Source organism: Mya arenaria, chromosome 9, assembly GCF_026914265.1.
Source record: "Mya arenaria isolate MELC-2E11 chromosome 9, ASM2691426v1".
Lineage (NCBI taxonomy): Eukaryota > Metazoa > Mollusca > Bivalvia > Myida > Myidae > Mya > Mya arenaria.
The window spans coordinates 3,624,683-3,768,861 of NC_069130.1; the positions used below are offsets into that span (position 1 = coordinate 3,624,683).

At 36.6% G+C, this 144,179-nt stretch overlaps 4 protein-coding genes and 1 long non-coding RNA gene across 6 annotated transcripts; all 5 read left to right on the forward strand.

Moving 5' to 3' along the window:
• The first annotated feature begins 46,597 nt into the window (after positions 1–46,597).
• Positions 46,598–79,864, forward strand: LOC128246844 (agrin-like). 2 transcript variants are annotated; one of them, XM_052965330.1, is made up of 33 exons: positions 46,598–47,607; positions 50,784–50,996; positions 57,181–57,293; positions 57,537–57,639; positions 58,625–58,728; positions 59,030–59,144; positions 59,525–59,746; positions 60,993–61,107; positions 61,656–61,768; positions 62,062–62,199; positions 63,196–63,303; positions 64,584–64,748; positions 65,547–65,693; positions 66,365–66,598; positions 66,894–67,049; positions 67,571–67,693; positions 68,012–68,167; positions 68,389–68,590; positions 68,852–68,921; positions 69,814–69,956; positions 70,633–70,772; positions 71,861–71,968; positions 72,550–72,684; positions 73,033–73,155; positions 73,638–73,755; positions 74,437–74,548; positions 74,966–75,082; positions 75,363–75,549; positions 76,185–76,266; positions 76,469–76,545; positions 76,913–77,075; positions 77,306–77,409; positions 77,918–79,864. In XM_052965330.1, the coding sequence occupies exons 1-33, from the start codon at positions 47,121–47,123 to the stop codon at positions 78,064–78,066; spliced, it is 4,842 nt and encodes a 1,613-aa protein (XP_052821290.1). In that variant the 5' UTR covers positions 46,598–47,120; the 3' UTR covers positions 78,067–79,864. The 2 variants fall into 2 exon arrangements, with proteins under 2 accessions (XP_052821290.1, XP_052821291.1); XM_052965331.1 differs by lacking the exon at positions 66,365–66,598 and having other exon boundaries at positions 46,599–47,607.
• Positions 79,865–87,335: 7,471 nt separating this feature from the next.
• On the forward strand, positions 87,336–95,324 carry LOC128202820 (uncharacterized). The gene is made up of 5 exons (XM_052903974.1): positions 87,336–87,342; positions 87,936–88,108; positions 93,743–93,814; positions 94,510–94,845; positions 94,982–95,324. The coding sequence occupies exons 1-5, from the start codon at positions 87,336–87,338 to the stop codon at positions 95,120–95,122; spliced, it is 729 nt and encodes a 242-aa protein (XP_052759934.1). The 3' UTR covers positions 95,123–95,324.
• Positions 95,325–115,507: 20,183 nt separating this feature from the next.
• On the forward strand, positions 115,508–122,184 carry LOC128203709 (uncharacterized). The gene is made up of 3 exons (XR_008256019.1): positions 115,508–115,616; positions 115,747–115,928; positions 122,121–122,184. It is a non-coding gene; the product is annotated as an uncharacterized LOC128203709 (long non-coding RNA).
• A 1,139-nt stretch (positions 122,185–123,323) lies between these two features.
• On the forward strand, positions 123,324–124,521 carry LOC128203710 (uncharacterized). The gene is made up of 2 exons (XM_052905230.1): positions 123,324–123,640; positions 123,744–124,521. Exons 1-2 carry the CDS (start codon positions 123,350–123,352, stop codon positions 124,002–124,004), a joined length of 552 nt encoding a protein of 183 aa, XP_052761190.1. The 5' UTR covers positions 123,324–123,349; the 3' UTR covers positions 124,005–124,521.
• A 5,920-nt stretch (positions 124,522–130,441) lies between these two features.
• LOC128245311 (uncharacterized) lies at positions 130,442–139,628 on the forward strand. The gene is made up of 4 exons (XM_052963437.1): positions 130,442–130,517; positions 130,655–130,836; positions 134,566–134,637; positions 138,040–139,628. Exons 1-4 carry the CDS (start codon positions 130,502–130,504, stop codon positions 138,358–138,360), a joined length of 591 nt encoding a protein of 196 aa, XP_052819397.1. The 5' UTR covers positions 130,442–130,501; the 3' UTR covers positions 138,361–139,628.
• The last annotated feature ends 4,551 nt before the right edge of the window (positions 139,629–144,179 follow it).

The window sequence follows — 144,179 nt, forward strand, 5'->3', positions numbered from 1 at the left end:
TCGGAATCCTAGCATGCATCGTATTATTTGATATTCAAAACATTTATTGCTGACAAATATATGTTTCACTTGCGTGTAACGATAAACATAGCCCATATCGCATCGGTTTGATTGCGCATTACTGAAGGATGACATATTTTTATGAAAAAGTACGATCAACATGCATAGTTATACAAACTTTTGTCAATAAATAATGAGACACTGATACATTCATGATTTTGTTATAACAAAACTTGGTAAAGCACCTAGAATATCGACATCTCGCCTGTTACACACCAGACAGCGAAACAGTTTATTTTCTGTACTATCAACATGTTGAAGATATGTCATGAGACATGATTCGCAACAAAAATAGTGTCCACATTTGTGCCCTTTCACCATTAAATGATCGTTTGTTTTACACAGAACACAGGTATGATCCTTGTGTTTATTTTCAAGAAGATCTGCATACTTTTGTCGAAATCTTTGAATCCAGGATCTTGATGCAGAAAACGTTTTAATGTTTAGCTTATTAGCAGTAAGCAGTGCGATCTCTTTTATTTTTGATTTTGTCATTTGTTGACTATTGCTCATTTCACATTGAATTCTTTCAAATATATACTTTTCCAGACCCGAAACAAGTTCATGCTTCGGTAGTGCATTTGCTTTACTCGCCCAAGATGAGAGAGTTGTTCGTGGAATGCCCAGTTCCCTCGCAACTGATCCAACAGTACGTTTACTTTCGGCCAAGATATTTACGGCATTTTGTTTAAACTCCAGTGATCTGTTCATACCTGTTAACTGATGAAAAATATGAAATTAATTACTTCTTATTTCAGATTCGTTATTGAATTATGTTAATCTAAAGAACCGATTAGTGTGGTAGAATTTTGAATACGAAGTCAATACGCCAACATATGGATATTCATCAAATATGATTTTAGACTGCAGATCTATTGCAGCAGATCGAACAAGGTTTAAGTCATAAGAAGGTAAATAAAAGTGTTTTCCCAGTACCCCTAGTCTTTGCATCTTCTTAAAGTGAACCGATACAACACTAACATTAAATTTATCTCGGAACTCCCCAGCAGCTATTTGGAATAAGTGTAATACAGTTTCATTGCGAAATTCAGTAACTGGTGAAGATCTATAGTCAGCTAGGTCTATTTTATGACGCATGTAGTAGCAACGTCCATTGTATTCAAAACCGACTGTATTTTCTTCACTACAATATAACGAACAGATGCAATTCCCACCAAATGAAAGTTGAATGAAAACCGAAATCACAAACAGTGCTATAATCATTTTTATTGTTCATAAATACAATCACGTTGTCAACAAATATTAGAATTTACAAGCTAGAGAACTGCAGCACGGTCTGTTTTAACTTTTTTTGTTTCGACTGGCCTTTCAAAGAGTCTCCTTTTCTTTTCCTAGCCTTCAACTTAGCAGCAACGTCAAAGTGATTGAGGAGTGTATCATTCATTGTAACCTTTCTATTTTGTATAATTGGTAAATGCTTCTTTTTGTCTTCCTCTGGTCGTTTGAAATTAGAAAACATTTCTGAACTCGGTAGCTGAGCTGAAATTTTTAAATGCCTCAAATTTTGAAATTCGGCAAATGTTTGCGTCGGATGAAGGACTTTCATGATTTTGATGACTTCGTTTAGGATCTGTTTTGAAATTTCTTTTTGTTCAGTTGAAGGTCTTCCCCGAGACGTTGCTTTTTCTGAAGAAACTCTATTGTTTCGTACTTGACCCTCGATTTATCCTCATGGTTTTCTACTTTTACGACTCGTAAACTGATCTTTTCCCAAACTCCTACACTAATAGATTCCCTTTCAAAGTAGACTGTCAAGAATAGTCAGAAACCATTAAAAAAAATCCAAACATAGTGTTGCCATGTAATGAAGAACATGATTGACTCAATTTAACCAATTTTATAATAATTTGACTGAAAATAATATAAAAATGATGAAAACCTTCACTATACTGTATGCAAGTTCCACATCGGTTGTTGAACAGATCACATTACATAGAACTGCAGGGCCAGTAGTCAATATTGATCTTATCATTATCCTTAGACATGCCTCAGGGATTCTATTCAGCCTATTGGTCAGCTAAATATACAGGCCAATTATAACACTTCATTTCTTATCTTAAATTCAAGTTCCTTCTAAGTTGTTTTTTGAATGCGGCCCCAGAACTTTTATTTAGATACAAGCATATACACCTTATGATCATCAAAGCAATCATCACAGCATGCACAACAGCATAGATAAATTAACATTAAGTAGAGGCATTTAAACTGACACGAACAAATCAATAACATAACTTGCAGATTTCTTGCAAGGCATTGTCACTGTCTTGGAGTTTTGTAGACACGGGTTCTTGACATCGTGTCTCGTACATTGTCGGCAGATGTTTTAATGAAGTGGTGATCACGGAACGACATTGTTTGATTCGCTCACGAGTCAAAAGTCCCTTATTCAATTTTACACTGTCAACAAGTCTTTGATAATTAAGGGTTTTACGTGTCTATTAATCAAAGTTTTGTTTACCGACAATGAATGTCACAGCTATTATATCAACTTGTGAAGCGTAGTTTCATTTGAACTGTCATAGCACACTCAATTTATTTAGCAAGAACTCGAGTGATCTAATGCACAGCTATTATATCAACTTGTGAAGCGTAGTTTCATTTGGACTGTCATAGCACACTCAATTTTTTTAGCAAGAACTCGAGTGATCTAATGCAACTACCATGGAATGATTATGCTTTGTTAGCAATGGCAAAAACTAACGAATAATTTGGTTTTATACTAATACATGCATTTTAACAAACGGTATCTTGTAATTTCCAATCGAAATTTATCGATTAATCTTTATTACACATGAATTACATTTTTGCATCTCCCTTCCTTAAACGAACTAATCAGGTTAATGGTATTTACTGTTCGCGTGTAATTGACGGAATTTAAAAATGTATTTCTTCAGGCAAATCTTCCATCTCTGATCTTTCTGCACAATTAGAAAGAAGCTCTTTAAATCGACTTAAACCTTAGATCCCAATCTTTAATTGGAAAACATTAATTGATTCATGTTCTGCGGAAGAATCTAAAAATCAACTATATTAAAATTTAAAAACAATCCTTTCATGCTCTTTGTAAATCCTGTTCTCCTGCTTCTTTTACTGTTACTGTTTACATTTGATTAAACAAGTAATAAATAAATTAGTTAAAAAAAGGTCACTGCGTAATTGTTATTGTTATTATTTTGGTTTTCTAAACGAAATAGTTTGTAGGCGGGAAGCAGCCCGGCGCCGACTTTTCGTTTAGACGACCAAAATTAAATGCTAACTTTCTTAGTGTTCAATGCGAAATGCAGCGCGAATGCCTTAATATTAACCAGCGCGAATGCGTGTACATCTAAATAGCCAACTTTATAAACATTTTAATGACTAAATAACAGTTATGCGGTAAGTTTTGGTACACAAAAATATTTGATAGTTAAATAAATATTAAATAGTCTTTTAAATCTGCTAAATGGATGGTTGGATGTTCGGGCATTTCCTATGATTAATTGTAAATAAGCAATGAGAATACAATAACTATTGTATTTCCTTTCCTTAAAATGGTTCAAATTGAAAAAGGAAAAACTCAAAGATGTATCTATCAGCAGACGGAGATAAAGTTCATGAACCTTAGAACGATACGAAAAACTTGGTTAATGATATGTAACGTCGAAACTATTGGATAATGCGATTTATCTTTAATTGTTAGAGTTATTGAGATTTGTTTTAAAGAATGTGGAAATATATTTAATGGAGGTGGATTTAAACAGTGAAATACAAACTAGCGGAAGAATCACATCCTCGGAGGTTGAATCCTTAGGAACAAAACTACATCTTCTGAAACGTTCAGTTAATTAAGAATTTCTGTATAACACTTATTTCATTGGGCGTATTAAATCGCACTGAAATGCAATAAAGTCGCAACAAACTAAATTAATTCAATCAAAAATTCATTTTATTGAATTGGCAAAAAAACTGTCATTTCTCACAATCATTATAATTAAAGTGTACGATACAACGACATTTTCACACAAGGTAAATCACAAATATATTGCAAGGCTCTGTTAAACAAATCATGTCATTTCAAATAGACCAGAAACGCAAAACAATTCCAGTTCACGAAATATTTAGTTAAATACAAAATGAAAAGATAACCAGATATACCGGGTCTCTCGTAAAGGCAATGACTTCTTTGGGTAGATGTTAACATGTTTGGCCTTTATGTGTGAGCCTTTAATCAGGACGGTTTAGGTATTGGCTAATTTGTCTTGTCCGTGTAGATTTTTATATTCATGTTCATATGTAGAAATGCATATATATATATATGTATCAGCGTTCCATCGTTCTACAAAATTCCATCAAATTGAAATTTTGGCCAAGGATTGCATCATTAAAAATGTACCAGCTGATCTTATTTTTTCACACAAGTAGAGGCAGAAAATAGCATACTCAAATGTTTTTAATATTTCACGAAATAAAATGTAAATTTCTAAGATAAAGAGGGTAGGGAGTAGGTGATTTTGAACACATTTACTCTTCGAATAATTCCATCGAATGTATTGATCTGTAAATCGCAATTGTGCATATATATGTGACGTGAGTACACATCAAGGGATCGCAACACTATAATACATGTCCTCTTGCTTTGTGCATTTCGATATTCCATTTCTGTCATATTGAATTGGTGCATACTTTTGAACTTTTATCAAGTTAAGCTTAATTCTATGTCGGAAGGTATCATTTTGCTTCGAATAAATACTTAAAAACAAAGATCACTTTTCTTTTCCTAACCATTTTAAAAGAACAAAGGGCAGTCTATGCCGCTAAGAGCCCTGTCTTCGTTTTATTATCTGAGATTTATTAAGTAATTAGTTTCCTCAAACATAATGTTTTAACAGTGCTCCATCAGGCGACGATTTTGTGTATTAAAAGGTTTGTCGAAGTGTTTTAAAAAACTAAACTCTCAATCAAACTCTGTTTAAAGACTTAAAGCGGGGCTTGATTTCACAGACATGGTGAAGAAATGGTGAAAAGTCTTCATAAAATAGCCCTCCGGCGAAGTATTTATGACGCAATTTGTCATTTGTTATACACACTCTGACACCTGCCAAACTGTTCTTCGGAACGTCGGAAAGTCTGTATAACGTTCAGCCTACCACTATTGTGCATCGCCTCTAAATATAGGCACTTATGCAAGATCGCATTTGATATGTGTCTGCTAGGTGTTACAGTTGCTGGATACAAGATGAACATATCTTATGTTATCTTATCACTTTTAAGGAATCGGTAATCCATCATTTCTCACCCTAAGAGCAATTTGCTTAACGCGATTAAATGACAGCTTCAGGAATATAATTTTCGGTGTTTCTTTATACATTATTAAATCGTTGTTACCGATTTCCTTTAAAATAAGTACATGTGTCCCACTGTTTGGTATGTGACGAGCTTTACTGACATATGTTAATGGCAGTGGTTGTCCTTTTTAAAGTTTACTTTATTTGACGTCCATAGGTAGATGAGTATTTCAATAGTTTCGGTGTCCAAAGTCTGCTAGGACACATACAGTTGCCAGACATTTGTTATAGGAAACGTGCAATGCACATTCAGTGTAGTTTCATTATTGAATTAAAACTTTATTTCTAAAATGGGCAATAGAGTAAAATGCATGTTTCAAGTTTCTTTTAAGAAAAACGGAAAAGTTTACGGATGTGTCACGTAGCATGCTCACGTTATTCAATACACTTTTTTCTCTTTCAACATCACAAAACACTAGAAGAACAAATACCATGTAATTATTTTCATGTTGAGAATTGTTTCACGAGTTCCATTTAAATATGAATAATATTTGGTGCACAATATTCATTATTAAATTCATATTTCATTTGATGAGCGGATTAGGTTTTACGCGGTGTCTTAAAGTTATACGAATGTAAATAAAATAAAGCGAAGACGGAGAGGACCGTGTAAGAGGTCTAGCTCAAAGAACATTTGTTAAACCTTTAAAAAGTTGACGTTTTATTATGGCCATGATTGAAAACATAATTTACAATACCATGTTCAATAACTAGTTAAACTAGATATCAATATTTCAGCTTGTTGTATATATGTTTAATGAATCTGGCAACAAACGTACCAAGGTCATCTTGACTGTCTTAAAGATGGATTCTTACTCCAAATAGGCACAATTAATACATTTGTTTTAATTGACCGAAAAATTTAAATGAAAATCAAAAACAGTGGTTCTTATGAAGGATATCGGGTTTAAATTAAAAGAAACGTACAGAAAACATGGTAGTTCTACCTTTTGAGACTATCGTTGATCTCCGTAAATCTTTAAGGGCCCACCAATCAATTAGTATTTGTGGGTATTCAGCTAATAAATGGTTACTATATTGTTTTTTGTAATTGATATTTTCAATAAATGCATTATTTAGAAGGCTGTGACAATGTTTCGATTTTTTTTTCAAATTCAAATTCTGAGAAAATATGATAATTATTAAGGGGGGGGGGGGGTGGGGAGGAGTGTACTTTCAGTTGAACTGTCATAGAAGACTAAGCAATGTTAGCATGCTGACTCAAGTGATCTTAAGAAGCTACCATGGAATATATTTTGTTCTGTAATCAAGGACAAAACCTTACGAATTATTTTCTTTTGTATAAATAAATTCATTTTTTTTACAAACGTTATCTAGTAATTTGCAATCGAAATTCAACGATTAATCTTTACACATGAATGACATTTTTTAATCTCCTTCACTTAAAATGCTTTTACCGAACTAATCAGGTTAATGGTCTTCACCAGTAGCGTGTGTTAGACGCAATTTAAAGATGTCATTCTTCAGGCAAATCTTCCATCACTGATCTTTCTGCACAAGTAGTAAGAAGCTCTTTAAACCGACTTAAGCCTTAGATCCCAATCTTTAATTGGAAAACATTAATTGCTTCATGTTCTGCGGAAGGATTCAGAAATCAAGTATAGTTAAATTTGAAAACAATCCTTACATGTTCCTTGTAAATTCTGCCCTCTTCTTTTATTGTTTCTGCATTAAAGTAAACAGCTAATAAATAATTAACTTTCTTATTGTAAAATGCGAATTGCAGAGTGAACGCCTTTGTATTTACCAGTGCGCATGCGTGAATTTTTAAATAACCCGTTTAATAAATATCTTAATGACGTAATGGCAGTGATGTGGTTAGTTTTGGTACAAAATAATATTTGACGGCTTTTCAATCTGCTCAGTAGATGTTTGGTTGTGAGGGCATTTCCTAATGAGTAAATGTGAATAAACAATTTTATTTTCTCTACTATGTTTGCTGTTAACAAATTGAAAAAGGGAAAGATTCAAAGATATTTATATTAGTAGACGGAGATACATTTCATGAACCATTAGGCGAAACAAATAACTTCGTTTTGTGATTTGTAACGTCAAAACTATTAGATAATGCGATTTATCTTTAGCTTTTAGAGTTATTAAGATTTGAAAGTCCCCCGCCACGGAGTGGGGATGGGATTATAGAAATGCACTTTGTCCGTCTATCAGTTTGTCCGTCCGTCCGTCCGTCCGTCCGTCTGTCCGTAACATTTTGGGTCCGGGCTGTTACTTACTTATGCATTGATGGTCTACCATATTATTTCGTTACAGTTGCTGGATACAAGATGAACATATCTTATGTTATCTTATCACTTTTAAGGAATCGGTAATCCATCATTTCTCACCCCAAGAGCAATTTGCTTAACGCGATTAAATGACAGCTTCAGGAATATAATTTTCGGTGTTCCTTTATACATTATTAAATCGTTGTTACCGATTTTCTTTAAAATAAGTACATGTGTCCCACTGTTTGGTATGTGACGAGCTTTACTGACATATGTTAATGGCAGTGGTTGTCCTTTTTAAAGTTTACTTTATTTGACGTCCATAGGTAGATGAGTATTTCAATAGTTTCGGTGTCCAAAGTCTGCTAGGACACATACAGTTGCCAGACATTTGTTATAGGAAACGTGCAATGCACATTCAGTGTAGTTTCATTATTGAATTAAAACTTTATTTCTAAAATGGGCCATAGAGTAATATGCATGTTTCAAGTTTCCTTTAAGAAAAACGGAAAAGTTTACGGATGTGTCACGTAGCATGCTCACGTTATTCAATACACTTTTTTCTCTTTCAACATCACAAAACACTAGAAGAACAAATACCATGTAATTATTTTCATGTTGAGAATTGTTTCACGAGTTCCATTTAAATATGAATAATATTTGGTGCACAATATTCATTATTAAATTCATATTTCATTTGATGAGCGGATTAGGTTTTACGCGGTGTCTTAAAGTTATACGAATGTAAATAAAATAAAGCGAAGACGGAGAGGACCGTGTAAGAGGTCTAGCTCAAAGAACATTTGTTAAACCTTTAAAAAGTTGACGTTTTATTATGGCCATGATTGAAAACATAATTTACAATACCATGTTCAATAACTAGTTAAACTAGATATCAATATTTCCGCTTGTTGTATATATGTTTAATGAATCTGGCAACAAACGTACCAAGGTCATCTTGACTGTCTTAAAGATGGATTCTTACTCCAAATAGGCACAATTAATACATTTGTTTTAATTGACCGAAAAAGTTAAATGAAAATCAAAAACAGTGGTTCTTATGAAGGATATCGGGTTTAAATTAAAATAAACGTACAGAAAACATGGTAGTTCTACCTTTTGAGACTATCGTTGATCTCCGTAAATCTTTAAGGGCCAACCAGTCAATTAGTATTTGTGGGTATTCAGCTAATAAATGGTAACTATATTGTTTTTTGTAATTGATATTTTCAATAAATGCATTATTTAGAAGGCTGTGACAATGTTTCGATTTTTTTTTCAAATTCAAATTCTGAGAAAATATGATAATTATTAAGGGGGGGGGGGGAGGAGTGTACTTTCAGTTGAACTGTCATAGAAGACTAAGCAATGTTAGCATGCGGACTCAAGTGATCTTAAGAAGCTACCATGGAATATATTTTGTTCTGTAATCAAGGACAAAACCTTACGAATTATTTTCTTTTGTATAAATAAATTCATTTTTTTTACAAACGTTATCTAGTAATTTGCAATCGAAATTCAACGATTAATCTTTACACATGAATGACATTTTTTAATCTCCTTCACTTAAAATGTTTTTACCGAACTAATCAGGTTAATGGTCTTCACCAGTAGCGTGTGTTAGACGCAATTTAAAGATGTCATTCTTCAGGCAAATCTTCCATCACTGATCTTTCTGCACAAGTAGTAAGAAGCTCTTTAAACCGACTTAAGCCTTAGATCCCAATCTTTAATTGGAAAACATTAATTGCTTCATGTTCTGCGGAAGGATTCAGAAATCAAGTATAGTTAAATTTGAAAACAATCCTTACATGTTCCTTGTAAATTCTGCCCTCTTCTTTTATTGTTTCTGCATTAAAGTAAACAGCTAATAAATAATTAACTTTCTTATTGTTAAATGCGAATTGCAGAGTGAACGCCTTTGTATTTACCAGTGCGCATGCGTGAATTTTTAAATAACCCGTTTAATAAATATCTTAATGACGTAATGGCAGTGATGTGGTTAGTTTTGGTACAAAATAATATTTGACGGCTTTTCAATCTGTTCAGTAGATGTTTGGTTGTGAGGGCATTTCCTAATGAGTAAATGTGAATAAACAATTTATTTTCTCTACTATGTATGCTGTTAACAAATTGAAAAAGGGAAAGATTCAAAGATATTTATATAAGTAGACGGAGATACATTTCATGAACCATTAGGCGAAACAAATAACTTCGTTTTATGATTTGTAACGTCAAAACTATTAGATAATGAGATTTATCTTTAGCTTTTAGAGTTATTAAGATTTGTTAGTCCCCCGCCACGGAGTGGGGATGGGATTATAGAAATGCACTTTGTCCGTCTGTCAGTTTTTCCGTCCGTCCGTCCGTCCGTCCGTCCGTCCGTCTGTCCGTCCGTCTGTCTGTCCATAATATTTTGGGTCCGGGCTGTTACTACCTTATGCATTGATGGTCTACCATATTATTTGGTACAAATGTTGTCCTCATTGAGACGATGTGCAGTGACCTTGACCCGGGTCCATTACCTCAAAGGTCAAGGTCACACTAGACATTTTAAGGTCAGAGTACACATGCTCGTGTCCGCGCTATAACTTACTTTTGCATTGATAGATTACCATATTACTTGGTACAAATATTGTCCTCATATAGCCGTCCTTTTGACTGCCTTGTTTTATGAATGTGGAAATATACTTAAAGGAGTTGGATTCAAAGAGTGAAATACAAACTAGCGCAACAATCACATCCTTGTGCCCTTGGGAACAAAAACTGCATCTAATGAATACCTCAGTTAATTAAGAATAACTGTAGAACACTTATTTCCTTATGCGAATTAAATCAAACTGAAATGTAATAAAAGTCGCAACAAACTACATTAATTCAATCAATTATTCATGTAATTGAATCAGCTTTGATTCTTTGCAACCAATTTTATTAAAGGCTGGGGTGCAACGACCTTTTTATACGAAAAATAACCAAGAATATGGCGCAAGGCTCTGTTTAAACAAAACGTGTCACTTAGTATCGACAAGAAACTTAAAACGATTCTAGTTCACAAAATACTGCTACTAAAGCAGAATTTAAGCTTAAGAGACAGCCACATATAACTATTAGATCTCTCGCAAAAGTAACAATTATTCTGGGTAGTATTCAAGAGGTTCTGCCTTGATATAACGTAATGTTTGTTTTGACTGATCAACCTCATATCTTCACTACAAGTTTTGAGGCCGTAGCTCATCATAAAGTGTTAGCGTTTGCTAATTATTCATATAATTTGTCTGTGTTGTCTTACGACGTAGTGCACGTCTCTTGGGTATCAGTCCAATCGTCTTTGCCTCTAAGTTAAGCACGCTCAGAGTTATTAGCTTCTCGGCCCGTCCCTACGGTTTCCAGTTTATTATTCATACACGATGATTTTATGTTCTTATATTTGCAAGTAGTTCTTTTATGATTGTGTGTGTCTCGTGTTTTATGTGTGTTCGGTCTACAGCATTGTCCTAAATTCACGAATTTGGCAGCTGGTCTAGTCCATGTAGTACCGTTGTATTCCTAACGTACCAAAATGATGAACACAATCTGAATATAAAACAGATTGCTCATATTGATTTTAACAAAATTAAACTTAACAATTCATCATTTGAATCGTCAAAACTTGCAGGGTCCGAATGTCATGTTATTTTCAAAATATGCGAATGATGTTTGTAAGGACTTAGTGAAACATAAAGCACATCGTCGTTTCTTAATAGGTACACATTTTGTGTGGAAGTCCCTAAATCTAAACTTTGAGTGTATTGTTTATTTGAGTTAAGAAATTTAACAAAACAATATTTTATCAGTCATTTGTTCCATTTCTGTTTGCAGTCGGGGGAAATTATATGGACAATATAAATTAGTTTTTTTTACAGTATTTCAAACTATTCACGAATACACTATGAATTATGCCCTGTGGATTTGTTTAGATTTATCTATTAGGTTTTCAAAATCACCGGATAAAATGAAACCTAACCTTTCTTAAAAGTAAATACATCAGCGTAAACCTACGAGACATTGTTAGATTGAAAGTTTCAAGCTTTTTGGGATCTTGAAGCATTTTTGTATTTACATGTTTTGATAAAAACCCTTCGTAACATTATGCCTTAAAATCGTATAAAAATAGACGTTGGATTGAAAAAAGTTGTGTCTCGTTTTTAATTCACTTCTTAATTTGTTTAGCAGCGATCCCATAAGACAGGAAATGACACTTTCAAAGTGCTGCAATGACGCTCTCATACTAAAGTAAATGTTTAAAATATAAATTATCTGTGTGTAAATATCCTACCAGAACAGTTTTAATCTTAAAATATGTTAAAGGTGTTTTGAATTGAGTTTTGATTAAGCCATGAATGATCTGTTTTCAGTGTTAAAATAGCAAGGCATTCTTTATGGGGCATATGGAATACATCATGATGCGTTGACCAATATTGCCAAGTTTTGCATGGGAAACTAAAAACATACATTCTTAGCGACATGTCTATAAATTATATGATTAAATCTTGTCGCGTTATAGCCATATAGCGAATGATTCATCTTCAAGGTTGGATTGAAGCACTTGTCACATGACAGGAAATGCTTGTGTGGTACGCAAGAAGGCATAATAATGTGTGTTATAATCTGTATGTTTGTCCGTTTGTCTTGACGCTTTTGGTAGTTGTGCCTATAATGATGACCATAGTACAGGAATAATGTCTTGTACTCGTGATACAGAGATGGAATATTTACATTCATTTTTTAAATGGAACTATCAACGTAAGATTTCGCCTTATTTAGTAAGGTAAGACGTATGATATATGTTTTAGATTCAGTTTTTATTCACGTAATAATTCTATGTCTTAGTACAACATATTTAAAAGTAAAAAAGGAATTAAATGTTTGTGGATAAATACAACGGAGTAAGAATGTGCAATCCACATGCCTGTTTTGCAACAATTTGTTTATTTTCTCAAATAAACATAAAGTCCGCAAAGTCAACATACTCGTGTTAATTAAACTCTTAATTATTTACTTCTCACGTTGATTATTGCATGAAATGGAATCCCTAGATCTCAGACTTGCCGTGTCACTCTTGTATTCAATCATTAGCTTCGGGAAATTGAGTTGTAACCCGTCAATGACAGACATATTTAAATTTGCTTCTCCAAAAGTATTTATTCAGGATGCTAACTGACACTTAACAGGAACAAGCGGAACTGGTTAATATAAGAAAGACAGACATACAGCCAGACAGACATATGAATCGTAAAGTGAGAAAAATTATGAGTAATCAATACGCAAAGCAAAACATTTTTTGTTATATAGGTATACAACTTAACAATACAAGATTCGATATACACAATCGAAACTTTGTTAAAAGTAACAATGTGTTTACTACGTTGATATGTTTTCATAGGTGATATACTTGATTATCTGCTGATATATTAAGACGAAAGAAGCATAGCTGAATCATCAGTCCCAATAGTTGACAAAAGCAACTGAATTAACATGGAACTTCTAGAGTTATAAAGATCTGAAAGTTTACAACGATCTAGTTGACAACGTATAACGTATACATTGTGTGGGTAATGTTTTTATACCAAGTCTGATGTATACAGCAAACATTCTATTTTGAAACAGAATTAATGCATTCATCAAATTAGAAAGTTTGAATTAAGCCACACATATGAGTATTCAATTAATATCTTAAAATATGTTGTTGTTGTTGTTTTTTGTTTTTATTATAAGCCTATTAAAAACGAATATGATGATTTCCAAACATATAATTATACAGCGTGTTTAACGATTTCATCTGATCAGAATAAGTATCTCTAATGTATTATTATTAAATACTGTATTTATCTAACTGATTATATATCTTTATGTTGGCGGAAGTATATTTATAATTGAAGACATTTCTCTTCACCCTTATGTTGGCGGAAGTATATTCAGAAATGAAAACATTTCTCTCCACCTTATGTTGGCGGAGGTATATTCAGAATTGAAGATATTTCACTCCACCTTTATGTTGGCGGAGGTTCATTTATAATTAAAGATATTTCTCTCCACCCTTATGTTGGCGGAAGTATATTCAGAATTGAAGACATTACTCCACTCTTATGATGGCGGGGGTATATTCAGAATTGAATTGAAGACATTACTCTCAAATCTTATGTTGGCGGAAGTATTTTAAGAATTGAAGACATTAATCTTCACCCTTATGTAGGCGGAGAAAGTTGGAAGTATATTTAGATTTGAAGACATTTCACTGAACCCTTAGGTTGGCGGAAAACAGAAATAGAAACGGGAACGAAAGACTGAACAATGATAAGTTGTGTACATGTATTTGTATCAACACAGACTGTTGTTTGCTTTCAGATATTCCCTTTTAGTTCATGTATTTGTATATCAACACAGTCTATTGTATACTTTCAGATATTCCCTTTGACGTTCCAGAGCCCCAACAACGTAAGTGATTTTTTTCATTAAATTATCGTTACAATTTTGAATCATAAATAATAAATCCTTTTGCATTTACCTTGTCGTAAACATCAAACATTGAATGATAAAATCTTATCGTATCTCTTGGAATCCTCGTAAACCACATGCAATTTCTAAAAGGCTGGTGTTACAGTGCAGTCCCTCGTGTATCATTCTGATACGTAAACAGATTAAATATATTTAGTTCTGGCTGGTTTTCTACTTCAAACACAATCCACTCTGTTTGATTTTCTATAACATTGAATTCATCAAACGGAATCTCCGCGCTAACTATTAGCCTCGTATTGTGCAATGCAATGGGGTGTGTTTTTCTATTAATTTGATCAACGACATGTCAAATGGAAATATCGAAATGACAATTTCAAAAGACATATATAATGAAAATGGAAATTACAAAATATCTCGAAGGAAATGGAAAATGGATGAAATGAAAACTCCTTAAACGCGATATTGTCTAATTTTATCATTAGTATAACTTCATGAAATCAGTTTACAGTTTCAAATGTTTACTATATAACGACACCAAAACCTCATAAGCCTCATGACAGTTATTCATGTTATTATCGTTTTGCACTTAGTGTGTTTTGTATTCAAACCTTTTTTTAATTATTTCAATGCATATTCGGTGGCGTGCTCAAATCGTATACTTTATTTCTGAAATGAAACTTTTACATCAGACTACCCGTACATTACATGGGAGTTTAAAATAAAATATTTTCTTTGTAAAAAAGAGCAGGCAATACAGTTTGTTTACGAGTCTTACAATCTCATTAAAATCATATCGTGACGTTCACTTCATTTCATTACGTTATGTACGATCTGAGAACATGACGTTAGAGGTCACCTCAAGTTAACCTTTATAACTTGCATATTCATAAGCATGTGCACGAAATCATGTCCAATGATAACGTTCGTAACGTAGCAGGTTTGGTTGAAACTTTAAATGGCGTCGTTGGTGACGATGCTGACCCGGGATCTCCCTGCCCGCTTTAACAATTTCTTTCCGAAAATCAGTGACTGTTAGCCTTTGATAAATTAACGAAGCGTGAAATAAATAACAAGGTCAAGGATGACAGTTCAGTTGAATCGGAAAACGACAATATAAACTTAACTGGATTATAGAAAGTTATATAATGCTTTTAAACGAGAGCATATCGTGTAAATGGATAAATAACATTATTAATTAGACCCATAGATGATACACCACTACAAACTTGATGTGATGTTTTGAATTTGACAATGTAATACAAATTCGCGAGCACGAGCAACACCATTGTCTAGATTCCTGGACCTGAACTTCGTTCTCAGACGTTAATCACGGTTATTGACCAGTTAAATGCTGAAAGTTAGTCATTATTTGCACATATCTATGCTTACAAGTGTTCATATTGATACATTGTAAATGTTATATGTAAACACCTAAGTATAGCATGTGTAAACTATCATCTATACTAATCATGTTGCACAGTAAATGTTACTGTAAGCCAGGTAAGTTTTAACTTGACTTGTATTTAATTGTGTAAAGCTCAGTCGGGTTTTTTCGTTATTTTTACAAGGGAAGCCCCTGTGGTATAAACTGTTTTTATTGCATTGCAGCTGCAGTATTTTGGAACTTAGAAGAGGTTCTTAGCTAGGTTCATTTAATAAATAATAAGATTTTATTAGGAGAAGGATGTATCATCAAACAGGTTTTAAGATAATATGAAAAACCCAGAAGACTGGGAGCCTCTGCATTGGAGTAAAAAAAATCTATTTTTCAGAGAATGCCCAAAAAATATTTTGATTTAAGAGTAAAGACTGAATCAGGTGAATAATATGAATATTTTGTGGGGTATTTCATTTAAGTTATACTTAGAAATGTGAATTAGGGTGTTATTGTTTATGATTATCATTCTAAATATTAATAATTACATTGGACATAATTGGTTTCACCTTTGCCAACCCGTCATTTTGATATTTGGGAAGTGTTTCGGCTGATAAAATGGAAGATTTTAAAATCTACTTCATCATCATATTCACTAATCACATCATTTGAGCGGAGTATTCTCGCGATATTGATAAAATACTGAGCGCACATAGCAGTGGGAAAAGTTTTTTACAAAAAAAAACGACCTTCTTTTGTTACAAAAAACAACAATCTTCTTTTGTACACATCTGATAAACTGGTTAAAAGCAGTAAACAGTTGGGTGTTTAGATGCTTTCAACACCTAAACTTTTTTTTACTAAATTAATTGAGGCATTATATTTCACTTAAGAGAAACTTCTATCATATTTCGATTTCTTTTATAGTTTATACATGGAACAATCTGTAAAGAAAACATAGATTCTCTTTCAGCCAAAATAGAGGGAGGATGAAGTGACTTAATTATTCTCAAAAGTCTGTATCTAACTCGGTGATTTGATTAATTATACTTCAATTATACAGGAAAAATAAATGAGATCATCGTATTCTTCAAGCAGTTTATTAAATAAAATAGATACCCGATATATGTAGCCTTAGTGTTCAAAACTATATTTTGTCCATTGGGATGGCAGTACTTTTCAAATCTGGTATACATTTATTAAGGTAAATCAGCATTCAGTAGTTATTGATTTAATGAAGTGAATCAGTAGGTTTGACCGGAAGCTGGGTCAGTTGACAAAATATCATCTCAAACACTAAGCTGCTAAATGGTGTGTCTGTCACATTAAGACATATTATTTTGGTAAATTCAAACTAATAAACTTTAACCATAACATAAACATAACATAAAAAGACACATTTAATACAACAATTAACAAATAAAATAGTTAATGATTGGTGACAAACTGTATTCATGTGCAGTATATATAGCTAATGAAGTGAATGTCACTGATCTGTATAAATGATCAAATTCATCATAGCTGATCATGTTTAATGTGAACTATTTTGACTCCTGTTTTCTTTTTTCTTAACATATTGGTTTACATAATGGTTGCTGTTATGAGGCAGGCAGAGTCCCAGTTGTTCTGCACTTCCATAGTGTACCTTAAAAATGAATTGAAAGAATAGTTGAATAAATAAATTCTTGATAAATGCTTAGCTACAACAGTGTTGTGTTTTGGATTCTAAGTAATAAAAAATGTTAAGCCATCTAATATGATTTACTTTAAATTTCTTCACTGATTTCCCTCTTTGACAGAATGAAAGAATAATACTTAACAAGTATATTTCTAGACTTGAAATGTAATATCATTCAAATTTATACAAAAAAGCTTTTTTTTATCTTTACACAAATATCGGAAACACATCCAAATCCAAAGATGCTTTAATCATTAACTTCAAGTAGTATTATATCTACCTATTTTCTGTTCCTGAAATAAAATTTAAAAAAAAGTTTGATGAAAATTTTAATTGAATATGTATTCACCTGTTCTGTTTGTGTCTAAGGATTACCATATGGATATGGTAAATACAGGAACACCTTCTTCTCAGACTTTTAGACAGCTGGACTTCCTGAATTGTTCAACTAAAAGCAATAAGTTGTCCAAAAAAACACACATTCATTTCACTTCATGTCAATGTAACATTAGTTAGTAACTTATTCTGCACACAAGAACATGTACATAAAATTGTATTCTTTAAATAAGCAGTGAAATTATAATTACTTGTTTTAATATTAGTGTGGGTCTATTTTTTAAGAATGTATTATTGTGGACAAGTACATCAGTAACATTCATGAATGCCTTATGGGACAAGATTAAATACACTTGGAGAGTACTGTATTGCATTTATCAAAGTACAAATACAATGAACAGTTACACACAGGTTAAGCAGCACTTACCATCCATGATACCTGATATAGTAACTGCTAAGATATACGTCTGTTCTGTCTGGTTCTGTATGTTGTAACCCACAGTTTTTCTCTAGCAAGCCAATCAGGGCACTGCTTGCAGCGCCCTTTCATTCTGTGATCACGTGGTAGTCATGTGATCACAACAACTGTTAAAATAATCTAAACATTATAAAAATATTCAAATGTTAATTCAACCAGGGAAGATAGCTCAGATCATATTAGTTTCAAACTCTATGAAATGACAGTGTACAAGCTTCAATCTAAGGAATGTTTAAATTAATCTACAACTGCTAGTACATACCAATAAACTCTGCTTGTATCCTGGATGGGGGTCATCTGGTTTCAAATCCGTTATGATATCTGTATTGTAGGATATCCTGTAAAAAAAAATTATATGGTTATTCATAAAATTCAGCTCATTTATTCAATAGTATTCATCTATGACTGTCATAAATTATTATCATTTACATTATTATAAGAATATATTGGCGAAATAAACACTTGGTCTCCGCCAGAGCCTGGTTCACACATCAACTATGATGATCTACAATAATTTACAATATTAAAGTAACCTGCGAGGTTAAGTATGCCGGGGTGAGGCTCTAACCCACGACCACCGGAACGCTAGCACTACCGGGCGGCTGGTTCTTACCCACACACAATACGATTTTGTATTTACGTTTCATAGTCCGGTGTTTTTATCAAACTGTTCATTCCAATAATTCTTTCCAAGCAGGCCTTACAGAGTATCTAATGCTGCAGCAGAGTCATAACATTTGTACATACGAAATGAATAAATAATGTAATATTTTTGGTGAAAATAAAAGTGTCAGTCAACTGGACAAACAGCAAGTTCATAACTTTTCATGGACATCAGAATAACCCGTTAATATTATGGTATTAAACTATTCATATTTAAAATTTTACTCACGCTTATGTATCCGCATCGTTTACAATAGGTCAATAGTTCGTAATATTATGATCATATTGGAATTGTTTTACTAACAAACAAGTTCAATTTTCTAAGACGCCATTTTGTTTTTTGGTAGTGTTAATTACGGGAATACTTCAGTAATCAATGACACGTAAAAAAACAGTTAAAAGAGAATACATGATGGAAAGGAATATTTATTATAAACTTAATCTAGTAGCAATCTGTTTACATCTACAAGTGACGGATGCCGGTGTTTACCTCGTAAATAAACGGCTATTGCAGCATCTTAAAATGATGTCATTTTAATGGCATTTGGTATACTGAGAGAGAAGTAGTTTCCGAAGAAATCCTGAAAGTTTCATCAAAACGACACCATTCTGAGCATACGAATTTGCTATTTTTTGTAAAATTGCCATATACTCACAGCTTAATTCGGCCATGACGTTTGGAGAAAACGTCAGCTTCGTGTCTGCCTTCGACGTAACGAGCAATTTCATCGGCTAGTGGAGAGGTCAATCTGAGGTGACCCCTTACGCGAAGTCCTCGGATCCACATAGCGTAACGTCGTGAAGCGTGTATTGGGGATCTGATTTTAATGAGATTGCGAGTCTTACACCAGAAAAGAACACGATCCTGTGTGTGCCGAGTACCACAGTCAACTTCGACCCCCTGCAACGTTCTCCTTTTATAAACATCCAAGTGTTTTCAACGATGATGAAATAAATGAACCATTCAAGTTATTGTCACCTCGCTTAATCAATCATGTTTATTCATATTCAGTTCGTGTCAACCTTGTATTGTCTCTTCGTGACTTTTTTCTTTAAGTATAAACACTCTTGCGGGTTATTATTTTATATTGAATTTTCAATTGTTTTCAACAAGTATTTGTTTTACAGTTCAGCATCTATAAGATTTTGTTTTCCCCGTGATAGCGACCCTAACGTTGGTGGAATATTGTGTTGTAGCACAATCATAAACATATGAATGTCAATGTAACGACCGAACCAATTTCGCAAAAAGCAATATTACATTTCTGGGCGAATAACCGGAGTTAAGTGTCAGACTCGGAATATCAGAGCTGACGTGGATTTGGTATAATAGCATTCCAACTAATCACGTCAGGGATCGGAAAGCTCGTCTTGTTTTCCAGCTGTAATTACTTAAGCATCGGCTGTCCAATACATAAAGGAATTACAGGGCTTGATGAAAGTCCACAATTAATTGTAACAGTTCTAGAATATTTGAGGTTAATGTCTCACTTGTTTCCGTATTTGTTTAACTTCCTTTTGCGATAACTGTTTCATTTTCTACATGCCAGTTACACTTGATGGAAAATATATAACAATTCAACAACGTAACAAATGTTTTATTTTAAGGTATTGTGAACCAGCACCAACAACACAGCGCGAATAGTCTTGCGTATTGGGTTTAGAAAAACAACAACGTCATAGCTTCTGCACAATAGACTATATAGTATCAGTGTTTATTTCTAAAGTAAAACTTACTTACGTGGCTGTGATTATCATCGGATGATCTTTGAGTGTAGACGTTCAGCCTCCCTTGGGGATGGCACATTGCAGTCGCATCCAGGTGATGCATTCAGAATCCCCAATTTAATCTGGGATGAACTAGTATTCTATCGCATTAGATGTAATTCATCGTAGTTACCCGGCCCATTGTCGGAGGCTAAAATATCATATTTTGCCTTAAAGTTGCATTCGAACAGGTTGATCGGTTTTAATTTAGTTTTTTTTTTTCATTTAATGTTCAAATTTATGCGTAAATGTCAGGAAAGCGGTATTTTAAAACTGCTGACAAAAGATCAGATTGCAGTTTATCATATCTACGTTCAAATATTGTTGTTTTATGGCTAAAAACGTTACTACCGCTTTAAGAAAATGATATTTTCGGCAATTTACCAAACAAATGAGATTTGAAATTGTGAATTATCTTATATTATTGCATTGATGCCCAAATCAACCGATTCTGAGACAATTGATTTTAAAAGTGTTTAAAATGCCAGTGTGTGAGAGAGCAGCCTAAAACCTTATGATGATGAGGATACAGTCATATGCCACTTTAGCTTCTAAATTCCTCTTTAAACTTGACGGGCGGGAGGGGGTGCGGTGCGGTAAAGCCTAAATGCAACCAATATAGAGATTGATGCCGAATTACAGCAATGCTATGACATAAATAGCAAATATAACAAAACATTTTTTTTAAACCTGTACTCTCACAGATTGAACGTTTTGACAACTTTTTTTTATTTTTTGTCATGCAACCAGCCGATTTTTGCGACAATCCATGGAAACCAGTTATTAAACACTGCTGACAAAAAAAATTGCAGATTTTTATATTTAAGTTCAAAAAAATATGTTTTATGATTTTTTCTTAACCCGTTAGTAACGGTTTAAGCCATAAAACATTAATTTTTGAACGGAAATATGAAAATCTACGATCTGATTTTGTGTCAGCAATGTTATTTGTATCATTGGTTTGCAGTTATTAATGCAAATAATTGCTCTTTCCAAGACAAAAAAATAAAAAAGTTGTAAAAATGGTCAATATGTGAGAGTGCAGTTTAATATGAATGACCATTGTCTCGTAATAAATAAATAGCTTAAAGAGTACATTGCAATTAATTTAAGGAGCCTTGTTTACAGAACATATCAAATGCGATTGTTGAAATCAAAGTCATAGGAATGTTTCACCAAAATATGGACTACGTCTATGAAGTTTCTTTTAGATCAGGCATGTAATTGAATTTTGGTGACGTCTAAATAGCTTATCCCTGTGCTTAACGCCAATCAAGCCATACACAGAGTATTTACATGTCACCAGTAATTGAATTTCTGTCTCAATTAGGAGCTTTTTATTTGTGAATTATTTTGTTTGCACGAAACAATACATATGATAAAACAACGTCAAGCTAATGTACATTCTTCACCAAATAAATTATGGAAATAGAAAAAATACCGGTATTCATGAAAGTTCTTAAATCATTTTTTAACTGAATTCTTGAAATGTCTTAAAACTTTCTAAATCGAATTTAAAGAAAAATATAAGTGTTTTGTAACATAAGAGTATGTATTTTCAATAAAGGCAATGGCGATAAAGAAATTCAGAAATTATTAAGCCTTTATCTCAAATGATAGAGAGATACTTAACTTAAAAAATGACATATGTAAGGAAATGACTTAAGCAGTTTTATGAATACGACCCCAGAACAGAATCTAGTTCCCTCCACTACTGAGCATTCAAAATGATTTTTTTTTGGCATTTACCAAACAATTGACTTCTGATCTATTGTTGATTAATTGTATAACTGCATTGATGGTATTAACGCCCAAATCAGCTGATTCTGAGTCAATTTTTTAAATTGTTAAAACAGCATAAACCTTCTCATACAATACGCGCTCCACTACTGAGAAAACCACTTACGAAATAGCTATTGATCAACATTAACGATGTCTTAACAAACCGTACTGTTGTTTTACCAAATTATTATTAATATACCGCACCATGTATATTATTCTCCGATTATTTATGTGGCTAGACTCCTATATTGATTCGAATCTAACCATGATTTCTGCTTACAGCGCCGTGCCATGCGTTTTTCTGTGCCTTCCACGCAACCTGCCTCGTAAATGAGACCTCAAACACACCGTATTGCGCATGCGTGAACACATGTGATGATGATCTCGTGTTTCCGGTCTGCGGGACGGACGGCCACACATACGTCAGTGAATGTTTTCTAAAGTTCGGGAGCTGTACAAAACAACGTCGAGTGAACGTCGAGTATGAGGGTCCTTGCGAAAGTGAGTATTCTTATTTGTCTTTAATTATTCAGCATGCAATGAAAAATTCTGGGACAAGCCCACGGGCCTTATTCAATAAGCAACTTAGATTGAACTGAAATTCAAAACTAACAATGTGTGTGTTTGATAAGGCTGTATATTTAGCTGAATGTAATAACAGAGATATGTTTAAAGATAAGGAAATTACCAATATTGAATACTGGCCCAAATTCGTACTATTTAACAACATCTCTGTAATGCACCAGTCGATTGTAACCCCGCCCCCTCCTATGGACCGGGGAATAGCGGGGACTTTGACTTTTGGTCCAGTCAAGCCCGGGTAAGATCCCCACACTTCGGGGACGGACTGCTGGTAAATCCCCGCCAAATGCTCCCGCACCCCAGGGACCCTAGGTAAGGCCCATTCCCTGCTATTTTTGGCGCGAATACAAAAGCATCGCATTCACCCGGCACTGCGGGGCCACCTTGAAGGTAAAAACACGGCCCATTTCCCCGGCTATGACTGGTGCATAAAAGCACAGTGTTTATGCCTTACGACACTGAGCGAGAGTTACATATAACGTACATGAACACAGAGAGGCCACACATGTTTGAACATATCGCTATCAACAGTTGTTGGGATCACTACCTTGTCGAGAGTTTACTATATGTGTACATTTTAGCCTAACACTTAATCAAATATTTGCCTCAGCATCTGAGTTTCTGTCGCTCCTTGGTTTTGATTGAAGCAGCACCAGCGTGTGGTAGTAAACTTCGCCACAGTTATCTCCCTTACTGTTGCCCTGGTAATCACTGCCAGCACGTTTGCATTATAACTGAATACAATGATGCGTGTATGAAACGGTTCTGATTACTTTTGAATTTAAATGTCAGCTTGATTTTGTTGAAATACAACGCAGTTAATGTTCTAAAATAAACAAGCAATTTATTTATGATTTAATGACATACCGTTAGACACGACCATGAGAATGGTTAACACGCGCTCTTCTGTATTATAAACGGCTGCATATATGTCATGTTTTATTAAGTTATCTTTTGATATTACCAGTTATATCATTTTAAGCCAAAAATTGTTGTACTTTACATTGTTTCGCTTAATTCGTTTGATAACTATTCTACGTCTAATTTCATACCGGCTTCTTTAAATAGCGATGTACTTTCCCATATAAAATTATGGTTTTCACGGGACAATGTTTCAGGTCATTATCAATGCTATTTAAACCATATGATTGTTTGTTTGTTTGTTTTTTTAAATAAGATGCTTCATATAATCCATTTTATATCTGTGTTATTTTGAAAATCAGAACGGTATTTAGCAGCGTCCACCTATACTTCATAACAGGTTAAAGAACACACGCACGTATGCCTGCAAGATTTTACAGAACCTTTTCACGCTAGAAAACCCTCGGTAGATTTGACCCAATTATCGTTCAATCATAATGAAACCCATCAAAGAATTTCTTGAAAAAAATGAGTTTGTGCGAAGACACGCCATTATCATGTACAAGATTACTATGTACCAAATATGTCCTTACACAACACAACTGTGGCCTTAAATGCCTAGTTTAAGCCTTCTATAAGTGACCTCCTCCCCACCCCCAAATATGTGTACAATACACAACCTCTGTGTATTGATCTTAATCTACTTGCCTTGATCCCTCTTATCAGATCTCTGATCTGAGTATCCTGCTGTTCAGTTTGTGAGGTTTTATAATTGAAGTGGACCCTAAATGGGTCTGTGCCAATAAACGAATACACAGGAAATTGGCCCCTACTGTGACACCAGTGCCATAAAGACAAAATGCACAGCAGGGTATTATCATGCCAATTAAACTAGGCCTTTAACAGTTTTCAGTAGTTTCAGTCCAGACTAAGTGAAAGAAAGAGCGCTTAGCGGTATATTCCGATTAAAATAACTTTGCTGGGGGTTATGGCACTCGTGATTATCTATCTGATGTACACAATATGAGTATTAAAAAATTATGCAAAAATGACGTCAGGTGTAAAGTCACGTGTTGTTGTAATATGTCGTGTCCGTTGTTTTTGTCGTATGGTATTGGTGTAAATACAAAAAGAACTGGTTAGACATTTTGCAAAATTAACTTAGTTCTGTGGTATCCATGCGTTCTAACTTATATTAAGAATCACTTTATTTTTTATTCTGCATAATTTGGTAGATTAGTGCATGGACAAATTAAGAAATAATATAAACTGTATGTATGTTGTCCCAGTTGTGTTATCAATTAAGGTCGCTTAATATAACTAAAGTAAGATTTACCAATGTCTCTGCCTTGTAAAATTGATAACCTTGGATAATATCTAAGTCGTTTAATTTCACATAAAAATTAGACAATTTTAATATTAGTTCTAACCGTTATATATTCTTGAAAAATGCACTCTTATTCCCAAATAAAATTTACCACATTTAATAATATTGTAATAATATTCCAGAAAGGATAAATAAATGTCAAAAACAATGGCTCTTATGAAGGAGACCGAGTTTTATTAGAAAAAGGGTGAATAAAACACGATATTTCTACCTTATGAGAGGATATAAGGCCATAGTAAATATTTTAGCATTCATCAATCATTTAATAGTTTTTGCTCTTTCTGCTATTAGATACACGGTAGCAATCTTGTAACTAGTAATTCAAATTGTCCATTAATGCATAATTTAGTAAGAAGTTAAAGATTTAACAGCCAGAATTGATGTTTGTTAAACTTGTGTATTAATTGATTTTGAATAAGTGTGTCACTTTAAGATTGTGAAGGCTTTTGAATGTCTAGCTAATGTGAATTATATAGCTGTGTGAAGTTAGCTAAACATACGACATTGGACATTGGACATTCAAAATCGAATGTTGTGCTGGCACGACATTGGACATTGGACATTCAAAATCGAATGTTGTGCTGGCACGACATTGGACATTCAAAAGTGAAAGTCGTGCTAGCACGACATTGGACATTGGACATTCAAAATCGAATGTTGTGCTGGCACGACATTGGACATTGGACATTCAAAAGTGAAAGTCGTGCTAGCACGACATTGGACATTGGACATTCAAAATCGAATGTTGTGCTGGCACGACATTGGACATTGGACATTCAAAAGTGAAAGTCGTGCTAGCACGACATTGGACATTGGACATTCATAATCGAACGTTGTGCTGGCACGACATTGGACATTGGACATTCAAAAGTGAAAGTCGTGCTAGCACGACATTGGACATTGGACATTCAAAATCGAATGTTGTGCTGGCACGACATTGGACATTGGACATTCAAAAGTGAAAGTCGTGCTAGCACGACCTTGGACATTCAAAATCGAATGTTGTGCTGGCACGACATTGGACATTGGACATTCAAAATCGAATGTTGTGCTGGCACGACATTGGACATTGGACATTCAAAAGTGAAAGTCGTGCTAGCACGACATTGGACATTGGACATTCAAAACCGAATGTTGTGCTGGCACGACATTGGACATTGGACATTCAAAAGTGAAAGTCGTGCTAGCACGACATTGGACATTGAACATTCAAAATCGAATGTTGTGCTGGCACGACATTGGACATTCAAAAGTGAAAGTCGTGCTAGCACGACATTGGACATTGGACATTCAAAATCGAATGTTGTGCTGGCACGACATTGGACATTGGACATTCAAAAGTGAAAGTCGCGCTAGCACGACATTGGACATTGGACATTCAAAATCGAATGTTGTGCTGGCACGACATTGGACATTGGACATTCAAAAGTGAAAGTCGTGCTAGCACGACATTGGACATTGGACATTCAAAATCGAATGTTTTGCTGGCACGACATTGGACATTGGACATTCAAAAGTGAAAGTCGTGCTAGCACGACATTGGACATTGGACATTCAAAACCGAATGTTGTGCTGGCACGACATTGGACATTGGACATTCAAAAGTGAAAGTCGTGCTAGCACGACATTGGACATTGAACATTCAAAATCGAATGTTGTGCTGGCACGACATTGGATATTCAAAAGTGAAAGTCGTGCTAGCACGACATTGGACATTGGACATTCAAAATCGAATGTTGTGCTGGCACGACATTGGACATTGGACATTCAAAATTGAAAGTCGTGCTATCACGACATTGGACATTGGACATTCAAAATTGAATGTTGTGCTGGCACGACATTGGACATTGGACATTCAAAAGTGAAAGTCGTGCTAGCACGACATTGGACATTGAACATTCAAAATCGAATGTTTTGCTGGCACGACATTGGACATTGGACATTCAAAAAAGAAAGTCGTGCTAGCACGACATTGGACATTGGACATTCAAAATCGAATGTTGTGCTGGCACGACATTGGACATTGGACATTCAAAAGTGAAAGTCGTTCTAGCACGACATTGGACATTCAAAATCGAATGTTGTGCTGGCACGACATTGGACATTGGACATTCAAAATCGAATGTTGTGCTGGCACGACATTGGACATTGGACATTCAAAAGTGAAAGTCGTGCTAGCAGTTAGCACATTCAAATCGATGTATGACATGTTTTATGAATGAATGTTTTTTTTTACCGACTTTAAATTAATTTTGATGGCATGCAATATTCGGATTTTTTGTTTGTTTGAGATATTGTCTTGAAATTATTTGAAAAGGGTCAGAGATCACAAAGCAATGAACCATTATAAAATTTATTACCACCAAGAGAGCATTGTCATGACGATTCCATCGAAATATTTGAAACTTAAGCATGATTCAGATATATAAGATGTCACATATGCAGAGAAAGATTCAAATGAATATACTTATGAATGGTCGTGGATTATATGTAGACAAACAGTGATAATGCTTTCAAAATGGCATATTTTTAATAAGCTTAATTGTTTACACACCACTGCTACACATCTAGTACCATTTATAAAGGAAGTGAAGATAATTATATCCACAGTATATAATGACATATGGAAAATATAGACATGCATTGATGATTCCTACAAGTATAAATGTAATCGTCCGTACATCTTTTTTATCTGGTTTTACGTAAACACAAAAAAATATTGTCAATGAGTCGATAAAGTAACCTATTCCTGCCTGTCGACTTGTTTTTTTATCGACTCAGTTAGTCGAACATGCTACGTCGTCTTCATTTGGTAAAGTTTATATGAAATAATTGTGTTCGATAAACCTTTTTGATATTTATAAGTCGACAGAATTACACAAAGCGTTTTATAATCAATCGCATCGACATTAAAGAATTCAAAATGACGTCTTCATCACATACGACATAAGTTCTTATAGGTTTTACAGAATATACAATTTATACATGTAAAATGTGACACCAGAGCCATTGGAAATGGCATCTTGGGCAGAACTGACAATGGTTAAAGGGTTGAAAGGAAACAAAGCGCAAATAATTATATAAACCCAACAAATGTGCACTTCAGTATGTGTTTATCTACAGAGCTTTAGAATAATTATATTACATTAATGAATGTGTCTGCATTTACATGGGAATATGTATGTATATCAATCGAAAGGATTGTTTTAATACAACTCTCAATAACAATGGATGTGACTTAAGGCAACATACACACAGCTTAACTTGTCAATGCATAAACCATTGGCGATAATGCTACATTTTGATGCATGGGGATCCCATATAATTTTGGTATTATTTTAAAGGGTACTCCTGACAGATAATTAATGAGTAAAAATGACCTATGTCCAACAATTATTATTTGTATACTGGTTGTCGTTTCATTATATTTTTTCTCTTAATATTTACCACTTCCAATGGATGCCTAAATAATATTTGGTCACTATGAATAGACAGATATACGTTATTATAAACCATATTTTAAAAGATAAAAGCCAAGTTGAATGTCGTTATTTAACACAATAATTTGAATGGACAAATTAGAATTGCAGCCTTATCACCAGTCCAAGATTTCGGATATATATATTTCTGCCACCTCAGAACAGTAGATTCAAACATTTGTCCATGCGTGAAATTCTTATCTTCCCAACGGGCAAAGATAAACAAGTACCCGTATGGAACTCTTTTTTATTGCCTTCACTTTGCTGCATCCAGAACTATTTAAAGAACGATTTGACTATTAACATAATCTGAATCACTGCGCGAATATCTATGACAACCAGGAATTGTCATATATCTATGCGCACATTATTTTCACTACGCACAAAAAAGTTCCAGCGATAAAATACATTTTTACATTATTTTGTTTAACTGCGGTGAGAGAGAAAAACATCTACCATAGTCGCTCGTGTAAGATAGGTTCATACCAACCCTCGTACAGGGTGTTCTGCGGAAACAGGTAAACCTCGTTTCCGCAAAAGACCCTACGCTCGGGTTGGGCTGAACCCATCTTACACTATCGGCCATGGAAGATACTAATAGGCTACATAATGTGATTCTTGAGAAAAAATAAACTTGAATGCTTCTACACTTGACAAAAAATAGCGTGAGACGGTGTCCAAGTGTGCAGGTCGTGTGGTAATGGACCTAGCTGTCCGACCAGCCCGTCATACCACACGTTTCCAAAGGTTTCTGATTGAAGTACTGCACAATAGTGCGTCTCTCTGTGCATCGTGACTCCTGCAAGTTGATTCACGACTTTCACTTTTGAATGTCCAATGTCGTGACAGCACAACATTCGATTTTGAATGTCCAAGGTCGTGCTAGCACGACTTTCACTTTTGAATGACCAATGTCCAATGTCGTGCCAGTACAACATTCGATTTTGAATGTCCAATGTCCAATGTCGTGCTAGCACGACTTTCACTTTTGAATGTTCAATGTCCAATGTCGTGCCAGCACAACATTCTTTTTTGAATGTCCAATGTCCAATGTCGTGCTAGCACGACTTTCACTTTTGAATGTCCAATGTCCAATGTCGTGCCAGCACAACATTCGATTTTGAATGTCCAATGTCCAATGTCGTGCTAGCACGACTTTCACTTTTGAATGTCCAATGTCCAATGTCCTGCCAGCACAACATTCGATTTTGAATGTCCAATGTCCAATGTCGTGCTAGCACGACTTTCACTTTTGAATGTCCAATGTCCAATGTCGTGCCAGCACAACATTCGATTTTGAATGTCCAATGTCCAATGTCGTGCTAGCACGACTTTCATTTTTGAATGTCCAATATCGTGCCAGCACAACATTCGATTTTGAATGTCCAATGTCCAATGTCGTGCTAGCACGACTTTCACTTTTGAATGTCCAATGTCCAATGTCGTGCCAGCACAACATTCGGTTTTGAATGTCCAATGTCCAATGTCGTGCTAGCACGACTTTCACTTTTGAATGTCCAATGTCCAATGTCGTGCCAGCACAACATTCGATTTTGAATGTCTAATGTCGTGCTAGCACGGCTCTTACTTTTGAATGTCCAATGTCCAATGTCGTGCCAGCACAACATTCGATTTTGAATGTCCAATGTCCAATGTCGTGCTAGCACGACTTTCACTTTTGAATGTCCAATGTCCAATGTCGTGCCAGCACAACATTCAATTTTGAATGTCCAATGTCCAATGTCGTGCTAGCACGACTTTCACTTTTGAATGTCCAATGTCGTGCCAGCACAACATTCGATTTTGAATGTCCAATGTCCAATGTCGTGCCAGCACAACATTCGATTTTGAATGTCCAATGTCCAATGTCGTATGTTTAGCTAACTTCACACAGCTGAATTATATTGCAATCAAAGTTAGACAAGTATTGGAGTCTTAATGAAGCATATCTCAGCGAGTTCTCTCGGGTTCTCTGTCGGATAGACTGGTTCAGTTAATACGATCATCGATCTGATTTGAATGATCGAATTCCTGTGATAACAATAACATCGTAAAGACAATCTTCGTGACTTGTAACTCGCTAATTAGGAAAGGCGACTTGAAAACAACCTGGAAGCCTGAATTACCGCGCGTCACGCGATGTAACGGAGTTGATTGGTGATATATAGCATTCTCTAGAGGGAACTCCGACATGCTTGAATAATTTATTTTACGTAAAGTAATCAATCACGAACTACATCTATGAAGGTGTGCTTACACGCAGCTAGATGCTAGATGCTAACACCATGCGAGTAATATCGCAGTATTTAATGCAAATGAGTATTTAAGGTAGTTGATTGTTACAAACCTTGTAGCACCCGTGCCTTTGTGAGCACAAAATACATGTATCAAAAGTATAAACAGCAGTTTAGATTTGAAGATCATGTTAAGACTATATGCAACATTCTAAAGGCTTCACATCTTTACTGATGGGAAAAAGGCATTCGCAGAGCATTTATTGCGGGACATACAGTTTATTTTCAATTATTTGATATGTACGTAGTATTCACTCCTTTCAAGGTTAAATCGAAATATTTTCTAATTTGATCTGCGACTTTCATCACGGCTTTGTTAAAGCCGACTAGATTTCAGACGAACGCAAATGAAGAGTCGTCCTCATTAGTAAATGCAAAGTGCGTATATTATCTCTTATACTCCGTGGTCACGTAAAAGTAAAATACGGAATTTTAAGTGATGGACAAGCTGGCACTTTTGAAGGCTATTTAGACCTGGTAAGTCAAACTATAATACTGGAAGGCTAAAAAATAGCGGTGCACTGTTATATATACCTGTGCAGCTCTATTTGTTATCCAAGGGGTAGAGGTCAAGAGTCCCTACATTGATATAACAAGTATTAATTCAATGACCACATATATGAGTTGTGACGTAATACGTTAAAAAACGTTAAAGTTAAGATATAATTAAGATTTAATTAAATGGATATGTGTCTACATACTGTATGTTCAGTAATGTAGGGCATATTTGATTGTCATTTGAATATGGAAGTGGTTGACAGTCGACCTGGTACAAATGTACAAAATGGTCATGTTAATAACAAAAACGTGTATTCCTTGGGTTGTAAAGCTGTCATATTTATACAAAAAAGTAGTACTTAAGAGAGATGATTTTGGATGAAAAACAGAGGGGTGAGGGAAGGCAAGGAAAGCGGCCTTGGGTCCTTAATGGACGGCAGTTAGGATGCGGGATTACCTTAAATGTCATGCTGTACTTAGACTTGATTATTATACTTAGAAAGAACGTGGAACAATAAAGAACTGACATTCGAACGGTTGTTGTTTAATAGCTTAAATACTTCCAACAAGTTAAGTGAACAGTAAGCATTACGTGACAGAGTGTTAGATTAGTTTACAAGTGTATCTGGTGGGTTACTTAGCATACAAATACGCGAGTAGTTTGTATTCGGGTAACAGATTGCCTTTTGCTATGATCATTTTCATTCGGTCCAACTCGTGACTTACCTACACCTATATTAAGGCACACGAGTGGTTAATTCTGATTCTACACCGAACAAAACTGCATTTAACTTCCACGGCAAACATTAAAGGTGTTTAAGCATAAACAAATTTTGCCAATGGAAACCATGTTAAGAGCAAAAGCCATCGCAAAGTAATAGATGCAAAAACTCGATAATTATTCAGCTAAAATAGGTCCAAGATCGCTATATTTTTACTAAAACACAGTTTCAGGTCCTGCAGTTTTCTATTTTTACTTTTGAAACAACAATGCTTTGTCCCTGCAGTTTCATGATTGAATTGTTATACTAGAATGGTTTACTATTGGGCTTGTCCCTGCAGTTTCATGATTGAATTGTTATACTAGAATGGTTTACTATTGGGCTTGTCCCTCAAGTTTCATGATTGAATTGTTATACTAGAATGGTTTACTATTGGGCTTGTCTCTCGAGTTTCATGATTGAATTGTTATAATAGAATGGTTTACTATTGGGCTTGTCCCTGCAGTTTCATGATTGAATTGTTATACTAGAATGGTTTACTATTGGGCTTGTCTCTCGAGTTTCATGATTGAATTGTTATACTAGAATGGTTTACTATTGGGCTTGTTCCTGCAGTTTCATGATTGAATTGTTTTACTAGAATGGTTTACTATTGGGCTTGTTCCTGCAGTTTCATGATTGAATTGTTTTACTAGAATGGTTTACTATTGGGCTTGTCCCTCAAGTTTCATGATTGAATTGTTATACTAGAATGGTTTACTATTGGGCTTGTCTCTCGAGTTTCATGATTGAATTGTTATACTAGAATGGTTTACTATTGGGGTTGTCCCTCAAGTTTCATGATTGAATTGTTATACTAGAATGGTTTACTATTGGGCTTGTCTCTCGAGTTTCATGATTGAATTGTTATAATAGAATGGTTTACTATTGGGCTTGTCTCTCGAGTTTCATGATTGAATTGTTATACTAGAATGGTTTACTATTGGGCTTGTCTCTCGAGTTTCATGATTGAATTGTTATACTAGAATGGTTTACTATTGGGCTTGTCTCTCGAGTTTCATGATTGAATTGTTATACCAGAATGGTTTACTATTGGGCTTGTCTCTCGAGTTTCATGATTGAATTGTTATAATAGAATGGTTTACTATTGGGCTTGTCTCTCAAGTTTCATGATTGAATTGTTATACTAGAATGGTTTACTATTGGGCTTGTCTCTCGAGTTTCATGATTGAATTGTTATACTAGAATGGTTTACTATTGGGCTTGTCCCTGCAGTTTCATGATTGAATTGTTATACTAGAATGGTTTACTATTGGGCTTGTCCCTGCAGTTTCATGATTGAATTGTTATACTAGAATGGTTTACTATTGGGCTTGTCCCTCGAGTTTCATGATTGAATTGTTATACTAGAATGGTTTACTATTGGGCTTGTCTCTCGAGTTTCATGATTGAATTGTTATACTAGAATGGTTTACTATTGGGCTTGTCTCTCGAGTTTCCTGATTGAATTGTTATACTAGAATGGTTTACTATTGGGCTTGTCCCTGCAGTTTCATGATTGAATTGTTATACTAGAATGGTTTACTATTGGGCTTGTCCCTCGAGTTTCATGATTGAATTGTTATACTAGAATGGTTTACTATTGGGCTTGTCTCTCGAGTTTCATGATTGAATTGTTATACTAGAATGGTTTACTATTGGGGTTGTCCCTGCAGTTTCATGATTGAATTGTTATACTAGAATGGTTTACTATTGGGCTTGTCTCTCGAGTTTCATGATTGAATTGTTATACTAGAATGGTTTACTATTGGGCTTGTCTCTCGAGTTTCATGATTGAATTGTTATACTAGAATGGTTTACTATTGGGCTTGTCCCTGCAGTTTCATGATTGAATTGTTATACTAGAATGGTTTACTATTGGGCTTGTCCCTGCAGTTTCATGATTGAATTGTTATACTAGAATGGTTTACTATTGGGCTTGTCCCTCAAGTTTCATGATTGAATTGTTATACTAGAATGGTTTACTATTGGGCTTGTCTCTCGAGTTTCATGATTGAATTGTTATACTAGAATGGTTTACTATTGGGCTTGTCTCTCGAGTTTCATGATTGAATTGTTATACTAGAATGGTTTACTATTGGGCTTGTCTCTCGAGTTTCATGATTGAATTGTTATACCAGAATGGTTTACTATTGGGCTTGTCCCTCGAGTTTCATGATTGAATTGTTATACTAGAATGGTTTACTATTGGGCTTGTTCCTGCAGTTTCATGATTGAATTGTTATACTAGAATGGTTTACTATTGGGCTTGTCTCTCGAGTTTCATGATTGAATTGTTATACTAGAATGGTTTACTATTGGGCTTGTCCCTGCAGTTTCATGATTGAATTGTTATACTAGAATGGTTTACTATTGGGCTTGTCCCTCAAGTTTCATGATTGAATTGTTATACTAGAATGGTTTACTATTGGGCTTGTCTCTCGAGTTTCATGATTGAATTGTTATACTAGAATGGTTTACTATTGGGGTTGTCCCTCAAGTTTCATGATTGAATTGTTATACTAGAATGGTTTACTATTGGGCTTGTCTCTCGAGTTTCATGATTGAATTGTTATAATAGAATGGTTTACTATTGGGCTTGTCTCTCGAGTTTCATGATTGAATTGTTATACTAGAATGGTTTACTATTGGGCTTGTCTCTCGAGTTTCATGATTGAATTGTTATACTAGAATGGTTTACTATTGGGCTTGTCTCTCGAGTTTCATGATTGAATTGTTATACCAGAATGGTTTACTATTGGGCTTGTCTCTCGAGTTTCATGATTGAATTGTTATAATAGAATGGTTTACTATTGGGCTTGTCTCTCAAGTTTCATGATTGAATTGTTATACTAGAATGGTTTACTATTGGGCTTGTCTCTCGAGTTTCATGATTGAATTGTTATACTAGAATGGTTTACTATTGGGCTTGTCCCTGCAGTTTCATGATTGAATTGTTATACTAGAATGGTTTACTATTGGGCTTGTCCCTGCAGTTTCATGATTGAATTGTTATACTAGAATGGTTTACTATTGGGCTTGTCCCTCGAGTTTCATGATTGAATTGTTATACTAGAATGGTTTACTATTGGGCTTGTCTCTCGAGTTTCATGATTGAATTGTTATACTAGAATGGTTTACTATTGGGCTTGTCTCTCGAGTTTCCTGATTGAATTGTTATACTAGAATGGTTTACTATTGGGCTTGTCCCTGCAGTTTCATGATTGAATTGTTATACTAGAATGGTTTACTATTGGGCTTGTCCCTCGAGTTTCATGATTGAATTGTTATACTAGAATGGTTTACTATTGGGCTTGTCTCTCGAGTTTCATGATTGAATTGTTATACTAGAATGGTTTACTATTGGGGTTGTCCCTGCAGTTTCATGATTGAATTGTTATACTAGAATGGTTTACTATTGGGCTTGTCCCTCGAGTTTCATGATTGAATTGTTATACTAGAATGGTTTACTATTGGGCTTGTCTCTCGAGTTTCATGATTGAATTGTTATACTAGAATGGTTTACTATTGGGCTTGTCCCTGCAGTTTCATGATTGAATTGTTATACTAGAATGGTTTACTATTGGGCTTGTCCCTGCAGTTTCATGATTGAATTGTTATACTAGAATGGTTTACTATTGGGCTTGTCCCTCAAGTTTCATGATTGAATTGTTATACTAGAATGGTTTACTATTGGGCTTGTCTCTCGAGTTTCATGATTGAATTGTTATACTAGAATGGTTTACTATTGGGCTTGTCTCTCGAGTTTCATGATTGAATTGTTATACTAGAATGGTTTACTATTGGGCTTGTCTCTCGAGTTTCATGATTGAATTGTTATACCAGAATGGTTTACTATTGGGCTTGTCCCTCGAGTTTCATGATTGAATTGTTATACTAGAATGGTTTACTATTGGGCTTGTTCCTGCAGTTTCATGATTGAATTGTTATACTAGAATGGTTTACTATTGGGCTTGTCTCTCGAGTTTCATGATTGAATTGTTATACTAGAATGGTTTACTATTGGGCTTGTCCCTGCAGTTTCATGATTGAATTGTTATACTAGAATGGTTTACTATTGGGCTTGTCTCTCGAGTTTCATGATTGAATTGTTATACTAGAATGGTTTACTATTGGGCTTGTCCCTCGAGTTTCATGATTGAATTGTTATACTAGAATGGTTTACTATTGGGGTTGTCCCTGCAGTTTCATGATTGAATTGTTATACTAGAATGGTTTACTATTGGGCTTGTCCCTCAAGTTTCATGATTGAATTGTTATACTAGAATGGTTTACTATTGGGCTTGTCCCTCGAGTTTCATGATTGAATTGTTATACTAGAATGGTTTACTATTGGGCTTGTCCCTGCAGTTTCATGATTGAATTGTTATACTAGAATGGTTTACTATTGGGCTTGTCTCTCGAGTTTCATGATTGAATTGTTATACTAGAATGGTTTACTATTGGGGTTGTCTCTCGAGTTTCATGATTGAATTGTTATACTAGAATGGTTTACTATTGGGCTTGTCCCTGCAGTTTCATGATTGAATTGTTATACCAGAATGGTTTACTATTGGGCTTGTCCCTGCAGTTTCATGATTGAATTGTTATACTAGAATGGTTTACTATTGGGCTTGTCTCTCGAGTTTCATGATTGAATTGTTATACTAGAATGGTTTACTATTGGGCTTGTCTCTCGAGTTTCATGATTGAATTGTTATACTAGAATGGTTTACTATTGGGCTTGTCTCTCGAGTTTCATGATTGAATTGTTATACTAGAATGGTTTACTATTGGGCTTGTCTCTCGAGTTTCATGATTGAATTGTTATACTAGAATGGTTTACTATTGGGCTTGTCTCTCGAGTTTCATGATTGAATTGTTATACTAGAATGGTTTACTATTGGGCTTGTCTCTCGAGTTTCATGATTGAATTGTTATACTAGAATGGTTTACTATTGGGGTTGTCCCTGCAGTTTCATGATTGAATTGTTATACTAGAATGGTTTACTATTGGGCTTGTCCCTGCAGTTCATGATTGAATTGCTATACTAGAATGGTTTACTATTGGGCTTGTCCCTCCAGTTTCATGATTGAATTGTTATACTAGAATGGTTTACTATTGGGCTTGTCTCTCGAGTTTCATGATTGAATTGTTATACTAGAATGGTTTACTATTGGGCTTGTCTCTCGAGTTTCATGATTGAATTGTTATACTAGAATGGTTTACTATTGGGCTTGTCCCTCCAGTTTCATGATTGAATTGTTATACTAGAATGGTTTACTATTGGGCTTGTCTCTCGAGTTTCATGATTGAATTGTTATACTAGAATGGTTTACTATTGGGCTTGTCTCTCGAGTTTCATGATTGAATTGTTATACAAGAATGGTTTTCTATTGGGCTTGTCCCTGCAGTTTTATGATTGAATTGTTATACTAGAATGGTTTACTATTGGGCTTGTCCCTGCAGTTTCATGATTGAATTGTTATACTAGAATGGTTTACTATTGGGCTTGTCTCTCGAGTTTCATGATTGAATTGTTATACTAGAATGGTTTACTATTGGGCTTGTCTCTCGAGTTTCATGATTGAATTGTTATACTAGAATGGTTTACTATTGGGCTTGTCTCTCGAGTTTCATGATTTAATTGTTATACTAGAATGGTTTACTATTGGGGTTGTCCCTGCAGTTTCATGATTGAATTGTTATACTAGAATGGTTTACTATTGGGCTTGTCCCTGCAGTTCATGATTGAATTGCTATACTAGAATGGTTTACTATTGGGCTTGTCCCTCCAGTTTCATGATTGAATTGTTATACTAGAATGGTTTACTATTGGGCTTGTCTCTCGAGTTTCATGATTGAATTGTTATACTAGAATGGTTTACTATTGGGCTTGTCTCTCGAGTTTCATGATTGAATTGTTATACTAGAATGGTTTACTATTGGGCTTGTCTCTCGAGTTTCATGATTGAATTGTTATACTAGAATGGTTTACTATTGGGGTTGTCCCTGCAGTTTCATGATTGAATTGTTATACTAGAATGGTTTACTATTGGGCTTGTCCCTGCAGTTCATGATTGAATTGCTATACTAGAATGGTTTACTATTGGGCTTGTCCCTCCAGTTTCATGATTGAATTGTTATACTAGAATGGTTTACTATTGGGCTTGTCTTTCGAGTTTCATGATTGAATTGTTATACTAGAATGGTTTACTATTGGGCTTGTCCCTCGAGTTTCATGATTGAATTGTTATACTAGAATGGTTTAGTATTGGGCTTGTCCCTCCAGTTTCATGATTGAATTGTTATACTAGAATGGTTTACTATTGGGCTTGTCTCTCGAGTTTCATGATTGAATTGTTATACTAGAATGGTTTACTATTGGGCTTGTCTCTCGAGTTTCATGATTGAATTGTTATACAAGAATGGTTTTCTATTGGGCTTGTCCCTGCAGTTTTATGATTGAATTGTTATACTAGAATGGTTTACTATTGGGCTTGTCCCTGCAGTTTCATGATTGAATTGTTATACTAGAATGGTTTACTATTGGGCTTGTCTCTCGAGTTTCATGATTGAATTGTTATACTAGAATGGTTTACTATTGGGCTTGTCTCTCGAGTTTCATGATTGAATTGTTATACTAGAATGGTTTACTATTGGGCTTGTCTCTCGAGTTTCATGATTGAATTGTTATACTAGAATGGTTTACTATTGGGGTTGTCCCTGCAGTTTCATGATTGAATTGTTATACTAGAATGGTTTACTATTGGGCTTGTCCCTGCAGTTCATGATTGAATTGCTATACTAGAATGGTTTACTATTGGGCTTGTCCCTCCAGTTTCATGATTGAATTGTTATACTAGAATGGTTTACTATTGGGCTTGTCTCTCGAATTTCATGATTGAATTGTTATACTAGAATGGTTTACTATTGGGCTTGTCTCTCGAGTTTCATGATTGAATTGTTATACTAGAATGGTTTACTATTGGGCTTGTCTCTCGAGTTTCATGATTGAATTGTTATACTAGAATGGTTTACTATTGGGCTTGTCCCTGCAGTTTCATGATTGAATTGTTATACTAGAATGGTTTACTATTGGGCTTGTCTCTCGAGTTTCATGATTGAATTGTTATACTAGAATGGTTTACTATTGGGCTTGTCTCTCGAGTTTCATGATTGAATTGTTATACTAGAATGGTTTACTATTGGGCTTGTCTCTCGAGTTTCATGATTGAATTGTTATACTAGAATGGTTTACTATTGGGGTTGTCCCTGCAGTTTCATGATTGAATTGTTATACTAGAATGGTTTACTATTGGGCTTGTCCCTGCAGTTCATGATTGAATTGCTATACTAGAATGGTTTACTATTGGGCTTGTCCCTCCAGTTTCATGATTGAATTGTTATACTAGAATGGTTTACTATTGGGCTTGTCTCTCGAATTTCATGATTGAATTGTTATACTAGAATGGTTTACTATTGGGCTTGTCTCTCGAGTTTCATGATTGAATTGTTATACTAGAATGGTTTACTATTGGGCTTGTCTCTCGAGTTTCATGATTGAATTGTTATACTAGAATGGTTTACTATTGGGCTTGTCCCTCCAGTTTCATGATTGAATTGTTATACTAGAATGGTTTACTATTGGGCTTGTCTCTCGAGTTTCATGATTGAATTGTTATACAAGAATGGTTTACTATTGGGCTTGTCTCTCGAGTTTCATGATTGAATTGTTATACTAGAATGGTTTTCTATTGGGCTTGTCCCTGCAGTTTTATGATTGAATTGTTATACTAGAATGGTTTACTATTGGGCTTGTCCCTGCAGTTTCATGATTGAATTGTTATACTAGAATGGTTTACTATTGGGCTTGTCTCTCGAGTTTCATGATTGAATTGTTATACCAGAATGGTTTACTATTGGGCTTGTCTCTCGAGTTTCCTGATTGAATTGTTATACTAGAATGGTTTACTATTGGGCTTGTCTCTCGAGTTTCATGATTTAATTGTTATACTAGAATGGTTTACTATTGGGGTTGTCCCTGCAGTTTCATGATTGAATTGTTATACTAGAATGGTTTACTATTGGGCTTGTCCCTGCAGTTCATGATTGAATTGCTATACTAGAATGGTTTACTATTGGGCTTGTCCCTCCAGTTTCATGATTGAATTGTTATACTAGAATGGTTTACTATTGGGCTTGTCTCTCGAGTTTCATGATTGAATTGTTATACTAGAATGGTTTACTATTGGGCTTGTCTCTCGAGTTTCATGATTGAATTGTTATACTAGAATGGTTTACTATTGGGCTTGTCCCTCCAGTTTCATGATTGAATTGTTATACTAGAATGGTTTACTATTGGGCTTGTCTCTCGAGTTTCATGATTGAATTGTTATACTAGAATGGTTTACTATTGGGCTTGTCTCTCGAGTTTCATGATTGAATTGTTATACAAGAATGGTTTTCTATTGGGCTTGTCCCTGCAGTTTTATGATTGAATTGTTATACTAGAATGGTTTACTATTGGGCTTGTCTCTCGAGTTTCATGATTGAATTGTTATACTAGAATGGTTTACTATTGGGCTTGTCTCTCGAGTTTCATGATTGAATTGTTATACTAGAATGGTTTACTATTGGGCTTGTCTCTCGAGTTTCATGATTGAATTGTTATACTAGAATGGTTTACTATTGGGCTTGTCTCTCGAGTTTCATGATTGAATTGTTATACTAGAATGGTTTACTATTGGGCTTGTCTCTCGAGTTTCATGATTGAATTGTTATACTAGAATGGTTTACTATTGGGCTTGTCCCTCCAGTTGCATGATTGAATTGTTATACTAGAATGGTTTACTATTGGGCTTGTCTCTCGAGTTTCATGATTGAATTGTTATACTAGAATGGTTTACTATTGGGCTTGTCTCTCGAGTTTCATGATTGAATTGTTATACAAGAATGGTTTTCTATTGGGCTTGTCCCTGCAGTTTTATGATTGAATTGTTATACTAGAATGGTTTACTATTGGGCTTGTCCCTGCAGTTTCATGATTGAATTGTTATACTAGAATGGTTTACTATTGGGCTTGTCTCTCGAGTTTCATGATTGAATTGTTATACTAGAATGGTTTACTATTGGGCTTGTCTCTCGAGTTTCATGATTGAATTGTTATACTAGAATGGTTTACTATTGGGCTTGTCTCTCGAGTTTCATGATTTAATTGTTATACTAGAATGGTTTACTATTGGGCTTGTCCCTGCAGTTTCATGATTGAATTGTTATACTAGAATGGTTTACTATTGGGCTTGTCCCTGCAGTTCATGATTGAATTGCTATACTAGAATGGTTTACTATTGGGCTTGTCCCTCCAGTTTCATGATTGAATTGTTATACTAGAATGGTTTACTATTGGGCTTGTCTCTCGAGTTTCATGATTGAATTGTTATACTAGAATGGTTTACTATTGGGCTTGTCTCTCGAGTTTCATGATTGAATTGTTATACTAGAATGGTTTACTATTGGGCTTGTCCCTCCTGTTTCATGATTGAATTGTTATACTAGAATGGTTTACTATTGGGCTTGTCTCTCGAGTTTCATGATTGAATTGTTATACTAGAATGGTTTACTATTGGGCTTGTCTCTCGAGTTTCATGATTGAATTGTTATACTAGAATGGTTTTCTATTGGGCTTGTCCCTGCAGTTTTATGATTGAATTGTTATACTAGAATGGTTTACTATTGGGCTTGTCCCTGCAGTTTCATGATTGAATTGTTATACTAGAATGGTTTACTATTGGGCTTGTCTCTCGAGTTTCATGATTGAATTGTTATACTAAATGATCTATATAAGCTATGCTTTCGATCAAATTCTTTGTTTTTCATTGATGTATATATGTTGTCTTGTGTTATTTTCCTCAATAAATATGTTTAAACTAATTGTTATACTAGAATGGTTTACTATTGGGCTTGTCTCTCGAGTTTCATGCATGTGTGCATTGTGATTGTTGTATATCATGCAATATTCATTAACTCAACATAAAAGTTGGAATATGTAAGTGTTGTGAGCAGTGAGGCCTATAGCATTTAAATCTTTACGAGCAATAATGCATGTTTATTAGTTGGCACACAGCAAGGCGTCGACTTTATTTGATATTGTCCAAAATGTAGCTTTAACTTAAGGACCAGTTCATTGAAATTAGAATTTTGGAATACGCTGAATTATTATACTACTGCTTCGCATCAAGTTTTTGAAAAAGCCCTGCTATTTAAAATTTAAAATTTGAGCAAGCCCGGAATACATTTTACTAATGCAGAGTTGGCGGGCTTGAGTTAATTTCGACCACTGATTTTTTAGACCAGTTTAAAAATGCTTTGTGTGAAGTGTGTTTTCAAAGGTGTATACTTAATTTGATAACGGCGTCGTAAATTTTAGCAGCCCTGAATAGTAGTGTGCTTTGAAAATATTGATTTTAAATACAATATTATCCCCTTACGTACTGTAGATGAATGTTACACGGTGCTATAATAATTTCATATGTTCCACAACCTCCTACGCAGTAATCATCCCTGGCGAGCAGCGTCAAGGGAGTTTTGAAAAGCTAGTACACATCAAGCTAAATAGTTTGTTTTGCATATGTCATTCAAAAGTATAACTTCCAGATTATTCCCTCATAATAAGTAGTATATTAAATTCCCTTTCAATTTACTCATTACACTGAAATGTGTTCACAAAAACCAATATAATTAATACATTATTATCAATTATAATGTCTTTCGAACATATGTTTACTTAGAGTAAATAACTACTTCTTTTTGGGGATCTACATGAATGCTTTTGTCTTGTAATTTAATCGCACCGGCTTGATGCTATGCATCATTGTTAGACTATCTGCGCATGCGCGCAGGTAGTCTTAAGACCGCAAACTCCAAAGAACTACTTCTATTCGTGTCGTTTTAACCCATTTTTTTGTCTCAATGCGCTCTATGTTTAGTAGCAGAATGACGTCGAAACCATAAAAATAGATTATTCGAGTATAAGTTCTTGCTTGTTCGGCTATTTCCGCGCTGTATTTCTGTATTCCGGCGTTTTATTTTTAGCAGAATAGAACTATTTATAGATCGTTATATTTATCAGATTAGTGTGGGTCAAAATAATAGATGCTCTGGTAGGAAGGTAACATACTGATATTCACCCTGAGTTCAGCCCAAGATGTTTTAGAAATTATTACCGACCGCAAGTGTACCATCGCCTGCAGGGTTTGTTATTATAACCTTGTGTGACCTTGAAGCACGCTTATTTGTAAGGGTGTATTTCTAATATAACGTTTATGAGATAAGAAACAAAAATGATTGTCTGAAAGTCAAAATAGTTGCATCCCAGGTTTCGCGTTGCTAATGCTTCAAATACTATGATTTGCCTGCTATACAAAAACAAAATACTATTCATTCTATGATTTTTAGGCGTATACTTTTCTAATAAGATGTTCACATATTTTGCGTAAAAGCTTCGTTCCGGTGTATTCTTGGCATAGTTTTGGACATTAGCCTTTCAATTTATTCTAACTCACATTCCCTGATACGACAGTGAGTTATGCATACTTTTGATGAAGCAAAGTAATTCGGATTTAACCTGTAAAACACCCAAAGAGAGCGAAGCATTCATAACAGCACTAGTATTATTTCTACACAGATACTTACATAAAACATAAATAACATTTATATATCAATAATAATTGAAAAGGCACAATCGTATTCCCATTCTTAGAACAGACAATTTCCGATAATCTAGAAATAGTTTCAACTACATTTACTGACTGATTTTCTAAAAATAGTTTCTACATACATTAACTGACCACATGTTTGCCCTCACCGCGGGAAAACGACTATCTGATAAGCTCTACATTTTCAATCGGATAGGAATTATTGCTAAAGTTATTCGTAAAAATAAAATCATTTTCCTTTAACAGTTAAAACGTGTATGTTCATAAAACTAGCATAACGTATGATAAATAATCAAAGCACGGAAAATCTTTAGAAGCGATTGAAAGGGGCATGCATTATCAGGGGCGTAGCCAGCGTTACGCACTTACGTATGTGCGTAACATTAATTTGAAAAATGAAAGGTCGAGGGCTAATCTAAAAATTGATATCAGAATAAAAAGAAGAGCCAAAGAAAACGTTGCTTCCCTGAGATAGATAGCTTTCTGAGCCGAAATCAATCACTTGGTAACTACAAAGTCGGCGGCCTCAAACCTATTAATCCCTCAAAATACAGCTCAGAGCTCAAAATGTTCGTTCCATTTTCCATTGTTTACCACTGGGTAGACCCCCCCCCCCCCCGAACCCCCATCCGGCTACATATTCCCCATCCCACACCCTCCTCCTTTAGTGCGTAACATTCGGTAAAGTCTGGCTACGCCTCTGATTGTACCTTTAAATACATGGGGATACGTCGACTTAAGTGATAAGCTGTGCATCTTGAATGGAATTATTGCTGAAGTTGTTTGTAAACAAATGATTTTCCTTTAACAAAACATGTATGTTCATTAAAGGAAATGATATATGATGTATTGTATTTTCCTATCGTATGATATCTAATAAAAGCAACGAAAAATCTTTAGCATGCATTATCACATTAAATACATGACGACGATAGAAGTGACATTTACATAAACAAAATGACACAAGACGCCATAAAATAGGTAAAGATGTTGTTGTTTCCTCGCCCAGTGTGGGCAAAAGCGCTCTTGGCCCTCGGCACATTTTTCACTTTTATCAATGTGCCCTTCACCCATTCCCATAGTTCAAATAAAATTTGCAGCTCTCACATATTTACCCACTGATAGTCTTTCAGCGCCTCTCGCTTTGATTTTTATCTTGTTGGCAATTTTGAAAGTGTTAATCAACGTAGTGTGCACCCGATGCCCTCCAGCAAGACTGATAAATAGACGTATACGAAAAAGGTTTATCTGGTAAAAATGTCTCTCTGGTCCTTCTTTCAGAAAATATAAGATTACGCGCATCAACTTACATGTTCAATACAATTTAATATATTTCAGTAAGTATTAAAACCATTAATACCAAATTAGATAATATATTGAGGGGGATTTCCTCCAGATATGGATCAATATCCGCTATTCTCGGAAGTCTGAAATGATAAGAGGAACATTAAGCCTATCTGTAATTGTCTCGTCTTTAGCCAATACAGGCCAATCGTCCAGGGACGGACAATGTTTACAGTGATAACACGAATACAATTGTTTACAGTTTAACTCGACCAGAACTATGCAAACAACGGCTTGTATCATGTATATTGGATGTTGTGTTGTTGTTGCATGAAACAAAAATGCAAATGAAATACATGATGCATGACCAGTAGCTGTTTGAAAGCACAATCAATGGATGTTAGACAATACGAGTACAATGCGAACACGTACAAAACGAAGACAAAGGGCTTAACTAGAAAAAGGGCTATACTCGAGAAAGGGCTATACTCGAGAGAAAGGTCTATACTAAAGAAATGACTTTACTAGAGAATGTGATTTACTACAGGAATGGCTATACTCGAGAAAGGACTTTACTAGAGAAGGGGCTTTACTAGAGAAGGGGCTAAACTAGAGAAAGGGCTAAACTAGAGAAAGGGCTAAACTAGAGAAAGGGCTAAACTAGAGAAAGGGCTAAAGTAGAGAAAGGGCTAAACTAGAGAAATGGCTAAACTAGAGAAATGGCTAAATTAGAGAAATGGCTTTACTAGAGAAAGGGCTAAATAGAGAAAGGGCTAAAGAAGAGAAATGGCTTTACTAGAGAAAGGGCTAAATTAGAGAAAGAAAGGTTTATACTAGAAAAAGGGCTTCACTACAGAAAGGGCTAAACAAGAGAAATGGCTTTACTAGAGAAAAGGATTAACTACAGAAAGAAAGGGCTTAACTAGAGAAAGGGCTTGACTGAAAAAAGGATTAACTAAAGAAAGGTATTAACTGGAGAAAGAAAGGGTTATACTGGCGAAATGGCTATAACTACCTTGCACTGGATGTTAGAAGCGCAACCTTCGACAATGCATGTTAGAATTGTTCTTGAATACAAAGTCTAGTAACCTACGCTACTTGTCAATGTCAAAATTGTTGCAAGGTCTTCTTCGTATCAACGTCGTTATCGAAGCAAATAATCGCACCGGCATGATGCCTTTTGCAGACTGACAAGCGATTCACTAACGTTAACCGCCGTTCATTTACAGAACCAAGTTCATGAATTTTACACGAAGGCCATCTATGAGACTGGTTTAGTATCGATTAATTTCAACACCACTGATTTGGTAGGAAACAAACCACGCGGCAGCTCTAGCTTAGATGTTCCCGGGTTTGGTATCGACAATCTTCTATTATTCCTGCAAAGTGGCCGGAAGATTGCTCTGATGGGGAAGAAATGAGCGGAACATTATCCATGCGCGGAGTTCTATAGGTGTAATCACATCCATTCACGGTTGTTGAAGGAGGCATTGCGTGGAACGGCGTCTTCATATCGGGCAGATTTATGAAAGCTTAAACATACATCACTGGATGTAATGTGACTCTATCGATTTATATGGATTCAAAGGAAAAACAATCATCATTACAACTGGAAATATGTTTCATTGTTCATAAATTATTTGCGGAAGTAGTGAGGAACTGTGAAATCTATATTCGTTATTTATGACAGCAATATCTTACTTAGAAACGCGTCGTGAATTATGCGACCCGTAATGCATAACGGCGCGGCGTTCTGTCAAAATATGTCTCTTTAGAGACGTTCCGAATTAAATTATCACCAAGAGGGTAAATTAGTCGGAGAATTTTCAGAGAGAACATTGATTTTTCCTTAAATTTACGGCTGAACTTCTTGGCGAGGACAAGACTAGTTTGAATGTTATATGCAATTGGAGGATTTTGAAAGCAGACTTTTAGTACAAATTCGTTTTATATTTAACAGGAACGTACCAAAAGATACTGTACCGCATTTTATAAGTAGCACGAGGATAAGATACGAGAAAAAAGAAACTACAGATGGGAAATACCCGAGGTTTAAGTGATTCTTGCCAAATGTGTATAGCTGTGATACAGGGGAGGGTGCACGCCAAGAGGAAGCTCACGGGAACCTATACCAGAACTAAGAAAAAGGATAAGCCTACGGACTCGGATTCTTGCACATGTAAAATTGTCTTTCACAACGGTAATCTAGCAATAATACTATTTATAGCAACATTTATTCACGTGCTCGTGCCCGCGTGTTATGCGTGCTACGCGTTCCCGCCTGGAAAGGGCGACCCGTGTGAGGATATGAAGTGTCACTACGGCGCCATCTGTGTTCGGACCAAAGACGGGCTATCAGCCCGCTGTCAGTGTCAGGACGTCTGCTACAACTTTGGTGACAGCCTGGGGTCGGGGCCTGTTTGTGGCACAGATGGGAAGGAGTATGCGAACAACTGTGAGATGATGCGGGCTTCGTGTGTCGGCTTAACCGAAATATACGTACAGTACTATGGCAAATGTGGTAAGGGTTTTGAAGTAATGGTGTTCATATTTTCAGTTCAAATCTTTATTGTTAGGGCTAAGATAATTCAATTGCTAGCATGCATGACCATATCCATATTGTCTGTTGGCACTGTGCTTGTTTTAATGTTGCTCATATCCAAAATAGGTGATGGTTGTACGCGCAAAAACCCAAGGCTTGGAACTAAAACTTATGTTACTTACTTATATACCTATAGGTTATCGTTAAATATTGGTGGGAACAATGCAAACTTGGATGTAAAATGTTCCATTGCCATGCAAAACCACTGTTGATACACATATAAAAAGCCAACAGCATCTCCAGGAAGTTGCGACATGATCGATTTTCCGTCGCACCGGGAACAATCCACGAACTTGACTTAATTACATCCTAGTGCTTGGCTACATGCTAATGTCATTTGTACATGCATTTAAATTGACAAATTACATATTTCTGTAAACTATGAAAAAGAAATTCTAAATGCATTATCTCTTCAATAGTTTTGCATGTAGTGACATGTCTACGGTGTTATATATCTGACGTCCTGTGAATCATCATTGTTTAATAGATTAGTTCATTAGTTAAACGTGATATAGAACGGGGGGTGGGTGGGGGTTAGGATATTTAAACTGTATATTCATATCATGCTTTTACTTGCTAGTGCATTGAATTCATACACTTTGATTTGATGGTCAAACGTTTCAGAAGTAATACTTTACGTGTATCAACACAATGACAGAAAAATATATTGACCGTTTCCTGTGTTATTATTGCACTGTATGTATTGCCAAATAAGATATTTCTTACATAATTGGGGTTTATAAGATTTTTAAACTGTTTTTATTTGCTAGTGAATTGAATTCTCCAGTTTTGATTTGAGTAAGTAAAACTTTACGTAAAGCAACATAATGGCAAAAAATATTATATTGACCGTTTCCAGTGTTATTCTCGCACTGTATTTAATGCCAAATAAGAGAGCTATAATCTTATTATTTGTTACCGTCGAGATTTCCTCCTACATTATTGATAAAACATTTGTGTGGAAGAACAGCACTGTATGAACGATTGTAAGCGTTTCTCAATGTCTCTGTCTAAGGGCGCGAAAAAGCAACGCAATCGATTCATGTCTTTCTGATACATCGCATCTCTGTCTCTCTGAACTCATATGACATCCGCTCCACTGTCTCTCTGAACTCATATGACGTACGCTTCTCTGCCTCTCTTAAGTTAAATGACATCCGCTCCTTTGTCTCTCTGAAGTCACGTGTTTCCCTCTTCTCTGTCTCTCTGAACTCATATGACATACTTCTCTGCCTCTCTTAAGTTATGGGACATCCGCTCATCTGTCTCTCAGAAGTTACGTGACATCCGCTCCTCTGTCTCTCTGAAGGCATGTGACATCCGCTCCTCTGTATCTCTGAAGACACGTGGCATCCGTCATCTGTCCATCTAAAGTAACGTGACGGCCGCATCATTGTCTTTCTGAAGTCACGCGAAATTCGTATAGTTGTCTCTCTGAAATCATGTGACATCTTTGAAGTCACGTGACATCCGCTCCTCTGTCTCTCTGAAGTCACGAGACATTCGCTCCTCTGTCTCTCTGAAGTCACGTGACATCCGCTCCTCTGTATCTCTGATGTCATGTGAATTTTGTCTCATGGGGGCCAGAGCAGGCAAAGACTGTTATTCGCTTCTCTGTCTCTCTGAAGTCACGTGACATCCGCTCCTCTGCCTCTCTGAAGTCACGAGTCATTTGCTTCTCTGTACCTCTGAAGTCACATGACATCCGCTCCTCTGTCTCTCTGAAGTCACGAGACATTCGCTTCTCTGTCTCTCTGACGTCACATGACATTCGCTTCTCTGTCTCTCTGACGTCACATGACATTCGCTTCTCTGTCTTTCTGACGTCACATGCCATTCGCTTCTCTGTCTCTCTGAAGTCACATGACATTCGCTTCTCTGTCTCTCTGACGTCACATGCCATTCGCTTCTCTGTTTCTCTGAATGCATGTTCATTTTGTCTCGTGGGGACTTTAACGGCGCCAGAACAGGCAAAAGACTGTCAATTAATTTTATATATGGTATTTTAAGAAATACTGCCCTTTGACTATTTTACCTATGTTTTGCTGGTACAAGCATCTCCATAAATTTGAAGGTATTTATATCAAACTACATACACATATTGTCTATGTTGAGTGCTGTGCGAAATACCGTTATTTTGTGTATGGTATTTTCAGAGTTATTGACTTTGATGATTTTTATTCTTATTGTTTTACTTCCCTCCTTACATTAACTTAACATTCTGTTGAGATATTCCTTTAACTGTCCAAAATAAATATAAGGGCCTTTAACAATGATGCCTTCCCAACAGCATATTGTATTCAAGGAGCATACATCACTCCCAGTGAATAATTCTGATTACAAGAAGTCGGTGTTGTGGTTGCACTAACCACATCCGCTGATAGATCTAGTTCCTAGGTAGTAAAGCCGATAGTTATATAGAGACAATTTATTTCAATCTCTATACTTACGTTTGGTTGCATTCTTTTTTATTGTTGACAACTTGTATTTTAACTAAAAAAAGTTTTCCCAATACACAGTCCCATGTAGTTTATTTTGTCATTGCGCTTGTTCCTGTATTTTTCATTAGTCATGGAACAGTATGCAGTTTATAAACACTTGGACATTTCAATTTTGCACCGACAAGGATGTCTATCTTTTTCTTTTCTTTTTGGAATTGCCATTCTACGACCATCCGTTTATTGTGTCATAAAAACATCAATAACTACAAAAGGGTCTCATGAGCATTCGTCTTGATTACCAAAACAGTTACTAAGAATAACTTGTGTCTGTTTTCTAGCTTATTATAGCACTGGAACCTATTTTAAGAGGCCCCCTAAAAGATTATTTATCCTTAATACATGGGAGAGAGGCAGGTACCACTTTATAACATGAAAAGTGTTATTTGGGGAAAAAACACATCATGTGCAAACTAAATGGGCAACGTAGGTATCTGTTAAATAGAGTTTTTACAATATAATATAAAAAGTACTAATTTGTTTCCTTGAACAGGTGGTATAATAATGAAAGTTCGCCTGAATTTATTTGCATGAGCCTTTATGAGCAAAAAAAAAGTTATCCTTCACACTTCCATCACTCGAATCCATCTGTTGCAGATCCATGTGAGGGCTTCTACTGCCCGGGCCAGCAAGTGTGCAAGCAGGACTCGGACCGGAAACCAGTGTGTACGTGTGAGACTACGTGCCCGGAAGATGTGTCGCACGTGTGCGGGAGTGACGGACAGACGTACAGTAACGAGTGTATGGTCCGGAAACAGGCTTGCTCGCTGGGCCGGGACATCGTCGTCATCTATCAGGGGAAGTGCAAAGGTATGACCGGCGTTGTTACAGCAGACATGCTAAATATTAATGGAAACTAAGTGAATTCATATACATGTTTATTTATTTAAACCTTTCAAAAATATATGTAATTGTAGAAGGCACTTTCATCAAACACTTCAGCCTATAATAAGTTTCAATAAATGTAATAAATAACGTCAGTATTTTTAATGATACATATATCAGCAAGCTTTCTGTGACGAAATATACGATTAAAAGATTAGTATAAGTAAGTACCTAAATGTGATGAACACGAGGAATGTGACGTCATGCGCGTTCTCTTTGTAAAAGACGTCATATCTGTCCACCAGACCGTGACGAGCACGTGTTCCACACGGGAGGCCCTGGTAACTGTTGTCTGGCACCGAGCGTCTTCATATTGTTATAGGCCAGAATGAATAGCGAAATACCCAATAACTCGAGCATTATAAATAATCTTCCAAATATGAATTTAGACTGTCATATGCACACTATTTGGTAAGCGATGAAATTTTAACGTGTTCCTAAATGAATTCGGATTAACGACCAAAAGCTCTGACAAGCGGAAAGAAATATTTATTGTGTATTTCACTGTTAGTGATTTGCCTGAACTTTTAATAGAAGTGAGATATATCCATAATTGAATGTTTCTGTTGTAACAATATTTGCAAGTTTCAGAAATACAACGGAGGCTGGCCAATGTTTTGCTTTTTTATTTATTTGGAAAGATTTTGCTTTTTGCAGAAACGTAGGTTACAAAATTGAATGTTGGTGTTCCAAGTTGTCATTTAGGGTAGAACTTAGAATACGTATGTAGTTTAAATGTGTGAATGTCACATGGACTATGTTGTGAGACACATTGTAGGGTTTATGCCGAAACCTAAGCCTGAAGGTAACAAAACCCTATACATTGTGTATTTTAATATTCATTAGTGCATTATGGCATTTTCCCTTCTAAAACGGTCAGTACATGATAAAATATACCATTGGCCTGTATAACACAACTGTGCATAATAGGATCAACAAAGTTTCGCAAAACGTAAGTTAGAAGAGACAATACATTTTAAGATTTTTTTAAGAATAACCTGGGTTGGTATTCAATATTCAACTTAAGTTAATCTTATGGTCATTGACAACTGACTTTATTCACTGTATAGGCCAGTCAATAATAACAAGTAATCCGATTAGCTACATCGTCCAATTAAGACCAATATTGAATACTAGCCCTGATTGTTCTTAGGTTGCTATCAAATTGAAGAATTAATGGATATGACTCTGTTTAAATATGGATATGGAAACAACATATTTGTTCTGATTTCTCGGAATGGTATCAATTTTCGACACATTTAACATCGAAGAAAATGTACACATGTTGATTCCATACCTGCTTTATATGATTCCGTTAGATTTTACGTGCTCTATACATCGGTATGTAATTCATGCATTGCTTTCAAATCGTTATCAAAATCGTAGCACCCTCGGCTATTTTTAGAAAGTAATCCATTCACGGACAGATACGGAAATTGCCGAGTAGCTGCGATTGGATATTCACGTTTTAAGCATCATTCCTCCCGCGCAATCGCACTTGAGGCATGATTTCTTCCTTTCAAACTCTACATTGTCTGTCTTTCCCCTTCCTTTGTCTTTTCTTTCTCATTTATTACTTTAAATTCTTTTTTCTATCAACTTTTCAATAATACGCACTATCCTTTTGTCATTGTTTTTTTTAAAACATTGTTCTATTTTTTACTCAAAGATCAATATTTCGCAGTAACATTAACTTTATTTGTTTCTGCAACACAATTTAAGCAGAGGACAGGCATCATCGCATTTATACAACTAAAGTTGTCGCCTGACTGGTTGTCGTAAAAATATGATAAGCATGTTCATAATTCTAATACGTTTGCATGTCGAATGCCCTTCAACGTCAAATTTCTTTATGTTGATAATTCTAACTTTTAATAACCATCATGAATTATGTAATGATTTAAATGGTTAAAAGTTCGCATTGAACCTTTATAAATCAAGAGACAAATAAAAACAGTATCTCTAAAGATATCAAATTGCCTCTCTATGAAATATTCCCAACAAAGTTAGCCAACACTGCTCAAACAGTTTGTTTGACCCGTATTTTTTTCAGATAGTCATGAACATTGAATCTGACCAGTAACGAAAGAAGAGTATACACTAAACAGTCAAAGTCAAATATCAGTTTGTTTTTTCCTATTTTGATATTAATCTTCTCTAGACTTGTTCTGGCTTATGCAAGATTTCCTATATCGTGTGTTAATATTGGAGGTAGGGGTTAAATAGCAGGGTCCTTTCCGATTAAAATAAAATGTTATGAAGTCTGACATTGAAGGCATATTTCTTATCAATTATCTTGCAAGAAATAAACTATAGTCGATTTATATCCGATGCAAATAATTCTATTCCAGCATTTTAGCTTAACATAATGTTAATAGTCACGACATAGCATGTGTCTTGGGGACTAACTTATATAAGTGTTTTCAAACTTTATGAACATTAATACGTCTATCATACTCTGTAAACGGTTTTTTTCCCTTATTGCGGTTCACTGAGTTTAGAAAAGAGACCGGTTTTCTTCTAAAGTCCGTCGAATGTTCCTAATTTCAATTCATCATATTGCTATTGTCACAATGACAAGTCCTTTAGCAATTAGTGACAAAACTATCTGTTTGAGCAGTGTATATCCCTTTTAAAACAGTGACCCATCCGTGTCTTAATAAACAATGCGGCCCAAACCATGATTGCCTGGTGGACAGGACAGGCCAGGCCCAATGCGTGTGTCCGTCTGTGTGCCAGCCCACCATCCAGAAACCAGTATGTGGCTCTGATGACGTCACGTACGAGAGCACGTGCCACCTGCGTCTCGAGGCCTGCCAGGCTGGCGTCAACACGAGCCTCAAGCACAGCGGGAGATGCTCCGGTACTGTCCCTGGTTTCTCTCTTCTTTTGTTTCTCTAACCAAACCTCATGTCTTAAACTATCGGCGTTTTCCGTTCGACTGAACTGAACCCCCAAGAGTGTCATAAAACTCTCAGCTTTTCTTTAACAACATCTTGGAAAGCCTGCGGCGTAGGTTTTAAACGCCAGGAGAAATTAAAGGCATTATTTTTAAGTACGCTAGTGCTTAAGTCGATCATATTTGTTATGGGGTTTTGTAAACCTAATACTTTTGGGAATGTTTATTAAATTTGTTCATGTTAAGAAAACTAGATGTATACAATTAAAGACGCTCGGTTAATTTTAGAATAGTTCTGTGGCTTGAAACTTATTTATACATTTATAATTATTAAAACATATTTAATACCATGTGTTCGCTGATATTTTATTTCAATAGAATCTCGTTTACTAAATTGCCTTTGCGTATATATTCCGCGCTATAAAAGTAATACCAAACAGGCGTAATATATAGGTTTCCTAAAAAGCGTCGTTACACCAGACCAGATTTGCTTAATGGGCAGGAGATCCATAACGAAGAAATAAACATGGCCGTAGTTTGACGGATGCATTAGTTCTCCGTGAAGAAAACCGTCCCAGGGACCGCCATATCTCCCTGCCAGGAAAATGGGAAATCACTGCCTGAATTAAACACCGCTTCAGTGTCGCCTGGTGCCAAATATCCCTCGTATAAGGAAAAGACAAAAAATCCCGGGTGATTCACTGTCGCCATATTAGTAAAATGTTATTTCAGGAAAACTGTTTTGAATGCGCGCTTACTGTTTACATTGTGAAATAAATGATTACTCACTAAATAAAAATGCTTCATATTATTAAACAACATATAGTGATGCCACATTTTCCACGGTATAATTAAATACTTATATTTACGGAATTCGCCGGTCTGACCTATGGGATGGTACAGCAAATACAGCAACAACGGGGACGCACAGTTCCACACAGATAAAAAACGTTATACACACGCAAAGAAACACAATATGAAACATGAAATTTACATTAAAAATGCTATTGTCTGTCAATTATTTTCGAAAAGCACACGGGTAATCGCCATTGGGCTTTGGAGGATATTACTCCTCACTATATTATCCCTTTGATTTTTAAGAACGTTAAGCATGATCATGACGGGGTTATTCGCCAATGCTGTAAAACTTTAGTTAAAACACAAGCACAATCGGAACAAACGCAGGTATGAACTTATATTTAATCGTTCTACATTACATTAGCCTCCATGTGTGGCCTCCTGCCAGTTTTAGATGTTCTGCACGATTATTGACAGAGAGGCAAAGTCAAGGGAACATTCTTATTAAGCTCCTATTTCTGACCTGTCATTCTTCATTTATTAGACACTTAAATTCTTACTGGAAATCAAGTCACCTGATAGGGTGAGAATCTTGGACAGCACCATATTTATATGTTGACCACGACTGTTGATTCCTAGGCATTGTAAATGGAAAATCGACTTCAATCAACACAGCCAAAGTATGTTTTTGTCTTGATTTGTGTTATAACTTCCTGAAATATGACCCCAGAAGCACGCAAAACAATCTAAAATTGCAATAATCAAACCTTTTTGCAGAAAGGGAGACGTGGAGACTATAGTGGTCAGTAAAGTGCTTGCGTGGGCACACGAAGTCACCGTAAAGAATCACGTGACAAAAAAGGGGTTCTCACATTGGTCATCACGGGTCACAACCGATTTAAACATAGTACTGTTTCTTAGTTTATAAAAACTATGTTATAATCTGCTTCTACACTTGTGAAATGTTTCAGATTTGCTTGTACCTTTATGGTGCAATCCTTGGCCAAAATTTCAGCGTTTCATCGTTTTGCAAAATTCCGACAAGCATAGGTTAAGAAATATTTCCACATCTATTCTGTCGAAAAGTTATTTAGAAATTAATGTCACTTATTTGTTTATTTTCATCGGTTGTGACCCGTGTTGACCCATATGACAACTCCTTTGAAGTCGCATGATCCCTCCCCCTCGAAGTGTCTATACGGAAGAGAACTGATATGATTATTCTCTACTCGTTTCTAGACATACACGTTTGAAGAACCTAGAATGCTTGGGATTTCTGGGTTGATTTAATGTTGAAGAGGTGAGAACCCTGGTATAAAAGTATTTCGCCACATTGACATTGATATCATCTGTATGACGTACACATCCGGTCAGATGTCTTCAAATGGCGATTTGTAATTGGTGATATAAATCACATAGAGTTGAACGTCTTAACGGCATTTGGTGTTATGTACCAGGCCTCAGTTTTTCGAAACTTCTTAAGCTATCAGGCTTAAGTAGCTCATTTCAATTACTAGTAGTCAAAATACATACCTTTATTGAACTTTGATAAAAGAAAAATAATTTATTGTGATAATCATGCAGTTAATTCTAATCTTAAGTATAAAAAGCTCTTAAAGAAGTAAAAATTATGCAATTAGTTGAAAAACATAAATAGTGAGCTTAGCTTAATCCTGTTATAAGGGACTTAAGAAGTTTCGAGAAAATGAGGCCCGGACGGTAAGTCATACACGCGAGAAGGCAATATAACTTGCAGAGGGCGTATCCCTAATTATGTTTAAGAACAATTTCTGTATTTATTTACAGATTCAAAACGACCGGATGCCTATGATATACCCTGAGTGCTGTATTTTTATTTCGACTCCTATTTGAAGAGGACAACGGCATAAGTCGAGGTACACTGTCCAGGGTTCGCAGACAGTCTCCAGGATATCTCTAAATTCAGTGTTTTATGGTTACACTCGTTGGTTTCCTATTCCAGATAGCCGGGACTCGTGTCGGGTGTAAGATGACCATTTGTAAATGCAGCACAAGCCTCAGCAAACAACAATTTGATTTTATGCTTAATAACGTTGATTTCCATACAAAACGTACATAGTAGGCAGGAACAATCAAACAAACTTCAACAAGAAAACCAAGCACTCTTTTTTTATTGATATTCTTTGAGAAAAACAAATTCTAAAGCAAACTTCGTTTTGGTTTGCAATATACGAATAATCGCAAGCGTCTTAGCTGAATTTTGATTTCCAGAAAATGTTTGTTGTTTTGTTTTATAGGCTGACACCCAACAAGCCAGATAACGTTGAACACATAATCAATTTGGTTTGTAGTGGATACACACAGAGGTCGGGATCAAGACGTTTTAACAGTATGAAACATGTACTAGTACAATGACGCTACGTATTATTACAGATAACCAGGGCCCGTGCCGCGGAGTTAGCTGCTCATTTGACGGGGAGTGTATTGTGCGGGAGGGCCAAACATCCTGTGAGTGCCCTGTCTGCACCATGAAGCCTTATGATCCGGTATGATACACGTACTTGTATAAAGGACAGTGTCCTGCCACTTTTAAATACTGTAGCTAATTGAATTACTAAAAGTTTAAGACATCAATTCCGTTTGTTGTCAATTTGAACCACTATTCTAGTGCAATTTGATATTTCTTCGCATCTTGTCTTGAGAGTTATCTTCGCATTTAGTCCGGAGAATTATCTTTGTTGTATTCCGTTTACTCAGCATTATCATTTTCATATAATGTACTCACGCAGGTATGCGGTACGGACGGGATCTCGTACGAGAACGAGTGTTACCTGCGCCTCGAGAACTGCAAGGAGCAGAAGGCCGCCACCACAGAACACATGGGCCTCTGTAGTACGTGCAAGCGTTCCTTGATATCTACTACTGTAGTATATGTATTTTAACATTATCCTTAAGATTCCCAAATTGTTACAAGTTGGAGTTCACCATGTTGTCCATTATGTAGCGAATTGTTAAGTATTTTAAGTAAGGGACATTCTATCCATTTTGTCAATGGTCTTCGTTAGTTAAAATGTTTTAAACTGTCTCCCCTCACGGTACAGGTATACACTTTTGAAGTCTTTCTAATCACGACCTCTGTTAAAGTATAGTCATTCCTTACTCTCGGTAAATGTTATCATTCCTAACTATGTAAAAATGTTTTCATTCTTAACTCTGTGAAAATGATGTCTTTCCTTACTCTCTGTAAATGATGTATTTCCTTACTCTGTGTAAATTTTGTCATTCCTTACCCTTGTAAATTTTGTCATTCCTTACTCTATGTAAATGATGTCTTTCCTTACTCTGTGTAAATGTTGTCATTCCTTACTCTGTGTAAATTTTGTCATTCCTTACTCTGTGTAAATTTTGTCATTTGTTACTCTGTGTAAATGATGTCTTTCCTTACTCTGTGTAAATGTTGTCATTCCTTACATTGATATGTTATCATGTGTATTGCCTGTCTGTCCTTACCTAGTGTATTTATTTTTCATTTCTTACCCATATATTTCATCAAGTGTTTATGCTGTCATTCGTAATTCTGTGTAAATGCAGTAATTCGTAACCGTGTATAGATCTTGTCATTCCTTACCCCAATATTTCATCAGGTGAATATGCTGACATTCGTTACCCCAATTTTTCATCCAGTGTATATGCTGTCATTACTTACCCTGTGTATATTTTGTTATCATTATTTACCCTGTGTATATTTTGTTATCATTATTTACCCTGTGTATATTTTGTTATCATTATTTACCCTGTGTATATTTTGTTATCATTATTTACCCTGTGTATATTGTGTTATTTCTTACCTCTATATATCATCACGTGTTATTCCCAGTGTCCTCTGGTTGTGACAAAGATCGGTCCGCGTGTAAGCACTATTCGATCTGTGACAGAAGTGAACCCATCCCGAGATGTGTCTGCCCCACAGGCTGTGCTTCAGTAAGTGCATATAACTACAGTGTATACCTGGCATATAAAGACCTGATGGTTAATACATTTAAACACCGTTTATCCGAAATTATCGCTATTTCGAATTTCTCTTAAGTCCAGATTTTAATTCTTCTTTGTAAAATTAAAAAAGAAATCACCAATAATCTGAAATCACTATTTCGAAATTATCGCTATTTCGAAGTGTACTTGCTGTGTACAATATTCATAGCTTGGTTTTTAAACAATTTGCATAACTGATGTCATAAATGATTACAATAAATATATTTTGATATATTGAATACTTATGTAGACAACTGCCCGGGTGTGTGGGACGGACGGTGTGACATACAACTCCGAGTGTGAGATGAGGGTCGCCTCCTGTAAGAGCCAGAAAAGCATCATTATAGCCTCCTTCGGCGACTGTGGTGAGTACATATATCAACATGGTAAGTCTCCTTCGGCGACTGAGGTGAGCTCCCACTTTGAAATGTTAAGTCTCCTTTGGCGACTGTTGTGACATCCCATGATATTGAAATGTAAAGTCTCCTACGGCAACTGTGGTGAACATACATATATAAAATGATAAGTCTTCTTCGGCAACTATGGTGAGCTCCCATATTGAATTTTAAGGATTCCTTGACGACTGTTGTGAACACACATATTAAAATAATAAGTTTTCTTCGGCAGCCGAAGTTCTTTTTCCGATTCAAGAAATTATGACGTCATATTGACTATTTACGTCATATTTACTATAAGACCCATCTTTCTTGTCGCAGTTCGTATATTGAACCAATTAATGTTCCAGAGGACTGTAATGGCATTCAGTGTAAGTACGGGTCTGACTGCGTGTCGGGAAAGTGCGTGTGCCCTCAGATCTGCCCCACCCGCTATGAACCTGTATGCGGCACGGACGGACAGACATACAGGAGCGAATGTCACCTCCGCAAGGAGGCGTGTCGCCACGGAACCGACATAGACATCAGGCGGAGCGGCGAGTGTGTGGACGTACTGGAGTCAGGATCCGGGGGTAAACGCGCCTTGAGCCACAGGGGTTTCTGTCCATTTTTGTTACCCTACATGTATATAGGGTTAGGGTTAAGGTTAAAGGTCGATATTAACCACTGTGGTTTTAGCGTGATTAATATCTCCGTTAAGCGTGTTTGTTCATTTGTTTTAATTGCTTATTATATAAAGTATGCATAACTCTGGAGATTCCTTATTAAATATCAAAACTACCAAACGCATTTATCATTCGGAACTCCTTATCAAAAACAACCTCGGATGTATATGGACGGTTTACATACTCAGAAATCGGTATGTTTAAGTCCGCTGCAAGTAGATCGCGAAGTAATTTAATTTAGCTGTTAAAACGTAATGAATTAACTCTTGGAAATCTTAATTATGTTTGCAATAAGACAATTCACTGGCAATCAATATAAACTTAGATTAACTAATACATGGTAAAACACTACATTTCATTAATGATATAATTCAAAATTTTACGAACTACTTCTACTGATGTTCCTGCATACATCCGAGATTGATTTCGATAAAAATGGCCGAGGAGTTCCGAATGACGCATTTGTATCATGCCCCTTAACGGAGATTACTATGGTACTGATGTACGTTTAGGGCCTTCGTTAAAGCAGACGAGTATACGTGATGGTTTTACGTCTGACACAGAACATGCACATGTTGTATTGTGTGCTGATTTAAAAACGCTGTTATTATAAATGAAATATCAAATTGATATTATATATTTCATTGAGTAAAATAGAATAAACTTAGGAGGAAGTTATATGGCTATCAATGTCAGTCATCTCATTGTCTCATTATTCTGATATTTGGCTTTAAATGTTGATTTCCCTACGACACATTCACAAACTTTAGTTGCATTACATTATATAGCTTTAAACGTTGTGTTATAAGTGCAGTTATTATAGTTCTGCTAAATAAACCTTTTTTATTTCAAAGTTTTGCTCTTTATCAGTTTCGACTATCTTTGCGTTTCCTCTCTTAGTTGTGTGTATCATAATCTGTTAAAGCGACCAATATGACGTGATTGAGATCTGTATCCAACTTGCCATGTGTTAAAACAATAGATGTTTTGTCTTTTTTCAACTCTCAGGTATTTAGTGTCTTATTAAATATCAATCTAGTTTAACAGTAATTAATTTAAGTAAGAACCTTTTTTGTCTTCTAAACAAAATTCAAATCATGTAATATTGTGACTATTTTCCCATTATAACTGTGCACATGTTTTGATGACGTAGAAGGTTCAGGCGAGCCCGAGTGTGACGTCACCACGTGCTTCTATGGCGGTACTTGTCAGCTCAACATGGACGGCGTGTACGAGTGTATGTGCTCCTTCAGCTGTGAGGCCATCAGGTACATGCAATCGTAGAACACATAAATCTACCTTAGAAATAAATACACAGCAAATAAAACTTTTGATTGCTTTGTTTTTTAATGTATAATGCACCAAACATTTGAAACTTGAATACTTGACTTTGAATCAAGTCTTCACTGACGAAATGTTGTAGAATCAATGATGCAATCTTTGGCCAAAGTTTCAGCATTGCATCGTTCTACAAACTTCCGTCAAGTTGAAATTTTGGCCAAGCATTTCACCATTTAAATACAAGCAAATATTTCACACGTGTAGAAGCGAAAAATAGAAAAAAAGTATTTTATAGGCTAAGAAGTGTTTTCATATCTTTCTGTCAAAAAAGTAATAAAGAAATTTACGTCAATAAATTGTTTGTTTACATTTGTTATAACCTGTGCTGACCCATGTGAGAACCCCTTTAAGTCACGTGATTCCTCCTCCTGATTTATAGAGTTAGAGTTATATATGGTCATATGATGGCACATTTCCTATTTAGGTTACAATTGACAATCGTTGTTGTGCTGGAACGCTATTGTTTTTGTTTCAGGTCGCCTGTGTGCGGGACGGACGGACAGACGTATGGAAACCAGTGTGAGCTGCAGGCCGCTGCGTGTCGCCTCCAGATCGAGATTCAGGTCAGCTCTACGGACAGCTGCGACGGTATGTTAATGTCCACTTAAGAACTCTTGTCATGAATTTTTTTGTGAAATGGGACAATGACCATTAAATGTCTATAAGGAAGTGCTGCATAGAGTCAGGGATCGTTTACATGAAGAGCGTAAATTAAATGAACATGTCAGCCAATCCGAAGTAAAACTTTGATCATGTTTTAAATAGATTTGTAACAGCTAATGTAATACATCCCGTAGAAATCCCATATAATTAATGCAGGAATTCTGTTTTTGACTGTCAAATGTTACCAGTCATAAATGAGCGTTACATCCTGTTTGCAGACATGGCGGAGGTATTGTGTGACGGCCTGCCACCTCTCATCGACACCATGACCGGGGACCCCTTCACGTGCGCGGCGGCCCCTGATTGCCCACCTGGAAGTTACTGCCACAAGCAGTTTGGCCGCTGCTGCAGCGAGGGTGAGTTCACGTTATTTGGTGTGGTTTCTTACAGAAATGTCAGCCTAGAAATACACTGACAGGAGAATGGACGTCAACGGAAACGAATTCACACATGAAAACTGTCAGTATATTTCGAAGGACAGAAACTTCTAAACGCCTTGCTGCATTAGATATTGCATAAAGACATGTGTATAACGGTACGTGTTTATGTTTAATAACCAATGAATGCCCTGTTTTGTTGTCAACTGTGTGTGTGTGTTTCGTTGTGTTAGCGTCCCGAATGTCTTGTAGCTGTTTGTCTGAGTTCCGACGTGTTTTGTTCTACGTTTTGTTGATACAGACATCGTTATTTTTGCTTGACAGTAAATGGGATGACATTATATTGTTGCACAGACTATTATGTGTTACAGTTTTGCCTGGGAACGCGTTTACTGAATGCGCTTGCCTCTGTATTATAGCATGTACGAATATGTTATTAATGTTTTTTGAAGAAGATAAACTGTATTTCCAAATATTTTAGCCTCGGTCACCTGTATCGGTATGAATGCAAACTATATGTGTTTGTAAACAAGGCCTCTATCCACTTATTTTTTTTTCAAATACAATATTTACCAATGTATACATGTAGACTCAAAAGAATGGCCCAATAGAGAAATTGTACTTTTACAAGTATTGTATTGAATAGCAATGCACTGGAGTAACACTAATCAGGATATAGGGTTAACTAAATAATATAGTTAAAACGCTATTTAGATAATCTTTTAATATATTTTCAAGACGCTTTTATACCTTGATATTAAACATAAACACAGTGTGATGGTGTGCCAACCAAGTCTTGACCTTTTGAAAAATGGAAACTGTTACTGGTTTCTTCTACTCTACCATGCGTGATTCAAAACGCCCTGTTTTGTTCACAGTCTAACTAATAAAACAGTACGAATTGCAAAAATATATATAGATACTTGAGCTTGTGACGATGTGTGTCTATCTCCTGTAAGCGCTTGCCTTCTGTAGCCGTCCTAGATTCTGACCTCTACATCCGGGACTGCACCGAGAGCGTGTTTGGTTGCTGTGACGACATGGTTACTATGGCACCAGGACCAAACAAGGCTGGATGTCCAGGTAACGCTTATTACAGGAAAATGCCCGTTGGCATTATGGATGATATTTTCATATAAAATATCGTTATATTTAAAAGGGGATATATATAGTAGGAAATTCATAGCGATGTAACGAGATTCATTGAAATATCTACAGTAATGTTAAACAATTAAAAATATTACATATCTATTTTCGTTTAAGAAAATTTTCTTTATTTTTAGTATTGATAACACGACTATTGAAGTGTTTTAAAAATATTTCTCCCAAACGACATAATTTTACTAACTTGAATTTTTGTTGTATTTGACTAGCTGGAATGAGCGAAGTGTGGTAACTTGCATGTAGTACGCGCGTGATCACGTGACGTCATCTAGAAGCACGTGATATATCCATGTAGTCGTGTCGTGAATTTTGACGTCACTGCTCTCGTGTAGTGCATTTTTATATAAAACATTTTATTGTGTTCATTGTTGTCTGTCAACTAGTAATGATTGCTTGGATTTTATGATTGTTTCTTGCACAGTTTGTATTAAATGTTGTATGCAATTTATTATTTTATGTTCTACCACTTTGAATATTACACCATATAACTTCCAGGAGTAACTTGTAGTAATTATTTCGCTTACAGAGCTGCCAAATTTGTTTATTCTAGCTGAAAACAAATTTAAGAAGATACTACCACTCTTTGAATATTGGCATACTTTTGCTAATATTAGAATGTATGGAGACTGAAGTTTGGATGTGTAATTTTGGAATTGTTTGATAGATAACAGAAAATTTGGGTATCTGAAATGAACGTTTCTTTCGTAGTCATTGACTCTACCGTCATCGTTCATTCAGCGAGAAGTGAGCATTCAAAAACTATCGTAGTCTGGAATACCTTCGAAAATCAGTCAAAACTGGCTATGTCTAACTCTGTTCTCTCAATGTTCTGGAAATGCTTGAAATGCGGTAAAGTTATACACATTTTGTATTCCTGTTATATCGAGTATTCGTTATCTCGAAGTACTTCCCGAGGTCCCAAAGACTTCGACATAGCGAGTTTTTACTGTATAGTTTTTTTAAAAAGACTTTTGGTGAGACCGTTTATTTCATAAAAAACAAGTACATATTTGAAGGAATCCATGATTATCAATGCTTCTCTACATTTTCCTGCAGATCGGGCCAACCACACAACGTCTAAGCTTATCATGTATATTGTTTTATGCAGGAAACAAACTCATTATTTGTCGCAACATAGCGCAAGAAAGTAACCCCACAATCCACTCATAATGTCATGTTTGTACCTCCCAATTTTTCAGACCAGTGTCAATGCAAACCGATTGGCTCGCTGAGCAGCACGTGCGACCCGAGCACGCGGCAGTGTACGTGCAAGCCCGGGGTGGTGGGGCTGCGATGTGACCGCTGTGATAACGGCTACTGGGGGTTGCAGCTAATACGGGAGGAGAACAACTCGGGATGCATGCGTGAGTGAGGCATCGATCGTACTCATTCGGAGCACCTCGGCCATTTTCCATCGTTATCAACCTCGTATGTGTATGGACGGTTCACAATGTCAAAAATCTTCAAGTTTGACTACGCCGCAAGTAGATCGCGTTGGAGTTTCAATTTAGCATTTTAATTTAGCGGTAACAATGACGTTTCTCTTAGGAATCTTAATCTTATGCAATAATACACTTCACTGGCAGTTATTTAAAACTGAAACATTTGAGAAACCCTATTACTGTTATTTAAAATTTTACTACTTCTACTGGTGAACCGGCTTATATCCGAGGTTGTTTTTGATGGAAATTGGCCGAGGAGGTCCGAAAGCGATCGAACTATGTGCCATTGGGAAATAAATACTGTTCATTTTATCGAATAACTGCTTCGAGGGATATTTGTAAAAATGCAGAACATATTCATCTAGCCTTTTTTGCGTTGTCACGATCGTTCATTATTGTATACCGTTTTTGGACACATTAAAACATTTTCTTTTGAATACGTAAAACATTTTCCAAAGGACTCCGCAAACAGTTAAGCAAAACAAAACGTTTTGCACGATGTTGCGCGAGACTGTGGTCTCTTGTTGCGGGGGAAAGCGGAGTGTCCCAAGAAAACCCACTTGTCCGGCTTTGTGACCACTAACCAATTTCACGTGCGCCAAGGCTAGGAATCGAACCCGGGTCGCCGTAGTGATAAGCGAGTGTGCTAACCATTGCGCTATCGTTGATTTTGTGGGTTGTTTTTCTTTAGTTGTATTGTTATTGTTTTCTCCTTTGAAGCTTGTAACTGCCACGAGCTTGGTTCCCGTCGAAAGGACTGTAACCAGAACACGGGGCGGTGCACGTGCAAGGACAGTTATGACGGACACAAGTGTGGCCGGTGTCGGGATACTAACCTACCCGCGGGAGACCTCGGCTGTGACGGCGGTAAGCAACAACAAAAGCAATGATAAAAGCAATACAGCAACAACAGCAACAACAATAACATGTGAAACTTGAGGGTGAAGTGTTTTATTTGGAATTTGTTACTAATGATAACGAGCTTAGAAGTTAAAATAAATCCAAGAATTTTCAGTTAGAAATACAGATGTTTTGTCAAATGCAGAAACTTTGCCTTTCAGACAGCTACTTTCGATATGCAAACATGCACATGCGGGGTTAGTAGAGTTGTTCTTTTGACACTGATCACTGTAATAAGGTTGTAACTGATCACAATAAAGACAAGAACAAAGCTATCACTTCACAACCCTCGTACGTGCGCTAAAGGTGTTCACGATGTTCACATATTACTGGTCGAATACCTTGTCGTGTATACTAGTATGGTACAGTTCCGTTTGTGGTCCCTGTCACACACTCGCTTGTATGGAAAGGGCAAATCAGCGCATGACCTTGAAGAATTCGCACATTTAAGTATAAGAAATTTTACCTTTCAAATTTATTCGCTTGTATTTCGCCCACGTCTTGCTATGACAGGAAGAATGTACACATTATGCCAGTGTTTATTTTTCATTTTTCAATAATATTCCAGCATGAAAATAAATGTCTTTGTTGTTAAGTCACTAAATTAATAAACACGGCGGTGTTTTGTGTACATTCAGGTGGCCCCGGGTCATGCGCGGAGTTGCCCTGTGGGTACGGCGCGGAGTGTATACATCACGACACCGCGGGCCCGCAGTGTGTGTGCCGTATATTCTGCTCCGCTCTAAACTTCCCCGCAGACAGATACGTCTGTGCCAGTAATGGCGTCACCTATCTGAGCGAATGTAGTATGCGGCAAGACGCATGCGCAAAACAGACGGAAATATACTTCCGGTACATGGGGCCGTGCAAAGGTGTGTTTTTCCGCCAAAACCAGAAACCGTTTGGGGTATTAAAATGCATATTTTAAGTCAGAGAGACAACTTTATTTCTTTGGACCTCCAAAAATGAACGCGAACATAACAACTATTAACGCGTTCAATATCTTTGAAAGAATATTGTATTTTTCTAAAACGCCATAACAATTCATCTAAAGGATGTTTTTAACATAAAAATTTATCTATGAGACTATACACCCATTTTGACGTTAACTTTTCTGTTATATCTAAAGATGCATTTTAATCAAAAATCGCTATTCGTGTTTTGCAGACTCATTGACGCTTGGCCCGACGGACGGTCCGTACACGACGTTAAGCCGTAAGACGCCACGTCACATCCTGCCCGGGCAGCAGCGGTCCAGCATGACGCCGAGACGTACCGTTATCACCGTCAAACCGCCAAAACCTGACTTCTCGAAGGGAGAGGGTAAACATTTGTACATTTAATAAACATACTTCTCCCAATGGCAAACACGCGGTATCATAATATGATATTGGTTAAGTAACGCGTTAAAATAATAAAGTCATGGGGCTACTGTAACATAGCAATAGGAGCACCGGAAATATTGCCCCGTAGTGTTATTAAAAGCTTCAGTTAATGATTGAATCCAACAGTTTTGGCCAATATTTGGCTTCCTTTGCTACAACACGAAGATGGCGTGTGCAGTAGTACGTTATAACGCGTACTTTATTACCTGGGTTCGGAGCTTCCTCACTGTATCATTTAATCACGAGTGATGTAGCGGTAAAGGCGTGCGACTCTTACACGTGATGTCCTGGGTTCGAATACCACCAAGGGAATGTTCTCCGGATCTTTCAAACATTGGCCTGAAATGAACACAAAAGTTCTTATAGACAAAAGTTCTTATGGAATAAAAGTTGTATCCACAAACGATGCAAAATAACATGAAATTAAGAATAAACCGAACGAATTATTCCTCTCTACAGGCCGCATAGACGACCGGTGTCTGACCGGAAACACATGCTATATCCCGAACTCCCACTGCCACCTGGACATCTGCAAGTGTAACCAGGGATTCATACCCACATACGAAAATACCGTCTGCTCCAGTAAGCTTACCGAAACCAAGATAAGCACATTAAAGTTAAAAAAAACACTGCTTCGATAATTAAAATACGGCAATTGTTCCAAAAGATACATCCAAGTTAGCTCCAACCACGTTCAATAAATATGTAGCACATTATTCATACACGCTCTATTTGTTGGTTTTTACTCTTATTGACAAGCAATTTAGGGGGAAGGGAATTTCATAAGTTGTTTACCATCTTCCAGTCCAATCCGATATTGAGATATTATATATATGAATTTGCATACTTTGTTTGTTTCTTTCAATACTAAAATATGATTAAATCAAGCAATCGTTGCAGAGGTAAAACAAAGCGCTAACCGCACACAGCCGTCGGAGGAGGCTGACACGTGCACGTTAAACCCGTGCCGGCACGGCGGACAATGTCGCCTGGATGATGAGCTTGGGTACAGGTGTCTGTGTGGCCTCGGGAGGACAGGCGTCATCTGTAGACATAGTAAGAACGGAAGGGGTGGGGAAAATGATTAACAAAATGGCAACTGTTTAGAAATGGGGTATATTTTCTTGTCTATTTAAGTTCTGTTAAAGCAATGCGATTTCAACAAGACTCTAATATAGATATGTATATAAAACTGTTTGCCAATATACTTCTAATGAATAGATAGTGCCAATAGACATAAACGTGCTATTCACGTGCCTGTCATCTGTGTGCTCTAGAAACGTCATTCACGATCCCGTCATTCTCCGGCGCCTCTTACCTCACTCTGGCTTCTCTCGGCAACATTTCCGGTAATTTCTACATTGACATTGCCTTCCGGTCATTCAACGCGGACGGCACACTCCTGTACGCCTCCCAGCACGAGGACGGCACGGGGCAGTTCGTCTCCTTAGCCATCAGCCACAGCATGCTCGAGTTCAGGTGGGTCTCCAATTATATGGACGCGTTATATCATTGACCAAATTGTTTTATTATGCGTTTAATCTCATTCAAAGCTAAACCAAATGAGGTTTTTTAATTGCGTCTGTTTTTGTCGTCTGCTGTATTCAGGTGAATCTCCAATTCTTTGGACGTGTTATATAATCGGCCAAATTGTTTTATTGTGCATAAAGTCTCATTTATAGCTAAATTAAATGAGGTATTGTATCTGCATCTGAATTTTGTCGTCTGCTTTTATTTCAGGTACGACACAGGAAACGGACCAAAAGAAATCATTCATCCACAGCGGATATCGAGAAACACTGTACATCAGGTAACACAATCGTCATGTACATAGACTTGCTTCATAGAAACATGCAGGATTTAAACGAAACAGTGGAATACAGATATATCTTTACCTTTAAATTTGTAAATTGAAAGCTAGTTAAAACGTAAACGTATGCCATATATAAACAAACAGTACTACTTTAAAACTTTTTGTAGTCAAAAAATAAAATAAGTGTTGCCAGAAGATCGAACATTTTTGGACAGGCACTCTTACCAGTTAGCTATGAAGTCTGTTGTTTTTATTTTGGATCGCAAGAACCACCATAGTGACGGCTGACTTGCGTTCATGACTAATCAAATATGGCCAAACACATGTATGCATTATGAAAGTGAAAATATAGAGGCCAATTGTTTGTTTCAGAGTAAGATCGTAATATATTTCACCGTGTGGCCACCAAAAACAATAGTTCACGAGTGACGTAGCCACTGAAATATTTACTTTTGTAGCAAAATTAAATTGTATTCTTGAACTGATAAAACACAACATATTTCATTTTATAATGTGCTTAAGACGACACTGACTTTCGATTTGGTAGTAAGTGTGGGCTTACATTTAAAAATAAGAAAACAATATAAATTTGTTAGGTCACAGTTTCAAACAGTGAGATATCATCTATATTTAAAAAAATATTATATACAAATTACCAGAAAGACAATAGTAGAAAATGGTATTTGTGACCAAAATGTAATAACAATATCCATGTTCGATGACATCTCTAAAAGTAAACTATTTCTGAAGCTCAAAATTGAATCGAACCTTCGACTTCATGTTTACTAGACATGCGTTCTAACTGCTAAATTATGGAGCCGTTAATTTGTAGCGTTTTGCCAAATATTCTTGATAACCATACACATTCATTTGAATAATTATAACGTAGGTGATAGCGAAGAAGATGGGCCAGAGCGCGATGTTGATCGTCGACAACAAGGAGCCAGTCGCCCAGGTTACCATCACACCAAGCAACCGCATCGACCTCTCCGGTAGACTCTTCCTCGGCAACCTGCCGCAAAACTTCAGCTTGTGAGTACGCCTTGTAAATATTTTGTGGGGGATGGAAGGGTGTAGGTGTGTATATGGGTTTAAGAAGGTATATCTTGTTTGTAAGACAGTGGCTAGTCGTTGGGCGGGCGGGCGTTTTGTCATTTAGGTGGTTCCGCTTTCGTTTATTAAAAAAATATGTTAGAATTGATTGATGACTCTTGGTGACTAGGTAGATTTATGTGAGGACGTAGCTCGGGGATGCTTTTGTGATTTCCAAAATGAAGGGCAATATCTCTGTTACCCACAGCAGTGAAGAAGCTAATTTTTGTACCAATGCCTTCAATTTAGTCATATAACATAACTCACAATAGAACAGATCTTAATTGTAAAGAAAACTGCCGAAAAATTTATTTGTCTTAAAGCGTTAGTAACGCTTATATTAATACATCATCAATGTTCGAACATAAATAGGAATAACTGCGATCTAACCTCTTGTCAGCAGCCTTGTATCACTGGGTTCCAGTAACAAATTGGCTCATTTCAATACAAAAACAAAACGAAAAGATATCAAAACGGTCAAAATCTGTGAGAGTGGAGCTTTAAATTGACCAACATTTTCTGATTGCAACTCGTTGGTCACATGTCGGAGGTTTTTGTTTGCACCAAGATGTTATACTATCCGAAGCCCCATAACAGTCAACTTGTATCATTTCAGCGTACAAGAGCGAGTGGGCGTTAACCTGGGTTTTGTTGGCTGTGTCCATTCCCTGACGGCCGGCCAGACTGACATGGCCCGCATGTATAACCTGCACTACCCACACCCCGCCTCCCATATACTTGGCGGGCTAGACGTTGGTAAGGGGTGACATAGTATTGATTTTATACACAGATGGCTATTCCGCTGTGAACTAAGGTCATAAACTGGATTAGGAACTCTGCAATCATCACACCTGTGTTAAATGGCACCGCTTGTATGGTCCTCAACGGCCCATAGTATTATGTTAAGAACTTTGTTAAGGTAAAAAAAAACATGATTAACGACTCCACTGTTCACTTTTAAAGCAGATTGTTTTATCATAAATTCAAATAAAACAAGTACAGCTTAAACAGTTGTCTCAAATCTTGGTAGGCATACTGCAGATTTCCAGCTTTTTCATGAAACTTTCAGAGCAATACAAATTTGAAAGTTAATAACAATAACGTAAACATCATTGTTAACTTAAAGCTGCACTCTCACAGATTGAACGTTTTTACATTTTTTTTATATTTTGTCATGGAACGAGCCAAATTTGCGGGAATCCATGGAAACCAGCTATATAAGACTGCTGACAAAAATTAGATCGCAGATTTTTATATTCAAGCTAAGAAAATGATGTTTTATGCAATTTTCTTAAACCGTTAGTAACGGTTAAACCATAAAACATTTATTTCGAATGGAAATATAAAAATCTACGATCTGATTTTTAGTCAGCATTCTTATATCATTGGTTTACAGATATTTACGCAAAAATTTGCGCTTTCCAAGACAAAAAATAAAAAAAAGTTGTAAAAATGGTATATCTGTGAGAGTGCAGCTTTAATTAAGTTAACAAAAGTTTTGAACAATCTGCTCGACGTGTCAACATGTGTTTGGCAACGCGTGTACGTTTCCTGTAATACGGTGGCTAAAAGTATGGACTAGACAACGCCTGATTTTCTAAATAAAAACATCATAGGGAGCACGTATCAAAACAACTGTATCAAAATACATTTCGATACAAAACACTATTACCATTCCGTAAAGCGTTCCGTGAGGAAAGCGGTTCCGGAGAAAAGGGATTCCATATGAACAATTGGCTTTCTGCTTAATCCTCTGATTGTATGTGTAATATTGTATTTTATGTCATATAAAGATTTTCAACAAAATAGTTTCACAATGATCGGAAATAACGACGTCATTGCAGTTCCGTGCGACCAGAACTCGTGCCAGGAGCTTCCGTGCGAGAATGGTGGCACGTGCATCATGGTGGCTACAGACCTGTACAAGTGTATCTGCCAAAAGGAGTTCACGGGTACGAAAATACACTGTCGGGTTTATTACTTACTTAAGTTTAATTGTCAAATCAAATGTGGCCATGCTGTTTTTTTCTTTCAAATTAGTCATTATTAAATGTGTGTTGACTTAAGTCAAGTAAACACATATATATTAGATGTCGACAGTCTAACCCTGTTGGCTCGAACTCCCAGGGACCGTCGAAAATTTCTCGAGCCTCAGAAAATTCGAGCCAAGCGGAAATATTTACCTTTAGTTTAAAGAAATCGTTATTTTATATCTAGCTCGAGCCAACGAGGAATTCAAGACAAGCAAATTCGAGCCAATGGAGTTCATCTATATTACACTTATTTATTAGAAATACGGTTAAACCGTTGCCTCGATTTCCTAGGGACCGGCGAAATTTTTTCGAACCTTGGAAAAGTCGATCTATGTTGGACTTTATACCGTCAGTTTAAAGAAATCGGTCCTTAACATCTAGTACGAGCCAACGAGGAATTCGAGGCAACGGGGTTCGACTGTATGTGGAACTGCATGAGAAAGATTTTATGTTTTGCTCCAGCACAGTTGTGTATACTCTATATATACGTATAACGGCAGGTTCTAACTGCGAGGCGTCTCTGACGGCGTGTGCCAATAGTCAGTGCCACTCGAGTGCAACGTGCATTGTGGGTGGGACAGGAGAGGCCACCTGCCACTGTCCAGAGACACGGGAGGGGCAGTTCTGTGAATACGGTAAGTGTTAGGGGTAGAGTGGGTAACGGGGGGGGGGGGGGTAGAAAGAGAGTCACATGCATGATGAATAAGACCGAGAAGGCGCTCTGTCATGTGAAGTAACAAGGGTGCGACACGTCTGTGAATGTGGTGAATCAGAAAAGGGCTGACAGATCTGTCGATTAGACAATGAAACCGGACGTCCATTGTCAAGCGGTTTGTATGGATATGTAATTTATGTACGTATACGTAAATTTAAATAGTATACGTCATCAAAGTTGATAACTTCAAAAACTGCGTCAATGAACGTATTGCAAGTTTTGGAACGAAGACAAATGATTATTGTTTTTTGTCGATTTTTCTTTTTAGAGAAGGTTCCGGAGATTGAGGTGCCGGAGTTTCACGGTGACTCATACCTCGTTCTTCCGGTATCAGACAACATCTCGGAGCAGACCAATATTGAGATATGGCTCCTCACCAGAGACGATAATGGTATGCACGAGTCTCAATAAAACTCTCATTATGAGAACTTTGAAGAATGCCCCTAAAACAGATGCATAGGGATACTACTACCAGCGTTAGGATGATAATACAGCCGTACTTATGATTTAATAACGATAAAGTGGAGGGGACAAAGCCCGTCAATTGAGCTCAGTTTGTAAAACGCATGGGAATATTCTGAACGTTGAGATGGTAAAATCTGGAAAATCTTGAAACTTATAAACGCGTTGTTTTAAATTGATGTCAAAAATACAGTATGACGATGTATCGGAGTAATTCGATTCACATTTATAATAGACTAGTACTAGTATACGCGTTGGTAATGCTTATATAAGTAATTAAATCTTGATGTTAAGGTCATGACAGCAGTAGTTACTGTCTTAGCCTGAGATTCTATTATAGTAACGACATTCACTTAAACACATACGTCTTTATATCAGTGCACATATATCAGTTTATGTACTCATTTTCAGGTATGCTTGTGTATGCGAGCCAGTACCTCGGAGGGGGTGGGGACTTTATCGCTCTCAATATCGTGGATCTCACCGTGGAACTCAGATATGACCTTGGAGACGGACCCGTCACTCTAAAGTACGCACTTGTGTGGTTTATTAGGCCGTGTCAACCTTTAACATGACTGTTCTAGTTTGTCTGATTTTCGGGGTATTGTTTAAGTCTGTGGGGTACACTGGCACCGGATTTTCAAACTCAAAACATTTTTTTTAAAAATAAAAAAAAAAATCTTATAATTCTTGTGAAAAAATATTGAAAAATATTTTTTTTTTAAATATGCACTTTGTTCTAACCTATAATATACAGTACACAGTGCATATTTAAAAAAAAAATATTTTTCAATATTTTTTCAAATATTCGGTATTATAATTTTTAGTGAGGAATTATAAGATTTTTTTTGATTTTTAAAAAAAATGTTTTGAGTTTGAAAATCCGGTGCCAGTGATGGGGTAGGATTATTCCTAAAGTAGTCCCTCCTTTAACAAGTCGTGCAAACATAGCTTGCTTAAACTTAAACCAAATAAACATTAATCTAGAACACGAGTTTAACATTCAAATGTATTATTACACGTATAGGGGTTGAACACGTGTGAGAAATAACGAGCGAGTGTTTGATCTTCCTTTCAGAACTCTTGTTTTCTAAAAATCGTACCGATGACTTCCAACGGAAAATGTATGCTTTCGTTCAGTGGTATGATTTAAGGATAATTGTAATGCATTAACTGACCACTATTTTTCGGTGAACGTTTGCTTCTACAGAAGCGCAGGCAAGCTGGTGGCGGGCCGGTGGCATCGGGTCACAGTAAAGAGGTTCCGGAAATCGGCGGAACTCGCCATAGATGACGGACCGTCCGTCCGCGGGGAGTCACAGGTAATTAGGGTGTTGCTTGTTAAATTCCAGTATAATTGTTCGGATAGTATTTATATATGGTGCGGTTAAGGTCATATTGTTTACATCGATCAAACGCCAAGGTTATTTGGGAAATGATTATAATATTTCGGTAATGAGACAACTTTTTGGTAAAATGTAAATACTATAGACCCAATATGGAACGATATGGGATCACTGCTTGACTAGGCCGAGACCAATGATGTTGCATCATTCATGTTGGAGACGTGATGTACATCCGTTCAGTTTTAGTTGATATTCAAACATATGGCCATCAAATTATATTGTATATCATTTTTATTCACAACTTCGCGTTGATTATAAGGGTCTTGTGAAGTATATCAACTCGAACCGAAATCGGTTTAATTATTATATTTCTCGATATGATCCTGTGTTTAGGGAACATTAACGGGTCTCCAGCTACCAGGCAGCATTCTCGTCGGCGGCTTCAAGGACACGTTCGACGTGAACCCCGCCACCGGGATCTCTAAGAAATTCCAGGGAGTCATACAGAGGGTATGGACCTTTATATTGTTTTCACCCATCCTTTCTCTCCCTTTTGAACAACTGAATTCGTCTGATCCATTTAAAAAAGTCACGTCCTTATAGCATGGAATATAGTTTTCTTTACTGTTAAATTAACTGAATTTGTTCATAAAATTTGTTTACCGACCGATAGTTTCCAACAAATATATTGGATTATTTTACTTTATACAGCTATAGCTGCAAGCTTTAATCAGAGACCACCTGCAGGCTTAGATAAGCGCTTTCTCAAATTGTGTCCAAATCATTCCAGATATACTTGAACAATCGGCTACTGGACGACGTGGTGTCCTCCTCACTGGAACAGTACCACGTGACCCAATACACTGGCGCCCCCTGTAACCTCAACCCCTGTATGAACGGTGGGGTGTGCATTCCCAAACTAGACACCGCGGAATGTAGGTGTCCGCAGCGCTACATCGGCCAGTTATGTGAAAAAGGTGTGTATTGTTGTTTTACGGTACTGCAGCACAAATGAGATAATGGTAAGAGTGTGCCCCTCCCCCCGCTAAAGCCTCAACATCAACGGCGGGGTGTGCAATAACAACCAGTTATGTGAGAAGAGTGAGTCCTTACGTGTATATGTGTTATGATAAGGCCGACTTTAGTCCTCGCGACACGGCGGAGTATTGGCTAGTTTTGTGAGAAAGGTTAATGTTTCTATGTATTGAAGTATAAATGTAATAGTAATGTTGTGAGTATTCGGAGTTTGCGTAGCCAAAATTACCCAGCCGAGCGCATTTGTCCGCAGTTATATACAAGACACCTGTGAGAGATGGTTCACCATGCTCGCCGGAGGGGTCTTACTCGAATGCAAAGGAACAAAACCTCGACATTCCCGGTAGTCAAAGCCTATATTATTATGAAAATAGACACAGCCTTTGTTGAATATTGATCCACGTGCTAGTCTCCACACAGCGGTTCCTTCCCTTGCCATATCACGTGATGGTCATAACAATCACGTGACGTCATTCAAAAAGTGAAAATAGTATATATATATATATATATATATATATATATATATATATATATATATATATATATATATATATATATATATTGGTTTTGTTTTCAGTTGCTGAGAACCTGGAGACGAATCTCCCGGTGCGCTTCGATGGGTCTACCGATCTGCAATATCTCAATGAAATAACATCCGGGTAAGGATTATGTTTAGTGTTTAATGCTTCAAATACCATTCCCAAGACAAAGAAACGGCATAAGTTAGTACCAGATCTCATGTTGTTATTTATGATGAACCAAAGCGTTTTTTGCTCTTTTTTAATATCTTCACACAAACCAATAAAATAAATAAGCCGCTTAAATCTTCTTAATTCCACGCATCTTCTATCATCCTTTCAGCCAAGAAGCTCAAAAGACGAACAAGTTCCAGTTTAAGTTCCGCACTCACCAGACAAGCGGAATGCTGCTGTTTCAAGGTACGTTATAACTAAATGCCAAGTGCCCGGATGTGATTCAGGATGCATACGTTATATTTAAAGGGACTCGCTCATGATTTGCCACCGAAATTATTTTTTACTCTTTGTACCGGAATGGCAAACATACCATTAAAGTATAAATCAATTTTGTAGCAGTGGTTTTGCTAACTTCCGGCCTAATGCAAACATATAAGATGGAAATTTAAACTTCAAAGTGAGTGAACTTTATAGGAGAAACGTGGCAATCTTTTGGTTGGATGGTTGTGATATAAGTGAAACGCTAGAAGTGACATTATTCTCAGTCTGAAGTTTGTCTTTTTTATATTGAATGTGTAAAGAAATTATTAAGTAGTCTGTTACCTTCAAGGCCAGGGAACGACATTGACCTCGGACTATCTGGTAGTGGCGGTGAGCGCCGGTTACGTGGAACTGAGCTACAATCTCGGAAAGCAGGGGCCGGACAACCCGGCACGGGTGCGCTCCGGGGTTTATGTCAGCGACGGGGAATGGCACACTGTTTATGTCAACAGGTCGGTCATATCATTTTCCATGTTTTAAATGTCATTTTAACTGTTTCATCTTGTGGTCATATCATATAATTGTAAATTTTCATTCAATTTAGTTGTGTTCTCGACGTTAAAAACAAAGAACTGTCAAACGGAATTGTACTTTAATAAAACATCAAATGAAAGGGATATTCTAATGCGTGCTTCAAAAGAACATTATACAAATCTGAACTGTTCTGGTTTGTCTTATCAAGGGACCACAGGGAGGGAGAGCTGCAGGTTGACAAGGAAACCATAGTAACGGTGACGTCGCACGCTGGAGCCACGCAGCTCGACACGGATGGCATGTTATGGCTAGGTACAATAACAATTGGATATTAATATGTATCGTTATCTCTATACATAACTGTCCTACAAATCTACATATAACAGTCCTACATATCTACATATAACAGTCCTACATATCTACATATAACAGTCCTACATATCTACATATAACAGTCCTACCTATCTACATATAACAGTCCTACATATCTACATATAACAGTCCTACATATCTACATATAACTGTCCTACAAATCTACATATAACAGTCCTACATATCTACATATAACAGTCCTACATATCTACATATAACAGTCATACATATCTACATATAACAGTCATACATATCTACATATAACAGTCATACATATCTACATATAACAGTCCTATTTATCGACGTATAACATATACATATCTACATACAACAGGCGTATACATCTGCATATAGCAATAATACATATCTACATATAACAGGCCCTTACATCTACATAGAGAAGTCATTTACATCTACACATAACAGTCCTATATATATTCGTTTGCAGGTGGGCGAGGTGACCTACCGGTTGGGATGCCCGTTGACTATACGCGTGGTTTCCAAGGATGCCTGGGTTACCTGTTCATCCAAGACAAGGAGCTTCACCTGTACCGCCACCGGAACTCCGTCACTAGCACCATGGACTTCTGCCACTGACGTCATACTTCTGCCACTGTCGTCACCGGGTAGCAACAGCTTGACGACACGTGATTATGGACCAGTGTGCTTTAAAACTTTAAAAGAGCCATCAATCCTTGTATACAAAACTAGTTATGCGTATAATTATGAGGTTGTGACTCCGCTTATAAAATCACGTGATACAGACTAGAAACATGTATCAACGATTGTATGAATGCCAGTAATAAGGCGACTAGGATGTTTGACCAGGCGCCTAGTGAAGTTGACACGTGTGTAGCAGAGCGCGTGACATAACTAATCTGTATATTAACAATTATATCAACGTTATGGCGTGAATGTGTTTTATTATATGTTAATTTAGCATCTATTTTAAAGAAACGAGTGTGTCAGAGTGGCGCTTGTAAACGTGCCTGTGATTCATAAGCTATACTCACAGCGCGGGGACTGGCGTCCTATGAGTTAAAGCGTGTCATTTTCCCAGTGATTATTGTTATATTGAACTTTAAAACTTACCAAAACTAACCTGTTATATTAATCTATGTTGCCTGTTAAGGAATCCATGAAGCCCTGATTATGAAGCAACTGTGAAAATGACCAACAATAACTTGCTATTCAGCAGACGTTGAGTTAACGTAAACATTTGATAACGATGTAATGTTGTGGAATTCTTTGTACATATCTTTATATATACATGTCTTGAGACATTCTTTCGCAATGTTCATTCTGTGTAAGGTTGTGAGTACAAATCATTGTACATTTTCATAAACGCTACTTTCAATGTTTATATATTTTTCAATAGTTATCTTTAAGTTATTACAGTAGATTTGCACAAGCACTCGATATGAAAACTTACATCTGCTTGCATCGGGAATAACGGCAAAAGATTACATAAAAAAATTGTTGCAGATTGCCAAGATGATTGTGTATAGTAATAATTGTACAAATCACCTCATTATTAAACCAAGACGTCATCAAGAACCTGCAAGCTTACCTGGCGTTAAACGCTTAAATCTTGACGTAAACGGAAACCAATCAGCAGCCAATTGTAATCTCAAAGATAAAACTGAATAACAGGATGAAAAAACAACGACAGAATCTTCTGAGCCTGTTGTCAAAGAAAAGAATCCGTATTTACATTTGTCTGTATTTACCATGACTTTTGTCTGGTTTATCAAAACTGAATTGACAACGCATTTTGTTTAAATTAATTGTAAAAATTGCATTATTTCTAAGTTGAATTTGAAAAAAAAACATGTTTGTTCGCCAAAATTAAGAAATTATGCAAGATAAGTCTGAATAATAAATGCATATGCACACATTTGATGAAAAGCAGACGATATTTTGAATTATCGTCTCAAAATGCTTCATTTGGTTGATAGTTTTCACTATGAATATAGCCCGAGAACTTGTTATGTCTATGTATGTTTATTTCCTTTGACATTTAAGGGGTGCTCGTGATTCATCTATGGTGGCACAACAATATCTACATATAAACTTTATGTGTTACATTTCATTAATTGTATATTTTATTTGTTATTAATCCTTTATAAAATGTTTTGAAATAAAATACATATAAAAAAGCTATTTTTATACGATTAATAATGAGAAAAACAGCGGAAAAGTCATGAAAACTTGATATCTTTGTCAATGATATTGTCAATGATAATGTTTAATACAAAAACTAAACACAAGTACATCATGAATAATCGACCTGCTCCAGAAATATTAACAAATGTGTACACTCCTTGGACCCGTAACAATAGATATATTAATCTTCGTCCTCAAATGGAATTATCTAGTGTCTGATGTTTGTTAGTTTGCTACCTGTAAACTAATCATTAGCCAATTGTGAGCTGATCTTTACACAGTTGTGAACTTATCTTTAGCCAATTGTGAGCTGATCTTTAGCCAGTTGTGAGCTGATCTTTAGCCAGTTGTGAGCTGATCTTTAGCCAGTTGTGAGCTGATCTTTAGCCAGTTGTGAGCTGATCTTTAGCCAGTTGTGAGCTGATCTTTAGCCAGTTGTGAACTTATCTTTAGTCAGTTGTGAGCTGATCTTTAGACAGTTGTGAACTTATCTTTAGCCAATTGTGAGCTGATCTTTAGACAGTTGTGAACTTATCTTTAGCCAGTTGTGAGCTAATCTTTAGCCAATTTTTAGCTGATCTTTAGACAGTTGTGAACTTATCTTTAGACAGTTGTGAACTTATTTTAGCCAATTGTGAGATGATCTTTAGACAGTTGTGAACTTATCTTTAGCCAATTGTGAGCTGATCTTTAGACAGTTGTGAATTTATCTTTAGCCAGTTGTGAGTTGATCTTAGCCAGTTGTGAACTTATCTTTAGCCAATTGTGAACTGATATTAGCCAGTTGTGAACTTATCTTTAGCCAATTGTGAGCTGATCTTTAGACAGTTGTGAACTTATCTTTAGCCAGTTGTGAGTTGATCTTAGCCAGTTGTGAACTGATCTTAGCCAATTGTGAACTGATCTTAGCAAGTTGTGAACTTATCTTTAGCCAATTGTGAACTGATCTTAGCCAGTTGTGAACTTATTTTTAGCTAATTGTGAGCTGATATTTAGACAGTTGTGAACTTATCTTTAGCCAATTGTGAGCTGATCTTTAGCCAGCTGTGAACTTATCTTTAGCCAGTTATGAGCTGATCTTTAGACAGTTGTGAACTTATCTTTAGCCAGTTGTGAGCTGATCTTTAGACAGTTGTGAACTTATCTTTAGCCAGTTGTGAGCTGATCTTTAGACAGTTGTGAACTTATCTTTAGCCAGTTGTGAACTGATTTTTAGACAGTTGTGAACTTATCTTTAGACAGTTGTGAACTTATCTTTAGCCAGTTGTGAGCTGATCTTTAGACAGTTGTGAACTTATCTTTAGCCAGCTGTGAATTTATCTTTAGACAGTTGTGAGCTGATCTTTAGACAGTTGTGAACTTATCTTTAGACAATTGTGAGCTGATCTTTAGACAGTTGTGAACTGATCTTTAGACAGTTGTGAGCTGATCTTTAGACAGTTGTGAGCTGATCTTTAGACAGTTGTGAACTGATCTTTAGCCAGCTGTGAACTTATCTTTAGACAGTTGTGAACTTATCTTTAGACAATTGTGAGCTGATCTTTAGACAGTTGTGAACTGATCTTTAGACAGTTGTGAACTTATCTTTAGCCAATTATGAGCTGATCTTTAGACAGTTGTGAACTTATCTTTAGACAATTGTGAGCTGATCTTTAGACAGTTGTGAACTTATCTTTAGACAGTTGTGAACTTATCTTTGGTCAGTTGTGAACTGATCTTAGCCAATTGTGAGCTGATCTTTAGCCAATTGTGAGCTGATTTTTAGCCAGTTGTGAGATGATCTTTAGGCAGTTATGAACTGATCTTTAGCCAGTTGTTAACTTATTTTTAACCAGCTGTAAACTTGTATTAAGCTAGTTGTGAACTGATATTTAGCTTGTTGTGAACTGATATTTAGCCAGTTGTTAACTGATATTTAGCTTGTTGTGAACTGATATTTAGCTAGTTGTGAACTGATATTTAGCTTGTTGTGAACTGATATTTAGCCAGTTGTGAACTGATATTTAGCTTGGTGTGAACTGATATTTAGCCAGTTGTGAACTGATATTTAGCCAGCTGTGAACTGATAGTTAGCTTGTTGTGAACTTATATTTAGCTTGTTGTGAATGAACTGATATTTAGCTTGTTGTGAACTTATATTTAGCTTGTTGTGAATGAACTGATATTTAGCTTGTTGTGAACTGATATTTAGCTTGTTGTGAACTGATATTTAGCTTGTTGTGAACTGATATTTAGCTAAATGTGAACTGATATTTAGGTTGTTGTGAACTGATATTTAGCCAGCTGTGAACTGATATTTAGCTAGTTGTAAACAAATATTTAGCTTGTTGTAAACAAATATTTAGCTTGTTGTGAACTGATATAATAATTTCAAAATAGCTGAAATAATCTATAATCACATTTCATACGATATAATATTTTCATAATATCTGAAATACTCTATAATCATTGATTGAATTCAAAGTTAAAACTTTCATGTTAAAAATACTTATATTTTTCTTTTAATTTGAGTATGAAGAGTATAGGAAATTGCTACGGTCGTTGTGAACTGATTTTAGCTAGTTTTACAAACGAACAAAATTGAATCAAATAAAAAGTAAGATAATTGAAGTTACGATTAATAGGTCCCCTAGAGCACGTCCATAGGGTGAGGGTTAGTTAGTACTTCAATAGAAAATAATTCGATTATTATATGTAGAATCTAGGTGTTTTAATAACGTTCATAAGAAATCAAAGGAAGTCATTTTCTCCCGTTGACTTTAACACAGATTGAGCACTGTTGATGTACGGTATGAATTTGATTTAGCCTTCACATTCAATTTTAGTTGATAACTAGTCATATGAATTTGTATATATGCTGTATCTGAGAATAAGTGACGTGATATCCTCAATAAGTAACGACTAAGATTCATTAGAATACAACCTAAATTTAGAGCCTATTAAATTGCAGATAGGCAATCATGAAGTACTAGTCAAAATCGTTAAGAATTTCAACTTTCTTTCGCATGCGTTTAAAGATCCGGCCACTGCCACTCATCCGATACACAATCCCTGCGTCAGATTTTACGTTGACAATGTACTAGCCAATGTTGTATTCTAAGTCAGTCGGATGGCCTGAATTAGAATCATAATGATTAAGAAGGGCTCGTTTGCCACACTCACTCCGCACATTCTTAATCATTAGAATTCAATTCATGTCATCTAGTTATAACATAGTGGAAAATGGGTGCTAGGGCACTTTCTTAGATTAACGCACGTGCTATGATTTACATTTATATTCCAATTAACGCATTTTTTCGCAAATGCACACTGCAACAACGAGAACTGGTAGTATCTCAGCGAAAAGCTATAACTATGTTACCCGCTATGAACTTTAACCATCCGTGATCAACATTGGATAGAATGTCTAAGAAGAGGCTCTTAGCCTTCCTCGGGAGATATATATTTCGCTGACCCCTCTTTCCTATAAACCTCACCTTCTGGCTTCTAATTACCCGTTTTATCTTCACGAAGGGGGTTCGATGGGGTTAAGCCATAATGCAGCCAATATGCACGGACGGACCATAACAACACAATCGCCTAAAAAACCTTCATTATTCCATATTAAACATCTTAGTCCAATTCAAATGGAGCTATATAGACAATGCAAAATGCTGATTTTGTTATAATCTAAACACGCCCGTTACCTGCAATCTTCTAAATATGTGCGATTACTTACTCTAAATTATTAATCAAAACATTTGGGTTGTACTTTTATCCTCATCTAAATAACAACAAGCAGTAAAGTCCACTTCCGTATCTGGTTAATGACGTTCAGTCGAAGCTGTGGCTTATGTAAATACATCATAATCCGTGATATTCGATGTTAATATGGTAAAATGAAAGCATCACGAAACTGATGAAAGGTGTTAGCATCTGATTCACCACACCTATGTCTTCATCGGTGGTTACACATCAAAACTTGTAAGGAAGACGCAGTTGTCCAGGCGTGTTTCATCATCTGAAGTAAGATGGGAAAGAATGGTTCAGTATTTTAACGGATATTCAAAAGGTATGATTTGCTTCCCAAATAAATTCAGACTGCAAAAGCTATAGAACAGAAGTGAAAAGACCTTAAACAAGGTTAACCGTACAGGAAAGAAATATCAGGTGTCAACGGTAGACTATGATGGCAAAGTTACATAGTGTAGCTGAAAAAGCATTCACAATTAGGTTACACTGCAATCACTTTTTTTTCAAATAAAAAGAATGAGAGGCGGAACACAATCAATATAGTGCAATCAGTAAGACGTATGTTCACGATACATACAAGAAGATATTAACCGCACATAGATATACTGCGATAAAGGACGAATTCTGTGTATTTTACTTTAAGGACTAATATAATGCCAAAATGTAGGCATCGTTGAAAACGTTAACGACTGAAAAATGAATTAAAGTGTTTATTTATGCATCGATAATTTCGTTAATGTCAGGTTTCTAGGACAAGATTTTTTTTCATATATATACACTGTTATTAAGTAAAAGTGGACATAATTACTGCGTATTTTTAACGTTGTTTTAAATTTAACATGCCACATGGTAATGGAAATGTGTAAGTAAAAAATAGTGATCAGGAGCAGGTCAAGGTTGTGACGTTAGAGGGGGCGTAACTTAGGGGCGAAACCTTTTGACATGCGCCCCTCCCTCAGAACCTAAAATATTTGGATAATTGTTTGCAATTGGATTTGGGTGTGCTCCGCAGAAAATTTAACAATTTCTAGTCCGAAAGGGTTTATTTTGGGCGTATTTTATTCCTTTTTTTCTCCTATATTGAAAGAAAAAGTAAACGCCGAATGCGCACATCCCTACCCACCCCCGTCTCGATCCGTTTGTGGGGATTGCAGCGTTACAATCATACATCTTGCCACATATAGTTTCATGAAGTGTACTTGTGTATATTAGCATTTTTTATCGGTTCTTATTTTGACTTCATAGAATTACACTGACATATTTACACATCAACTTCCATTCCTTAAATGAGCTTTTCAGTAATTCCTCCGATAAACGCGGCATCTTCGGATATACTCGGATATCCTTTGGACTCAACACACTTTAAACCGCCCAACTGCCTTCATATCCCCAATAATGACATCAATCAAGCAATGTATTACTTAAACTATTGCACGTGCACTCATGAAGCGTGGACATACACCGTCACTGTTGGATCGTTGTCTTAACACAGCGTTTGCTTTGATAGAGTATCAGTTTCCTAGGCGTGTTTGTATGTCAGCTACAAGTGAACAAGGACATTGAGATAATGTATTCAACGACAATTTGAGAGAGAGAAAATGCTTCAAATGATAAGCGTGCATCGACTACAAATTAAGACGGAGTAAATCAAATTGCCAAAATAGAGATAAACTAAAACAGGCTACTTAAGTAGAACTGAACATGCAAACACAGCCAGGTGAGTCTCGTATTATATTTTTAAATTTTGAGTCCATTGTTCAGAACTTTGAAGTTTTATGGATACACTTGTGATCTGCAGTACAAAGGTTAGAAAACTGTTGTAGCTGTGCTTGTTTTATTTAAAAACATGGGCACATAGTGATATAGTTCAAGCTTAAACGTTTACAAGGATGCGTTTCACAACGTTATTATATTTAACAAAGTTCTGAACACTCGGCCTAATATCTCACCTTCGTTGAAGCGATACAACTCTCTTTGTTATCCGTCTTTAAACCAAACTCTTTCCGGGGCACATGTACACATATTATTAGAGGGAATTACCTGAAACTTGTAATATCGATAGAATGCAATGTGAAATGTGGCATTGTATTGCAAAAAATAGTTCCCCTCTTGTTCATTTAAAAGAAACATTTGTCCGAGACATTAATCCAAAGGGAAACATAGACAACTTTAGTAGGAAAAAATGGGTGAAAAATAAAATGGTTCAAAACGTGTTAACGCATTATAACTGTACTTAAGTACGCTCGTATGCACATGTCTTAAAAAAACTCACCTAATTATAACTCAAATTATATGTTCTTATCAAGATTGATAGGGAGGTCCAGAAATATCAACGTTTTCATTGGACAGGTATAACTATAAGGAACAAATTGATCTGCTTTCTGATTTGAAATGTAAAAGGAAAAATATATGGAAAAAAATCTGCAAAGTTGATTGTTATGATATTATACCTAAGCAAGTCTGATAATGGTTCTGTTTCTTATGGGATTAAAGGATGTTCTTTGTAAGAGGGAAAAATAGATTTAGTAATTTGCTTTATGCAGAAACTGTAAATATAAGAATTACCTCATTTTGAAATTGTGTACGGTAGAGTGATTATAAATATTGTCGTAGAAATATCTCACTTTAACTGTGAAAGTCTCAACAATCTCACAATTAAAAATTCAAAGTTACATAGATAGATAGATGGATGGATGGATGGATGGATGGATGGATGGATGGATGGATGGATGGATGTGGATGGATGGATGGATGGATGGATGGATGGATGGATGGATGGATGGATGGATGGATGTGGATGGATGGATGGATGGATGGATGGATGGATGGATGGATGGATGGATGGATGTGGATGGATGGATGGGTGGGTGGGTGGGTGGGTGGATGGATGGATGGATGGATGGATGGATGGATGGATGGATGGATGGATGGATGTGGATGGATGGATGGATGGATGGATGGATGGATGGATGGATGGATACATACATACATACATACATACATACATACATACAGATGTAACAAAGAATATATACACAACGATGATATTATATACACGAACATCAAAAGAACCTTATGGTATAAAACATGTATAGATGGACATTACGAACATTAAACATTTCGAGTAATCATTTACAAAACCAACATCTTCCATGCACATATAATTATGTATAGATAGTCAGATGTAGTCTAAATTAGCAAAATATATGAACGATGATTATTCAGAGTTATCTACTCAAGATGTATTACAGACAATCTCTACATGGCGCTTTCTGTGTAAAATACAAGTGAAGCACATTTGTCCAGATTAGTAATAGCCTAGCAAAGTAAACACAAAGGTTGCCTTAAACAAAACGAAAATAAAGACAGTTTATAGTGAAAACCGTTTTTAAGCTATTTAGTAATCTAAAGTTACACCCTCCGCAAGAGTCTGACTATTGCAACTGTGACAGGATAGTTGACAAAGCTTTCATCATAAATATCGGTACTAAGTGAAAATAAATACACACATTGATCAGTACATGTCATTGTCATTATCGACTTAAAAATGTCGATCCCACACTGTTCGTAAATTGTATCCCAAAGGGAATTACGGTACTCTTCCTTCGCATGACAATAAAGTAAGAGATGAACAATAATATTGTCTGTCCTTAAGTTACAGCATTTACAAATTTGTAAATATGAGCGTGACACAAATAGTCCAAAATCACTTAGAATCTGCTTACAGATTGATCGCAGTTTGGGTTTTTTTCTTGCAATAATCCATAGTGGCGAACAATTATTAAAAAATATTATATTTTTCATTGCTCGATTTTCGTTCACGGTTCGTTCTAAAGTAGTTTGTCTAGCTGGGAGTAACACGCTTTTATTAATAGTTTTTTTTCCATTCATATTTGGATGGAAATTGCCCAGTATATATATATTGCGTTATATAATCGACTAAAAGGTATTTTTGGCACAAGCGATAAATGTCAGGTACAAAACCTACAGTTTGTCTGTCAAAGTTGATGTTTATATCCATTTATTTGGTCATTTTAAGTTGTCCCGGGAGATTGATTTGTTGTAAGAAATAGCTTAATCCCTCCATGGTGTGTTCAGACCTGAAAGTGTTTATATTAAATGACGAAGTTAAACCTGTAACTTACTTTAACATTATCTTACATTTTTGTTACAGACACGCAATACGGTTTCGCACACGTCTAAATCAATTAATTACTTACTTCTGGGTATTGGTAAAGGTAAATTATAATAAGAATGATTTGGAAGAGAGTTAAACTTTAACCATGAGGTGCCTAAAACTTAACATTAGCATAAGTTTGGCCAGGTATTAAGGTAATACTTTATACAACCAGTATTTCTCTAACCCTTACCCCAACTATTTGGCTAAAATATAATAACCAGGTTTTAGGGTTATGTTTTATAACAGCCCGGTTATAACGTATTTAAGCAATTCAAATGACAATATTTTATTTCTTCTTTTAATAAATAAAGAAACAAAGCAGTGGTGATATGCACAGAAAATGATATTTGAGAAAGTGCTAAGAGTTGTTTTCCTTGTATGTGTTTAGCGGTTGGCGTCACAAAGAGCTACCGATCAGCCGCTAGTGCCAAGCAGCTCGTTCAATCCACGGCCTGGGCGATAAGAATTCTCACAATCTTCAGCATTGTGTTTGCCATTGTAGATCTAACTACATTGGAAGATGTCTTCTTCGGAGTTTGCATGTGTATTACAGCATCTTTGGTAAGCAATCGCAGCATTGATGTGTATACATGTAATGATTGAAACTATTGTGTCAGAGTGCTCTGGTGTATTGACACAGGAAACAAAAGCTAATACTGCCCAACAGCAGCAGACATACAGAACGTACAGAAGGTACAGAAGTGTCACTCCGTTTCCTTTAAGAAATATTATCACGTCCGTTAAGTCGAACGAAGTAAGAAGATCGCGTCGGCTATTCGATTGGATTGGAAGAATAATTTTTTTAATGACCAATCAAATTCAACGATTTGAGCGTAGTCGTCTCTTATAGTTCTAAAGATCTGTTTACAATGTTTTCATTAGACTTGTCCATTTAACACAGATTATCAAAATATCGATAAACGTATGCATTTTCCCCGTCATACTTTAAGTATAGAACTTCTGAAAATTAAATGCTTTTAATCTGCTCCCTAGTGATGGAAACGTATGTTTAATGAGAGTTACAGGCTATATGACCGAAACATGCTTTATGCTATATGACTGAAACAGACTACATGCTATATGACCGAAACAGGTTATATGCTATTCGACCGTAACCGGTTACATTCTATGTGACCGTAACAGACCATATGCTATTCGACCGTAACAGGCCACATGCTATGTGACCGTAACAGGCTATATGCTATTCGACCGTAACCGGTTACATTCTATGTGACCGTAACAGACCATATGCTATATTACCGTAACCGGCTACATGCTATATGATCGTAACCGGCTACATGCTATGTGACCGTAACAGGCTACAATCTATATGACCATAACCAGCTACATGCTTTGTAACCGTAACAGGCTACATTCTATATGACCGTTACAGGCCATATGCTATGTGACCGTAACAGGCTACATGCTATGTGACCGTAACAGGCCATCTGATATATGACCGTTACCGGCTACATGCTATGTGACCTTAACCGGCTACATTCTATGTGACGGTTACAGGCCATATGTTATATGACCGTAACCGGCTACCTGCTATGTGACCGTAACAGACCATATGCTATATGACCGTAACAGGCCACATGCTATGTGACAGTTACTGGCTACATGCTTTGTGACCGTAACTGGCCATATGATATATGACCGTAACCGGCTACATGCTATGTGCCAGTAACAGGCTACATTCTATGTGACCATTACAGGCCATATGTTATATGACCGTAACCGGCTACAATCTATGTGACCGTAACAGGCCATATGCTATATGACCGTAACCGGATACATTCTATGTGACCGTAACAGGCCATATGCTATATGACCGTAACCAGCTACATGCTATGTGACCGTAACAGGCCATGTGCTATATGACCGTAACCAGCTACATTCTATGTGACCGTAACAGGCCATATGCTATATGACCGTAACCGGCTACATTCTATCTGACCATAACAGGCCATATGCTATATGACCACAACCAGCTACATGCTATGTGACCGTAACAGGCTATGTGACCGTAACCCGCTACATACTATGTGACCGTAACAGGCCATATGCTATATGACCGTAACTAGCTACATGCTACGTGACCGTAACAGGCCATATGCTCTATGACCGTAACCAGCTACATGCTACGTGACCGTAACAGGCCATATGCTATATGACCGTAACCGGCTACATGCTATGTGTCCGTAACAGACCATATGCTATATGACCGTAACCGGCTACATTCTATGTGACCGTAACAAGCCATATGCTATATGACCGTAACAGACCACATGCTATGTGACCGTAACAGGCCATATGATATATGACCGTAACAGGCCACATGCTATGTGACCGTAACAGGCCATATGATATATGACCGTAACCGGCTACATACTATGTGACCGTAACAGGCTACATTCTATGTGACCGTTACAGGCCATATGTTATATGACCGTAACCGGCTACATGCTATGTGACCGTAACAGACCATATGCTATATGACCGTAACAGGCCACATGCTATGTGACAGTTACTGGCTACATGCTATGTGACCGTAACTGGCCATATGATATATGACCGTAACCGGCTACATGCTATGTGACCGTAACAGGCTACATTCTATGTGACCGTTACAGGCCATATGTTATATGACCGTAACCGGCTACAATCTATGTGACCGTTAGAGGCCATATGCTATATGACCGTAACCGGCTACATTCTATGTGACCGTTACAGGCCATATGCTATATGACCGTAACAGGCCACATGCTATGTGACCGTAACAGGCCACATGCTATGTGACCGTAACAGACCATATGCTATATGACCGTAACAGGCCACATGCTATATGACAGTTACTGGCTACATGCTATGTGACCGTAACTGGCCATATGATATATGACCGTAACCGGCTACATGCTATGTGACCGTAACAGGCTACATTCTATGTGACCGTTACAGGCCATATGTTATATGACCGTAACCGGCTACAATCTACGTGACCGTAACAGGCCATATGCTATATGACCGTAACCGGCTACATTCTATGTGACCGTAACAGGCCATATGCTATATGACCGTAACCAGCTACATGCTATGTGACCGTAACAGGCTATATGACCGTAACCGGCTACATTCTATGTGACCGTAACAGGCCATATGCTATATTGTTGCTTGCCCGAGCGACAGTGTATTTGTTAGTCGCTTTCTAAATGTAGGACCGTTTGCTCTGTATTAACTGGTTTTAAAAGAAAACCCGAAACCAAAAACACTTTACAGTTTATTGCTGCAATCGGTTAAATATAATACCAGTTGAAAGTGTTAAATAATGTAGCAAATTTGGGCCGAGCGATACATTGTTAAACTGTTTTCTGCTGCTTCTGCAGTAAGGTATATATTTTTGCAATTGTAAACTTTCACTTTTGTTTGAATAGTTAGAAAACCGCTGTTTTTCAATTGTTATAAAAGTAATATATTTCTGTAGCAAGTATTCTTTAAAAGAACAAGAGGGAATAGTAAATAGTAAATATTCATTATCAACTATTATTTGGATTACTATTTGGATATCTTTAATATGCGCTTAATGCTTAACTTTTGATATGGGGTATGAAATAGTTTAGAGAGTGAAATACAACATGATCGTAAATTGAAATGAGATGGTTGAACATTAACAATCATGATGCGAACAGCGATTTATACTTATACTGTTGTTTTCTGAAAATATGAAAATATAAGGCAATACCCCTACGGAAAAAGACTTAACGTTGAAAATGGACTATTCCAACCGGTTAGGACCGTCCAATGTGGTCACGTGATATCGTGAGTATAAATACAACAAACCAGCGAATTTTATTCATTCTTGTGCTGGCTTCTGCGAGAGCAACAACTTGATAAGACAAGGTGTACTATATTTATTATCTCTAATAGGGGTTTAACACTATTTGTCCTAGCGGCAACTATACATGTTAATTCCCTAGGGGTTTATACCGAACTATCTATATTTAACATAGATATAAGTATGGTAAAAACTGTGAACCAGAGAGTATTATATAGAAAAGCGCCTCCTTAACAATAGAAGTAATGAAAGTAAACTCAAAAGTCCTTACCGTACATTGACATAATACTAGTAGAACAGTTTTTAAGTGGAAAGCTAGGGGTATCGAAAAAGTAAGATAATTTTATATGTGCGAGTCTATGAAAACTGTAAATATTCAAATCTTTGTTGATTTATCATTGATTGAACGATAATTGTTTTCACTATCCAATCATTTTAAATAATCATTAGTGCAAATTATTTGGCAAAGTAGCCAAAGAGGAAAATCTTATATATAACCATTTGAAAGTAAGCCCCGGCACGTTACAATAACAACAAAATCATATGACACTCTAGAAGCTTAGCAGTTCCAAAAGAAATCGTACTTATTCGCTTGTCTCCCGCAAAAATGAAGCACAATGGTTCGAGATTAACCGAATGATGAGTCACCACCGACAAATTCTGTTTACTCAACGAAGATGAAAGTTTAAGTTTCTTTTCTAATAAAGTTGCTAAGATTAGTGCTGTATAAGGTCAAGATACTCTGGAAATGATTCTCAGCATTACAGTGTTTAGTGGACCATTTATAAAAGTTTATATTAAAGTGTAAATTTAGATGTTTTCACTGGAAAAATGTCCGAAAAATTACCATGGACTTTACTATAAGGATGATGGAGCTGGAATGAATCTAAAAAGAATCTTCGATCCGCCAACAGACGCTGAGTTCGATCAAACCAAATTCGATCTCCCAAAGGTCGACCAAAATTCTGGACGAATGATCTTAGAACTCTGTGACCTCTGTCGACCAAAATAACCTTTCTAAGAAAACCAAGATGGCGGCCATAGGAAATGTAAACAATCAAAACGTTGGAATTTAGCAAAATGGGTTTTGCGGCTAAAAGACTAGGGAAATGGTGAGGGTTATAAGTTAAATTTTACAGTCTGCTTGTCATTATTAATAACCCAGATTTGTATCAATTGCTATATTGCCCTCACCAGTTTGAAACACACAAGTTTATGAAAAAATCACAACAAATACGTAAAGTACATATTTTGATAGGTAAAAGTCACAATAATACACAAGGGAAAGCTGGGGCGCATCACTATGACCGTAACCGGCTACATTCTATTTGACCGTAACAGGCCATATGCTATATGACCGTAACAGGCTACATGCTTTATGACAGTAACAGGCTAAATTCTACATTACTAAATCAGGTTACATGCTATATGACCATAACAGGTTACTTGTTAATGATCGAAACATTCTACATGTTCCAGGCTGTATGCTTTATGACAGTTACAGGTTGTATGCTATATGACAGTTACAGGCTGTATGCTATATGGCAGTTACAGACCATATGCTATATGACAGTTACAGGCTGTATGCTATATGACAGTTACAGGCCATATGCGTTATGACAGTTACAGGCTGTATGCTATATGACAGTTACAGGTTGTATGCTATATGACAGTTAAAGGCTGTATGCTATATGACAGTTACAGACCATATGCTATATGACAGTTACAGGCTGTATGCTATATGACAGTTACAGGCTGTATGCTATATGACAGTTACAGGCCATATGCTTTATGACAGTTACAGGCTGTATGCTATATGACAAATACAGGCCATATGCTATATGGCAGTTACATGCCATATGCCATATGACAGTTACAGGCCATATGCTATATGACAGTTACCGGCCATATGCTATATGACAGTTACCGGCCATATGTTATATGGCAGTTACAGGCCATATGCTATATGACAGTTACAGGCCATATGATATATGACAGTTACAGGCTGTATGCTATATGACAGTTACAGGCTGTATGCTATATGACAGTTACAGGCCATATGCTATATGACAGTTACAGGCTGGATGCTATAAGACAGTTACAGGCCATATGCTATATGACCGTTACAGGATACAAACTATATGTTCGTTAGAGGTATTATAATTGAACAGGTTACATGTTATTTAATCGTAACAGATAGCTCGTGTTTTACCACATCAGTAAAACATGATTTTTTACTTAACGTGCACTGTATGAAAACAAAACGTGATGTTGTTTACACCCTCAATAGTTGTTCCCCGACTGTGTCAGTGACGCTGTCTTTCGTCACTAATTGCAATGCATCCATTTTATCCTTCCAGAGCCTGTTTAGCACACTTAACTTCAACTGTTGTTGCTATTCCGATTGTTCCCGAAGCTCGATTTGTGAAAAGGTATGTATATTTATATATACCGATTACAAACGAGAACGGACTTATTTCTTTAAACAATTGTCCGATAAAAAGACAAGTCACCCAAACAAGCGGCCAGTTCCATTAAGATTTATTACAGTTCAAGTATCATTGTGGTCTTCGGCGCACACATGTGTGCAAATGGACTTCTTGGTTGGACCTTATAATGCAACGTAACGAAGCTATTGACAGGTATTAATTTTTAAACCATTTATATACAACAATTTGGTACACATTGCAAAAACATAACTTATCATAATTTAGCCAATGGATGACTTTTGTATTTATGAAGTACATCAGTATATCCTTATTCCGTCTTATAGTCACTAACACTCAAAAGTCCTCGTCTGACAGAAAGTTATCTTGTCAACTTATCAAGTCTGATCTACGTCTACTTCAGTTGGAAGTTTGGTATGCGATTGTTAAGTGTTTTTATGGTCATATAGAAATGTTTTTATGTTTAGCCCTGCTCTCAGTATTATAATGTTATTAATGAGGTGATTTCATATTGGCCAAATTATTTGTCCGAGGTTAGCTGTATTTGCCTGAGCCCGGAGTTGTTTTTTTTATCCTAAACAATGAACCAGGAAACTTGGACGCACGTGACATAACTGCCCTTGAAAATAAAGAGAGTATAACCATGTATGTATAGGTTTTGTAAATGTTTGTCCTTTCAGCGATGCGGACTTGGATGTGTGTATGTATGGACAGTTTTTACCAACATGGGATATATCAGCATGTTTGCCTACAGCATATATGTCTGGGGAACATATGGCCAAGACAGAAGAATCCATAAGGACTATGAACCAAAGATGCTGACCACACTCTTTGCGTTCACTCTGATGATAAACTTTACCCTGTCAATTATGAATCTTTATTCGATGTGCATTGTCTACAGGTACGGTTGTTGCTATATGAATGGAATTGATAAAGAACTCCAACATCAATCGCTTGAAACGGCAGTTGTGATAAACCAACAACTAACCACGATCGGAGGACCATTGCCAGAAAATGTAAGTTTGCTCAAACAAACTTAGAGCCAGAGTAAGAATATCTTTAATGTTTATTGACAAGACAAAATACCAATAGCATATTGGCATTTTAGCGGACCGATGCATGTCTGCAAGTAATGACCTTATTAAATTGCAGGTTTCGCGACCCACAGCCCCACCCACGGGTCATCAATTCGGCCCTGGACCATCATTCCCGCAGAACCACCCTTACCTTGCATATCCTTATACAATGCCTGTCCAACAACACCAGAACGCAGGTGTGACCACATGGCAATAATCGTTACACAACATATGATGTGAACAGTCTACAATGACAGATTGATGGACTTTTTAACTATTATAATAAAGACTAACAAAACACTATTCCGATAAAACATACATATTTGTGTTTTTTTTTATGAGAAAGTTGACGACCTGTGTTTCCTAATAGGTCTCCATTTATCATAGACAACAGACATTTCATTCTGATATAACTGTGACCTTAGGGGGCTTATCTCTATTTGAGGCTATGTATATGCATTGGTTCTAGCTCATTTTCGTTTCGTTAATATTGTGCTCGATAATTATTTTGCCAGTTTAAAGTAGAGAAAGGGCCATAAAATATAACAAGTAGCGACAAGTTTTCCATTCGACAGGCTAGAAATATGACCTTTTACACTACAAGAATGTTTTGGCTGGTATTTTGTCGTTAATAGTGAACTGCACATTTTGAACAGTAATAAAATAACATTTTGAAAAAAGGTAGAACTATCAAGAAATGCATGTCAATGTAAATGTCGGTATCAAAAGCGACTAAAAAGCAAAATCACGGTACCAGAATTGATTTCAACCAATCGCAGATTACGCAAGATATTCCGCAGAATTGTTTCTGTTTAACCCAAATTGTACTTTTGTATTTTGTAGTTCTGCATTGTTATACAAATCCGAATTAACCCATGTCCGTGCGTGAAGTATTGTTCCGTTCATGAAGTATGGTTCCGTTCATGAAGACGGTTTTGGTTTATGAAAACGTTCATCACATATTACTATATGTCACTGGCTGTTAGCTGAACGAGTCATACGCTGTTTGTTGAACGAATCACTGGCTGTTAGCTGAACGGGTCATAGGTTGTTTGCTGAACGAGTCACTGGCTGTTTGGTGAACGAGTAACTGGCTGTTTGCTGAACGAATCACTGGCTGTTTGCTGAACGAATCACTTGCTGTTTGCTGAACGAGTCACTGGCTGTTTGCTGAACGAATCACTTGCTGTTTGCTGAACGAGTAACTGGCTGTTTGCTGAACGAATCACTTGCTGTTTGCTGAAAGAGTCACTGGCTGTTTGCTGAACGCGTCACTGACTGTTTGCTCAACGAGTCACTGGCTGTTTGCTGAATGAGTCACTGACTTTTTGTTGTACGAGTCACCTGCTGTTTGCTGAACGAGTCACTGGTTGTTTGCTTTACGAGTCACTTGCTGTTTGCTGAACGATTTGCTATCATTCTACTGAACAAATCGTTCTACGTCTTTGAGTTGAGCTGGTGTGAAAATGAACTAGTAGCCAGCAACCGCCTGCTTGTTACCGTTTCGATATGTTGTTTTGTATTCCATGGTAATAATTAAAATACGGAAATGGAAAAAAAAACTATCAATTTTGTTTTTCTCTTCAATCATTAGAAAAACGAAAAAGAATATGTATGTTCCTTTTTCGTTTTTTACTTTCAATTAAAAAAAACGAAAAACGAAAAGGCGGTATATACACGGACCATTTCACCTGAAGCTGTTGTTGTTTACGGACGTCAACTTCATGACGTACAGTAATATGAAAACAACGTCAAATACGAGAAGTTCAAGCGTAACGTCGTAATTTTAAGGTTTTAAAATAATATTTTATAACATGCTTTAGAACAATATCTTATCTTGACTGATACGTTTAATAGCGCATTTATTTTAACGGTCACCTTCAGATTTTGAAAAAAAATGACGTTTCAAACATATGTTGTTGTTTTTTAGTCTCACAAAGACAAGACTCATAAGACAGCATGCATATGACATTACTCATATGACAGGATGCATATGACAAAACTCATATGACAGTATGCAAATGACATAACTAATATGGCAGGATGCATATTGCATGACTCATAGAACAGAACCGATATTACATGACTTTTAGGTCAGGATACATATGACATGACTTATAGGACAGGACCGATATGATATGACTGATAGAGCAGGATACATATCCCATGGGTTCTAGGGAAGGATACATATGACATAGCTTATAGGACAGGACATATATGACATGACTGATAGGGCAGGATACATATAGCATGAGTTATAGGGCAGGATACATAAGCCATGACTTATAGGACAGGACCGATTTGATATGACTGATAGAGCAGGATACATATCGCATGAGTTATAGGGCAGGATACATATGACATAGCTTATAGGACAGGACCGATATGTCATGACTGATAGGGCAGGATACATATGACATAGCTTATAGGACAGGACAGATATGTCATGACTGATAGGGCAGGATACATATGGCAAGACTTATAGGACAGGATCGATATGATATGACTGATAGGGCAGGATGTATATGACATGACTTATAGGGCCGGACAGATATGACATGACTTATAGGGCAGGATACATATGGCAAGACTTATAGGGAAGGATATATATGACATGACTTATAGGGCATAATACATATGACATGATTTATAGGACAGGACCGATAAGAAATAACTTATAAGGCAGGATACATATGACAAAACTTAGAGTACAATTATATATGCCATGACTTATATGGCAGGACCGATAAGATATGACTTATAAGGCAATATACATATGACAAAACTTAGAGTTCAAGAAATATATGACATGACTTATAGGGCAGGATACAAATGACCTTACTCATTGGATAGAACCTATATGACTTGACTTATAGGGCAGAATACATATAACATGACATATAGGGCAGAATACATATGAAATGACACACAGGACAGGAAACATTTGATATGACTTGTGTGACAGGAATACATATGACATGACACATAGGACAGGATACATATGACATGACTTATAGGGCTGGATACATATGAAATGACTCATTGGACAGGGTACCTATGACATGACTCATGGGACAGGGTACATATGACATGACTCATGGGACAGGGTACATATGACATGACTCATGGGACAGGGTACATATGACATGACTTTAAGGACAGGGTACATATGACATGACTCATGGGACAGGGTACATATGACATGACTTATAGGGCGGGATACATATGACATGACTTATAGGACAGGGTACATATGACATGACTCATGGGACAGGGTACATATGACATGACTTATAGGGCGGGATACATATGACATGACTTTTAGGACAGGGTACATATGACAAGACTCATGGGACATGGTACATATGATATGACTCATGGGACAGGGTACATATGACATGACTCATGGGACAGGGTACATATGACATGACATATAGGGCAGAATACATATGGCATGACTCGAAGGACATTACTCTTAGAATACATATGAAATGACACACAGGACAGGAAACATTTGATATGACTTGTGTGACAGGAATACATATGATATGACACATAGGACAGGATACATATGACATGACTTATAGGGCTGGATACATATGGCACGACTTATAGGACAGGGTACATATGACATGGCTCATGGGACAGGGTACATATGACATGACTTATAGGACAGGGTACATATGACATGACTCATGGGACAGGGTACATATGGCACGACTTATAGGACAGGGTACATATGACATGACTCATGGGACAGGGTACATATGACATGACATATAGGGCAGAATACATATGGCATGACTCGAAGGACATTACTCTTAGAATACATATGAAATGACACACAGGACAGGAAACATTTGATATGACTTGTGTGACAGGAATACACATGATATGACACATAGGACAGGATACATATGACATGACTTATAGGGCGGGATACATATGAAATGACTCATTGGACAGGGTACCTATGACATGACTCATGGGACAGGGTACATATGACATGACTCATGGGACAGGGTACATATGACATGACTTTAAGGACAGGGTACATATGACATGACTCATGGGACAGGGTACATATGACATGACTTATAGGGCGGGATACATATGACATGACTTATAGGACAGGGTACATATGACATGACTCATGGGACAGGGTACATATGACATGACTTATAGGGCGGGATACATATGACATGACTTTTAGGACAGGGTACATATGACAAGACTCATGGGACAGGGTACATATGATATGACTCATGGGACAGGGTACATATGACATGACTCATGGGACAGGATACATATGACATAACTCATGGGACAGAGTACATATGACATGACTCATGGGACAGGGTACATATGACATGACTCAAGGGACATGGTACATATGATATGACTCATGGGACAGGGTACATATGACATGACTCATGGGACAGGGTACATATCACATGACTCATGGGACAGGGTACATATGACATGACTCATGGGACAGGGTATATATGACATGACTCATGGGACAGGGTACATATGACATGACTCATGGGACAGGGTATATATGACATGACTCATGGGACAGAGTACATATGACATGACTCATGGGACAGGGTACATATGACATGACTCATGGGACAGGGTACATATGACATGACTCATGGGACAGGGTACATATCACATGACTCATGGGACAGGGTACATATGACATGACTCATGGGACAGGGTATATATGACAGGACTCATGGGACAGGGTACATATCACATGACTCATGGGACAGGGTATATATGACAGGACTCATGGAACAGGGTATATATGACATGACTCATGGGACAGGGTATATATGATTTGACTCATTGGACAGGGTACATATGACATGACTCATGGGACAGGGTACATATGACATGACTCATGGGACAGGGTTTATATGACATGACTCATGGGACAGGGTATATATGACATGATTCATGGGACAGGGTACATATGACATGACTCATGGGACAGGGTACATATGACATGACTCATAGGACAGAGTACATATGACATGACTCATGGGACAGGGTATATATGACATGATTCATGGGACAGGGTACATATGACATGACTCATGGGACAGGGTACATATGACATGACTCATGGGACAGGGTACATATGACATGACTCATGGGACAGGGTATATATGACATGACTCATGGGACAGGGTACATATGTCATGACTCATGGGACAGGGTACATATGACATGACTCATGGGACAGGGTACATATGTCATGACTCATGGGACAGGGTATATATGACATGACTCATGGGACAGGGTATATATGACATGACTCATGGGACAGGGTATATATGACATGACTCATGGGACAGGGTATATATGACATGACTCATGGGACAGGGTATATATGACATGACTCATGGGACAGGGTACATATGTAATGACTCATGGGACAGGGTACATATGACATGACTCATGGGACAGGGTATATATGACATGACTCATGGGACAGGGTACATATGACATTATTCATGGGACAGGGTACACATGACATGACTCATGGGACAGGGTACACATGACATGACTCATGGGACAGGGTACATATGACATGACTCATGGGACAGGGTATATATGACATGACTCATGGGACAGGGTATATATGACATCAATCATGGGACAGGGTACATATGATATGACTCATGGGACAGGGTATATATGACATGACTCATGGGACAGGGTACATATGACATGACTCATGGGACAGGGTATATATGACATGACTCATGGGACAGGGTATATATGACAGGACTCATGGGACAGGGTATATATGACATGACTCATGGGACAGGGTATATATGATATGACTCATTGGACAGGGTATATATGACATGACTCATGGGACAGGGTACATATGACATGACTCATGGGACAGGGTACATATGACATGACTCATGGGACAGGGTATATATGACATGACTCATGGGACAGGGTACATATGACATGACTCATTGGACAGGGTACATATGACATGACTTATAGGACAGAGTACATATGACATGACTCATGGGACAGGGTATATATGACATGACTCATGGGACAGGGTACATATGTCATGACTCATGGGACAGGGTATATATGACATGAATCATAGGACAGGGTACATATGACATGACTCATGGGACAGGGTATATATGACATGACTCATGGGACAGGGTATATATGACATGACTCATGGGACAGAGTACATATGACATGACTTTAAGGACAGGGTATATATGACATGACTCATGGGACAGGGTACATATGACATGACTCATGGGACAGGGTACATATGACATGACTCATGGGACAGGGTATATATGATATGACTCATGGGACAGGGTATATATGACATGACTCATGGGACAGGGTATATATGACATGACTCATGGGACAGGATACATATGACATGACTCATGGGACAGGGTACATATGACATGACTCATGGGACAGGGTACATATGATATGACTAATAGGACAGAGTACATATGACATGACTTTAAGGACAGGGTATAAATGACATGACTCATGGGACAGGGTACATATGACATGACTCATGGGACAGGGTACATATGACATGACTCATTGGACAGGGTACATATGACGTGAATCATGGGATAGGGTACATATGACATGACTCATGGGACAGGGTATATATGATATGACTCATAGGACAGAGTACATATAACTGACTCATAGGACAGAGTACCTATGACATGACTCATGGGATAGGGTACATATGACATGACTCGTGGGATAGGGTACATATGACATGACTCATGGGACAGGGTACATATGACATGACTCATAGGACAGGACCGATAAGAAATTTCTTATAAGGCAGGATACATATGACAAAACTTAGAGTACAATTATATATGACATGACTTATAGGGCAGGATACGTATGACATGACTCATAGGACAGGATATATATGACCTTACTCATAGGAAAGAACCTATACGACATGACTCATAGGGCAGAATACATATAACATGACATATAGGGCAGAATACATATGGCATGACTCAAAGGACATTACTCTTAGAATACATATGAAATGACACACAGGACAGGAAACATTTGATGTGAATTGTGTGACAGGAATACATATGACATGACACATAGGACAGGATACATATGACATGACTTATAGGGCGGGATACATATGACATGACTTTTAAGACAGGGCACATATGACATGACTCATGGGACAGGGTATACATGACATGGCTCAAGGGACAGGGTATATATGATATGACTCATTGGACAGAGTATATATGACATGACTCATGGGACAGGGTACATATGACATGACTCATGGGAGAGGGTACATATGACATGACTCATGGGACAGGGTACATATGACATGACTCATGGGACAGGGTACATATGACATGACTCATGGGACAGGTTACATATGACACGACTCATGGGACAGGGTACATATGACATGACTCATGGGACAGGATATATATGACATGACTCATGGGACAGGGTACATATGACATGACTTTAAGGACAGGGTACATATGACATGACTCATGGGACAGGGTATATATGACATGACTCATGGGACAGGGTATATATGACATGACTCATGGGACAGGGTACATATGACATGACTCATGGGATAGGGTACATATGACATGACTCATGGAACAGGGTATATATGACATGACTCATGGGACAGGGTATATATGACATGACTCATGGGACAGGGTATATATGACATGACTCATGGGACAGGGTATATATGACATGACTCATGGGACAGGGTATATATGACATGACTCATGGTACAGGGTATATATGACATGACTCATGGGACAGGGTATATATGACATGACTCATGGGACAGGGTATATATGACATGACTCATGGAACAGGGTATATATGACATGACTCATGGGACAGGGTATATATGACATGACTCATGGGACAGGGTATATATGACATGACTCATGGGACAGGGTATATATGACATGACTCATGGGACAGGGTACATATGACATGGCTCATGGGACAGGGTATATATGACATGACTCATGGGAAAGGATACATATGACATGACTCATGGGACAGGGTACATATGACATGACTCATGGGACAGGGAACATATGATATGACTAATAGGACAGAGTACATATGACATGACTTTAAGGACAGGGTATATATGACATGACTCATGGGACAGGGTACATATGACATGACTCATGGGACAGGGTACATATGACATGACTCATGGGACAGGGTACATATGACATGACTCATGGGATAGGGTACATATGACATGACTCATGGGATAGGGTACATATGACATGACTCATGGGACAGGGTATATATGATATGACTCATTGGACAGGTTACATATGATATGACTCATAGGACAGAGTACATATAACTGACTCATAGGACATAGTACCTATGACATGACTCATGGGACAGGGTACGTATGACATGACCCATGGGAAAGGGTACATATGACATGTCTCATTGGACAGGGTATATTTGACTGACTCATGGGTCAGGGTACATATAACATGACTCATGGGACAGGGTACATATGACGTGACTCATGGGACAGGGTACATATGACATGACTCATGGGACAGGGTACATATGACATGACTCATGGGACAGGATATATATGACATGACTCATGGGACTGGGTACATATGACATGACTTTAAGGACAGGGTACATATGACATGACTCATGGGACAGGGTATATATGACATGACTCATGGGACAGGGTATATATGACATGACTCATGGGACAGGGTACATATGACATGACTCATGGGATAGGGTACATATGACATGACTCATGGGACAGGGTATATATGACATGACTCATGGGACAGGGTACATATGACATGACTCATGGGACAGGGTACATATAGGGTATACATGACATGACTCATGGAACAGGGTATATATGACATGACTCATGGGACAGGGTATATATGACAAGACTCATGGGACAGGGTACATATGACATGACTCATGGGACAGGGTACATATGACATGACTCATGGGACAGGGTACATATGTCATGACTCATGGGACAGGGTATATATGACATGACTCATGGGACAGGGTATATATGACATGACTCATGGGACAGGGTATATATGACATGACTCATGGGACAGGGTATATATGACATGACTCATGGGACAGGGTACATATGTCATGACTCATGGGACAGGGTACATATGACATGACTCATGGGACAGGGTACATATGACATGACTCATGGGACAGGGTATATATGACATGACTCATGGGACAGGGTACATATGACATGACTCATGGGACAGGGTACACATGAGATGACTCATGGGACAGGGTACATATGACATGACTCATGGGACAGGGTACACATGACATGACTCATGGGACAGGGTACATATGACATGACTCATGGGACAGGGTATATATGACATGACTCATGGGACAGGGTATATATGACAGGACTCATGGAACAGGGTATATATGACATGACTCATGGGACAGGGTATATATGATTTGACTCATTGGACAGGGTATATATGACATGACTCATGGGACAGGGTACATATGACATGACTCATGGGACAGGGTTTATATGACATGACTCATGGGACAGGGTATATATGACATGATTCATGGGACAGGGTACATATGACATGACTCATGGGACAGGGTACATATGACATGACTCATAGGACAGAGTACATATGACATGACTCATGGGACAGGGTATATATGACATGACTCATGGGACAGGGTACATATGTCATGACTCATGGGACAGGGTATATATGACATGACTCATGGGATAGGATACATATGACATGACTCATGGGACAGGGTACATATGACATGACTCATAGGACAGAGTACATATGACATGACTCATGGGACAGGATACATATGACATGATTTATATGACAGGACCGATAAGAAATTACTTATAAGGCAGGATACATATGACAAAACTTAGAGTACAAGAAATATATGACATGACTTATAGGGCAGGACCGATAAGATATGACTTATAAGGCAAGATACATATGACAAATCTTAGAGTACAATTATATATGACATGACTTATAGGGGAGGATACGTATGACATGACTCATAGGACAGGATATATATGACCTTACTCATAGGAAAGAACCTATACGACATGAATCATAGGGCAGAATACATATAACATGACATATAGGGCAGAATACATATGGCATGACTCAAAGGACATTACTCTTAGAATACATATGAAATGACACACAGGACAGGAAACATTTGATGTGAATTGTGTGACAGGAATACACATGATATGACACATTGGACAGGATACATATGACATGACTTATAGGGCGGGATACATATGACATGACTTTTAGGACAGGGTACATATGACATGACTCATGGGACAGGGTACATATGACAAGACTCATGGGACAGGGTACATATGACAAGACTCATAGGACATGATACATATGACATGATTCATGGGACAGGGTGCATATGACATGACTCATTGGACAGGATACATATGATATGACTCATTGGACAGGGTACCTATGACATGACTCATAGGACAGAGTACATATGACTGACTCATAGGACAGAGTACCTATGACATGACTCATGGGAAAGGGTACGTATGACATGACCCATGGGACAGGATACATATGACAAGACTCATGGGACAGGGTACATATAACATGACTCATGGGACAGGGTACATATGATATGACTCATTGGACAGGGTACCTATGACATGACTTATAGGGCGGGATACATATGACATGACTTTTAGGACAGGGTACATATGACATGACTCATGGGACAGGGTACATATGACACGACTCATGGGACAGGGTACATATGACAATACTCATAGGACAGGATACATATGACATGACTCATGGGACAGGGTACATATGACATGGCTCATGGGACAGGATACATATGACATGACTCATGGGACAGGGTACATATGACATGACTCATTGGACAGGATACATATGATATGACTCATTGGACAGGGTACCTATGACATGACTCATAGGACAGGATACATATGATATGACTCATTGGACAGGGTACATATGACATGACTCATAGGACAGGATACATATGAAATGACTCATGGGACAGGGTAGATATGACATGACTCATTGGACAGGATACATATGATATGACTCATTGGACAGGGTACCTATGTCATGACTCATAGGACAGAGTACATATGACTGACTCATAGGACAGAGTACCTATGACATGACTCATGGGAAAGGGTACGTATGACATGACCCATGGGACAGGGTACATATGAGATGACTCATGGGACAGGGTATATATGACTGACTTATGGGACAGCGTACATATGACATGACCCATGGGACAGGGCACATATGACATGACTCATTAGACAAGGTACATATTAATGACTCATTGGACAGGGTCCATATGACATGACCTATAGGACAGGGTACATATGACTGACTCATGGGACAGGGTACATATGACATGACTCATGGGATAGGGTACATATGATATGACTCATTGGACAGGGTACATATGACATGACTCATGGGACAGGTTACATATGACATGACTCATAGGACAGAGTACATATGATTGACTCATAGGACAGGGGACCTATGACATGTCTCATGGTACAGGGTACGTATGACATGATCCATGGGAATGGGTATATATGACATGACTCATGGGACAGGTTACATATGACATGACTCATAGGACAGAGTACATATGATTGACTCATAGGACAGGGGACCTATGACATGTCTCATGGTACAGGGTACGTATGACATGATCCATGGGAAAGGGTACATATGACATGATCCATGGGAAAGGGTATATATGACATGACTCATGGGACAGGGTATATATGACATGACTCATGGGACAGGGTACATATGACATGACTCATGGGACAGGGAATATATGACTGACTCATCGGACAGGGTACATATGACATGACCCATTCGACAGGGTACATATGACATGACTCATAGGGCAGGATACATATGGCATGACTTAAAGGGCAGGATACATATGGCATGACTTATAGGGCAGGATACATATGACATGACTTATAGGGCAGAATACGTATGACATGATTTATAGGACAGGATACATATGACATGATTTATAGGACAGGACCGATAAGAATTTACTTATAAGGCAGGATACATATGACAAAACGTAGAGTACAAGAAATATATGACATGACTTATAGGGCAGGACCGATAAGATATGACTTATAAGGCAAGATACATATGACAAAACTTAGAGTACAATTATATATGACATGACTTATAGGGCAGGACCGATAAGATATGACTTATAAGGCAAGATACATATGACAAAACTTAGAGTACAATTATATATGACATAACTTATAGGGCAGGACCGATAAGATATGACTTATAAGGCAAGATACATATGACAAAACTTAGAGTACAAGAAATATATGACATGACTTATAGGGCAGGATACGTATGACCTGACTCATAGGACAGGATACATATGACCTTACTCATAGGAAAGAACCTATACGACATGACTCATAGGGCAGAATACATATAACATGACATATAGTGCAGAATACATATGGCATAACTCAAAGGACATTACTCTTAGAATACATATGAAATGACACACAGGACAGGAAACATTTGATATGACTTGTGTGACAGGAATACATATGACATGACACATAGGACAGGATACATATGACATGACTTATAGGGCTGGATACATATGGCACGACTTATAGGACAGGGTACATATGACATGACTCATGGGACAGGGTACATACTTATGACATGACTCATGGGACAGGGTACATATGACATGACTCATGGGACAGGGTATATATGACATGACTCATGGGACAGGATACATATGACATGACTCATGGAACAGGGTACATATGACATGACTCATAGGATAGGGTACATATGACATGACTCATAGGACAGGATACATATGACATGACCCATGGGACAGGGTACATATGACATGACTCATGGGACAGGGTACATATCACATGACTCATGGGACAGGATACATATGACATGACTCATGGGACAGGGTACATATGACATGACTCATATTACAGGATACATATGACATGACCCATTGGACAGGGTACATATGACATGACTCATGGGACAGGGTACATATTACATGACTCATGGGACAGGATACATATGACATGACTCATGGGACAGGATACATATGACATGACTCATAGGACAGGGTACATATGACATGACTCATGGGACAGGGTACATATGACATGACTCATGGGACAGGATACATATGACATGACTCATGGGACAGGATACATATGACATGACTCATAGGACAGGGTATATATGACATGACTCATGGAACAGGGTATATATGACATGACTCATGGGACAGGGTATATATGACATGACTCATGGGACAGGGTATATATGACATGACTCATGGGACAGGGTATATATAACATGACTCATGTGACAGGGTACATATGACATGACTCATGGGACAGGGTATATATGACATGACTCATGGGACAGGATACATATGACATGACTCATGGGACAGGGTACATATGACATGACTCATGGGACAGGGTACATATGATATGACTCATAGGACAGAGTACATATGACATTACTTTAAGGACAGGGTATATATGACATGACTCATGGGACAGGGTACGTATGACATGACTCATGGGACAGGGTACATATGACATGACTCATGGGATGGGGTACATATGACATGACTCATGGGACAGGGTACATATGACATGACTCATGGGACAAGGTATATATGATATGACTCATTGGACAGGTTACATATGATATGACTCATAGGACAGAGTACATATGACTGACTCATAGGACAGAGTACCTATGACATGACTCATGGGACAGGGTACGTATGACATGACCCATGGGAAAGGGTACATATGACATGTCTCATTGGACAGGGTATATTTGACTGACTCATGGGTCAGGGTACATATGACATGACCCATGGGACAGGGTACATATGACATGACTCATAGGACAGAGTACCTTTGACATGACTTATAGGACAGGACCGATATGATATGACTTATAGGACAGGATACATATGACATGAATGATAGGGTAGGACCGATATGACATGACTTATAGGGCAGGACCAATATGACATGACTTATAGGGCAGGATACATATGACATGACTTATAGGGCAGGACCGATATGACATGACTTAAAATGTAGAATACATATGGCATGACTTATAGGGCAGGATACATATGACATGACTTATAGGGCAGAATACATATGGCATGACCTATATGGTAGGATACATATGACTTGACTTATGGGACAGGATACATATGACATGATTTTTAGGACAGGACTGATAAGAAATTACTTATAAGGCAGGATACATATGACAAAACATAGAGTACAATTATATATGACATGACTTATAGGGCAGGATGTAAATGACATGACTTATAGGGCAGGATACATATGACTTGACTTATAGGGCAGAATACATATGGCATGACCTATATGGCAGGATACATATGACTTGACTAATGGGACAGGATACATATGACATGATTTATAGGACAGGACCGATAAGAAATTACTTATAAGGCAGGATACATATGACAAAACTTAGAGTACAATTATATATGACATGACTTATAGGGCAGGATACGTATGACATGACTCATAGGACAGGATATATATGACCTTACTCATAGGAAAGAACCTATACGACATGACTCATAGGGCAGAATACATATAACATGACATATAGGGCAGAATACATATGAAATGACACACAGGACAGGAAACATTTGATGTGAATTGTGTGACAGGAATACACATGATATGACACATTGGACAGGATACATATGACATGACTTATTGGGCGGGATACATATGACATGACTTTTAGGACAGGCTACATATGACATGACTCATGGGACAGGGTACATATGACAAGACTCATGGGACAGGGTACATATGACAAGACTCATAGGACAGGATACATATGACATGACTCATGGGACAGGGTACATATGACATGACTCATTGGACAGGATACATATGATATGACTCATTGGACAAGGTACCTATGACATGACTCATAGGACAGAGTACATATGACTGACTCATAGGACAGAGTACCTATGACATGACTCATGGGAAAGGGTACGTATGACATGACCCATGGGACAGGATACATATGACAAGACTCATGGGACAGGGTACATATAACATGACTCATGGGACAGGGTACATATGATATGACTCATTGGACAGGGTACCTATGACATGACTTATAGGGCGGGATACATATGACATGACTTTTAGGACAGGGTACATATGACATGACTCATGGGACAGGGTACATATGACAAGACTCATGGGACAGGGTACATATGACAAGACTCATAGGACAGGATACATATGACATGACTCATGGGACAGGGTGCATATGACATGACTCATGGGACAGGATACATATGACATGACTCATGGGACAGGGTACATATGACATGACTCATTGGACAGGATACATATGATATGACTCATTGGACAGGGTACCTATGACATGACTCATAGGACAGGATACATATGATATGACTCATTGGACAGGGTACATATGACATGACTCATGGGACAGGATACATATGACATAACTCATGGGACAGGGTACATATGACATGACTCATTGGGCAGGATACATATGATATGACTCATTGGACAGGATACCTATGACATGACTCATAGGACAGAGTACATATGACTGACTCATAGGACAGAGTACCTATGACATGACTCATGGGATAGGGTACGTATGACATGACCCATGGGACAGGGTACATATGACATGACTCATGGGACAGGGTATATATGACATGACTCATGGGACAGGGTACATATGACATGACCCATGGGACAGGGTACATATGACATGACTCATTAGACAGGGTACATATTAATGACTCATTGGACAGGGTCCATATGACATGACCTATAGGACAGGGTACATATGACTGACTCATGGGAAAGGGTACATATGACATGACTCATGGGATATGATACATATGACATGACACATTTGACAGTGTACATATGACATGACTCATGGGACAGGTTACATATGACATGACTCATAGGACAGAGTACATATGATTGACTCATAGGACAGGGGACCTATGACATGTCTCATGGTACAGGGTACGTATGACATGATTCATGGGAAAGGGTACATATGACATGACTCATGGGACAGGGAATATATGACTGACTCATGGGACAGGGTACATATGACATGACCCATTGGACAGGGTACATATGACATGACTCATAGGGCAGGATACATATGGCATGACTTAAAGGGCAGGATACATATGGCATGACTTATAGGGCAGGATACATATGACATGACTTAAAGGGCAGAATACGTATGACATGATTTATAGGACAGGATACATATGACATGATTTTTAGGACAGGACCGATAAGAATTTACTTATAAGGCAGGATACATATGACAAAACTTAGAGTACAAGAAATATATGACATGACTTATAGGGCAGGACCGATAAGATATGACTTATAAGGCAAGATACATATGACAAAACTTAGAGTACAATTATATATGATATGACTTATAGGGCAGGCCCGATAAGATATGACTAATAAGGCAGGATACATACGACAAAACTTAGAGTACAATTATATATGACATGACTTATAGTGCAGGACCGATAAGATATGACTTATAAGGCAAGATACATATGACAAAACTTAGAGTACAAGAAATATATGACATGACTTATAGGGCAGGATACGTATGACCTGACTCATAGGACAGGATACATATGACCTTACTCATAGGAAAGAACCTATACGACATGACTCATAGGGCAGAATACATATAACATGACATATAGTGCAGAATACGTATGGCATGACTCAAAGGACATTACTCTTAGAATACATATGAAATGACACACAGGACAGGAAACATTTGATGTGAATTGTGTGACAGGAATACACATGATATGACACATTGGACAGGATACATATGACATGACTTATAGGGCTGGATACATATGGCACGACTTATAGGACAGGGTACATATGACATGACTCATGGGACAGGGTACATACTTATGACATGACTCATGGGACAGGGTACATATGACATGACTCATGGGACAGGGTACATAATTATGACATGACTCATGGGACAGGGTACATATGACATGACTCATGGGACAGGGTACATAACTATGACATGACTCATGGGACAGGGTACATATGACATGACTCATGGGACAGGATACATATGACGTGACTCATGGAATAGGGTACATATGACATGACTCATAGGACAGGGTACATATGACATGACTCATAGGACAGGATACATATGACATGACCCATGGGACAGGGTACATATGACATGACTCATGGGACAGGGTACATATCACATGACTCATGGGACAGGATACATATGACATGACTCATGGGACAGGGTACATATGACATGACTCATTGGACAGGGTATATATGATATGACTCATGGGACAGGGTACATATGGGATGACTCATTGGACAGGGTACATATGACATGACTCATGGGACAGGGTACATATGACATGACTCATGGGATAGGGTATATATGACATGACTCATGGGACAGGGTACATATGACATGACTCATTGGACAGGGTATATATGATATGACTCATAGGACAGAGTACATATGACATGACTCATAGGACAGGGTACATATGACATGACTCATGGGACAGGGTACATATGACATGACTCATGGGATAGGGTATATATGACATGACTCATGGGACAGGGTACATATGACATGACTCATTGGACAGGGTATATATGATTTGACTCATGGGACAGGGTACATATGGCATGACTCATTGGACAGGGTACATATGACATGACTCATGGGACAGGGTACATATGACATGACTCATGGGACAGGGTATATATGATTTGACTCATGGGACAGGGTACATACGACATGACTCATTGGACAGGGTACATACGACATGACTCATAGGACAGGGTACATATGACATGACTCATAGGACAGGGTACATATGACATGACTCATGGGACAGGGTACATATGGCATGACTCATTGGACAGGGTACATATGGCATGACTCATTGGACAGGGTACATACGACATGACTCATAGGACAGGGTACAAACGACATGACTCATTGGACAGGATACATTTTATTTGACTCATAGAACAGAGAACATATGACCTTACTCATAGGATAGAACCTATACAACATGACTTATAGGGCAGAATACATATAACATGACATATAGGGCAGAATACATATGGCATGACTCGAAGGACATTACTCTTAGAATACATATGAAATGACACACAGGACAGGAAACATTTGATGTGAATTGTGTGACAGGAATACACATGATATGACACATTGGACAGGATACATATGACATGACTTATAGGGCGGGATACATATGACATGACTTTTAGGACAGGGTATATATGACATGACACATTGGACAGGATACATATGACATGACTTATAGGGCGGGATACATATGAAATGACTCATTGGACAGGGTACATATGACATGACTATAGGGCGGGATACATATGACATGACTTTTATGACAGGGTACATATGACATGACTCATGGGACAGGGTACATATGACATAACTCATTGGACAGGATACATATGACATGACTCATGGGACAGGATATATATAACATGACTCATAGGGCAGGATACATATGACATGACTCATAGGACAGGATATATATGACATGACTCATGGGACAGGATATATATAACATGACTCATAGGGCAGGGTACATATGACATGACTCATGGGACAGGGTACATATGGCATGACTCATTGGACAGGGTACATATGGCATGACTCATTGGACAGGGTACATACGACATGACTCATAGGACAGGGTACAAACGACATGACTCATTGGACAGGATACATTTTATTTGACTCATAGAACAGAGAACATATGACCTTACTCATAGGATAGAACCTATACAACATGACTTATAGGGCAGAATACATATAACATGACATATAGGGCAGAATACATATGGCATGACTCGAAGGACATTACTCTTAGAATACATATGAAATGACACACAGGACAGGAAACATTTGATGTGAATTGTGTGACAGGAATACACATGATATGACACATTGGACAGGATACATATGACATGACTTATAGGGCGGGATACATATGAAATGACTCATTGGACAGGGTACATATGACATGACTATAGGGCGGGATACATATGACATGACTTTTATGACAGGGTACATATGACATGACTCATGGGACAGGGTACATATGACATAACTCATTGGACAGGATACATATGACATGACTCATGGGACAGGATATATATAACATGACTCATAGGACAGGATACATATGACATGACTCATAGGACAGGATATATATGACATGACTCATAGGACAGGGTATATATGTAATGACTCATGGGACAGGATACATATGACATGACTCATGGGACAGGATATATATAACATGACTCATAGGACAGGATACATATGACATGACTCATAGGACAGGATATATATGACATGACTCATGGGACAGGATACATATGTCATGACTCATGGGACAGGATACATATGACATGACTCATGGGACTGGGTACATATGACATATCTCATAGGACATGATACATATGACATGACTCATAAGACAGGATACATATGACATGACTCATAGGACAGGATATATATGACATGACTCATAGGACATAAAACATTGTTCCTCGTTACAACCGTCTCTACGTAGAAATGCTTTGTCCTTGTTCTATGGTGTCATGTAACCAGGTACACAGTTAACCATGAATTATATAAGAATAATTAATTGCCTAAATGTTTATAATAAATATATCAATTACAATCGCATTTATTAGTCATTTTTTGTAATTTTGCTGTATGATTATCACAATTTTCAAAAATCCATAACAATGGCTGATACACAAACGGCTTTTATTTATCGCATGTAAACATTGCAGATATAAGATAGTACACTATGTCCGATAATAGCTCCTATCTAGGTTATCACATACCCACCTCTATCAGGCAAGACCTATTTAATGTTTGTTTTGCCTTTGCCGAACAAAATTAGAATTTTCCTCTACGATGAATATTTAAATTACTTATTTATCCGGAAGATTAATTCCATCATTTATGCGTATTATGACATGCTTTCGTGATGCTATATACAGCATTTGTCTCTAAACAATTTTGGCAGTTTTCGCGTTTTCGCGTAAATAATAGGGACGGCCGTTTATGTACTTACATAATAATTATACGTGTACATTTTCAGAAAGTAAGGTGCGGTAAATCCGGAGAACAAAATATCAATTTGGTGTGACCTGATCAAGATTTCTTCAACTTTAACATCATAGTTCGTTTGGGTGAAATCAAAGCAACTTGTATGTAACAGTGCTCAGATTGTTGTAAACGACAGTTTTATGAGGTCGTAAGAACGACAACATTACAAAACTCGGACTAAAATGTACTCTCAATTTGGTATGTTATCATTATATAGTACGTGGTGTTCAAATAGTGTTATTTTCAAGATAAAAGTCTAAATAGTTAGTAATATATATATTCCTTAACTTATCTGTTTAATATGACTCGTATATGTTTGATTTATCAGCAAATGAAGACGCGCCCGCGAGCGCAAGGTCATCATCAGCCAATCGCACCAAGCTGCTTGTCAATATATCGGCATGGGCCACAAGGACACTTGCTTTCTTAAGCATCATCTTCGCTGTCGTTGCCTTTACGATGTTACATAATATCTGGTTTGGAGCTGTTATGTGTGCCACAGCAGTATTCGTAAGAAATTGAATTCCAATGCTATTACGAGCTTAAAGTCAGCAAAGCTGACTCTAGTCCGTTTACGGTTCACATAAATGGACTACTTCTTTTTCTTGTCGGAGTGATAGATCATTTTTATCTTTTCTTTTCTTTTTGGGCGGGGTGTTGGAGTGGGTGGAGTAGGGGCACTACTTAAGCATAGAATGGAAACCAGAAAAGCTTTTCATTTGTAACTCATATAATGCGCATGCAGGCCGGAAAGCAAGTTGTACATGTTTAAGATGGGGTCTGACCTCCGTTAACCAACACAAATCAATACGGAAATACCTGAGCTACGTGTACGTGTACATAATTAGATCGTCAGTTTCCATATATGGATATTGTAAGTATTGCGTTCAAGTTATGCATTTGCTTGGAAATATGTATTATTCCTGTGTACTTCAGTATGAAGCAAACTTTTTTATCATCTATCGCTTAAAATAAGAATTTATGGAAGTAGATTTTAGTATATTAATCCGCATTTCACGATACAACGAATTTTATGAATGCTTTTTCATTATCTTTGGACGTCATTTTATGTGTTTGTAAGAGGAGCAGACAAGTATGTTTATTTCTGGAAAGGGCAATTAAATTGAAATACATGAAGTTTATTCTTAATTAATTATTCATGTTTGAACACTTTACTATCACCTTCTTGTTTTATTCTGGCGCGTTGCTAGTTAATGTGACACTCTTATTCAAAATCAATACAGAACAGAACAGAACTTTTATTAGGCATAAACATTAACATGTTCGTAGCCAAATGCATATATATACATTCACGGCGGTAATATAAAATAGTATTGACATTAATGTTGTATGAGAAGAGCATAAATTCAAGAACAAATATAAATATAGCTATTCATATACTAATAAGCAATTATTAAATTGAAGTAAAGCACTTTTGCGCTTTTCAGTGGCAATATAAACAAATTTAGCAAGTTTCCTTAATAATGCTGCGTTTTCAGAACTTAACAAATTACATAGTTTTTTTCTTGGTTGGCCAATGACAATAATATCGTGGTAAGCACATTTGTCTACTATCTGTATAAAATGGACTTACAAGAATTAAATGATATTCATCTTCAATCATATTCATATTGCAATATATGCATTTTCTATCATGTCTTGGTATATTTCTATATCTGCCTTCTTCTATAGCTAACTTGTGTGCTGAACATCGCACTCTACTTAGAAATACTCTATGGTTAACATTAGTGACACTATCGAGATATTTTTCATAACAAAATCTTGTTTTTATATCTTTATAAGTACAAAGTTTGGACGAATCATTTAAAGTCGCATACCATTTCTGCATGTGCTGATCATATAATCTTTCAATAACTTTTGACAACTGTAATTTAGTGACTGAAATATAATCCCATAGGTAGTTAAATCCTAAATCATTTAACAATGTTTTAACATCAGAATACCATGAGCTGCTTATATTTAGTGAACTACAATATCTAAAACATCTAGACAACAGTTTATCATTTGAATTTACAAGCTTATACCAATATTGCAATATCCTCTCTTGGCGTATAACATATAATGGCACTTTGCCAAGTTCACCATAAACAGTAGCATTATTTGTTTGACATCTGACATTTAGTAATTGTTTTAAAAATTTCAAATAACATATTTAACATATTTACATATTTTGACGAAAATTTTTGTTGGAATAAAAGCTTGAACCAAATACCATTTCTATACACCATATCAAAAGCTTTTTTAAAGTCAACAAATGCACAATAAAGCTTACCCATGTCAGGTTCTATTATCTTGTTAATTATATTTTGTTATACAAATATGCAGTCTACGGTACTACGTTTATTCCTAAACCCGAATTGCAAATCGGACAAAGAATTATTATTTTCAACAAAAGACCGAGCCCTGCTGTCCAACAACAATGAAAATATTTTAGAAAACACACTTGTCAACATAATTCCTCTGTAGTTATCAACATTATTTAAGTCCCCCTTTTTTGGCACAGGAATAATAATTCCTTTAGTCCATGATATAGGGTAAACACCTTTAGTGTAAATATAATTAAACAGTGTACATAACAATGGAGCTAAAGAATCTTTACTATCTATAAATAATTCAGGAATGAGCATATCTTCTCCAGGACTCTTTTGACGTTTCAATCTATTTATAGCTTTTATAACTTCACTTTCACTAAAATCACAATCCAACGTATTAACAATGTTGTCATATACGATATTATCGTTTAAGACAGTTTCTATATACTCGTCCTTATACACTTCATCGCTCGAAAAAAGTTGATTAAAATGTAAATAAAAATCTTCAGCAGACACAGAATGCTTATTAACATTTTGTTTTGATTTTCTTAATTTCCTTCCAAAACTGCTTTGGATTTTGCTTAGACAAATCATGTAATTGTGATTTTTTTCTTAAATAAAATTTCTATTTCGATACTCGTTTAACTCGCCTATAACAACGTCTTTTGTTTATAACAACAGCTGACAAATGATGTGACCTATTAAACCTATACATTTTATTCGCTTTATTGAATTCACGCCGAGCTGTATCGCAATCATTGTTAAACCACGGGTTTTTACAATTTCTCCGATTATCATGACTATATGTTTGTTTTTGTAAACCAAACACTGCATGTGCACATTTATACAGGGTGTTTCCAAAAGTAATTATCCCATTATCAATAGTATCATTAGAGCATAATACATTGTTAACACTATTGTTAAGATTATTTAACTTACTTGCAACAGCGTGTTTGTACATATTGATACTACTATTATTCCAAGCTAATTTTTCAGTAGCAGGGGCGTCTTCATTCTTTGTATTTTCGTATACACAACGAATATTAATTTGTATAGGTACATGGCTAGAAAAAGTGTAAAGATCATGTACAATAAAATTACTTATAATGTTAAACAACACAGCAGATATAACCGCATAGTCAATTACACTTTAACCAATCGTTGACATAAATGTATATTGACCAATACTTTTATCATCACCAATTCTGCCATTGGCAATTCTTAGGTCTGTACTTTTACATATATCAAGCAATTGTATACCTGATGAATTTATAATACTATCTTCACTATGCCTATCAACAATGTTAATTTCTTCGTCATCACCATCTACAGTATTTAGATATTTATCAAATAATTGTACAGAATCAGCATAATCATTAAAATTTGCTGTTCGGGCATTTAGATAGCCCATAATACAAACTTTACCAAATTCACTATAAAGTCGTATATCTTTTTCTAGCTTTTCATAATATCCAGTGCTATGAGACTTAAATACACAGAATTAGCAGGTGGAATATAAGCAAAGCACATACAAATATCGTTTTCTAAGCGAAAATATTCTTTATCAATCTTTAACCAAATAAATCCATACAGATCCATGTATAACAAACATACATTTTGAGTGATAAAACTTCTTACTAAATGCTGCATTTAGGGAAAACATTAATTACCGATAACAAGATAGTAGCCGTGTATTTAATAGTTGAAAACGTAAAAATATTATATGATTGGTGAGTGCTAAACTATTAAGGGTGATTTACTATAGCCTCATCAGGATATATCGTGTTTTTGCAGCTTTCTTTCAATTTTATTATAGTATTCTTCATAAGAACCACTGTTTTTGATATTAATTCATCATTTTGGATAAATTTAAACAATTGTAACAATTATGGTACATCTTATTTGGGAGTAAGAGTGCATCTTTAAGATTTTCGCCTTTTCCCTCAATACATATAAATACACAAGTCTTAAACATTCTGTAAAAACACTATTGTATGATTTAGTTTTTCAATAGCTGCCTCGTTGGTGAAGCTATGGAGGAACTTTCAAGGAGAAGAATCTGTGTCGCTCAATGATTGGTTCAGTCCGGAATACCATACCGCCTCAGGAGAATGAAATATGGTCTATACTTAAGATGAGATGCTAAGCATGTGAAGTTTTATCTCCTCAAGCATGCGTCTTTGAAGTCAACTAAGGAGGTTTTACCTTTAAGCTGAAATTCATTGAAAAACACATAAGATAATACATTTTACCAACTTGATCTTTGAAATCATAAGTTCTGAACTAGTTATCAATTGTATGACTTCATATAGAGTTGCGTATTTTAGCTCGTTTTGCATAAAACTTAACTTGATTTAACTTAAACTGTACTGCAAATAATTATCTAGATTAGTGTCAATATGAATGATAATTTTGGAAAGATGACAGTAATACAAAAGCTACGTATCTGGAAGAAAATGTTATATTAAGATTTCACGAAAGGAGATACCACATTTGCATTATCTCTTATAATGTTATAGTTATAGATATTAAACTGAAACAAACAATACATATTGTCAACCTAATTTACAATTTATCAAATCACCGATACACTTTTTTGAGCTTATTTTGTCCTAGTTCAGGGATGAAGATAAAAATAAATCACACTACTTCAAATATTCTTTAGTGTATTAACTTGCCAGTGTCTGACAATTTGTCGGGTACATTAATTATCACTTCATGTGTTGTCTTTCCCTTTTTAACAGGGAAAAATGGTGTTATCTGTATTTTTATCATATGTACATAATTAGTTTCCGTTGTCTTCATTCAAATTGTTATCATATCATATATATATATATATATATATATATATATATATATATATATATATATATATATATATATATATATATATATACAAGGGAAGGGAGCTTGCTCTAAACGAATGTACAATGAACATTAAAGTGACACTCTTATTCAATATCAATACACGTGTATAACAAACATAAATTTTGAGTGATAAATTTTTAACTACTTACTAAATAATGGATTAATTTTATGGAAAAAAATAACTACTGATAACAAGATTTTAAAAGCTGAAAACCCCAAAAAATGATTGGTGAATGCTAAAAGATTTACAGTGGTCTATTATAGTCTCATTAGGTGGAAATACCTTGTTTTCTGCACATTTCTTTCAAATTTAACTCGGAATCCTTCATAAGAATAATTGTTTTCGACATTTATTCATTCTTTCTGGTATAAGTTTGATTGCGATAAATGCATTTTTTCTCAAATAATACTTGGGGTTAAAAAATGTCAAAAAGGTTAAAACATACAGGGCCTTTTTTTACTCCTTCAGTTTGGTTTTCCACCTTATTGTTGAAGTCAAGACAATTTTTGATCATGTATTTGATAGTTTTTCAATATATGTTTACTACCTAGTGTATATCAAATATGAAGTGAACCTTTACGCGAGTTTACAATAAGACAATAGCATTTATGTACATGTTTATGTTAATATTAAATAAATTTTCAACTGCAGCAGACTTGCATGTTATTTAGGTTGAAGTTAAAGACTTCCAAGTAGCATTAACATGTGACAAACGTTCCCCTGCCGTACCTGGTACGTTCCCCTGCCGTACCTGGTACGTTTCCCTGTTTAATTAAGTAAACATTGGCTATAAGCTTCCTGGCAATAATAATTCAAGTCCGTAGAGGCAGCGCCTTAGTTTACATTTTAGGAATAGACTCAGTCTACTTGTTTTGTCAGATTATACTTTCTATATTTTCTTACAGTGTTTCTACACAATTATTTTTGTGACAATTATAGATAATCGTCATCAACTTTTTAAAGACAACTTTTGGCAACCTTTCCAACTTTGTTCGAATGGAGATTTTTCGCTTTCTTGTATGACCAAGCAGCAACTTGAAGATACTGAAACGAACAGAATTGTGTCAATAACAGTGTTTGTTCATTCCATATCCAATAGCGTTCGTACTTGAACGCTTTTCGGTAGAATCAGGCACTTACTGCCATTTATTCAAATAATTTTCAACAAAAGAGCTGCTGAGCCAACATATGATAATGTCTCATCATGTATAGTCTCATGATATTTACAATTAAAAAGAAAAGAAAACCTTTTGTCGGTTTCTTATCCTGTAGAACGTTATCAAATCCCTTCAAATAAAATGTACTTTCATAAATTATTATGCATCTAAAACTGCTTCTTTTTAACGAAAAGCGTTTGAAACTGAATGACATCACATTACACTTTCCAAACATATGGATGTTGTTATCTGCACAATTAACTATTAGTAAAACAATAACATTTGTGAAGCGTTACTATCTAAAGATCCATTTGCTTAATCCGTTTTTTCTTCTCCTTTTCAGAGTATTTCGAGTCCATTAAACTTTAACGCTTGCTGTTATTCGGATTGTTCACGAAACACATCAGCTGAAAAGGCAAGTGTCCCTTAAAGAAAACAATTTGAAAAAAGGACTTTAAACGTTTGAAATATAAAATAACAAAGTCCTACGTACCGCGGACTGTTCTTTCTGTGACATAATGGACAGTCGAAACCCACTGACTCGCTTGACTCGTATTCCTTGTTGGCTTGTAAAGGGCAGAATTATTTATAATAAAAGTAAACATTACGGCTTCGCTTGAATTTCCCGAGGCTCGAGGTATTTCGTCGGTCCCTGGTAGTTCGAACCATGGGTACAAAGAAATAATAATATGTATTTCAAACTTTATGGTTGATCAGTGTACGACAATATTGGCCAAGTGCAACGTTTATGAAGTTCGAAATGTTTTGTAAGATTACTCATTATTTAGCGTTACATTTACATTATAATGAAAACACTTGTACTGGAGGATTTTAAATCATTCAACTTCCCTTAACACAATTATATTATCAATTTACAAAGAAGTACGTTTAAACTGGTTGGATAATGAGGGACTTTTTATTATTTGAAACCAGCGTTGAATACACACATTCAGGAATTCCACATTCAATTTGAATGCTCATACAATTGTGTTGCAAAGAAAACATTCGCTGTAATTCGCAAAGAATACACACACGAGAGAGTTAAAACTGAGCTAGTGACAGCTGAAACTCTTCATTTTTTTATATTTTCTCAAATCTTGTCTTTGCTGACCACTATCTGGTAAAGAAGTAAACAGGCGATTCGTTAAATCGTTGTTGTTTGGTATATTAATAACATAATTAAGTGGTTTTACCAGTGTCTAATATAAAGGTTGAACTAACAATGACATGTTGTATGAACCCTATTGTCAATGCGATAAGTAAAGGCTTCGGTATTCTCCTTTTTTTCTAAGGTTTACCGTCGTTGATTCACTTCCCTTTAACACAGAAATATGTCATTAATACTCTATTTATTTTCGTAATTTCGGTATCAAAGAGCACAAAAAAAGTTATCAAACAAGTGTTTTCAGATGCAGTTCCGGGAAAACCAATTTTGGGAACAAAAGCATGAACGAGTTCCTTTAACGAATATTTACTAAATATTGATTCATTGTACATGAATTTGCAAGCTATATTGCTTAATGTTATTGTTGTTTTTTTCAGCGATGCGGACTTGTCAGTGTATTCGTTTGGATGTTTCTGACCAACATGGTTTACATGACATTGTTTGCATATAGTTGGGTTTTTTGGCTAAATACTTCCAGCTGGTCCTATTCAGAAGATTGGCTGAACACAGTATTTGCGTTTACTTTGATCATTAACTTGTGCCTGTCCATCTTCAATCTCTACTCGATGTGTCTCGTTTACAAGTTTGGCTGTTGTTTCATGAATGGTGTTGACAGAGAGTGTCCCCAGCAAAGCGTTAACATGATGGTTGTGAACCACTCACAACTTAACACAATAGGAGGAGGTGTTCCTGCTAACGTAAGTTTTCTTGGTACCTATCAATAAAAAAGAAAAGAATTTCTTGGATATGTTTGATTTATCCGTGCATCCACCAACGTGCAATTGCTGTAATATATTTCAGGGTTCAGGACTCACAATGCCAATAGGTCCTCAACAAGGTCAATTCAGAACTGGGACCTCGTTCCCGCAACAGCAACCGTATATCACCAACATGCCGCTTTCTCTACAACCCGCTCAACAACAGCAGCCAGCCGGTGGAGCGACTGCAGAATCAGCGAGCCTTTCTATCCCTCATAGTATTACACCGGACACAAGTGGTCAAAACGAAGCTCCTCCCAGTTACCCTGAGGCAGTTTTTAACAGCAAACATTCCAGTGCATAGTTTGCACAGATACGAACACCATTTTATTTTAAATTTGTTAATGATCGTTATCAATATCTATGAATAGTTATTTAATTATGCTACGGATGATGCTTAATTATCTTTTGAACGTAGTTTTATGCCCAATTTTAACCTTATCTGTCTGGGTTTCTTTTTAAAATATCGATGTAGACTATGTGTGTGCCTTCTTGATTAATGTGTGTGATGACGCCTAGGCCTCAGATTCTGTCTAATGGTTGGTTTAAACTTTATTCATTTTGCAACGATTGTGAAGAGAGTTACATTTACTTATACAAAGTCACTCTCGTTGGCACGATGTGGCGCTAGAGTGTGGTTTTGTGTTGTGCAGGGAACCTGGGTAGAAACAAGTACTGATGTTCATTTTAAAGTACCGTCATGTTTTAGTTATGTGAACTTATATTTTTGATTGTATATCCAAATGGCTTCTCTTATCCTTTTTTATCTTTCAGAATTATTAGAAATGCTATTAAAAATGCAATAAAAACTGAAAGTACAATCTATGTGTATTCAAAATCAAGCGCACATTACGTCATTAAGTAATTTACATATCACGTGACTTTATTCATACCTAAAATTCTTTGTTGCTTAATACACTAATAATTTGAATGTTTTAGCTAAGAAGTTTTTCATTTAAAAAGTTTTCCCGGTAGTGCATTTGAAATCGCTTACTCAGTTTATCATTATTTTACTCTTTGAGATCATTATTGCAGAAAAAAAATACTGTTATAGTATAACGCATATTTTAGTTTAAGTTGGGTGCAAACCCATGCCGGTCAAGTAAAAAAACAACAGACAATTCGCCACCTGATAAAATAGACCACGAGACCTTCGTTAAATGTTGTCAATAATTTGGCATCTTGACCATACATTAAAAACATCACGTGATCATGTCAATAAAACCAATGACACAATAACAATGCATGAACAGTATGGTCTTTAAATACGATAATTGAGCGAATATCAACATTTGCTGAAGGGTTCAATCTTTTAGTATCTTAGTTTTAACACTTCTTATGATTTGTCACACAATATTTCGGCATAAACCAAATGTACATTATACAAAAAACAAGAGCGAGTACCTATCTGCGATTCTCCACTAAACAACATTGATGCTATGCTCCGCCAACTATTAGCCTCATTAGCATATAGAAATTCAGTGGACAAGTTTGGAATATGGTTGGCATTTCACCACCTTCCTTTTTAATGAAGCAACGTGTGGACTTTAGGAATTTACAATACATTATATGAGCCTGTGGAACTGGGGCTTTAAGAGGCCACGATATAATTGTGGGGATTAAGACAACAACCTCTTATGATTAGATGATTATATATTATGATTTATGTATACCACTAGTCCACTCTCAACCCATCTACAGAGTGTTGACGCTTGTTGCTCGATACTCGTTTCCTCTCTAGCCCACGCTTATATCTAGATAGTGTATAACCAAATTTAAATACGTCTTTATTCTTTAATGATTTCGTGAGGAACAGGAAACAGACATTGTGAATTAGGGTTTTAACGTACGGGAATAATTTGGAGTGGCCCAATAATGCAGGTGGCATTTTAAAACAGGTGACCTTCAACCATGGTTTACAGTACTTTCAGGATAAGTGATAATATTTTGTTAACTGTAGAACATTATTCTTTATTGTAGGTATTTGCAAGTAAACATACCTTTTATTCAAATTACGTGTAAAGAAAATATCAGTATATTAGGGTTAGGGTTGATTAAGTTTGCTGCTGGGATTGATTTCCATGTAGAGATTGGTAGTGGTAAAAGTGAAACGTGTATAAGAAAACGTAGCCGTATAATGACAATATGAAACATTAAAAGTGTTATATAATTCACCATGTTCACCATGTCTAAATAAAAGGCGCTTTTTCTGTTCGGATCTTTCCTTGTGAGCAACTTCTAGGAGAACGAGATTTTCGTGATTCATCTGATGATTATTCATAAATCTGGAACAGGATGCTATGACAATGTCAATGCGTATTACCGACACTCATGTTGCCTTATCAGGACTCACTCATGGTTTGAAACTGCACTTTTCGAATGACCATATGAAGTGTAGCAAAAGAAAAGGAATTTTAAAACTAGGATTCTGATGGATAAAACCCTTCAACACATATTGATATATTTTTTAATTATTGTCTTTGAAGTCCACGACTGTGAAGAGCGATAGAAACGCGATTCAGCAAAAGACTTAATGGTTTAGTAATCCTTATCATAGTGTATGAGTTCATGTGTGCGTTCAGTTTTGTTGTCAGTTTTCTTAGTGGTCCATGACTGTACCGTAGTGGGTTCGCATCGCACTAAAACTAGAATATAATTATTATGTTAAGTATATTATTTCGGCAATTTAGATTTCAAAGAATAAAAAAGTTATAACTTAAATATTGTCAGATGCATTACCTGGAATAAGATGTTGGTGCCAAACCATGAGCGAGATTTTTTAAATGAACGGGACCTGGTTTCCTGCATTAAACTATTGCTTATATCTCTTAGATCTAATGTTAACACAGTTATGCCTCTTACTCCATGTGATATGGTATAAAGATATTGCAGTTTCATCTGAGATGTACTCCTGTTCCTCTGCGAGTTGTGTTTCAGTCTATGAACGGGCAGGCAGTGTTTGGAACCTCGGCAACCGATCTTATCAACGACCAATAGAGAAGCCATTTGCCATGACCCCGATAACTGATCTTATTTGTTCACAGTAAAGAGTGCATATATATGAGCACAGTATTATTACGTTTCTTTGTCATATACTTATTTTCAATTTTCAAATATAAGCAATATTTTCAGACTCACGTTCTGTTCACTTTTTTGTTTTCACCTTTTTAAAATATATAGTTGTGCTAATGTCCCGTTAGGGTTAAGCCAGGATAATATAGACATTTTGCATAGAATTTTCTTCCAATGATATTTGCACCATTGAATATCTCAAGCAACATTCAATGTGTTTAATTACAACTCAACGCAAAATATTTATTATTCGGAGTGCCCCCAATGTTTTCATATCACAAACACAATTTAATCAGATAAATTGATTTTGAGAACATTTTTCAAGCATTAGTTGTAATACAAGTAATAATATGTTACGTTTGTGAACATAGAAATAAAATTCGTGAACTCACTGGTTACGAATGAGAATCGTATTAACTCATTATAAATTTTTGAATGTGCGGTGTGTTTTTTCCATTAGGCAACACAAGATTCGTGTAGGTTTATGTTGAAACTTTTGGCTACCTCTTTATATAAATCGTTTTTTTTTTTCAACGCTATATAAAAAGACGCTAGTTCACTAGTTATAGCATACTAGCATATGCCTAATCTGTGGTAGTGTTTGCCACCATTTCATTTTTTTAAAATAAATTGTTTTAACGGACCAATTAATTGTGACTATGAGGTGAATACTGTACTCCGTCCATTTTGATTTAAAAGCGAAAACTGAATTTACATGCGAACGTTCCACAATAATCATGCGCTTTACTTACATTTGCATAACAAGTAGGTCGCCCAAACTACTACGCCGGTGATTCGTTGGGGGCATTATTGCGAAAATAAACGTCACTTCATTTGTACAGAAACGTACAAGAGGATGTAAATATATATGACATGACACTTATGACAGAACATTACTCATAGGATTGGACACGAAGGATTTGACACACAGGACATGACTCTTATGACAGGGTTCATATGACATAACTCATTGGAGAGAATACATATAACATAACTCATAGGGCAGGTTACATAGGACATGACTCTTATGACAGTATACATATGACATAACTCATAGGACAGGACACATAGAACATGACACATAGGACAGGACACATAGAATATGACTCATATGACAGTATATACAGGACATCACTCAAAGGCCTGGACACATAGGATTACACTCACAGGACAGGATACATAGGACATTACTCTTATGACAGGGTACATAGTACATAACTCATAGGACAGGAATACATATGACATTACTCATTAGAGAGGATATATAGCATAACGCATAGGACAGGAAACATAGGACATAATTCATATGACAGGATACATATGACATGACTCATACGACAGTGTACATATGACATGACTCATACGACAGTGTACATATGACATAATTCATACGGCAGTGTACATATGACAGGACTCATAAGGCAGAGTACATACGACATGGCTTATAGGAAAGTGTACATATGACATGACTCATAGGACAGTGTACATATGACATGACTCATATGACAGTGTACATATGACATGACTCATAGGACAGTGTACATATGACATGACTCATAGGACAGTGTACATATGACATGACTCATACGACAGTGTACATATGACATGACTCATACGACAGTGTACATATGACAGGATTCATACGGCAGTGTACATATGACAGGACTCATAAGGCAGAGTACATACGACATGGCTTATAGGAAAGTGTACATATGACATGACGCATAGGACAGGAAACATAGGACATGACTCATAGGGCAGTGTACATATGACATGACTCATAGGACAGTGTACATATGACATGACTCATAGGACAGTGTACATATGACATGACTCATAGGACAGTGTACATATGACATGACTCATAGGACAGTGTACATATGACATGACTCATAGGACAGTGTACATATGACATGACTCATTGGACAGGGTACATATGACATGACTCATATGACAGTGTACATATGACATGACTCATAGGACAGTGTACATATGACATGACTCATAGGACAGTGTACATATGACATGACTCATTGGACAGGATACATATGACATGACTCATATGACAGTGTACATATGACATGACTCATAGGACAGTGTACATATGACATGACTCATTGGACAGGGTACATATGACATGACTCATAGGACAGTGTACATATGACATGACTCATAGGACCGGATACATATGACTTGACTCATAGGACAGTGTACATATGACATGACTCATAGTACAGGATACATATGACATGACTCATAGGACAGTGTACATATGACATGACTCATAGGACAGCGTACATATGACATGACTCATGGGACAGGGTACATCTGACATGACTCATAGGACAGTGTACATATGACATGACTCATAGGACCGGATACATATGAAATAACTTATAGGACAATGTACATATGACATTACTCATAAGACAGGATACACAGAACATAACTAATAGGACAGTGTACATATGACATAACTCATATGACAGTTAACATAGGAAATAACTCATAGGACAGTTTACATATGACATGACTCATAGGACAGTGTACATATGACATGTATCATAGCACAGTGTACATATGACATGGCTCATGGGACAGGATACATATGACATGGCTCATGGGACAGGGTACATATGACATGACTCATAGGACAGGATACATAGGATATAACTTATTGGACAGTATTCATTTGGCATGACTCATAGGACAGGATACATAGGATATAACTTATTGGACAGTATTCATTTGGCATGACTCATAGGACAGGATACATTTTAAGTTACTAATTAGGCAGGATACATAAGACATTCGTCATAGGTCAGGATGCACATTAAACAACTCATAGGATATGACACATATGACATAAGACATCGGACAGGAAACTTATGACAATTTTCATATGCTATTACACAGAGGGTTCCTCGTCACTAACATCTTTACCTGGACAGCCATTGCCTCACTCGTATGTTGCCTTGTATCCAGGCACACAATAAACTTTGAATTAACGATTAATTCACCAATTATTAATTAGCTACAATTGTATTTATGAACAACTGCAAACAATCCGACTGTGCGATTTCACAATTCTTTACAATCTATATCAATGGTTGAATTTACACACACGTAGTTCATAAAGAGAACGTAAACATTGCAGATAAAAAAGTACAATATATCCGATAAACATTTAGTTAATCGCATACCCGGCGTTATTAGGCAATACCAATTTAATGTTGTTGGTTTTATTTTTGGCAGATCAAAATAAGAACTAGGTGGCGAAATAAAGTAACGATGTTTTCTTTTTCCGTAATTTTTAGAATAATATTCCTGTACGTTAGTACCATTATTCAGAGTATATCCAAGGGAATATTAATGCCAATTATGTACTTCTTTAAGTCTTCCAAATGTCAAATTAAAACTTGCTTTAGTGTTGCTATATACAGGATTTGTCTTAAAACGATTTTGGCAGTTTTCGACTTTTCTTTTAAACAATAAACGCGGTCATTTATTTATTTATTTATTTTTATACATTTTCAGAAAATTAGTTACGATAAATCCGGAGAACGAAACATCGATTTGGTGTGGCCAAATAAAAAAATGTTTACGTAATCATAAGCAGTCTGGATAAAATCAAGGCTGTTTTTACAAGCAGTGCTCAGATTAGATGTGGTAACGACACTTTCTTCGTGAGTTCGTAAGGACGACAAAATTACAAAACTTGGACTAAAAATGTTCTCTCGATTTCGTAAGTAATGCAATATGATTATTATACAGTATTTAGTTTTCAAATACTTTTTATTTTCTAGATAAAAGTCGAAAAAGTAAGCGTTATATATTCCTTATCTGCATATTTATACGACTCGTATTTGTTTTGATTATCAGCAATTGAAGACGCGCCGAGCGCAATTAGATCATCATCAGCGAAACGCACCAAGCTGCTGGTCCATATCTCGGCATGGGCCACAAGAATACTTGCCCTTTTAAGCATCATCTTCGCTGTCGTTTCCTTTACGATGTTACATGATGTCTGGTTTGGAGCTGTTATGTGTGTCACAGCAGCATTCGTAAGATATTGAATTCAAATATTATTACTGGCTTAAAGTCAGCGAAGCTGACTCTAGTCCGTTTACGATTCGCATGAATGGACTACTTCCTTTCATTGCCGGAGTGATAGCTATATTTCTTGGTAAATACTCAACCATAGAATGGGAACCAGTAAAGCTTATATAATGAGTGTGCAGACTGCATTTGTGTACTTTATCTAATGTATAGAAGCTCTATTTAAGCTTAACTGCGTAGGACCACTCAGTTTTTGATCATGCAAATTATAGTTCTTAATATATATTCTCACTACCTAGTGCATCTTAATATGTTGTGTATCTCTATTTCCCTTAAGGTATTATTATTCTACATCAATTTTTACAATAAGACATCACTTTCACTCTTTTTGGAGCATTATCTTGAGCCTCATATATATTTCACGTCTGAAATAAACTGTCAATTGGATCAGAACTGCGTGTTATTTAGGTTGAAGTGAAAGGCTTCCAAGTAGCATTAATATAAACGTTTCACATCCTCTCCTGGTATGTTTCACTTCGTAATTTAGTTAACTTTAACTATAATGTTTCCGGCAATAATACTTCAAGCCTTCGTTCATATTATAGTGATAGATTCAGTCGTTTTTTGGCAGAATTTAAAACATTTTTTTGCCGTGTTTCTAAACAATTGTTGTTCAAACAATAGTAAATCGTCAATTAGTCTAAATTAAGACTACATTCATTCCATTTCAAATAGCGTTGGTACTTGCTAAATGCTAACGCTTTTCAGAATCACGTATTTCCTGTCACATTTTTAAATAGTTATTAACAAAAAGCACTCTTACTGTCAATGTTTTGTCATGTACAGACACATGTTGTTTACATATCAAATGAAAATACTTTTGTCAAGAACTTATCCTATAGAGCGTTATCAAATCTCTTCAGATAAATTGTTCTTTCATAATAAATATTACGTCTGAAAATGCTTCGTTTTAATAAAAGCGTTTGCAACTGAATGACACTAAACTTGACTTTTCAAACATATAAATATTGTTATATGCACAATTAGCTTTTAGTAGAACGATAACATTTGTAATATGAATTATGTTATATGCACACTAAGCTATTGCTAAAACATAACATTTGTTATATGAATGATGTTATATGCACACTAAGCTATTGCTAAAACATAACATTTGTTATATGAATGATGTTATATGCACACTAAGCTATTGCTAAAACATAACATTTGTAATATGAATGCTGTTATATGCACACTAAGCTATTACTAAAACATAACATTTGTTATATGAATGCTGTTATATGCACACTAAGCTATTACTAAAACATAACATTTGTTATATGAATGATGTTATATGCACACTAAGCTATTACTAAAACATAAAATTTGTTATATGAATGATGTTATATGCACACTAAGCTACTACTTAAACATAACATTTGTAATATGAATGCTGTTATATGCACACTAAGCTATTACTAAAACATAACATTTGTTATATGAATGCTGTTATATGCACACTAAGCTTTTACTAAAACATAACATTTGTTATATGAATGATGTTATATGCACACTAAGCTATTGCTAAAACATAACATTTGTTATATGAATGCTGCTATTTGCACACTAAGCTATTACTAAAACATAACATTTGTAATATGAATGCTGTTATATGCACACTAAGCTATTACTAAAACATAACATTTGTTATATGAATGATGTTATATGCACACTAAGCTATTACTAAAACATAACATTTGTTATATGAATGATGTTATATGCACACTAAGCTATTGCTAAAACATAACATTTGTTATATGAATGCTGTTATATGCACACTAAGCTATTACTAAAACATAACATTTGTAATATGAATGCTGTTATATGCACACTAAGCTATTACTAAAACATAACATTTGTAATATGAATGCTGTTATATGCACACTAAGCTATTACTAAAACATAACATTTGTAATATGAATGCTGTTATATGCACACTAAGCTATTGCTAAAACATAACATTTGTAATATGAATGCTGTTATATGCACACTAAGCTATTACTAAAACATAACATTTGTTATATGAATGCTGTTATATGCACACTAAGCTATTACTAAAACATAACATTTGTAATATGAATGCTGTTATATGCACACTAAGCTATTGCTAAAACATAGCATTTGTTATATGAATGCTGCTATTTGCACACTAAGCTATTACTAAAACATAACATTTGTTATATGAATGCTGTTATATGCACACTAAGCTATTACTAAAAGATAACATTTGTTATATGAATGCTGTTATATGCACACTAAGCTATTACTAAAACATAACATTTGTTATATGAATGCTGTTATATGCACACTAAGCTATTACTAAAACATAACATTTGTTATATGAATGCTGTTATATGCACACTTAGCTATTACTAAAACATAACATTTGTTATATGAATGATGTTATATGCACACTAAGCTATTACTAAAACATAACATTTGTAATATGAATGCTGTTATATGCACACTAAGCTATTACTAAAACATAAAATTTGTTATATGAATGCTGTTATATGCACACTAAGCTATTGCTAAAACATAACATTTGTAATATGAATGCTGTTATATGCACACTAAGGTATTACTTAAACATAACATTTGTTATATGAATGCTGTTATATGCACACTAAGCTATTACTAAAACATAACATATGGTATATGAATGCTGTTATATGCACACTAAGCTATTACTAAAACATAACATTTGTAATATGAATGCTGTTATATGCACACTAAGCTATTACTTAAACATAACATTTGTTATATGAATGATGTTATAAGCACACTAAGCTATTACTAAAACATAACATTTGTTATATGAATGATGTTATATGCACACTAAGCTATTGCTAAAACATAACATTTGTAATATGAATGCTGTTATATGCACACTAAGCTATTACTAAAACATAACATTTGTTATATGAATGCTGTTATATGCACACTAAGCTATTACTAAAACATAACATTTGTTATATGAATGCTGTTATATGCACACTAAGCTATTACTAAAACATAACATTTGTTATATGAATGATGTTATATGCACACTAAGCTATTGCTAAAACATAACATTTGTAATATGAATGATGTTATATGCACACTAAGCTATTGCTAAAACATAACATTTGTAATATGAATGCTGTTATATGCACACTAAGCTATTACTAAAACATAACATTTGTTATATGAATGCTGTTATATGCACACTAAGCTATTACTAAAACATAACATTTGTAATATGAATGCTGTTATATGCACACTAAGCTATTACTAAAACATAACATTTGTTATATGAATGCTGTTATATGCACACTAAGCTATTACTAAAACATAACATTTGTAATATGAATGCTGTTATATGCACACTAAGCTATTACTAAAACATAACATTTGTAATATGAATGCTGTTATATGCACACTAAGCTATTGCTAAAACATAACATTTGTAATATGAATGCTGTTATATGCACACTAAGCTATTACTAAAACATAACATTTGTAATATGAATGCTGTTATATGCACACTAAGCTATTACTAAAACGATAACATTTGCTACATGAAGGTTGTTATATGCACTCTAAGCTATTAGTAAATCGAAAGCATTTATAAAATGATCCGATCTAAAGAAATTCTTACATCCATAACGTTTATTTGTTTTTTCTCTTTTCAGAGCATTTTGAGTCCATTAAACTTTAACGCTTGCTGTTATTCGGATTGTTCGGGAAATACAACATTTGTAAAGGCAAGTGTCCCTGATATCCTTAAAAACATAAAAGAAAAGTAATTAAAACGTTTAAAACAAGTACAAGCTGTTTGTTTACGTTTATTTCCGTTGAACTGTTATGTTGTATAACAGACAGTCTGCATGATGTTGTATCTTTTTTCATACTACATTAGATAAATTGGAGTAGGTTTCATTTGTCCCAGTATGTATAAATAATGTATGTGGAGTAAGTCAACCAATATAGTAGGAATCAGTGTCCCATCTCCCTAGCATGATCTTTCCGTAGCATGGCCATCCAATAGGCACATGAACTAGCTATTTATCCCCATTAGTGTAATTTGCTTTAAAGCCTAAAGGGAAAAAAACTCAAGCCCTTTTAGACCAAGGAGTGCCAAAGGACAACGAACGTTTTGAGCCGAAATCGGCCTCCGCCAGATTTATAAAAAAAATTACACCACGGAATAATGAACATGTGTAGCTCGTATTTCCGAAGTTATATTGACATTTAAAAAAAAACTTGAAATGGCGACTTGTTGAGTGACGTACATGTATTTCACGATTTCGGTGAGCTCTGCGTTGCACGTTATAAAACAAATACTGATTCACATTTGTGTTTGTTTGTATCTTTATTATTATAAAGTATTCAATGTCATATGGATTTTGGATATATTTCAATTCAATGTTAACCAGATATAAACACGCTTACCACAACATTATCATAATAGTATAAATACCATGTTTATTTTTTATATCAGTTTTGTAAAACAATTAAGTAAGTATTATAAATTAATATTACTTAATTAAAACAAATATATATGACTTCATTCATTCTAAAAAAACAGATGTTTTTTTTAACAGTGTATTTATTTTCTTAATTTCGGAATTTAATACCCAAGCCCATCAATTGCACAGCATAGCATAACATGGTTACACTTTAGCCCATCCAATTGCATGCAATTTAACACTCACTGCAGGGGCTCTACCCAAGCATAACAGGTGCTCCGATTGATCACGAGAGTGATTCTCTTTAGCCATTGGGGCCCATTGAATCTCGTTATGTCTACAATATGAATTTATTTGATAGCAAATACACATGTACATTACTGGAGGGTTATATTCGAACATATTAATATTGAATATAAACGCCACAATGCGGTTACACAATTAGGCTTTTTCAGTACAAATATAAAAACAGAGTGAGGCTTTAATCGTATCGTACCGTGCCCAATAGCTTAAAGTGTTGTTACAATTTAGCACCTTCAGTGTCTAATACATCACAAAGGAGCTCTATCTAAACACATTAAGAGCCAAATCAACGTTCTTTTTTGGTCCATTCAGAGCAAACCAATGCCTTACTATGCCCTTCCCAATCCTGGGTGTCTAATTAATTAGGGTGTGATTTAAAAAAATACACCAAGCGCCATATTAAATATATCCATCAATGACAACTAAAGGCATGTCAAACAGGTCAAAGACACTGTTTATATCAATCTTGTCAATCAAGTAACTATCAAGTTCATTGCAACTAAACTCAAAATTTAGAGGTGCCTTACATATGACACTGTGACCAATTTTGATAACAACTAACCCCAATGTGAACCTACTTGTGTTATACATGTAGGTCCCAAATAGAAATATTCTCACTCATTCGTATAATTAACTGGTGGGTGGGCATGTTTGAACAAACTCTATATTGGAATATGTTAATATTTACAATAGTATACTTATAAAAGGCATACATAGAACGCTTATGAACGTCTTTACTAAACCCATGGTCTTATTTCATTCAGAACTACACATTTAAGGTAATTTACAGTGTGTCACAGAAATGGCATGCTTCGTTTTACTTAAATATATCATTGTTTAAAAAAGCATATCATACTCTATAATTTTTAAAAAATGTTTCAAGAACGTTATTATTCAAACATAAGCGTATTGAATTCGAAATTACACAGTTTTAAAGTAACGTGTATTAGAGATATTGATTAAACATACTAGGTTTGCTTGAGATGATATTGATGTTTATTTAATTGCACACAAAGCAACTTTATTTCCAGAAACAGACTTTTTTCAAAACAAAACACACCTTTTAAGATTACCTACCTCAGCAAACAGATATTTTATTGTTTTGCATCAAATCAAACTATAATGTGATGACATATTTATTTTCATTATTTGTTTCGATAATACTCACATAATTATATATTTCCAATTATATTTCATTTTGAACTGGTTGCCCAAAATCGATTATGTATGTTCCTTTATTTTACGCCAAATCAAAGAAAGAAAATAATCACGCAGACAATATGCAAATTATCTCCCTTGCGAACACAAAAGCACATTTGCTGAGTTATGACTGTAAACAGGAAAAAATAATTCCCTTTAAGTACCGCCGTGCTTTTATGTCATGAAACGTAGGAAATGCAGATAACTATATAGTAAAGTCAAATCCCTTATGATAATATACATGTTATGGGTACAAAAGTAAGAATGATAGCCTTTAAAATTTGGCTTGATCGGTGTATGATAACATTTGACCTATGCAAAGTTGAAGAAGTCCGAAATGTTTTGTAAGATTTATCGTTATTTAGCATTTTTTAAAAATTATATTATAATAAAAAAATGCATACTTAGAGTTTTTTAATCATTCATTTTACCTTAACATAACTATATTATCACTTTAAAACGAGTACGTTTTATATGAACTGGATAGATAATGAGGGACTCTTTCATTATAATTTATGATAGCAGCTGAAAACACAATCAGTCCCGTGGCCTTTAAAATAAGACTCATTCATATTGCGTTCAATACACACATTTAGTCATTTTGCGCTTAATCCACCAACAATATATTGCAAGAAAACACACGAAGTCATGTTGCAAACGACTGACATATTTAATTATGAACAATTAAACCGATCTGTATATGAAGTTTGTAAAATATACCTTTACGAAAAGAAATCACGAAATTAAGTATGTCAAATCATTAGGAGTGTATAAATCAGGTACTGTCAGGTAGAATCCTTCAGCAAATGCTGATATTTGCTCAAATATTGCATTTGGAAAAAAATAGCAGGTGATTTGTCAAAGCGTTGTTGTGTAATTGGTTGATCACATGATATTACCAATGTATTCTATAAAGGAGAAAATATCCATGTCATGTTCTATCAATCCTTGTGGCCGAGTGTAAAGGCTGCTCCCCATTAACACCGACATATGTTATTCTTTTATTTTATCTTTTGTGCGCAATTTTGGTATCAAGGAGCAGAAAAAATATTAAATAAGTGTTTTTAGATGCAGTTCCGGGAAAACCATATTTTGGAATAAAATCATGAACGAGTCCCTTTCACGAATTTGTAAGAAAAATTGATTCATTGTACATGAATTTGCAAACTATATTACATGTTGTTGTTTTTCCAGCGATGCGGACTAGTCAGTGTATTCGTTTGGATGTTTCTGACCGACATGGCTTACATGCTCGTGTTTGCAACTAGCTGGGGTATATGGCTAGTCAGCTACGACGTAAAAGATTTGCTGAACACAGTATTTGCGTTTGCTTTAATCATTAACATCGTCCTGACCTTCTTCAATCTCTACTCGATTTGTCTCGTTTACAAGTATGGCTGTTGTTTTATGGATGGTGTTGACAGGGAGTGTCGACAGCAAAGCGTTGACGTGATGGATGAGAACAACTCACAGTTAAGCACGAAAGGAGAAGGTGTTCCAGTTGTTCCAGAGTGACTGCAGTTTCAGCGAGCCTTCCTATCCCACATTGTATGCCTATGTAAGACCGGACGCAAGTCAAAACGAAGCTCCCCCCAGTTACCCTTTAAACGACAAACATTTCTGCTTGAGTTGCACATATACGGACACCATTTTAGTGCTGTAAATGATCAACTTTTTTGAATGGTTATTTGATAATGTTAGGTGTGACCTTTTAGGGTTTTCTTGATTTGAGTATAAGGATCCGTTTTGTTGAGGGTGGTTTTCGATATTGTCCTAGATACCATTAGCAGTTATGTATAATCCCTGGGTAAACTAAACAACACAAATATGTTCATCAATTCTCTGTATTCTGTTCAAATTTATTAAACGTCAACAATGCTCCTATAAATCCAAGTTGAACGCTCTGAAAAGATAAATAATAACAATCATAAGCATTACATATGATTAATAATCTATTTCATAACTGTCTTTACATTCTAATCTATTTTATAATTCAATCGTGTGCAATGACAGGTTAAATTGAACCGCTTACACACACAAACATGACATATTATCACAAAAAAACAATGTACATCACACAAAACATCACATCAACAATGATCTTACCAATTGAATCTTTCAAGGTGTCCGTTTTATTTCCATGCTAATTATCAAGTGTAAACCAAACCAACATGTGAAAGTTATGGAAATATGCTAATTGTTCCAAGTTTTAGTATAATGATGCATTTTTATTATGAAACTCAATGATCACACAGTTTTAAACCTTTTATTTTATAGGGCAGACTGTGTGTGATGCGCATAGTTTCAAACAATGACTGCATTGTATTTTTGAAAAGTTTTTGCATAAGGTGCTCTAAATTGTATTCCTCCGTCTGGAGACAGAGTTGATATCTTTGATCATTTTTTGTACTTGGGGTTTACCTATAAGTTTGTTATTATTTGTTTTATTGTTAAGTTTCCTAAAGTTAATGCATTCTTTGATAAGATTTACCTTTTTTTCTTTATTAAGGATTATTGGGATAAGAGTTATGTTTGTAAACTGGTTTAAAACCCCAGTATATTTACATTTTACTGACCTAACAATCCTTGATAAACATACTTAGTTTTTTATGTATTGTATGTATGCACTGTTCGTCCATGTTTCTTGTTTGTGTTTTGTGTTTTTATGTTCTATGTCTTTGGCCCTTACCAAGTGCCATTAAACCGGGTTTATGTTTTAACTTCTTGCTACTGCGCTTGTTTCTGTAGTTTTTTCGTATGCATATTAAAAGAGCAACTCATAACTGTCGTTTCGATTTCAATACAAAAAGAATACTTTTCACGAAATTTTGTTACAAATACAAAAGACAACAAACGCAATCAAATACTAAACCTTGTGTCTGAGGTATCACTTAAAAACCATAAAAAAGTAAAGCATGTCTGACACAATCATTTAATGTTTGCACCCAATGAAAATCAGTAATCACATTGCTATTTTACCACAAAGTCATTGTTGTGTAACAAAAAAAAAACCAAGTAAGTCTTCTGACTAGAGTTATCTTGTTTTAGTAAAACTGCACCTTGCTACGTCCGGATGGTGCTTTATAAGTTATTCAAAGTAGTTATATGCCCAATTTTAACCTCAGCTGTCTGAACTGTATTGATTTTGATGTAGACTTTGTGTGTGCCTTCTTTATTAATGTGTGTGATGCTGCCAAATGGTTGGTTTACACTTTATTCATTTTACAACGATTTTGAAGACAGTTACATTAACTTGTTCACAGACACTCTTGTTGGAACGATGTTGCGCGCGAGTGTCGAATTGTGTTGTGGAGCAAACCGGAGATCCCGGAAAAAAACATTGTCCGGCTTTCATATTTTAACTGTTTCTCCCTGGTATGAACTCCTTTAATGAATGTATTGAGTATTATAAAATTAAGGCATTTCTTCTGCTTGACGCGGCTGTTTTATTTCATTGGTGGTGTTTTCTTCTAGACTTTATTTCATTATTATTTATTTCAGCTTGATTGTGACGACAATTTATAGCATCTAGAATCACGCTTGAGTTCGCTTCCTAGATAGAAACCATAACTGGAGTTAATTTAAAGAGGCCATGAGAAACTAAATCTTGTTTAAATCGAGACCAAAACCTCTTGTAAGTTAGAGGCAAACATGTATACCAATAGACCGCTCTCAGACCTTCTACGGCACATCCTCTATTGAGTGAGAGGCAAACATGTAACCCAATAGACCGCTATCAGCCTCTCTACGGCACCCCTTCTTATGAATAAGAGGAAGACATGTAACCCAATAGACCGCTGTCAGTCCCTGTACGACACATCTTCTTTTGAGTGAGAGGTAGACATGTAACCCAGTAGACCGCTCTCAGCCCTTCTACGGCACATCCTCTTTTGAGTGAGAGGTAGACATGTAACCCAATAGACCGCTCTCAGCCCCACTACGACACATACTCTTATGAGTGAGAGGTAGACATGTAACCCAATAGACCGCTCTCAGCCCCACTACGATTCATACTCTTTTGAGTGAGAGGTAGACATGTAACCCAATAGACCGCTCTCACCCCCACTACGACACATACTCTTATGAGTGAGAGGTAGACATGTAACCCAATAGACCGCTCTCAGCCCCACTACGACACATACTCTTATGAGTGAGAGGTAGACATGTAACCCAATAGACCGCTCTCACCCCCACTACGACACATACTCTTATGAGTGAGAGGTAGACATGTAACCCAATAGACCGCTCTCAGCCCCACTACGACACATACCCTTATGAGTGAGAGGTAGACATGTAACCCAATAGACCGCTCTCACCCCCACTACGGCACATACTCTTGTGAGTGAGAGGTAGACATGTAACCCAATAGACCGCTCTCAGCCCCACTACGACACATACTCTTGTGAGTGAGAGGTAGACATGTAACCCAATAGACCGCTCTCAGCCCCACTACGACACATACTCTTTTGAGTGAGCGGTAGACATGTAACCCAATAGACCGCTCTCAGCCCCAATACGACACATACTCTTGTGAGTGAGAGGTAGACATGTAACCCAATAGACCGCTCTCAGCCCCACTACGACACATCCTCTTATGAGTGAGAGGTAGACATGTAACCCAATAGACCGCTCTCACCCCCACTACGACACATACTCTTATGAATGAGAAGCAAACATGAAACCCAATAGACCGCTCTCAGCCCTTCTACGGCACATCCTCTTATGAGTGATGGGCAAACAAGTAACCCCATAGACCGCTCTCACCCCTTCTACAGCACATCCTCTTATGAATGAGAGGCAAACATAAATCCCAATAGACCACTCTCAGCCCTTCTACTGCACATCCTCTTATGTGTGAGAGGCAATCATGTTACACAATTGACCGCACTTAGCCCAACCACGGCACATCCTCTTATGAATGAAAGGTAGACATGTATACCAATTGACCGCACTCAGCTCCTCTACGGAACATCCTTTAATGAATGAGAGGCAAACATGTATATCAATAGAACGCTCTCAGCCCTTCTACGGCACATACTCTTATGAGTGAGAGGTAGACATGTAACCCAATAGACCGCTCTCAGCCCCACTACGACACATACTCTTATGAATGAGAGGTAAAAATGTAACAAACTAGACTTCTCTCAGCCCCTCTACGGCACATACTCCAATGATCGAAAGGCAAACATCTAATCCAATAGGCCGCTCTTAGACCCTCAACGGCACATTCTCTTATGAGTGAGAGGTAGACATGAATACCTATGGACCGCTCTCAGACCCTCTACGTCACATCCTCTCATGAATGAGAGGCTAACATGGAACGCAATAGACCGCTTTCAGCCCCTCTACGCCACATCCTCTTATGAGTGATAGGTAGACATGTATACCAATAGACCGCTCTCAGCCCTTCTACGGAACATCCTCTTATGAGTGAGAGACAGACATGTTACGCAATTGACCGCTCTCAGCCCCTCTACGGCACATCCTCTTATGCATGAGAGGTAGACATGTTACATAATTGACCGCACTCAGCCCCACTACGGCACATCCTCTTATGAGTGAGAGGTAGACATGTTACACAATAGACCGCTCTCAGCCCCTCTACGGCACATCCTCTTATGCATGAGAGGTAGACATGTTACACAATAGACCGCTGTCAGTCCTTCTACGGCACATCTTCTTATGAGTGAGAGGTAGACATGTTACACAATAGACCGCTCTCAGCCCCTCTACGGCACATCCTCTTATGAGTGAGAGGTAGACATGTTACACAATAGACCGCACTCAGCCCCTCTACGGCACATCCTCTTATGAATGAGAGGTAGACATGTTACACAACTGACCGCTGTCAGTCCCACTAAGGCACATCCTCTTATGCATGAGAGGTAGACATATTACACAATAGACCGCTGTCAGTCCCTCTACGGCACATCCTGTCATGAGTTAGAGGTAGATATATTACACAATATAGTGCTCTCAGCCCCTCTACGGCAAATCTTCTTATGCATGAGCGGTAGAAATGTTACACAAAAGACTGCTCTCAGCCCCTCTACGGCACATCCTCTTATGAATGAGAGGTAGACATGTTACACAATTGCCCGTTCCCAGCCCCTCTACGGCACATCCTCTTATGCATTTGAGGTAGAAATGTTACACAATTGACCGCTCTCAACCCCTCTACGGCACATCCTTTTATGAGTGAGAGGTAGATATGTTACACAATAGACCGCTCTCAGCCCCTCTACGGCACATCCTCTTATGAGTGAGAGGTAGACATGTTACACAATTGACCGCTTTCAGCCCCTCTACGGCACATCCTCTTATGCATGAGAGGTAGACATGTTACACAATAGAGTGCTCTCAGCTCCTCTACGGCACATCCTCTTATGAGTGAGAGACAGACATGTTACACTATTGACCGCTCTCAGCCCCTCTACGGCACATCCTCTTATGTATGAGGGGTAGACATGTTATACAACAGAGTGCTCTCAGCCCCTCTACGGCACATCTTCTTATGAGTGAGAGGTGGACATGTTATACAATTGACCGCTCTCAGCCCCTCTACGGCACATCCTCTTATGCATGAGGGGTAGATATGTTACACAATAGAGTGCTCTCAGTCCCTCTACGGCACATCCTCTTATGCATGAGAGGTAGACATGTTACACAATTGACCGCTCTCAGCCCCTCTACGGCACATCCTCTTATGCATGAGAGGTAGACATGTTACACAATTGTCCGCACTCAGCCCCTCTACAGCACATCCTCTTATGAGTGAAAGGTAGACATGTTACACAATTGACCGCACTCAGCCCCTCTACGGCACATCCTCTTATGAGTGAGAGGTAGACATGTCACGCAATTAACCGCTCTCAGCCCCTATACGACACATCCTCTTATGAGTGAGAGGTAGACATGTTACACAATTGACCGCACTCAGCCCCTCTACGGCACATCCTCTTATGCAAGAGAGGTAGACATGTTACACAATTATCCGCACACAGCCCCTCTACGGCACATCCTCTTATGCACGAGAGGTAGACATGTCTCGCAATTAACCGCTCTCAGTTCCTCTACGGAACATCCTTTTATAAATGAGAGGTGGACATGGCGCACAATTGACCGCTCTCTGCCCTTCTATGGGACATCCTCTTATAAGTAAAAGATAAACATGTAACAAGGTTTACCTATCTAAGCCTCTCTACGGCAAATCCTCTTATGATAGAAAGGCAAACATCTAATCCAATAGGCAGCTCTCCGCCCCTCAACAGCACATTCTCTTATGAGTGAGAGGTAGACATGTATATCTTTTGACCACTCTCAGCCCCTCTACG

What these genes read in the sequence shown, in the direction of transcription:
- LOC128246844 (XM_052965330.1), top strand. Translation starts at nt 47,121, where the DNA reads ATGGGAAATACCCGAGGTTTAAGTGATTCTTGCCAAATGTGTATAGCT. An exon ending in GGGGCAGTTCTGTGAATACG is followed by an intron (nt 72,685 to 73,032) that starts GTAAGTGTTAGG and finishes TTTTCTTTTTAG; the next exon opens with AGAAGGTTCCGGAGATTGAG. An exon ending in GGATGGCATGTTATGGCTAG is followed by an intron (nt 77,410 to 77,917) that starts GTACAATAACAA and finishes ATTCGTTTGCAG; the next exon opens with GTGGGCGAGGTGACCTACCG.
- LOC128202820 (XM_052903974.1), top strand. An exon ending in TGTGTATTACAGCATCTTTG is followed by an intron (nt 88,109 to 93,742) that starts GTAAGCAATCGC and finishes TTATCCTTCCAG; the next exon opens with AGCCTGTTTAGCACACTTAA. An exon ending in GAAGCTCGATTTGTGAAAAG is followed by an intron (nt 93,815 to 94,509) that starts GTATGTATATTT and finishes TTGTCCTTTCAG; the next exon opens with CGATGCGGACTTGGATGTGT.
- LOC128245311 (XM_052963437.1), top strand. An exon ending in TGTGTGTCACAGCAGCATTC is followed by an intron (nt 130,837 to 134,565) that starts GTAAGATATTGA and finishes TTCTCTTTTCAG; the next exon opens with AGCATTTTGAGTCCATTAAA. An exon ending in GAAATACAACATTTGTAAAG is followed by an intron (nt 134,638 to 138,039) that starts GCAAGTGTCCCT and finishes TTGTTTTTCCAG; the next exon opens with CGATGCGGACTAGTCAGTGT.
- LOC128203710 (XM_052905230.1), top strand. Translation starts at nt 123,350, where the DNA reads ATGTTTCTGACCAACATGGTTTACATGACATTGTTTGCATATAGTTGG. An exon ending in GAGGAGGTGTTCCTGCTAAC is followed by an intron (nt 123,641 to 123,743) that starts GTAAGTTTTCTT and finishes AATATATTTCAG; the next exon opens with GGTTCAGGACTCACAATGCC.